The sequence below is a fragment of the Ciconia boyciana genome, chromosome 7 (assembly GCF_034638445.1).
Source record: "Ciconia boyciana chromosome 7, ASM3463844v1, whole genome shotgun sequence".
NCBI classification, from domain to species: domain Eukaryota; kingdom Metazoa; phylum Chordata; class Aves; order Ciconiiformes; family Ciconiidae; genus Ciconia; species Ciconia boyciana.
Genome location: NC_132940.1, coordinates 22,564,857 through 22,709,035, shown reverse-complemented (window position 1 = coordinate 22,709,035; position 144,179 = coordinate 22,564,857). Strand labels below are relative to the sequence as shown.

At 37.2% G+C, this 144,179-nt stretch overlaps 1 protein-coding gene across 5 annotated transcripts; it reads left to right on the top strand.

Annotated features, from left to right (window-relative positions):
• Nucleotides 1-39,161: 39,161 nt before the first annotated feature.
• On the top strand, nucleotides 39,162-109,218 carry OLFM3 (olfactomedin 3). 5 transcript variants are annotated; one of them, XM_072868468.1, is made up of 7 exons: nucleotides 39,162-39,549; nucleotides 87,696-87,801; nucleotides 90,197-90,343; nucleotides 92,886-93,041; nucleotides 96,940-97,159; nucleotides 106,053-106,159; nucleotides 107,881-109,217. In XM_072868468.1, the coding sequence occupies exons 4-7, from the start codon at nucleotides 92,895-92,897 to the stop codon at nucleotides 108,556-108,558; spliced, it is 1,152 nt and encodes a 383-aa protein (XP_072724569.1). In that variant the 5' UTR covers nucleotides 39,162-39,549; nucleotides 87,696-87,801; nucleotides 90,197-90,343; nucleotides 92,886-92,894; the 3' UTR covers nucleotides 108,559-109,217. The 5 variants fall into 5 exon arrangements, with proteins under 5 accessions (XP_072724569.1, XP_072724567.1, XP_072724568.1 ...); XM_072868466.1 differs by lacking the exon at nucleotides 87,696-87,801; XM_072868470.1 differs by lacking the exons at nucleotides 39,162-39,549; nucleotides 87,696-87,801 and adding an exon at nucleotides 85,144-85,518 and having other exon boundaries at nucleotides 90,203-90,343; nucleotides 107,881-109,218.
• The last annotated feature ends 34,961 nt before the right edge of the window (nucleotides 109,219-144,179 follow it).

Below are 144,179 nucleotides of genomic sequence, written 5' to 3'. Positions count from 1 at the left end.
TGACACTAAAAGACAAATGTTTTATTTTATATAATTTGGTAGATAACATCAAAAGAATACTAAGCTGTCACTGCCTGATTGACTCCAGCTGATACATAAAATAAGTAAACAGGTTTATTTTCAAAGCAGGGGACGCTGATGTTGTGACTATATTCTTCCTTATTCATTTTATTTCTACTATATACAATGACTTATGTCGATCTTACCATTTCTTTAATGAATAAATACTAGAGCAGTAAAGTGACAGTTGCTCACTGCTGTCTTGTGTCCTGAATGACATACAGAACACAAACATAACGGGTGTTTCTGTCTTTTGTATTCTACCCGATTCAAAAAATTACTTTTTTAATTCCTTGTGTACTGTTGCAATGTGCCTACTCTGCCTAGACGAAGCGGGGGTGGGGGTCATTTCTTTTAGTTCTTTACCCCAAATACAGATCAGCTCTCCAAAAGATTGGTGGATTAGAGAAATGTCTTTTGGTGAACTAAAGTGATCGTCTTCAAGCAGTAAGCCCATGATTTGTTTAGAAAAGAGAGGAGAAGGAGAAGATGTAAATGTAAATGTAGGTTAAAAATGCTGATGTCTGCAAAAGTAACTTCTACATTTAGTTCTTGTATCAGTGCTGCAGATATTTTATTAACTTGGGGAAATACCTTTAGAAAATCTCCACAATTAACCAAATAAATGATATATAAATGAAATCATGAACCTCACCTATGGTAGCATGCTACTTTTCTAGACAAGAGACTCCTGAATGATGGAGAATGTGAGAAAGACTGATCGACAAGAATTGTGTGTGTCACTGAAGAAAAAACAAACAAACAAACAAAAAAACACACACACTCACAAAAAAAACACATTAGAAAGGATAGGTGAAAGGTTATTAGCTTAGTATGGACCTAATCAAGAACAGAGGTGTGGAGGGGGATTTACTAAACAGAATTTTCTTTCATGATTTTTTAATTGAGAGTTCTCCACAGTAGTCTTTCCTGGCAGTTACACAGGGAGTGAAGAGGTCCAAGATAAATTCCTAGCAAGTCAGCTCACTGGCTCTCTCATGCACCAGAATCATCCAGGAGGTGGTGAAGACATCACCTTTGCATTCTAACATCAATTTCTGAGGGCAGCACTGATGATAATGTACCACATATTTGAATATTTGCAATTAAAGAGGCTCATTTACAAAAATTATTTTAAAATGCATCACTGACTCCAGTGACAGTGTCACAATATTCTAAAATACACAAAAACCAACACACACATATATAAACACATGGCTACACATAACACAACATGATATAGTGGGAGATATACTTGTCAGAAAAATTGTGTCACAAGCTGACACATTTGGCCTTGTCACTCTGTTGGCTATCACCCTAAATTACTTGCTATTTCAAGGCATTTAACACTCATATTCCTTATTGATACCATCATTCTTCTAAAAGGAATAAAGCTGTGATTGTAGAAGGTGCTTCAAGTGAGCAGAACACTGACCCCAGTAACATGAGTGAGCCCTCAGGAAGCAGGAAAAATAAGGTATGTATCTTTCATATTTTGACATATTTCACTTTTTGCCAAAATGCTTTCTCTTGGAGGCCACATAAATTTGTGAAAATTTATAATCAGACTAAAATATGGAAATTCACAATCAGAACATAATGACAATGCCTGTTTGTGCTTGCAACAAAATGAGTTCGTGCCGTACGTTGACATATTAGCCCCAGGAAAGAAAGAATACTATTCAGCCTCATTGTCAGATTTGCCTGCAATAACCTCACTGTTAGGTAAGCAATGAGCTCACAGGGACATGTGTTCCCTCACTGTCTTTCACCAGGGTTATCTGAGGTCATGCTAATTGGACAAGCAGAAACTTCTGAACATCTACATGCACTCACTGCATATGACTGTAATCAGGGGTGATTGAAAACTAACTGATTTTAACTGGCAAGTGGCTACCAAGTGTTCTGGGTTTTTTCTTAAAAAAAAAACCCAAAAACTGAGAGCACATGAAGGAAAATTATTTTCCTTTGTGATTTCAAGGTATCTGTAGGATTGAAGAATTTGTGGGCTACGTAAAGCAATAGGGAATTTGTTGCCTCTTTATAGTTTGGTCTTTTTTAGCTTTTGGTTGGTAATATTCATGTATTCATTTCTTTTTTTAGGCTAAAATAACCATTTTAAAAAACAACAACACACAACGACAACAAAAAAGAACCAAGACATTTGGGAAAGCTGCTATTCAAAGGACAGTGGTACAAACCACAGTGTGAGATGGCCCAGTTGAGAAACAGAAAAATGATTAATAATTATGGGGGCAGGTAAGAAAACTAAAAACTGGGAGGAAAAAATAATGTTACAAGGATTACTCATAGGAAGTACTGAGGTGAAGAGCTAAAAATGTATTTGCTGTGCTTAGACACAAAATTTGTGTCTGAAGGTGATAACAAAGCTGTGTTTGCTCTAGATCTCATTTAGCAATCATCAAGCAAAAGGAATATAAAATGATCTCATTTTAAAATGTGGCAGAGTTCAGGACGCTCCATGGTTTAAAGAAGCTTTCAGTTGGATACAGATGAACAAGTCTAAGCAGATAAAAAATAGTCCTACTCCTTTGTGGAACAGCCCCTTCCCCATGTCTTTACCATACCTTTCTGTGTAAATATCTTTACAATGTGCTTTAGGAGAGATTGTGATTAAAACAAACCAAGCAGAGTCAAAACAGTTACAATCTTACCAGCATACAACACAATTAAGTAAAATAAGTGATGAGCATAAGGCTAGTGATTTGTATTTATTAAATAAGAGCACTGCATAGGAGATACAATGAAAAAAGCAGTAAGAGAAACATAATATTGTTTCAGAGTATTAAAATATTCAGTTAGAGGTGATGTTTTGAGACGTCTGTATTAGAAATATACAGAGGTCAACCAACCACCTGGTTCTGAATTTTATCTCTGTATCCATAAATATGTACTTGTTTCATGGGAAGCCCTTTTTGTATGGATCCAGGCAGGGCTTTTACTAGCTATGAAACATATGCTAGGCCAGTTTCTATTATTATTCATCTAGGCTGTAAAGTAGCTGTTTGTTCTGTAAGGAAATAGGAGGCTGATTCAGATGCCAACAGACCAGCCCATGGCGAAATAATAGTGCCGTAGATGCCCAGAAACCATACACCAGCAAGTTAAAGCCCCCATATAGTCCAAACCTTTTAGGGACATGGTTTAGTGGTGGACTTGGCAGTGCTAGGTTAACAGTGGGACTCAGTGATCTTAAAGGTCTTTTCCAACCTAAATGATTCTATGATTCTAACCTTCAGTAGTGTAAGGCACAAGTAGTACAAGCCTATAGCAAGTAAACATGAAACATTTCATACTTTAATGAGATCATGAAAGGTAGGAAATATGCAGGAAGAGAAGACAAAATGACCTTCTTGTGACCTAATGAACAAGAAGGTCCAGAATTCAAATTACAATGAGAAGTTACCAGCACCCAGTGATTTGCAAGGCCCGAGTTTTCTCTTTTGCCCTCCCCAGTCAGCATATCTGAACAGCCTCTGTTTGACAGGGGGTAGAAAGGAGGGAAAATATTTTTTCGTTCAGGAATGAAGCTCTTTCTCTGCTTGAACGGAGGCAATGCATGTAGGCTTCCCATGGGTTGTCCCCCTATTACAGAGAATCTTCTGGCAATCTCTGCTCTTCCCAGACACTGACATGAATTGAGTATGTACCATTTTTTAAAGAACAAGTATCTAAAAGTTTTACATTAGAAAAGCTTAGATTGTGGGAAAATTAAAATTTTCTCATGGACTACATTTGCTATCTATGAAAATAAATGAAGAAAAAGATGCTACAAAGCTGTAGCAAGAGCAGAGGCCTGTTGCACCCATAAAGTAGAAATATATTAAGCAGGATACAATTAATATTTGCTTTTCTTGAATTCAGGGATAGGTATTCTAAATTAACATAAACATAAACTGTCATTGTGTATAAGCATTTTGTAATACAGCTAAGTGTAATACATAACAACAAAAAGAGGCAGGGAATATAGAAACACTAACAGTGTGAGAGGAAAAATAGGGAAGAATGGCTTTACCCACAATGGTTCCATCTTCCCTTGTCGAAGAGCTCCATAGCCTGATCTTCTCAACCTTAGTGACTGAGACCAAGGACCATATCCATCAGCATTAACTACACAGCTCTGTGGTATTACCATTAATTTAGGATAAGCTTGTTAATAAGAATTGACTGCTTTGAAGTGGTGGTAACGATTAATAATGTTTAAAAACTAACCATTGGCAATATGTATTGTTACTAAATGTCAGTCTAGTATAGTTCTGTTTCGAAGCTTCAAACTGGCCTGATTTATCAGATTCTAAATACTCTCATTGCTGCAATCTCTCACTCTCTTATTCTCTAACTTGCATACATTTACATTCACTTGCAGCTGAGCAAATAAGAAAAACATTGCTGCAAAATAAACTGTGAAAATATTGAAGTTGCAGGCTTGGAAACAAATTTTTATCTCACCAAAGTTTACAAGTTTGCATTTCTAGAATTTAGAAGGAAAATACTGATGTTTTTTACCAGCAGTTCTGTCAAGTCTCAAGCTGTCAGTAAGAGGCCTTTACTGAGTTCTGATCTTCTATCTGCAATATTGGCATCAACTGAATCTGTAACAGAGTGCAGCAGTGTCTCTTCCGCTTTGGGACTCCATGCAACAGCAACAGCCACAGCCCAGAGCCCAGAGCCACAGTACTGTGCATCCCACTAGGGTCTGTGCCTAGAGGGGCTTTGCTGGAAAGCACATGCCTTTCCCATCAAACCACTTTATCTCCTTCCTCAGGTGCTTCCCTATCACACTCCAGGGCACCTCTATCTCCCTTCACACCTCCCCCCCAAAATGCAGAGTCTAAAGCACTGCATTCACAACTTTCAAGCATCTGTGCTGTTATTCCCCCACAGGTATTGCCTTATGGCTGGGCATAAAGTGGAAATTTTATACAATAGTCCATCTTGTTTCAGGAAAGTATCAATAACATTGTGGGAACAGATTTTTTTTTTACCAGGCAGGTCCAAGGAACTTAAAAAGAGGAAAAAGACTGTTGCTGATATAAATGTGTTAATTGAAACTCTAAAGGTCAGGTTAAGCCTGCAGGATATAGGATATCTGCTGCCCTAAACCAGCTTACTTTGCTGCTGAACTTCTAATAGAGCATTTACCATGAGGAAAAGGAGAATGTATGTGCAACTGTGGCAACATAGAGGAGTTTCCTTGCAGAATGAAGTTAGACCCCAGATTTGTTCTGTGCTACACCACCAGTACACACTTGCTGTAAAACTCTGGAAATAATTAGCAAGTATTGCCCCTCCCCACTGTGACTCTCACCTCTCCATTTCGTGAGCATAGTCCTTCAACGTACAGCAGGCATAATCCTTTCTACAGCAATCACTCAATTTGCTACAGTGGGAGCAAAAAAGAGAAAGGGCAAGCTAACTTATTACTCCTGTCTTGGGCTACGTGGTATGGCTATTTGTGTCTCAGACACAGTGTTCTGACAAGCGTGGCCTCTGGATACCTTCAACGTAGTGAAGGAACAACATATGAAGTAGTAAAAAGTTCAAGGACATATGGCTTTAAAAAGTTTGCACTACTGCTTATGCCATTTCCTGTGCAGCCTGTATTTGATCATGATACTGTTTACCCTTCTGTGCAAATGATATTTTAATGACATTATGAATAGTAAGAGTCATTAGAAGCAGAGAGAATAAATGAATAAAATAAATTAATGAAAAAGCAAAGGCAAGAGAGAATTTCAGTGGAGAAAAAGCAGAGCTTTGCTTACTGATGCTTTTCTCTTCTAGGTGCAGGGAGTTGCTACGTCACTTGATTCATTTTTATATGGCCCCCAAAATACTGAAGAAAAAATGCAGAAAAGCTTTACACTGGAAGTGTAGTGGACTAGTTGAACAGATGATACTTATTTCTTGCACCTGCTCTTCTCTAAAATGTCTCTTACATGTAATGTACTCAATCAATGCTGTTTACAGAATGCTATTGTTTTATATTTGATAAATCTGCGAAGAAATTCTGTTTCATCCTAATGCCAATATGGAGTTCAGCAGTTTCTGCATTCCATATTCCTTTAGCATTAGGTTTTCTATTTGAAGTAGAGGAAAAACTGTTAAAGAGAATGCATGTTTCCTGCTTTTAGAGGTAGTCCTCCCCATGCAAGGCAGCAGCAATAAAAAAAAACAAAACTCAAACAGGCATAAGGAACTGTGGTTCCAATTAAAATTGTATCAGAGTGGCATTGAGAGAGAGTGAGATAGCACCGAGAGCCCAAGGATATAGGAGGTCAGCTTATACATAATTAATTTGTTAATCTTCCATGGCATTTCACTGAAATGTGTTATTTTCTCAGATACATCCAGAAGGATGACAAGCTGTCTTTTCAAGTGGTTTTATGTGCCTGTGCTCTGCATTCCATATTTCAATAATAAATACAATAGGATGAAGATGTTTTATCCACCTTTTAACATCTCTCCTAGCATTCTGGGATTTGTTTACTTTGCCATATGCTATTTAGTGGCACATTTATGATCAATCTGAATGTTCAATTCCAAGAATCTAAAAATACCACATGGCATTTTTTTTCTTCACAAAGAAATCACAGGAAACTGACTCTTCAGAAGCAATTCAGTGTGATCATTTATGTTTGATGTTACAGATATTTTCAGTGTTTGGAGTTTAATTCAAAGTTCAGGGGTAAGAATGCAAGCCTTTTGAGTCATTTAACATATCTGCTTTTTTTTTTAATTAATTATAAACTAAAATTTGTTCAAGGCGTGCCTTAAAATCTAGAATTAGATAATTCCTTAGTACAGTGGAGTGTTAAAACTATTTTGTGTATTGAATACTGTAAGGGAATCATCACTTATAGTGAGACAGATTTTATGAGGAACACTTCAATAAATGCATGCACTCCTGGACTGCTTTGCTATTTTGTGTGACACTTTGCTGCCTTCTATTTCCCAAAACCTCTCTGAGAAAATAATAATTATCAAGATGCTTTAAAAAACAATCTCTGAGGAGGAGCTATATTATAAAGAGGTTTTATTGAGGTTGCAAATGGTCAAACATGTATTTAACTGAAATGATACTCCAGCTCAGAAGGCTCTTGGTCTGCATGTGGTATCAAAAGAAAAGTCTTGCTACAAATACAAGGAGCAAAGACAGTTCTTCACTGAATACTGTGAACAATATTAATAAGAAGAACTTGATGCTGACCTTGAACACATACAAATATCCAGTGCTGTAAATCAGTGCTGACTAGTGGGATGATGTTGACCTACATTAACATTTGATTACCTCTTGGCACTGTTTTTAAGCTGAGCCAAGGTAACATTCAGTCATTACTAATTTCTTTATAGTGCCTGTTTAAAACAGAGCCATCCAGGTGAAAATCAGGAAAAGGAAGAAGAAATGAAATAAACAACAAAATGTACTTAAATTTAGATTGAAGATATATGTTAAATATTCATCATGGAGTATTTATTTATGATAATAGCACATTTTCCTATTCTCAGCTGCTGTGATCTTTTTTTATGCAAAATGTGAAGTTACATAAGATTTTTATTAAAATCCTTACCAAGTAGCTATTTTCAATACTCCCTATAGCTAATACTAGAAGGTGGAGGTAGTACAAATTATTTCAGAGACATATATATATTTATAGTTTCAGGATCATTTAGTAAATTACCTCCTTCTAAGGCATAACATTTTGGATTCTGAAGCATCTTTAACTGGTTTATGTAAATTACCAAATGACTTCATACCTATCATGACAATTGCATTACTGCCAGACTGTCAAGAAAGTGAAGAGCTTCAGGAAGCCAGAAGTCAATGTCCTCAGAAGCATACAGGCATTTAAGGAAAAAGGGGGAGTCTAGAGGGCATAATCTGGCCACTGTCATACTCTGAGCCTAATGGTTTCCTCAGCCTTCACTCCAACGTCAACAGTAGAAAACTGTGGTCTGGAGACCTTTCCTCCTTCCTTACTGAGCTTGCCATCAAATACTCATATCATTCTAGACTCAGAAAACAAAGAGGAAACTCAAGGAGCAAACTAAATAATAGTGACTAGGGAAAGTAGATACACCAGACATAGAATGCTAACCTAAAACCCCAAAATACTCAACACTCGGCTTCAACAGCCAATTATCAGCTCTTCTGTTCTTTTAGTATAGCTTTAGGCCCTTCGGTGTTGAAACCATTTTTGTCCTGCTACATTTAGGCCTGCTTATTTAGGAGATATGTGGCTCCAATACAAGAGACTGAACTTCATCTATAAATGATGCTTTATAAGCTTTTTAAAGCCTGTGTACAGAAGAAAAAGGAACAAATGCTTCCAGTGAGAAACTATGTTTTGCAAATGGAAGAGACAGCTTGAAATTAACGTTATTACATCCATAAATACACAAGGAATTACGATACTAAAGCTTTATAAAGCTTCTGTGTTTGATGAAGAAAACCACTACTACGCTATTATAAACATAACTGGAAGGGAATTTTTCTCTTTTTTCTTTTTTTATCTAAAATTAATTTCATAAGCAAATGGAATGTATTTAGAATGGAAATAGAGGAAATGTAGAACTACCTTTGAGTACCAAAGATTTTCAGTCTTTGTTAATGAAAGAGGAAAGAAGGCAGGAGACAAGAAGAAGAGACGGGGAGAGAAGAGGAAAAGAATGGTTTTATGTTATAATAAATGAACTTTTAGACACAATACTGATAGCTGATAGCTGTTGAATTCAAATATAGGCAGACACAGTGCTTGGAGCCCTATGATCAGTTTCCAAATGATATGGTAGAATGCTAGGGTGAAATAGATATCAAAAACAATGCTCAAAGAGAGAAAAATCAATTCCCCTATAAGGACAGACCTATTAGAAAACTTTCTTTAAAAGCCCTAGAAAGAATAAAACAATTGTTCTTAAATTGCTGGATAATAAAAATCAACATTTCAGTACATAGAATACAGCACTTTACAAAATGTAACTATCTTGAAGCTCATTCTTTGTTTAAGTCTAGTCTTGAAATTTGTAACCAAGCTGTTCCTTTTCTCTTTTCATGGCTACAAAAACATTTAATTTGTGAGCCATAGTTTATGTTATTGTAAGGGTGCTAAGAAGCTTTTTCAGTTGGCCTTTCCTACTGATGATACCATGTGAAAAGTAAATTTCAACAGTCCCCTAATTAGATTTGAACTAGGTTGTGGAAGATTAAACAACTCTAATAAAGCAGTTTTACCTCTTATCAGACTGAAGACTATTTCTTCCAAATAGATTTTAGAGAAAATGACCTTGTCTTTACCAGGTATTCCCGTCTCTCAAATTTACCACAGCTGCTGTGCTTTTTCAGCAATGTCAGCAGATCTGAACCAGAGATAAAAATAGTAGGCAATGGAAAGGGAAAAAGATTGACCATGCTAGATAGCTCTCAACTGCTCACGCAACTACAGGGCATAAGTTGTAGGAGACTTTTCTCTCTATGAACAATGAGAAGTCTCTAACATAAATGAAATCTCTCTGATTCTTCTTGAGCATTCCAATGGATACCCATTCAAAGAGTAGTAATATTAGCTTCTAGAAATAATTTCTTTGGAACCATATAAGGAAGTAAAAGTGGCTAAATGTATCTATTTCAGCACAAGTTTAAATACCGTACTATTCATCCCAAACTCATTCAACTCCTTCATTCCTCAACAAACTTGAAGGATAAGAGTGGAAGAAAGTGCATCTTCAAAATACCATGGGGCCTTCAAATACTGAGTGGTTAAAATGACATCCTTATAATAAAGGCTGGGAAACAGTAGCAATATAGAACTTCCAAATCTGGGCAAAAGCTGTCAGGAAAGCATAGTCAGAGCTGTCAAAATGAAGGGATGTGCCAAGTATCCACTTACTCTGGGTCTGAACTGGCATATTGTGCCCTATTTGGAGCAGCACACTTTAAGATATATATCTTGGATCCAGAATAAAATGCAAAAATTATCACTGGGAGAGTTGGATGATGACACAATCATTAGGAAAACTGTAAATAACAAAGACACAGCAGGTTAATAAATATTAAATCATCTGCATCACAAACAACGAGGTCCTACATCTAGAAATCACAGAACAAATGCCAGGTGATGAGAGAAACTACTTATTCTGGAAAGCAGTGATTTTTAAAAGAATTTGGGGTTCATTATGAATAATCAGCTGTATAAACCATCATGCCCTGTGTCAAATGGACTAACACAGTTCTAGTATCTGCAAAAAAAGAGACTCTCATGTAGGACTAGGCAAGTCTTATTCCTCTACTGCAAGCAGCAGGAGCATGTATGTACATCAAGAGAAGTGTATGTGAGAGAAAAGAGGTGCGGAGATGAGAATTTATCACATGGCTTCTGTCTCTAAAAAGGGTCAGTCCAAAAATGTACTTTCCCAAATCTAATTTTCTTTTCTTTTATAGATGCTAACAGGAGAGTATATAGAAAGATCTGTATTCAGAGTTGGTTCTAGTCCAATTTACAATAAATCGATATTGTAAAGCAAAGTATAGTCTTGCTGTATGTAAAACCCTACCATATGTTCTTCAAAAAGGCACACAAGGGAAGGAATAAAATTGCCTCATCAAGTAGAAAGATTCAAAAGCTTAACAACTAGCTAATGGCAATCATTCCTGGATTTTCAAATACAAGGTCAAATCCAAATTTAGCCTTTCAGCTTCTTCAGAAACTACTTTCTATGAATTCCAACCCTCCTTTAATAAAACACAAAACTTGAAAGCTCTGTATTAGTATCACTACCACGACACTCCAGTTTGTTAGAAAAGCAGGAAAGTTATAAATTATAACAAGGAGCCATAGAATGTTGGCAGTAGCTCTCTAGGGAGGCAAAAGTAGTTCTTCTAGGGAGACAAATCTGAGTGCCCTGTTCCTGCTTTCATTAATATCCTTCAGGAGCTCCATTTGCATGCTAGTTGCCAACTTCAGAATCAAAGGTATTTGATTTTCCTCTCCACATCAGATTAGCAATTTTTCCACATCATCCAACACCCAGTGAAGCATGAGTACATCTAGCAGCTTTTTAATTAATTTACTGTATTTTGAGATGCCTACAAGGCTCGTTTAGTATCCACATTCTCTTCTTGTAACACACTACAGTTACAATTTTTGATCTTTACTATAGTACTGGAGTTGTTATAGCGAGTTGGTTCAGAACATGCAGCATAAGTATCCTTCGAGTCTTTAAACTGGTCCTCAAACCATGCCTATGTCTACAATTTTGAGCCCTGGAATTGATGTTCCCTTCAAACAAGCTCACTTCTAGTCCTGTGTTCTTATCAAGTATAAAGAAATAACTGAATACAATAAAAACAGTGGTGTATTATTTTATCCCATCCATCTTCTGTTGTTTTATCTATGTTACATCTATGATTTTATTTTTTCCTTTCAAAGTTCAAAAATTATTTTAATAATTGTAAATGATGATGGGAGAAAAGTAGGAATATGAAACAATTTGCACCCGAGAAAGTTTTCCCAGTTGACATGATGAGTAGACAATATTTAAATTATAGAAGAGATGTTTTGCATATACAAACTAATTAAACAATCAACACAGAATTAAGTTCACAATGAAATAATGAGAAACATAGAAGTAAAAAATCAAAACAAGAGGAACAGAACAGCATTTAATAAAAAGAGCATTCTTAGTACTTATCCAATGATTTTTCAAGCTCAGAGACAACTGTCCTGCCATGTATATTGTAGTTCAGAAGTCCAGTATATCAGAGGCCAAATGAGAAGGAAGACATTGAAGCACAGACACCACAGTCAGGTGCTGTGACTGGAAACTGCCAGAGACAGAAACTTGGAAGCACTTGGACAAAGCAAATGAGGCAGGGAGATACAGCAGGGGCATGAACTGAGAAATGAAGGGATGATTGACAGACTTTATACACTATAGTATATATAGGAATTGCCTAGTGTGACCTCAGGTATTCCTGAACCCCACAACGTTGTTCCTACAGGAAAATAAGCTGCATGGTGGTATGCGTCTTGTGGAAGTCACTGTAAAGCATATAGTGCCCCAGTCTTGTATAAGTTGGGAATGGACCTTCTTTTCGCTAACAGCTGAATTGCTCCAGAGCTAGTACAGAGAATGCTCCTCAAGCAAACAGCCCTGGCCTCAGGTCTGGCTTTGTATCTATACAAGCTGCCATTGTAAATGACTCAGCAAGGATCCAGAGAGATGGTGGGATAGGAAACCAGAACAGACAGGGAACCTGGAGCTGAAGAAAAACTAGAACTTGGGCACCAGCAAGTGGAAGAAATGTGATTAGGCAAGAAGACGGAGTCCCGGAATGGACACAATTTAGGCAGCAGTCAAGGAAAGAGAATAAATCTAGCGGATGACTGTAATTCTGGAACAATGGATTACACCTGTGGATAGAGCTCATATGTAAGAATGTGCAAGTCACTTAAAAGACTGTCACGTGCTAATAACTGCATACTGTGTATATTCTGGGTATCTAAATGCCCTGTCTTGAGATCTGCAGAAGTGCCAAATTCCCACAGCTGCAACTGAAATTAATGGGAGTTATGCTTTAAGCATACTAAGCGGCCATATAATAAGTCTGAAAAATAAGACTCTAGACATTCAAATTAGGCACCTACAGTAAGTGCAAATTTTTTACTTTCAAATTTCTGTATTCTCTCTTTGTATTTCTACAAAAATTAGGTTAACAGTGCTACCCCACTCTGCAAGCACATTGTGGAAAGGTACTCATATGAGTGGAAAAGCACTCATATTTTAGTTATGAACATCACTTAGAAGCTCATAAATAAATTATTAATTAAAAAGCATCATGTTTAAGTAGTGTGCATGTATGTATTTGGGGGAAAAAGAGATGCCAGAAATATTAGAGAAAATATTACATAGATGCTCAGTGAGTACTGTCCGTCTTGCACCTTGAACAAGGAATGTGCTCTGCAGCTGGGTAAAGGAGCATAATGGGCAGGTATATCATACAATCATATAGTTCAGGTCATGCCACTTTTGTTAAGTTGGTCAGGTAGCAATACTGACATTTCCCAACTTCTGAATACTAAATAGTTGCAGTCTTAGTCTTCTTTTAATGCAGTTTCTGGGTGTGTCTGCACAAATCATTCATATTTCACAGTGCTGCTTCCTCATGATAAACACTACCAGTCACTCCAAGAAAGGATCTCTTCACATCCGTCTCTGATACACAGAGATATCCTTCTCCAAAGCACTTCTAACCTCCATCATTTCCCATGATACATTACAATTTTAAAAAATCATGCATTCAAAGAGACACTGCCAACAGAAATGATGATTCAGAACACTGAATAACAAGAAACACAAAACTTTCCTGAAACAGAAAATCAGGCATACTACTATGCACGATACCATACTTCTGGAGGGAATGGGAATCTTTTTTTAATCTATTAAACTGTAGGAATAAAAATCTAATGAATTATGCTTTTCTGAATGGGTCATACAGGCAATGAATCAAATGCTTTGTTGCTTTTCATGTCTTTAGTTGTTATGAATTAGTAGGGTTAGATATCCAGTTAGAAAGATAGAACCTGTTTTGCATCAATGAACTGTCTGCAGAGAAAAAAAATATACAAAGGACTATGTATTTAATTTTACAAGCCACCCTAAACAAAACAAACAGAAAAAACCAACCCACCACACGTTTGTCACATTAAGATATTAAGGCAATTTCCCACAGGAGAATTCTACCACCATCTACCCCTACGCACAACTCCATGCAAACATCCCTTATGGAGAAAGTGGTATAAGTCTGCACAAAAGCAGAACTGAGAAGCAAAAAAGTGCACAATAGAGATATATATATATATATATATAGATATGGCATTGGGTCATCCATGTAAGACTGAATTCGCACAGCTTTAAAGAAGTTTTAAAGACTCTACCATGCAGTGCATCAGAAATATAAAAGAATACCAATGACAGAAGTAAATGGAAGCAGGGTAATTTTTGCAAGCGGGCAGAATTTTAGAAATGACTGTATGATCAGTAGTCAGTATCAGGGGTATTAGTATATAGCAGTATTACTATTAGTAGCAGCAGTACAGTATTAGTATATAGTAGGAGACAATCTCAGTCAGATCAGTAGTATTTTCATCATGGGTGGATTTCAGCTTGAACTACCACATGGCAACCAAGCTAAAGAACTGTACTGCACTCAGGTTCTACAACGTAATATTTGTAGCGTAAATGGTTTTCAGCACTTGCTCACATCTAGTTAAATCAATGTGCAGGCTGCTATCTGCTTCTTGGCACCCTTCGGTTGACCTCTTAGGCATAATTGTGATCACTCTAATCAACAAACATAAAAAGCACTTTCAACACCTTAATATGCATCTGCAGACATTAGGCAGAGAGCTTAGCTAGCTAGCACACAGTATGGTCCTTTAGGAACAAAGCCTTAATGTTGAAATACAGAAATGATGAATCAGTTTTAAATTAAAAAAAATTATATTAAATTATAAAAAACCTACCAGAAATAACACAGCTTACTTCGTTATTTAAATCCTTTCTCTAATTGCATTCAGTGTAGCAACCATATATTGGGTACTGAATTTTGTCTGCAAGATCGATTCTAAACAACTGAATATTTGACTGGAGAAGATCAAGACTTTAGTCAGAAATTACTTGCATTGTGTACCAGATGCATTTTCATAAGAATTAAATAAAAGTTCATGAATCAAAAGTAAGAGTGTGCTTAACATTACTAGAAAAAATAGACATTAGCTCATATGAGATCTCAGCATTTAATGGTGTATTTGGTCAATGGACACTTAGGGAAGGGGGGATAGTTGCACTGCTTAATTTTATGTACTTAAATTAAGCACACAGTTTAGCAGGCTAGCCTTCAAAGTTCATGTATATATTTATTCAATACAAAAAGGCTCCCACAGAGGACTATACAAAAAAAATCAGATTAGCGCAAACTGATATTCCTTATGCTGATTTCTACAAGTTTGCCTTTAATACAGGCCAACTTCTGATTACCCACTATAGAGGCTCTAAATCATCCATGCAGATGTCTGGATTCCTTAAAGTGATGTTACACCAAATTGTTCACTAAAGTCCTGTGCAGCTTCCTCTTTCCACGGTAGGTTTTTTCTGATCTATCAGCTGCTGTATAACTGGTCTGCTTGAAACTCATATTGTCTTCACTGCCTTAGGCATGGTTCATGAACAGAAAGCAGAAAACAGTGCTATGAGGTCTACTATGTGAGCTACTGTTAGGTAGAAAATGAACAGAATTAATAACAAATGGCCACCAGGGGCATGTATAGCTAAAAATCAATTATAGTGGCAGCTTGGGTATCTTTTATAGCTAGATTGTTTAATGTGCTGCAAGATACTGATGTCTAAGTTTTGACCGAGGGAATATACTTTGAATATATATGTCGGATGATGTGAATATCTTTTTCTCACCCTTGGCAAAAATAAGAATATTGTTATTGTGGGAGGATTCTTACAAGCACTCATAAAATATAAAGTTTTTATTACAGAGGGCAATCAAAGATTTCTTCTCTGTGGTTTCTTTCTTCTGTCTGTCATGAACGTCAAGCATTCCAGAGTCATTATGAGAACCAACAATATGCTGTAGAAAAGGCAGCTAGTGTGTTAATCACACCACCTCCCTCACTCAGTGTCTCTTGATCCTTTCAGAGATAACATTCAATTACGGTTTGGGTTTTTTTTAGGAGAGGCATTGTTGTGACTGTTGCTGGAATAATTAAGTGTTGAGGGAAGAGCACCTGAACTCAAAAGCCATTCTTTCAGTTGAAAAGCAGGCAGCTGGTACATGGTAACTAGGTAACTAAGAATGCATGAACGTTAATTTCAATGATTCCATAATTTTGGGTGACATAAAACATATTGCTTTAAACCAAACTGTCACTGCAATCTCTTCCTTATCTCAACCTAAAAATGTTACTACCTGAATCACTTCTGTTTAGTCATTATTTTTACATTCTCATTGTACGTGTACTTATGATATGCTTCAGATATAACATTTCCTTGCAGACAAGCAGAAAAACTGGGTAATTTTCTTCATAAGAGTATATTGAAATAACTTTTAAGCTTCTCAAAAATTTATCTTAGAGCTGTCTTGTATCTGGATCTCTGATTAAAATTGGTCTTGCACTTTGGAGAATAATTTTAATGATGATAAGCTTCTTTAATTTTTCCAGTATGTTCCTTCTTTGCTTGGGAACTTTTTTTTTCTGCAGAAGAAGAGAGATGGGGATGAAGGGAGCAACATAATTATATTTAAATAATTGTTTGTATAAAATACTGGTAATGTTTACGGAAGTATGACAAAGGGGATTTTCTGAATAATGAAGTTACTCAATTAAAAATAAGTTAATGTGCTGGATTAGCAGGGTGTTGGGAAAAGACTGAAACAGTTACCTGGCAATTGATCAAGGAGCCTTGTCTTATAGAACAATACTAGCATAAAAATAGCTCATAAATCTGAAAAGCTTATTACTAAAACTGTTGTGGGAGCTTTATTTTTTAGAAGAATATTGAATTAATGAGCAATGATACAAAGAGGGAGTTTAATTATTCTGAATAGAATAATTTTCTACCCTAGCCTCTCAGGACGGGTATGATTATGTAGGTCACATATCTAAAATTACTTTTATGCATATTTCATTAAAAGCCACATCTTTTCATGAAGGATAGTAAGCAATAAGCCCTCTTCAGATAGTACTCTCTCTATAGTGCCTTAAATGAAACTATTTCCTTTGTGGTTATGGAGGTGTTAAGATGAGTAGTCAATAAATACAAAACCAGGCATATCTTATTTTTAGGTTATTGTTTTCACATAATAATAAGTAAGTTGTTTTCTTTCTCAGTCTCTCCAAACCCTTGCCATCACTTTGAATGTATAGCAATTAGACATTGGCCAGGATTCCTAGTCTGCTTGTACTTCTGGAGGGTTACTATCGAACTGATGAGAATACTAGATAAGCGTTTTCATGTTCATCCAAACAATAAGATTTTGATTCTGAGTTGATTTGTAAGATTTTCCATGAAATTTTACAAATGTGAATGAAACTAAAGAACATCAATAATGAAATTATTGATCAAAGATATTGAATTTTCTTAGCTGGCACCCACTTTTGTTGTTTTCAGACAGGAAACATTTTTACATCCCATTTTAGTGTTTTTCTGCTTTAATTTTTAATGGATTACAGATTTTTTTTTTTTCATTCTAATAAAACATTTCTCGCCAGATTGACACATATAAATGCTTTCAGTGAAATATGCGCACAGTCTTTTAATCATTGTTGTCACCTTTTCTTAGCTGCAAGACTGAGATTTAGTGTTTTCCACATACTTACAAGAAATGGTGAAAATGTTTGGTTCAATAAGCATCAGAAAGACTAATTTAAATTATAATTTTCTGCTTAATCTTAAAAAGCTAATATGCATAGTGCAGGATCAGAGGGTTTATCAGATACTGTCATACATAATACTAAAACTTGGATCTCTCAGCTCAGTAATTGAATGTGTATGAAGTCCTAGTTTATCCAACATATTCTACTGGTGAACTGAACTGTACTTCATCACATGTCTTCAGAACTGAAGGTCTATGTATTGACTTACTATACTACCATGTCCACTTAGAGTACTAAATAATTGCTTAGGAGAAATAAGTTTAGGAGAAATAAATTCCTGGACATTCCTGTCCTCCTGCTTTCATATACACTCAAGCCTAGATACAAATAACAATAAAGATAAAACTGTGTTCTTGTTAAATTATGAAGACACAATTTCTATCACATTTTGGTATATGTTTTGGCTGTGGTACTTTTGTGTCTGAAATGTTTGATGGAGCTTCTGAAGTAGTCTTCCAAACTTCAAATAATATCAAAATTAATTCCATGGCTATTTCCATAGCTGAGCTACTTTAATCTTCAATGAGCACTAGTTTAAGGTAGTTGGGGTTAAATTGTTAAACAGACATGAGGAAAGAAGGCCATCATGCAAAGGATATGGATAAGCAGAAATATTATTAATTCATCAAAGAACTACTCAGCACTGCCTCATACAGCACAGATTGTTTCCCTTGGTTAGAGAATTGTCATCAGATTGTCATCAGAGAATTGTCATCACCCTTTACCCACTGCTGAGACTGCACCGCCCTCCCATTGCAACTTTTTACCCAATTCCTTCCTCAGTGTACTGAATCTACTGATCATCTTCTTTAATGCCATTGTGCTCTGGCTTTTTAAGGCTCCAGACCCCTTCTGATCAAACTGTGTCAGCCATCTGTTACCTGATGAACTGTGGCATTCTGAACTATGTTCTCACCAGACAAGATAGTGTTTTGGTTGGTGTGAAGTTGCCAACCTGCACTAAACTGGACATAAGGGGAAAAGCTTCCCATTCTCCAGAAAGGCTAACCCACTTGCAGCTGACAGAAAACCCAGACACGTACTAAATCAAAAGGGAGAAGGGTGGAAGCTATGCTCTTAGTGTGGGATAGATTTCAAGCTAGAGTGTGTACACATTTTGTACACATTCTATCTTGTGTGCAGAAACTTACTGCTTATATCATCAATGTTACTCTGGTTCCCCACACTACCAAATCCTGCCAACTCAGAGAGAAAAAAAGATGGAGAAAATGTTCCTTATGTACCCCTTACATCAATGACCTTTATATTCTTCTTCCTACAGGTGCATGCTAAAATCTTCATATGTCTGAAAGTGTAAGAGCCCCTGGGACTGGTTCCCAAGTAAGAGGTGAGATGTCTTCCAAAGGACCCGTGCATCCTCCCACGAGAATACACAGGGCAAGAATAGGCAAGGTCTACAGCTGGGTCTAATACAAAGTGACACTGGATTCACCACTTCTTCTGAACCATTTTTTCCTATAGGAATTCATATTGCTTAGCAGATCCCATTCTAGCATAGCCCTGCAGTGATTCATATACAACACAGTTGGAACAGGCAAGAAATAGGAACTGCTTCAGAGTTGCAGGTGATTCATGAGCTAAAGCTTGGCTCCCCTAGGGCCATTAAACATCTACAAGAGAGTGAAAAATTATATGGATTTTCACACGTCTGCTAACGCAAAGATTCTAATGCTATATGTTTAAGCTTATGGATACCTTTTGTGCTTAAGTTTCCATTCTGCTTGTGATGATAAGCTTCTTTTTGCTTAGTTTTCATATGCTGTCTGTATTTAGGGTATTTAATCTGGCACAGAAATTACTCCTAGTCTGCACATGACCATATGCCACACTTAGAGAGCAGAGCAAATACAAATAAGGAGCTTTCATGTAATCTCTTATTTAACTTGCAATGATCTAGACCACTGTGATCTGAAGGAGTACCATACCAACACCGACATATAAAATCAGAAACAGAGTGCAGAGAGCATACCTGCTACATCAACTAGACTGTGCCTGACCTCACCCATATATAAACTGTGACTGGACACGATATGGGCGTCTTGTCACAGGGCTCATAGGAAATTAACAGTTTTCCAACAATTACTCCTCTGAAATGAGTAGAAGAAACAAAATGATACCCAGGATCTGTGCACCCCACTGTTTTTAACTGGCAAAAACTAACCCTAAGTTCTTATAAACAGTTAGACTCATTCTCAACCTTCCCAAAATACTAGCTTGATAGCTGTTAGTCTGAGCCTAGGAGAGAAACCAGAAGACAAAACTGCACTAGCTCTTATATACACAATTAAAAATGGCAAGGTAAAATCATCAGCTTGGCACCACAGGTAAAAAGTAAGAAATGAGTAAACTTTGCATTGCCCAAGCTGACATAGGTAAATTCTAGCTAGTGGTACTTCTTTGCTACACCTGAGGTTCCATCTTTGACAGTTTAGCTCATACATATTTTCTGACACTACTTTATGATAGCAATGCAGTGGGTGTGCTTTCATGTAGAGCAACTGATGCTTCAAGACATCTTTTCAAACAGCATTTGTACCCTGAGACAGTCTTAGTTCAATTCTGACTATGACTCAAACACTGAGACATAACAGGGACAACAAAAACATCAACACTGGAATATTTTCCAGTATAAGGGGTACTTCTTCATCATCTGATCAATTAAATTGACTTTTAAGATCATTGTAGATTATGCAAGGAAAAAAAAAAAATAAACCACACCAACAACCATATCTTAAGGGGTGTTTTCTTCTGCTTGAAAGTTAAGTGACATTAAATATTTCTATGGCTCTGTGTTACTTACACAATAGATAGAGCTCTCTTAGCCATTTATGCATGTTATATATGTCATTTACACTGAATAACAGTGACTTAAATGTCAGCAATAGGTGTATACAGACAAGCAAACCAAGACTCTTGGGAACAGCATACTACTATCAAAAGGTTCCTAAATTTCAAGTCAGCTCACCATCTATAATTATTAAATGCCTTATCTTGTAAGGCAAATTCTTGTAAAAAAGAACTATGTCTATGCAACAGGGTTATATCACAATACAGCAAGTCCTTGCTGATTAAAAGTTGATTAGAAATATTATAAATACAATGCTATGGGAGTATTTTTGCATTTTCAGTTTTAGTTAGTTGATTCTCAAAATGTAGAACATAATTCAAAATAATACAAATTTAGTAAAGCATGTGTTTTTAGGATGTGCTTAACGTTGGGATTTTTTAGCCTAAGCAGGTAATGAGAAGTTAAGAAAATTTTAAGTAATTGTTTTGGGGTTTTTTTCTGTATTGCTTTGTCACTCAACATTTTTGTTTTAGTCACTTTCCCTCTTTTTATACCTCTATTCACAGTCCCTCCCTTTCTCTCACCTTCATTCCCCTTCCACTGCTACGTGGATAATTAATAAATATCTGCAGTGTAAACATTTTCTAAGCTACCACTCCAAACTTTTAAAAAAATCTATAACTGACCAGGTCAGAAAATATTAGGACCAATAGGAAAGATTTCCTTCTAAGTGATGTTCTCTTAATTACCAAATGAACACCATTTTTCCTCACAAAGATTGAAAACTGAAGGATTGAAAATCCTTCCATCTAGTCTTCTCTGTGCATACATAAGTTCTATACACAGAAAAATAAATTAATATAAACAGATTAATATGCAACTTTTCAACCAACCTAACTGTATATTCCTCTGAAGACTACAGTTTGAAACTCTGAAATACAAATAGCAAAATTTTACATAAGTACTTCTAATATCTTCCTTCTAAATACTTCCATAAGTACTTCTAATAAAGCTGTGCCATCTTTACAAATCTTTGTTGTCTTATGCAAAGCTTCCTGAGAAAGCACCTACTGCTTATATCTGATTTTTGTCTTATATGCGTGCCTTTGATCCTGCTTTGATTTTCTTGTTTCAGTCAGTCTCACAGAATGAAAGACTCAAGTCACATTTAAATCCTTACCATGTTTTTAAAAGCTATCATTTAAAACTTTGGAAAAAGCGAGACTGTTAAAAAACTTCTAGCAAGATTTCTGTAGAGCTTTGATTGAAAGAGGTGGGGTTTAATTTTTAGAGTAATGTCAATATATTTCAAAGAATTAATTTTCTAAATCTATTTAGGCAAAACATTTTCTCAGTTTAGAAGGCTGAATAATAAAATCAAGAGCTTCTAGTTCAGTGTTTTAAAATAATCAAAATATGCAGAATGCCTGTTAATTTCATTTAGGTGGAGACAATTCGTTGTGAAATTACACTTGAGAACATAGCTAACCACATTCCTATAGAATCTAACGGAGTAAGGGAATAATGTCCATATGCTAGCCCAGTGTCATGGTTTATCCCCCGGTGGCAACTAGGCACCACGCAGCCGCTCGCTCACTCCCCCCTGGTGGGATGGGGGAGAGAATCGGAAGAGCAAAAGTGAGAAAACTCGAGGGTTGAGATAAAGACAGTTTAATAGGGAAAGCAAAAGCCACACACACAAGCGAAGCAAAGCAAGGAATTCCTTCACTCCTTCCCATGCAGGCAGGTGTTCAGCCACCTCCAGGAAAGCAGGGCTCCATCACGCGCAGTGGTTACTTGGGAAGACAAACGCCATCACTCCGAACGTCCCCCCCTTCCTTCTTCTTCCCCAGCTTTATGGGCTGAGCATGACGTCACATGGTATGGAATAGCCCTTTGGGCAGTTTGGATCAACTGTCCTGGCTGTGTCCCCTCCCAGCTTCTTGTGCACCTGGCAGAGCAGGGGAAGCTGAAAAGTCCTTGACTGGTGCAGCAACAAGTAAAACATCTCTGTGTTATCAACGCTGTTCTCAGCACAAATCCAAAACATAGCCCCATACCAGCCACTATAAAGAAAATTAACTCTATCTCAGCTGAAACCGGGACACCCAGTCAGGCTGCTGTTTCAAAGGTAATATTACTCTTCTATCTGAAGCATAACTCAAAAGGGTTTGAACAAAAATGATACTACAGGTCTATAAGGTAATAAAATTTAGTACTATGTTCTAATATATTGTGTCACAGACTTACATAGTACGCTTACAGGCATCTATCTGTTTGAAAACTGATAAATTCCAGATATTCTTTTTCCAAGCATTTGTACGTAGAAACTGGATTATTTAACAAAGAACCATCAAACTGATGTCATCAACTCCAACTGAAGATTTTCCTATCTGGAGACAGCATAATAAAAGTTTAAGAACCCTTGTCCTTCAAAGTATGCTCACCTTGTCCAAGGACTTATCAATATCAGATGTGTAAGAGATTCATTTGGCCCATGACTGGTTGAGAAGTAAAGATATCCTGATCACCTAGCTAGCAAGTCAAACAGAACAGTAAAATATAAGACATTTTCTCTGAGGGCAGTGCTAATGCAGGTCTGTCCTCTGTACCACCACTAATACTTTTTTCCCCAAAGCTAGTATGAAATTAATTTCTTTGACACATCTATTCCTCTCAAATTTGGATGAAACTAGCCAACATCTAATTTCAAAAAAATAATGGGAAGATGAAGGAGGGAGCAAACAAACAATGTGATTGCTTTTTTCCCCCTCTAGGAAACAGAATCAAAACAAACAACAAGCTAGTCAACTCAAAGACTTTCCAACATAGTTCATCTCTTGTTGATCTGTTACTGTCGAAGCAGTTCTCCAAAAAGCATCACTTTTTTTTTTTCTGGACAATTATTTTCAATTATTTAACGTTCTGTTGAACTTAAGCCTCCTACCTTAGCAACGAAAGTCCTATACGTGTTCCTTGGCAGATGGAAACAGCATCTTCTCAACTAATGATTCAGAGTTTTATCTTAACCCCTGTCAGAAGTTTGTCTGGAGCCATTGTATGCCTTCTCTGTGATTTCTAGCATCCAGTTGTTTAATTAAAGCAATAGATGCCCACAGCAAATATTTTATTAACACAGTAAGGAATTCAGTAACTTTCCAAATAACTAATTCACATACAGAATTTGTAAGCCACTATAGATTTATAAGCGTTTATCATTCTCTTCCTGGTTAATCTCACAGTTCTGCCCAATAAGAAATTTTCTTTCCTTTTCATACTATGGCTAACTGCATTCAAGTATGAAATGTCTATGCACAAAAACTGACTATAATAATTTGGAGAGTTTTGACCATTTCTATAACGTAAACAGGATTTCCACTGCAATGGATTTATATGCAAAATATTCAGTACTATTGCCCTAGACAGTGGCAATAACCTATAATTTGATTGTAAGCATCTCAGCACAGCTGAGTGACAGCTATAACGGAATCAAACTGAAAGCTTACAGCAGACCAAACTGTTGGTTTTCTTGGCTGAACGAATTAGCCAAAACTAATGTTTGAAGTCTGTCTGTGAAAAGACTTTAAGACTTCCTAGTCTACAGGTAATTGTTTTTCTTTCTTCAAATTATTCTTCTAATGTTATATTAATATTCTGAGCTGTAGTTTTACATTGGAATTTATTTTGTAACAAGCTCAAACATGAGAAAGCAAATGTTTGCCTTTAAACACAAATAAAAGAAAAATAGAAGTTATTACGTGAATAAAGCTTTCCTTTCTCTCCAGATTTCTTTAATCAGCTAAGAAACTAATACACTTGTAGAAAGACAGGAACACTGATTTGTGCATTGTATTACCTAAATACTGTCAAATATATAATAATAGTTTGTTCTTGACTTTTACAGAAGATTCACCTGAACTCACACTCCACATTAACTGCAGAAATCAACTAGTTGGGAAAAAAAAACAATATATCCTATATTACAGGAGTTAAGTTCTCAAAGAATAGGTGTAGAAGGGAAACATATTTTCACAATATGAAACACAGAATGGAAACACAGCATGATTCATTTATGACTGTGCTGGTTTTACTGGAGGATGGCAAGAAAGTAGAGGCCCTATTATAAGAGCCTGGCAGTAACATCAGGCTCTCTTTGGATTCAGGCTGAAGACATCAATTATATATAGCACATTCAGCAAGGTATTAAAAAAGAGGATGCCAGAAGCCTTGCCACTGAGCTTTGAATGTGTCTATCACCTAAGCTTAAAAGGTGAATTGTAGAATGCTCCCATTCCTGATGTGTGGTTCATCACATGTGGGTTGGTTTGTTTTTTTTCTTCTCTTGGGACTAACAGAATTGAAATTCTATACTTCTATTCCCAAATCATTTAATAAACAATTAGCAATGCTTTCTTAATGGCGTGGGGAATACGAAGTCATCAGAAATTACATTCTAGGGCTGCAAAACAAAGTAACACCAGAAGTAGAATTAGCCCTTGTAAAATTTTCAGACTACTAGCCTAAGTGTTAATTACATCATTCTATCTGACCTACTTAGCCACTGTGACTTACAGTACTCTCTGCTGTGAGAAATGCTTTCCACCTCCACATGCACCCTCCTGGTCATTTGCCTGGAATGTTTCAAATATCTGTTCAGGTAAGATCAAAGATTGCTTCACAGATCAGCTATGAAGCTCTAGGACATCTACCTTTATAAATCCTCCAGCTAGCTTCAGGATGGAGCTTAATTGTCTTGCAAAAGGGTCACATGCAATACTGGGGCCAGGATTCAATGACCTTCCCACTCCCACATTCCTCTTGTAAACAAATATGTCACTGAAAATTTGTCATTATTATGTTATTAATTATTGATCTTTAAATACTCACTTTGAAAAATTTTGATCAGACTTCAGCTGTTTAACATAACTTCAGGAACACCATACACTCTGGCTTGGGTGTCTTCTCCAGGAAAGTAGAACGTAAGTAATTTCCAACAGGTTTGGAGCTGAACAAAGGATCACACTAAAAGCACTAGCCAAGAGCAATATCTAATTCTAGGCTTAGCTCTAGATATTAACCAGTAAAAAATAGTATTTAATGCATGTATTTTCAGTGTGTGCACAGATGGACATCCCCAGTTCTGTACAACATCCCAAGAGCCTTAACTGTAACAAGATACACTCACAAGGCATAGTTGCTGATTTTAAAACCTAGCTGAAGGTTATACACAACCCTTTGAGAAGTTCTAGTCTTTTCTCCATTACAAAAGTGTAAGGTGTAAAACAGTCCCATGTTATACCAACTCTACCAAACTGGCAAATATTTTAATAAGACAACAAATAAAGCTTCAGAATAAAAAAAATAATAATAATAATAAAACCCCACAATATTTGTATTGGTTGATAGCAGTGTTCACAAAAATATGGCCGAAGAAATTCTCCTGCTGTTTATTTAAATGGCCTGTATATCTGCTAGAGCCAACCTAAGCATTAGATCGTCTGCTAGATAAGGAGAGATGTGAATCAGTGAGCAAATTACTTGAGCCACTGCACTGCCAAATTGGAATCAAGAGTGAGCAAGTAGGAAAGTACATTATAGATGTAAATATCTTCTGCATCCATACTTAACACAAAGAATCTGCAAAATGCAGGTGACTGCCAACACAAAGATGCAGGCAGTTCATGACAAAAATGGTTGTGTCTACTAAAAACAAAACATAAAAACCCCAAGCCCTATTTCTTTTTTGTAATACTGAGAGGAAATTGCAAAACAAAGCAATATTATATCATTATTTGAACTGCAGTAGTGCTTGGGATCCTGCCACAGTTCTAAGTGGTATAAAGGTACTACAGTGTTACCCCACTTTTTGAATGGGTGAACTCCAAACTCAGTGTGTTTATCTTTTAGAGTTGGTTGAAATATAGGAAAAAAATCATATGCATTTTAAAATACATATTCAAATTAATTATTTAGCTTTTTTTTTTTTACAGTAATAATTTCCCTTTTATAAACATGTTTTACTCAGAGTTTGGAGGGTACTTTTTGGGTTTGTTTTGTTAGGGTTAAAAAGGTCACTAAACTGAATTTTTAAATAAAATTTTAAAAATATGTCATAAAATATTGACTGAAATGAAAAATCAAAATTATCAATACAAGAATCAAAATGTACCACAACCTAGCAAGCCAGATTAACAACATCAAAACTTAAAAATATTCTGCTGACACATGAAGTAATTAATCCACTGAAAGCTTTCATTAAAAATCTTTTAAGATGGAAAATATTGTTTCAATTTTTTTTTAAATAATCCTAACTCAAGAATAGGAGTGATTTTGACAAATTTCAATCAATAGTAGCTGTTTCTCTCAAGTTCAACATACATACTTCTCAAAACATTTATAAAGAATTTTAAAATACAGCGTACATCGTTACTAAAAATTCTCAGGAATATCAATAATATTATAAAAATGTACCTGTTTGCTGAAATGTAGTTTTGAATGAAATGTTTTGCATAAATTTTGACCAATTCAGAATGAAACAAATGTCAAAAATATCAATTCTCCATGAAATAGAAATTCAAAAAGTTCCAGTTTGTTCTCATGTTAATGTCAATATTTATCACATAGTGATAGCAGCAATGCAGTAACACACTGAGATTTTCATAGTGCTCTCAATTGCCTTTTCTTCACTACGAGGTCACTGGCAGATCAAAAATTCATGGATTACAAAAATATCATTATGTCTCCCATTTTCAAGTTGCATTTTCAGTACCAACTGCAAATGCTGAAGTAGGATACAGTGTGATTTACAAAGGAGAGAATATTAAAGTTACACAGACATACACAACCACAAACTTACAAAATCAATTTATATCCTGTTCATCAGGACTTCACCATCATTGCCCACACACTTCTTCATGAATACTGCAAGAAGCAACCATGACTCAAAACAAGAATGAGAGTGTCACTTTGGGGTCATATTTTCTCCTGTAACATCAATCTTCTATTTCCATACTACAGAAAAAAAGTTTAGAGAAGAAGAGCAAGCAAACACAAAGTGGGTGTGAAATTCAAAATTTAATGTAAGTAAAATGAAGCTCTTCAGTATATCATTCACCTGACACCTTTCTTGTCTAACATGCTAAATTGGATTAGGGGACATGTTACCCTTTATAAATATTTTATGTTTAGAATGGGGATCTTATAGTCTATTACCTTACACAGTTCCTCCTACATTTTGAGAGAGACAGTAGCTCTTACAGTAGTAGGCTTGTATTTATCATCAAGCTCCTTAATCTTCTGGAGAAAGCCAGTTGTCACTATAAAGACAAAGCAAGCTAAACATACGTAGGAACTTAGTATGAAACAGGCATGACTTTATAAAAGTGTAGAAGAGTGTAGGACTAATGTAAATCAAGATGTAAACAAATACTTTTTTGTCTGAGACCAGACAATCATTTAAAAGTGGGGGGAAAAAAGATAATTGAAACACGCTTTTATGTTTAAAAAAAAGAAAGTATTGTGAAATTGAAGTTTATGTGGACTATTTTTTCATGAGATTCCACAAACAACATAGAACTAAGTGTGTCTAAGAGTTGGAAAAAAACCCCAAATTAAATGAAGTCCCTATTTTTCCAAAGATCTACAAACACATTTAATTTGATACATAATAAATGCCACCACTTCACACTATTGGAAATACAGAGAGACAACATTCCTACCAACTTCAGTGGATTTTATCCATGTTTATAACCATGCATATAAATCTCCCCAGGATCAGGAACTTAGGCTGCTGCAAAAAGTGCTTAAATTGCAATGAAAGTTTTTTCAGCAAATTACTGAGCAAAATTAGCATTTTCCTACATTGCCAATTATCTGTAACTAGCTAATAAGATCTACTCATTGGGAAATTTCACACAGTTTTCTGAATAAATTTTAGCTTTAAGATTTCTTGTGAGGTATGCAGTACTTAGCAAACCTAGTACTTAGTAACATTACTTAGTAATATATACTAATAAATTAATAGTAGCCTGTGTGATTGTTTTTTTAGATCACATGATAATGACTTTTTTGGTAGATGATGCAATATTTCATTAACCTTTCTTAAATAAATGTAAGATCGTAAGATACCAATTTCTCTTTGTATTTACACAAATATCCTCAATAGGCCTTAAAATTCAGTTTCTATAAACTCACACAAACAGAAGAAATGCTGCTTGAATAGTTAGAAAGGAATAAAAAAACCCCACAGATCAGACAAAATTAGACAGAAAATAATGGCAAACTCCATTCTTACAATATGTTCAGCTCTAGGTAAAGTGCAAATTTCCAATATTCAGCAACAATCAAAAGTCTATCATATTTTTCACCCATGTTCACCTTAAGAGCCCTGGCCAAAATTCAGCATAGCTGAAAAATTCAGATAGCATTCTAGATTTTGTCTTCAGTACCCCATTATTCCTGCTTCTGCAAGTCTGATAAGAACAGTACGATGGAAAACGCCATCCTTGCAAACTCCTGTATAGATTGGAAAATCAAGGTTTTTTTCTACCTGACATGGCAATTTGCCTTACACAGTTATCATATGCATTCATTGCTCATATTCAGGGGTTTGATAATATGGCATCTACACCACACTTGATCTGATATTAAACAAAGAACTGGCCAAATTCAAAGGACATAAGTATTGCTATTGAAAAGTCACACATAAACATTTGCTTGGTCATGGCTTTTTTTTTTTTTTTTTTTTGCATGACTTTTCATGACCTAATTCCCCGGCCCTGATCCTGGTACCACTCAGATATGCATGTGAAAATGTTAAATCTGTGCTTTAATGTTTGAAACACTGGGGTCCAGAACTGCACTCTACTAGTTTTATGTTTTCCTTCTTCCAACACAGTTGTATTCTAGGAAGAAAGCAATATAATTCCACAATTAATTCCTACCTGCTGTGACAGTGCCCCCTCAGGGTAAAGATGATTAACACACTGAAAGCTTCCACTGTGATTGACCTTAAAGACACTGACAAATTAATTACTTTGCTAGTCAATATGGCATGGCAGCTTAAAGATTTGAGCAGATACCCAGCCAGTTAACATGCATGCTGCCATCTGCTGAATATGACAGCAAGGGATTTGTACTACCCTCTCTGAAAGAAAAGCTGCGTAGAGCCTTGCAAGAAATATATTACCAAACCTCTCATTCATAGCTTATTTCACAAGTGAAATAAAGATGGTTCAGGTTCTGTAAGAGAATTGGTAGTATCTCATGTTTCTTTGACCCATAGGTTTAAAATGAAAAAGGAGACTATCTCAGAGAATTCATTAAAGCTTTGGTTTTGAGCCCACTGCTTAACAGCTGGAGCTACGGTATATTCAAAAAGATCATGAGATTTATATGAACACTCATGCAGTGCAGATGTGAGCAAGGGAGTTCATAGTTTATGTACCTCACTGTCAAGCCTCAGTGTTATCCTGATTTAAAGAGCTCTCCTCTGGCTTGAGATTAAAAAAGTGGCAATAATGTATAAACTGAAGTTCCTGCAAAACAAGTCAGGGGCCAGCACAGAAGAGTGACTTTTTAAAAAAAAATTAATTATGAGAAAGCTTGATACCATTCTTACAAAGACTACAGCTATCTTCTGAAAAAAAGCAGAGGCGTACCAAAATTTGCCTTTTTGATTTTCAATAAAACTGCATCACATTAGAAAACTCAGTAATTTGTACACTACTGTTCCTGTAAATAAAAATATACATCAAACTAGTCTAAAACTATATATATACATAAAAATATATACATATGTATACATAAAACTATATAATACACATCACATTGGTCCAAAAATATATACTGATGGGAAATACAGCACCTATTACTTCTCAGATATGTTGAGGGATAAGATAGGCGGCTCCAAGTACTGCACACAGCTGAAGAGGCAAGCCAGTTATGCAGATCACCACTGTTCACATTGATACAGGATCATAGGATAATTCAGGCTGGAAGAGACCTCAGGAAGTCTCCAGTCCAAACTGCTACTCAAAGCAGGGCCAGCTGTGAAGTCAGACTTGGTTACTCAGAGGTTTTTTTCAACTTGGTCTAGGAAACCTCCAAGGATACAGACTGTACTACCTTGCTGGGCAACCTGTTCCGTTACTTGTCTTTCCTAATAGTGAAAAAGGGTTTCCTTATGTCTTGAAACGTGGTGTTTATAGCTTTTACGCTTCCTGAATATCATATATTGTAGGTATGATTCACTTTTCAGATACACTAGTTGTAAATGAGGGATAGCTGTCCAAAAGACCAACAAATTTACTGGAATGTAAACCACAGTATGAGGGAAAACAAAACCTTTTGCTTCAAAGCATAGTTTTATTATGATTATTTATGATGGATGATTTAATCCAGTTATTCCCTGTAGAATTTACAAATGGGCTGATATCCTACAGAAAATTGAAGAAAATCTTTATCAATTTTCTGCTCTAAAGAAGAGATACTGCATTTACTTTGACCAAGTATCATAGCCAAAGCTGTGAATGAGTGGAATTGGAATGAATGGAACCATTTCCTCTGTCCCTCTGTTGTTGCTGTGCAACAGGATAGGAGTAAAATCAAAACAAAACTAGAGGCAACTCTCAAGCATTTGGTGTAACACTGGGCAAATGGAATATGATAAAAAAGGGATAATATGTCCCACATGCAAGTTATAGTCTCCTAAATTTTATACTGTAATGAGAAAATAGAAAACAAATGACACTGTGCATTGTGGAATGCAGAATCTGCTGAGCTGTTAAGTCTACCCAGTGCAACTCTTAGTCAGCACACCTACATTGCTTCAAGACTTAGACAGAGGTAGTTTGAAGGTCTCTTCACTCGTGACAATTAGTGTATAACCTGGATAATCTCCTCATAGATTAAGAAGAGCAGATACCATTTGATAATTTCCAAGAGACATGCCAACTTACTTTTTTAGAAAGACTTGCTTTAGAACCTAACAAATGTTGTATGAAGTAAACCAAAATACCTTTTTAAAATATTTCTCTTCCTAACATTTACCTTTTAAAAAGCTGTCTCCCTACTTAAACTGACCTCAGAGGGAATACTGACACATACCTTTCACAGCCACAATCCTACATCAGTATTCAAAATCTAATCCTACAGAAGTACTAGAGGAATGTCAGTAAGCATCAGTTTAGACGATTACTTTTTTTTCAGATTGGTTATATTCCAGCATCCAGCTGGAATTAAAATATCAAATATGTGTCAACTAACAAAAAATTGTCATAACAGTGCCTGAGTTTATGTCACCAGCTATAACAAGCATCATTCTTGGCTATATGGGACAGAACCACGAATACTGTAAGAGTACCACAAACAGCACCATACTACTAGGTTATTTTAAAAATGGAAACTGATTAAAAATCAAAGCAATGAACTACTGTATTACAGAAAACACCCATCTCTTAAGCTCATTTGTCTTTGTGACAAGTTCTTATGCAAACTTTTATTTCTCCATTCCAGCAGAAGTTTCTGCACAGAAGACGGATGTGAGATAATAGATAGACTGATTCTTCATTTAGGGAAAAATAGATAGGAAGGTAACATTCACAACCTTAAAACAGAACAGAACATAAAATCCATCAGAATGTTTGCATCATAATTTACAATCATGACCTAATCTTTCTTCTAAGTACTTGCGCCCTTAAGTGATTATGACAAAGACTGATATTGCAATTGAACTTTTAGTAGTGATTCCTTGTTATTTTTTTTTTTTATTTTGAGAGCCAGTCCTGTGGGATGCTGAGCCCCAGGAACTCCCCAAGGATCAATAGTTGAGGATACTCGGGTCCTTTCAATTCCCACAAACATCATGTTGTTACACACAAATATTGCAAATGAGCGTCTCTTTACTATGACACTCTGGTCAATAAATATCCATATATACACTGTGAGACACAAATTAGTTCTGCTTGCATATAAATGTTTAGAGAATTAAAATTACTATCAAAATAAATTCATAAATGTGTCATCAAACAGCATACTGCTCTGTCTTTGTTACTTTTGCAGTATGTATTTGCAAAGTACATTATGTTCTAAATTAGAAGAAATAAATATTAAAACCTTCTACAGATTCCTAAGACTTAGCTGGGGAATTAATTTTCTGATCATCAGCTACTTAGCTCAATTTTAACTGATTTGACAGGCTGCAAATTATGTATTTTCAGAGGTAATACTCAATTTTAAACTATGCCAACTGAATATTTTACTGTTTAAAAATTATATTATTCCTATTCACATTAATCATACCTTCTTTATTTTCAAAATCTGTCAGCCAAACCAAATTTCTATTAAACAACTGACTAGATTTTACTATCTGCACTAGAATTCTGAAATAAAATATACTTCAACCTTGGTTCTCCAAGTTTCACTTGTTCTATGTGATTGTGCAATTTTAAGAACAACAGAGAGTTCATCAAGAATACATTTACTGTCCTTGTGATCTTTTAAAAGAGAATCTTAATCCTTAAGTTTCATTATATTTAAAACTATAAAAGTCACACATAACCAATAATACACTTAAAGGCCACTCTGATGGGATATGTTGTATTGTAGTTGTCCATATATATTGGAAGGGGAAAATATCAGAAAGCTTGTGAGCAGAGCTCCATAATCTTCTAGGAAAAGCATTTTTGTTAGATAAGCATTCTTCATATATGCTGTCACTTTCATGAAGAATGCCATTCCTATATTTCAAACTAATGTAATCTTTAATTACATATTTTCATATCTATTTATATAGTAATTTATATTTAAATATAACTGATTTGTAAATCTGAAAACACTATAGCCATATGGTGCTCTAAAGTACAGAAGATGTTAACTCTTAAAAGGCTAGAAAGAGAAAGAAGATTTATTCTACTAATTTGTTTTTGATGCATAAATGAAGTCCTGAATAAAAAAAAGCATAAATAGTATCTGAAAGAAAAACAAAGTGAACTGAAACACTTTATAGACATATTTACAAATATTGATATTCATATTAGCTTTTTATACAACTTACATTTCCACAGAGTTAAGTCTTCATTGTATTTCATATGAACTCTGAATAGCTGGGAATACTTTACAAGGGCAGTTTCTTCACCAATTAAAGTTCAGGTCAAACTTAACTTCAACAAAAGTAAATTCTAAATACAGATCAGTTTTAGAGAAAGAGCTGGAGATCTGAAAGAGGTGCCTAACTCACTGGTCCTCTATTAAACATGTCCGCTTCATCCAGTACCTAAATATTTCTGTACATCCGTCGTGTGCAACTTTGTATATTTCATAGAAGCCCGTAACAATTATGCTGATTCCCAGCTACTTGCATCTACAGTACACTTCACACTAGCACTGACAGCCAGGTCACTGGGAAATAACACTAGTATTGCAGTTCTTCAGAAACCTGAATTTTAACTATTTTCAGTGGACTCTTATAGAGATATATCCAAAGGAAGGTAATCTTCACAGAAAAGTTCCTAAAAAAACTCTGAGTAACAAAAATTTGTTTAAAAGATTCACTTTAAGAGAGCAGGGAGTAGGAAAAACATCAACTGCTAGATTTATTTTCAATAATTATTTAGTCACCTTTCAATTTTGATAATGTACAGAAAAACAAAATACATTTTCCAGGTATTAGTAGAATTTCAAAAAATACTCAGTGTTGACTCAATTGTACAATTCTATTTAGTAACGTAATCATCACTAGGACAGTTACACTGATAAAACATGCTTCTAAAACCCCATTTCAATATTGCAACTAACTAATATAGCAATGTGGATTAGGAAATGAGGTTGTAGTACTGACAGATTCCAAAAAAGATGACTCTCCTTACATGACTGATACCTATAAAGTATATTTCAATCTGATGACAAAATCTATCCAAATACAAGCAAATTTAGTAATTTACAGTAGTCCTGAATTTTGTCCCATATGTGCAATATCTCTGTGTTTTATTTAACATTTAACATTATTATATTTAACATTATTTAAGATCCTGAAGTCTCTGTAACTTAGGAGTATGTCTAACTAAGAACAATTTTCTTGCAGACCAATTTCCATGCTCTTTTAGAAACTGATATAGAAACATTCTATATAGTTAATATTTAATACCAATATAATCATGAAAATGTTAAATGTTAAATAAATATAATAACATTAAATAATGTTAAATAAATATAATAATGTTTTTGTCTCCCAAAAAGCATGTCAAGAATATGACAGGGGAACATTGTTCTAGTTCGTGGCCTTGATGGGGGAAACATTGCTGCCCAGTGAAGCAACGTCTTTGCAAGTGGCATGCGGAAATAAATCAAAAGCACTTTTGTCTAGCGCCCAAGGGGCGAGGAATCCATGCAAACAGGACTGGATCCCTCCTGCCCTGACAATGCCTGAATAGCACTAGAATACATACTCTTCACTGGCTAAATTAAATTAATTATTATTTTACTGATTTTTCTAGTCACCTGATTTAACAACACACTTCAACCATTCTGTTTCTCTCACGTTCCTTACAAATGTAATCAAATAAAAAAAATATATCATAAAAGTTTAGCTTCTATATTATTGATAGATTAATTTTGTCTTTATCTTTTTCTCTCTTTACCCTCATTAAAATATCAAAATCTCTTCTGTAATGAAAGACACATTCATGCTCCCCAAGGACATTTCAGCTCCATTAAAGTCAACAAGGGTCAGTATTCAACCCCTCTTCCCAATTCCCTAAACTTTTGTGTCCTATAATAAATATGGAGAATGCCTAAAATTCCAAATCTGGACCACCTTCCCAACTTAGTAGAAAATTCAGCACCCATTAAATATTCAGTGTAAGTATAAGACTGATTTCATGAAAAATTTTCTTGTTTAGAAAAAATATTTCATAGCACTGCAATTAAAAATGCAGTTTTCAGATGTGACCTGTGTGCTGGTTTCGGCTGGGATAGAGTTAATTTTCTTCCTAGTAGCTGGTATAGTGCTGTGGTTTGGATTTTAGTATGAGAATAATAGTGATAACACACTGATGTTTTAGTTGTTGCTAAGTAGTGCTCACGCTGGTCAAGGACTCTTCAGCTTCCCATGCTCTGCCAGGTGCACAAGAAGCTGGGAGGGGGCACAGCCAGGATAGTTGATCCAAACTGGCCAAAGGGATATTCCATGCCATATGATATCATGCTCAGCATACAAAGTTGGGGGAAGAAGAAGGAAGAGGGGGACATTCGGAGTGATGGCGTTTGTCTTCCCAAGTAACCGTTAGGCGTGATGGAGTCCTGCTTTCCTGGAGATGGCTGAACACCTGCCTGCCCATGGGAAGTGGTGAATAAATTCCTTGTTTTGCTTTGCTTTGCTTGCATGCGCAGCTTTTGCTTTACTTATTAAACTGTCTTTATCTCAACCCACGAGTTTTCTCACTTTTACTCTTCTGATTCTCTCCCCCATCCCACCAGGAGGAGTGAGCAAGCGGCTGTGTGGGGCTTAGTTGCAGACTGGGGTTAAACCACAACAACCTGCTATCAATAATTAAAGATTGTCTTTCTATGGATGCATATGTATGTTGTCTTTTATCATAACTCCCGTCAGTACTTTCGAGCTGTCAAACTCAGATTGCAGAACTTGGAACTTATTTATATATAATTCAGTACCCACATCCAATTTATCAACTTCAGTTTCCAGTGTACCCAAGTGAACAAGTATCTGTCTTATTCCAAGTGCTAGCAATACATCTTGCAATATGGTGTGAAAAAAAAAAGTTGTTATAACTTTAGCCACACACTGAGAATATCCTTCACTATCTAGACAAGCTGTATTCAGCATGCTTCCATTTTGCTAATACTCTGTCACTGATGCCTGCAGGAAAGCTTCTGATACCTCCTTTCTTCTCTCTCATGACTGAATATTTTACCCTGACTGCAGCCATCTCCATACAAAGAATTCAAGAAGAAATATGATTCACGCAGAATTTCATAGGGTTTAAGTATGATTAAAAGCTTTGTTATAGAGAGACCTTCAGAATCAGGTATTCCCTTGCTGCTTTGGGGCATACAGCAGAAATATAAACTTCTCATATGGACTTGAATTGTGTTTAATTTTTCAGATCCTTTTTAACAAACCCAATTATTTCAGGCACTAATTGCAAGTGATTGCCACCACTCTTCAGACAGTCTTTTCTGACAAAAAGATGACTTGTCAGGTTGCTAGAGGGTGGAGGAGTAAGTCTATTACATATTTTCTTTTTGTTCTTAATAGATTGTTAAAATCAAGCAGAATAGAATTGGGTCACTTTATGCCATCCTTTTGAAACACGTTTTGGTACCTTTTCATATATCAAACAAATTATTAGTTTGTAACACATAAAAGTATCTGAGGAGTTCAGGAGATCTGAAGTCTCACTTTTTTCAGGGGCCTGGGGAACCACTTGTTTTATTTTTAACTTGTGCTCTTCAGTATTTTACTGATTTCAAAGACAGATATTCCAAGCAGTATCAGGAAGCGGACAAACATACCACATCACTGAAGCTCTTCAAAAAGTTTGCATTCTATGATTAATTTAATAGCTCATACATTTTGTCAATTTTATCTATGATAGACTGAAAAAAGGAAGGGGAGAAAAGCGTAGGGAAAATAAAGGTAGGGAAAATAAGAGAACTAGTCACTGAGGTACTCTAGAAAAGATCTAAATACCTTCATACCTGCCTTTGAGGCTTTAGAATCTATGTTCTTTTTTCATAAGAAATTCTTTATTTTGAAAACACCATTCACTTTGTCTTTTGGAGAACCTCAGATTTCCAGTGCTTTGGTACCATTATTTTTTATTGAATTATTGAATCCATATTAATATATGCAGCTGTCCCTTCTTATATTTTTTATTGTTATTTCATAGAAAATAATCTTTTACATCTTTTCTACAGAAAAAAAATTAACTAGTCTCCTTTCTATATCTTTTTATATTTTCTTTGTAGAAAGAAATTCAATAGAGTCTGTATCAGAGGAGATTCTCTTTCCATTGTAGACCCTGGAACATCAATGGAAGCTCATTCATAAATTCTATAATTTCCTTTTCTTGTCATAAGGAACCATGCTTTGTAGATCTACCTTCCATGGAAATGAAAGACTGTATCTTTATAAAAGGTGCTGCTGACTGAAAGGGGGCTTCTTTAAGTCATCTTAGCATAAAACATGAATTTTTGTTCACTCACAAGAGAAAATCTGGTTATTTTAATCCTAGAAGAAATTCAGAACTCAAAAATATAATAAACCACTGCAGGAGAAATTGGCATTTTTGATCTGGGAACATTATACCAAGGATCTGCAATCTTTTCAGAGAGCATGTGGGCAGAATAGTTTCTCCTCCGCTCGTCTTTTAGCGATTGTCTTAACTCTTGAAGACAAAAGACGCCAATCTTGTAGACTTGGAGAGCGTAAGTTAGAAAACCATACCCTGTCCATACTCACCCTAATAGACACTCAACCAAAACACCCTCCCAAGCTTGGATTTTTGTTTTCTTTTTTTACACTGAAGTTTTGCTTCTTTAAGGATATTTGTATTCTGTTTTTCTCTTTGTTAAGACTACATAGCACCTAAAAATCCACAACAGCATTGGCCTTTCTGTGCTAGCTGCTGAAGTACACAATGTAGACCGCAGAGAATCTAATCAAGACCAAAAAAATTGACAACTGTAAAGCTAATACATTTTTACCATGCAAAGCTGAAAAACTCATTTATAATAATCTTAGTTATAATCTTATAAATAAGGTTACCCTAGCCATAAATCATGAGCTTGAGTTTTGTAAGGGAAAAAAATTGAAACTTTAACATACTTTGCCCGTGCTAACAGGATGGTGCTGTTATAAGTGTAATTTATATTTGGGCCATACTCAGCTGTGCTGAACATGCAACCCTGAGGAAGCCAAACCACATCCCTGCCTGTACTTTCTCATCTGAGGCCGTGGAAGAGTGACCATGAGCTGCTGAACAGGCAGACAGGAGCCCACCCAGAGCCTCGGCTGGCAAACCAGCGTTGTCTGACTACAAACGTGCGGGTGCCCGGTGACGTAGCAAAAAGGAACCCCCAATTGCATGCTACAATGTGTCCTTGGGAGGGCTCCCAAAGGACTCTTCAACCAATGACCTCCACCAGCCTTCACCTCTACAGGCCTTCCCACCACAGCTCCAGCCCAAGCAAGGAGACACGACAGTCCCTCGCTGGCCCATGGTCCAGCTGGAAATCAGAGTGGTGGCTTTCCCCTCATCAGGGCCCAGCCAAGCCCTGACTTAACTTTCTAGGGGGAGGAGTGAAAGGTCAGGATCCCCCAGACGAAACCCCTCTCCTCTGACCGCCCTCTCCCCGCTGCGGCACCCGCAGCTCCCCACAACAGCCCGCCCTTGCCCCTTTCCCAGTGCCATGCTGCCAGGTGCTCCTTTCAGGCGAGCCGCAGCTACCCGCCCGCAGCCAACGGGAGAGCGGTGCCCGGCTGCACGCTGCCCTCCGCGGAGGGAAGAGCCTCCGCCCGCCACCGTCGGGGGGGAACACGGCGAAGTGTGGGTGACGGGGCACGGAGAGGCGCCCCGTGAGAGGGGACACCGCGCGCTTTAGCAGCCCGGCTCGCGCCCCTCCGCAGCCCGCGGCTGCTGGTGCCCCTCGGCAGCCCGGCTCGGCTCGGCTCGGCTCAGCCCGGCTCGGCTCGGCTCGGCTCAGCCCGGCTCGGCTCAGCCCGGCCCGCCACCGCATCCCCGGCCGCTCCCCGCTAACGGCCCGCGGCTCCCTCACGGCGGCGGTGATGTCACATCCGCCGCCCGCTCCCCGCGCCCGTCCAGCCGCGCTACCGCCGCCGTCCCCCGGGCCCAAACTTTTGCGGTGGGCTGGCCGGGCGCGGAGGGGAGGGGCGGGGGTGGGACCGGGCAGCGGAGCCGCTCCGGCAGCACGGGCAGCGCCGTCCTCGCCCGCCCTCCCCGCGCCGAGGCTGCCCGCGGAATGAGCGTCCCCCGGGCGGCTGCCGCTGCCGCCTCCACTCGGGCTCCGGCGGGCGGGCAGAAAGTGCGGCTGCTGGCGCGGTCGCTGCAGCGGGAGCGGAGTGAATGACCGAGAGGAGCGGCGCGGATCGGCAGCCCCGGGATCAGGATGCGGGCGCCCGCCAACATCCTCAACCTCCTGCTGCTGTCCTTGCTGGCCGGCCTCGATCCGTCCAAGGTAGGAGCCGGCCGGGCGCCGCGCCCCGGGCGCCCCCGCGGACGGCAACTTCACCCGGCCCCGCGGCGGCGGAGCAAGGCAGGCGGTGCCGGCCCGCGCACGGCGTATGCGGTAGCGGGCGATGCGGCTCTGCCGGGCGGCTGGATGGCTCCGGGGAGAGGCGGGTGCGTGTCCTTGGTTGTCCGATCGGCCAGGCGGGAGAGTTCGTGGCGGAAACGGCTGTCCGCGGTCCCGGGATTACCGGCTTCACGGTGCGAGGCGGGGAAGCGCGGGTGCAAGCGGCCAGAGGGGCTACGGGCGCGGGCACGCCGCAGCGGGGCCCACGGCACCGGCGCACAGAGCACGCGCACCCCCCCACCCCACGTACCCCGCACCCCCAATCTCCCCACGACCCCCCACGCACGAGTTGTATCAGCTGCAGAGAGAAGAGGTGGGCGGTGGGAGCGCCGGGACGGCTGAGGCAGGGCAGTGCGGGGCTCCGCAGCTGCTGAAGGCCGGTAGCTGTCCAGCCGAAATGAACAGCGATTTATCCGACTCCAGGCAAAGGGGTATTTATAGCGCTCGGTGACTGCACCAGGTCTGGGGAAGCAGCTAGGCACTGGAAGCAGGCATCGACAGCCTCCGGCTGGAAATAAATTTGTTTAGAGCGGAACCGGAGGCATCACGTGAAGACACTGATTTTAGCACTGTAGCCACGCTCCAGGCTGCTGCAGAGTTTCGTTATTTTCAAATGTGTTCAGGTCGCCAAAAGATCACACCTGATACTGAAATTACGACAAAAATAAACATATGTTTTAGCCGTGCGACCTGGCTCGTGAAGGTGGTTTTAGATTAAATCATTTAAAAAATCAGAATTGCACTATACCACTTAAGAGGAATGATGACTGAACCCCCCTAGGCCTGCAGATGTCTGTAGTGCTGCATCTTGTAGATGTAGAATTTGTCTCGTTTGTCTTTTTGTGACACGCAATTTTGTAACTGTGAGCATTATAAAAAAGTAACGAGAGAGAAAACATTCTTATAGTATTGCTGTCCATTACCAGCTGTAGTTCATACTGTGTTGCCACAATTTATATTGTACGTTGGTGAATGTCATTTTAATGGTACCGTTTAGGTACCAGACAACTGTATGAAGCAATGTTCAGCTCTTCTGGCAGGTTTTTTCCTTTAAAATAAAGGAATTAATCACATAAATTAATCATATACAAATACGTACTGAATTTCCAACAATACGAAAGGGATTTTCCTCTTTAACAATATAAAGATAGAACTTAAAAAGCAGTTCAGTGGAAATCTGATTTACGGCTGCAGTATTCTGACCGCTTTTTAATCAGTAAGATAGAGTGACAACTTAAAAAAGCAGGAGGTGATATAGGACTAATAACATTAACTAAATAATTAATTATATCAATGTTATTACATAGGAGCTATTTGAAAGTATCAGCTAGTGCTATGTCTGTAAAGAGACTCATCAGGCGATGCACAGGAGTTCCACATCTGTGGGAATAGCAGCACATGGTCGCATTATAATTACAGGTTTCCACACACTCATTTTTCTTTATTTTTCTATCTTCTGTTACACTTAGCGAGACCTATTAAAGTTAAGAGACTTTAAAAGACTGCATGGAAGCAGGAAAAGCAAAATTTGTATCACTGTCTAGGCACAGAAGAGTAAAATCATGAATGAAGCAAACAAGCTTCAGCTGGCAGAATTATTCTTTTAGTTCAGGTGTCAGAGATATGCCCCAAAATAAGACTGGGAAAAAATGCTCCATCTTACATGTCTGTCACCATCCAGCACTAAAAAGCAGGATGAGCCACTGGAATGAAATAGCATAAATTAACTTTTGAAACTTTGCTTCTAGCCCTTTTTGCTATGGCATACTGTGTGGAGGGCATAAAAATGGCCTTTTATTCATCACTCTGTATGACATTTTCAGGGGTATTAAAATGTTCATTGCAGGCTCTTTTAACTTTGTGAAGGGGTCATGAGCCAGAAAGCTCAAAAGTCCTTAAGATTATGTAAAAATAAGAGCCTTTAATCAAAGCCTGGTGTTTATCAGAGCTAAGTTGGGTTTTCAGACATGAAAACATGAGATCAAACAGTTACTCAGATCCTTGGTTTAGATGCTATACCACATTAAGCATAAAAAAGATGCCACATGGCAGATAATCACTAGTGTTGTTGACTATGAATAACAGATTTCATATTTCTGTGAAAAATAATATATGTAAAATGTTTACAGGTTTTTTTAGCAAATAAGTACAAGTTGTGATTGAAATCTCACTTTAGAAATGGAAGTAGTGCTCAGTTATTTATCTTGCTTTATGCTAAACTGAAATGGGATAATAATTTTCTGCCCAGCAGGTTGTGAAGCAAATCTATGATATGAAATTAATTGTAGAAAACAAAGGGATGTTAAATTCTTTATTTTTCCAAAAAGAATTGTGCAGTATGCTCATGACTAGACAGACAACTTTTCACATGCCCTTGACACTCACAAACTATTCAGCTTATGAAAATAAATCATATCAAACATTTTGAAGTATACGCAATACATTCCTATTCACGTCCTACATAATTAACATTCAAGTAATAACTTATTTTACTGATCAACTACTTTAAAAGAATACCTGGGAAAAAAAAGCTTTGATTTAGTACCAGGCCATCACTGACTCAAGACAGCTGTCCACAGGCACTCTTATTGTGACAGGGCTTTTATGCTGAACTTACTAGGTTATTTACTGATTGTAAAGTGTTTAAGTATCGCCATCTTATGGTAAAATATGTAACAAAAAATATATATAGTTTATTCTTAAATCTCTGGAACGTTAAGATTTTATTTCAAGCATAGTAATTTATTGCCCATGCTTTTGGGTTTTTTTGGTTTTTTGTTTGTTTGGTTTGGTTTTTGGTTTGTGGTTTTTTTGTTTGTGGGTTTTTTTGTTTTGTTTTGTTTGTTTGTTTTTTTCCCCAGCTAAACATGATATAGAATATTGACCAGCTCTGGAAATTCTTCTTTAACAAATGGAAGACAGCTCACTACTGATTAATTTTAAATACTCTTAGTGCTAATTACAGAATATCAATTTTAAGATACTTATTAAATGTTATATCTGTTCATTTGATTCTAATTTTTCTCTGTATTTACATAGAAAAATACAAGAAAATATAATTATTCGTGATGATATATTTCAGTGAAGTTTTGTTTCCAGCAGGGTGGCTAGATATTTAGCAGGAAGCCAGCTATAGGGAAAGGACTTGGAATATAAAAACCTTTCTCCTACACTTAAGTGCAGTATCTTAAAAGAAGGAACTATTAAATATTAGGAAATTTCTAAGAGTTACTGCTAGATGGCATCTCTGTGCTGTTTTTCTACAAGCCTGGATTTTTCTGTAATGACCTTCATAGTATGTAAAGTGGACCTCTTTTATAAGGGTCACTTTCGCTGGCCATCATTTGATAATCACAGTAGTATAACCAAGTAAGCATTTTAGAGTGAAGTAATGCTGCTCCACATAGAAATAAAGCTCATCAGGTTTCAAAGTCTAGGTGGCATTTTTTTAAGTTCATTTTTGAAAATCTAAGTAGATCTGAAAAATATGTTCATTTTTCAATGCAGTTAATGAACTTTATGCCTTTAACTTTTATAATGGCTGTATGTCCTCCTCCTGTTGGGTTTCAATTATTTGAATTTCTCTAAAAAATGTTTCAGAAGATTGGCAAGTACAATCCCAAACAGAAGCTAAGTATAGTATCATTAAGGACAGTTACAGAAAGCAACTATTATCTGTATTCATTGCTTGGGATAATAGGATGTTTTGGAATATTAACATTAAAAAATAAAAGCAAATTTGAAACAGTCATCTATTTTTAAATGCTTAATTAAACTTTGCATTTTGATCTTTGGAATGGCTGTGTTTCTAGATGTCAAAAATCTACAATTTTCACACACAATCAGACTACACAACTAGCCACTAAAATCTTTCTTTTTCCCAGATTTCAAAAACTTGTCAGTAGGAAGAGTGTGCTGCTTTAATGCTGCTTCGCAATACAAATTAATTCATCCCTATTGTGAGATTTTATAACAAGAATACTATGTACAAACAAGGGTTACCACAAGACACTATTTTTGTTGGAAATATGACTCATGGTACTACAATACACTGCAAAATTAAATGGAAATCTCATTAGCTATTTGGAAATCAATTTACCCTGTTTCCTACAGTATTAGTAGTTAGTCAATATGAAAATCGTATATAATTATTTAGCCTGCATGATTTAAGAATGCTCTAAATCATTAATTGCTGAACGTGGTCAATTCTTGCTTGGTGTCTGCTCTACCATTTCTGAGCAACATGATTCAATAGCCATTGAAGAACATCCTATTGCTATGAATATATCCTGGTCCCTCTCCCAGGTGTCATTCCAGTTATGTTACTCTCACTCTAGTAACTTCAGTCAATGAGTAAAGATAAAAGACTGTTGTTAACACTGCTGGTTCTTCCTGCAATGGTCAATATAATGCCTTCTAACCTTTCAGTCCTGGAAAAAAAGATGCTTCATATATTTCCTATTCATCCACACTCAATGACACACATCCACCATGGTTTATATAAAATCACAGAAAGGTATTCACTACGTCATTTTAAGTGAAGTAGAAATGGAAGTAGTGCTCATATATACTTCCCATATATGAAGATATTAGAAGAGACTATGCAAAAACACGTATGTGAGTTACATCTGCATGACTGCTAACTCTTCTGGTGCTATCAGACATCACATGGTCCTTAAGGCTTTCTAAAACTGTTGATGCTATGTGAAGAGACCTTTTTTTTCCTCTAGCTAAAAACAGATTCCTCTATTGTTCACTACTACTATGACTGCTACTTCTTTGAATGTACTCATACACTGATTATACACATATATAATCTCAAAAAAAAATTATATATGTATACGTATACACAGACATATGTGTATACATATACTAAGTAATTCCTTTCTCACAGGAAACAATTATTTTCCCATTAGATGCACATTGCCTTCAGGTAACCGGGCTTCCACCTTTCTTCTATATTTGGTCAAGTCATAAGCCAATAAAGGAGGAACAATTCACAAAATATGCAAAGAAGAAAAAGCTGAATCAGAGAAGGTGACTGTCAAGAACAGGAAATGCAGTATAACAGCTATAGCTCTAAAAATGGTGTTTCTAGTTGGCTACAGATTTAACACAGTTAAAAATTTCAAGTTCAAATCCATGAAGTTCATAAGGGGCCTATTAAGAAATGAACAGGGAGTCCTTAGGGAGGCTCCAGCCTATCTGGGGCATTGAAATCCCCTTTTTCAACACTGTAGTATGACAAAAATGCTTCAGGGCATCACTTAGGCATTCTTACTGGATCCTCACTGAAAACCAGGTAAAATTGAAAAGCCTTGTGTAAATCTTTGCAGCAGTAGTCTGGGAGGAGTCCTGTCAAAGACCATCCTTCACAAGAATAGCAATCTATCCTACTGCTTCACTCCACAAGGTAGTGGATTTCTTGTCTAAGATGGAACCTAGAGAAAGTGAGGACTTTGTGTGCCTTGGTTTGAATACAGAATTCTTTTATTGAGGGAGCATTCAGGAACAAGTGGAAAACTTCTCTTACTTATAGAAACAAACTGAAAATTTCAGGAATTCTTCCATTTAAGCCTAAGTAGCATAAAAACAGAAAGAAAGAACATAACTCAGAATTCCAGACCAGATCTATTATTCACATGTTTTTAAACCGAGATGCGTGACACAAGCACATGTTTCTATACACATTAATCATTCCACCTAAGAACCTAGCCAGCAGAATTCTTAGTCCTCCAAGCCAGTAAAAAGCAGAAATACAGTAGCAGTACATATTACTCTTAAAAATACTTTGAATGGTCTACAGAAAAACATTCAGGAGTTAAACGTTTTTATGTATTTCAAGAATTCTGAAAGAAGATCGGAGCTTAAATTGTACTTGTTTACTATAATGATACAGTGTGCACTATTTCCCACGTGGTCAGCTAATAAGTGTGCACTTGGTGCACCTGCAGAACAGAACAATTTACTGTTCACCTGATCTGACCTTTTTTCAAAAAGGAGTTCTTTCAAAAAAAAAAAAAAAAAAGCTCCAAATCTGTCCCCCTTCAGTATTTTTACTCTTTTTTTTCTAAGAGGAAATGATCTTAATGCATTCACAGGGAGATCTCTTAAGGACTCTCAAAGTACACAGCATCAATCTTCATGTACTTTGTCTTGGCATTAATGATGTTTTTGTTGAGTTTGCTAAAAAGAAAAAACAGGCGATAAATATCTTAACCATTCCTTTATTCAGTCAGCTGGGAAATTTTCCTAACACTAGAAAGAAATTCATTTTCTAGGGGACACAATTCCTCTTACTTCAGTACTAAGTTATCTTTACCACCAATTCAGAAAGTCGGTTCTTTTGTTTATCATATTTGCACTGGAACACATTGAATATTAAACAGAAAGGACAGCGCATGTTATCCAAGAAGTAAGAATATAAACGAAACAGAAGTGTAAAGGTGGCTGTTTTGTAGTGACAGCTGCATAGAACTCCAATTTAGAAATGGACAAAAAGTTGCAACTTTAACAATTCTGATTATGGCGCATTATTTTCTAGCTATCTGAAGGACACCCATCCACCACTGATTGCCACTTGATATCTTTCACTGTCTGAAATAAAGGAGTTACCCTCATTTCAAGATGCAGGAATCAAACGTGCGTAGTTCAGTTAAGGGAGCATTTGTCTCTGTTCATGAATTTAAGATTCATATTACAATATTTGGGTGATGGTGAAGCCCAAGCAAAGACAATTCTGAGATTATTTCTTAATGTTGTGCACCGCACAGTGTCAAGAAATGTATCTAAAAAAAAGGAGACTGAACTTGGACATAACCTCTTATGTCACAGCATTACTTCCAAGAATCAGTGACACTTCACTGCAAGCATGGACTGCAGCTTTAGATTTTTTTTATTAGCGACTCCAATCTTAAAAGGCAACTGAACTTCTATCAGCAGCATAATTTATCAGAACACTTGAAACTATTTCAAAAACTATTTTTATTGTCATTGTTTTATTCCTGTCATTAAAGGTTTTTTAAAGTCTAGACTTGGTTTTGTTTGGAACTGGAGAATTCATATTTCTGTCTGAAAGAGACACCAAGACACCAGAGTGCAAAATAACAAGTCCCCCTATATGGATTATCTTATCCCCATTTGTAAGACCATCTCATTGGGAACAGCACTAAAAGATTTTTTTAATAAATGAGGAAATAACCTATGTATCAGACAAAGAAAGCTAGTAACATTTGTCTAGCTAGCTCTGTATTGACTAAAACTAAATGGTCTCTAGTCTTCATCTTTACTGGCCAGCTTCTAGAAATAGAATAATTCTACTAACTACCTTTTCTGACAATATGACTGATTCATACTAATGGACTAAATACACCACAAAATGTGCATGCTTAGGGAAGGAAACAGAGAATGCAAAATGTTGGTGATACAAGTAGTCAACATTGAGGAGGTAACTGTATTAATGGATACAGGAGTATACACAATAATTTGCTTACTTAAAGTTTCATGGTGGTATCACACATAGCATATACTTTTTTTCATACTATCCTATGCTGTTTTCAACTTTGTGACAAAGGTTTACTTATCAGAAAAGCAAAAGAAACAACCAGGCGTATTTTTCATAAGTCAGTAAACAATCATAAATTGGAACTTGAGTTATGGCCAAAAGTAGGTTGAATAGGAAATACCAGGCCTACAGATATGGGATTTTGTAAACTCTTAACCCAGCTGCTTCTGTATCTATGTCTTTTCACAAAAAAGAAAAACATATTATGTAATTATTCACAAAATATGCACTCCTATTTATTTAAAACTTTTTTCCTCAAGAGAAATCAAAGTAATTTTATTCTTCTGACACCTTCTGAGCCTTTCTCAGACTTTTAAATCACTTGGTTAACTAATCTAAAGCAGCCCCAGATAACACAAATGTAATTTTTTCATCCTGCATTCCCCTCAAGAACAGTCATCTGGCTGCTGCACTGTCTTCTAACCAAACAAATCCTTGTAACTGTGAATGCATATTTCTCTACTTATTTCACTGAAAAGCATGTATCAGTGAGCATAACAGCAGCTTAAGCAAATTCTGAAAGCAAGCAGCCCTCTTCACTCCTGTGGTTTTGGGAAATAGTGTTTACATCCTCCTGAAGCTGTAAAGTAACCTATAAGGAGGGAGCCAGAACAATTGGAAAAGACTCAATTCAGAGGACTGCAGCTTCATGAACTCTCTTATTAAGTACCAATCACAACACTGTGAATAATATTATTCTTAAATTATTGGTGCATGTTATTAAAAAACAGAGTTTTATAGAGATTTTCATGGACCTCCTTTTTTAGAACCACTCCTTTAGGAAAATACTTTAAAATGTGTTTCAGTATATCCCTTTCAAGGAGATAACTAAGTACTTAAATAATTTTTCCATATATGAAATTGTAGATGTTATTTGAGTTTGGACTTCAGTTTTAAAATTGGGTTTACAGAAATATGAACTTCAGTACATTTAGAATACATTAATACCTGTGGTGACAGCAAATATTATTTATCTGAGCTCTCAAAACCACAAATTTGTCACACACTTGCTTACTCATATTAAACAGGGTTGTTCAGTCTCAGCCTCCCTACTGCAATTATTTTTTTTCCTATTCGTTTTGTATAATCTCTAAAATTCTAACAGATCTACCTTCTTATAATAAGATTCTGTGCGTTTTCAATATATGGTATTGAGACTTTTCCAAGAAAATACATAGCAAACAGTGTAGTTTTAACACTGAGCTACTGTACTGAGTAACAAACAGTACATAGAATAGATGATGGTGTGAAAAATTTAGACACAGCTCTAGATATGTGCACTCTCAGTTCTCAAAGCAAGTGTGTGACAGGTTTGAATTTATAATGAGATCTCAGATCAATATTATTCGCTGTCATCACAGGTATTTCTGGGCACTTGCATGAAGAATACAGAGGTGCATGTCAGGCAGAGTAGCAAATGAGCATGTTACAACAAATACACTTTTTCTGAAGCATAAAGTAGGGAACTTTGAATATTCAGTAACTAGTTCATATTTGCAGAAATCAAGTACCCATTATGTCTGGTGTCTTATTACAGTCGTCAGATAAGCTCAGACATCACAAAAGTCCATAACTATATGAAATAAGAAAAAACACAGATATTAAGTAATATTCAAATTATTGCATCAATAAAATCATTGTAGAAATGAACAACAAAATAGTGCTTAATGAAATCAGAATTGCTTAAGTTCTTAGGTTTTCTTGGAGAACTGTGACCTCCTAAATTGTTTATAATATGCCCTGCACATATTTTACTCAGACTGACAATGAATTGAAAGCTTTTTGGAAATACCTTATTCAGAGAAAAGGTTTCTGCAAAGCAAATTCCAGCCTGAAAGTTACTTCTGTCACCTCAACTTAGCCAAGGAATTATTTTAAAATACATGTTTCAAAGAATGTTCAAAATTGTGATTGTTTGCTTAAAGGTAAAATTACATTTCCTGTGGGATCAGTGTCATTCAACAGGTTATTTTCTTTTGAGTTAGCCTTTCTAATATACTCAGTGATTTACTTTTTAAATCAGTATCTATTTTTCAGATACACAAAAAGCCTTGTTCAAGGTGTCAGTTACAACATTATATTCACTTTATTCAGCCTGGACATAATTTCTGTTCTGAGAACTGATTTATCTTGAGCAGTAGTTACTTAACATACTTTCAGGAATGAATTTACTAAGAGGAGTAAAGGGCTGTGCAGACTTCCCCCACTACTGGTGTCAGTGCATTCCCAAGATCTGTTCTATGGCGCTGGCTCCCCAGTCAGGATGTCTTCATGACAACAGTACAGTAAAATCTGCCAAAATCAGAACCTTGAACAACTCTTTTCGAGGTTACCCCTCCTGGTAGTTATTTCAAGGCATGCATATATAGAAATTAAATTAAAACAAAAAATATTAAGTGCAACTCAAAAAAAAAATCCTAGTGAACTGTAGTGTAATAAAATTTATTTTCATGAGGAATGATATTAACCTTTCAGTCAGTCAATACCAAATTAAAATAATACTTGGCAGTTGCTCATTCATGGCAAATACATCCTTAAATAGATGACAAAAACCTTTTCATGAACTCCTTAATAGTCTGAAGCTGTTTTGTACAAAACAGGACATGAAACTTTACCATCAGTGCAATCAGAGACCTTTGGAGCTCTTCTAGTCCATACCTCCAGCATTTCAGAGCCCCTCTGAACAGCAGCTCTGAACTCCGGCAATTTCCACTAATTTGGTGTCATTCTGCCCCGTCACCCTGAAGATGTTAAACAGTATCAAGCCTTCAGCAATGCCTCTTACTACCAGCTGCAAGTTAGACTTCAAAGCACTACACTTTACCAGTCCAAACATTTTTCTGCCTGTTTTGTAATCCACCCATCCAGTTCATAACTCCCCAGTTTGACTACAACAAGGATGCTGTAGGATACTGTGTCAAAAGGCTCAGTATGTGACATCCTCTGCTTATGGCTCAGGTAATCTGAGATATCTAGTGGTTTCTTTGTTTGCGTTCCTATTTTTCAATCAGGCTCTGTTAGGTATGGTTAAAATCCATTCCTAGAGGAAAAATAGATTTATCCAGTGTATCCAAAGAGTAATTGTGAGCTCATACAATTTTGTTTTGGAGTTTGTTTTCATCAGGTCCTAAAAAAAATTTCAGTAAATACTGAACTTTATAAAACTCTATGGCAAAAAGAAACACTGGTATTTTTACACAGTGATGATTTACGTCTAAGTAATTTTCTGTATATCTTCCCAGTGCAATGTTATCATGAATAATAGTTTTCAATTGAGAGAGTGTGATAACATAACCTTATTATTTGTTTTCTTATCTTTTTTATTGGAAGAGGTAGTACTGATTTTTGCACATCACAGTTCTTATCCTAAAACCATTAAGACTGAATTTATATTTCTCAAATTTTTCAACAGCAGAGGGCCACAAGCATAGACTTTTGTGAAGTTCCTGGATTGGTGAATTCAGAATGATTGGAAATTTTAATTATTTTTTTAGTGAGATACTGACATACCTCCTGGGCATTTTTTTTTTCCTATGGGAGATGTAGAAATGTTGTACAATATACTGTGATCTATCCTCTTTACCACTTTGTCCACAACAGCTCTTAGTTAACTGACAGCCATGACTCTTAGTTAAACTGAATTCTACCTAATGACAGTGGGTTTGTATTATTTTTTATATTTGAGAAATAATTATTTATTGGTATAAATCTCTCCTTTTTTAGACATAGGATATAATATCCTTGCCCACTTGCTCTTCAAGTAAATTCAGTAGAATAAACAAATTTACTTTCTGTAAATAATTTATTATTCTTATACTTCTCAGTCTGTCCCCTTTCTAAATAAATTTATTCTAGTACTACTACTCTCCCAGTGCTCTAATACATTTTTCAGCAACTCTTTAGTCCTTACTGCTTATTCTGCTTACTCCTTTTGAGGTATTCTGAGAGAGACTCATTAGATTTTTTGAGATACACATTACATCACATAGGAAGAATTAGCCATATCTGTCCTATGCGTATTCCTGGTCCACATGGAGGACATCTGGTTCATGCATAGGCTTGTTCTCTGACTTGCAGCAATAGTCAGTCCTGTTTGAATGTATCCTAAAAACAGCTCATGATACAGAGATTGCCACTGACCTGTTTTCCATCCTGTCTCTGAACACATGCATAATTATCAAAACATTAAAAACATATGTGTTAACAATCTCCCATGAGGATCAGCTTTAGCCACAAGCAAAGAATATGGTCTCCTGCATTTTTGTCTTTTCAAAGCCTCAAGTACCCCTCTGACTCTTTAACCTAAAGGCTAATCCTACTTCCACCTCTGCCTGACACATAAGAGGCAGGAATTTACTGACTCGCAGACACCTCCTCAGTCCCCAACACAAATTTTGCAAGTGCTCTTGCTTTTCTTTCTCTTTGTGATTAATATGTTGATATGAAAATGATATGGACATTATTGTTTAACAAGCTCAATAGTACGTATGTTAATAACATGTGCAATTAAACTAGATTTGCAAAAATACAGCGGAAAGGCACATAGAATCATAGAATGGTTTGGGTTGGAAGGGACCCTGAAGATCATCTAGTTCCAACTCCCCTGCCACGGGCAGGGACACCTTCCACTAGACCAGGTTGCTGAAAGCCCCATCCAACCTGGCCTTGAACAATTCCAGGGATGGGGCATCCACAACTACTCTGGGCAACCTGTTCCAGTGCCTCACCACCCTCATAGTGAAGAATTTCTTCCTTACATCTAATGTAAATCTACGCTCTTTCAGTTTAAAGCCATTACCCCTTGTCCTATCACTACGTGCCCTTGTAAAAAGTCCCTCCCCAGCTTTCTTGTAGGCCCCCTTCAGGTACTGGAAGGCTGCTATAAGGTCTCCTTAGAGCCTTCTCCAGGCTGAACAACTCCAACTCTCTCAGCCTGTCTTCACAGGAGAGGTACTCCAGCCCTCTGATCATCTTTATGGCCCTCCTCTGGACTCGCTCCAACAGGTCCATGTCCTTCTTATGTTGGGGGCCCCAGAGCTGAACCCAGTACTCCAGGTGGGGTCTCACAAGAGTGGAGTAGAGGGGGACAATCACCTCCCTCGACCTGCTGGTCACTCTTCTTTTGATGCAGCCCAGGATACGGTTGGCTTTCTGGGCTGCAAGCACACATTGCTGGGTCATGTTGAGCTTCTCATCAACCAACACTCCCAAGTCCTTCTCCTCAAGGCTGCTTTCAATCCATTCTCGGCCCAGCCTGTATTTGTGCTTGGGATTGCCCCGACCCATGTGTGGGACCTTGAACTTGGCCTTGTTGAACTTCATGAGGTTCGCACGGGCCCACCTCTCAAGCCTGTCAAGGTCCCTCTGGATGACATCCCTTTCTTCCAGTGTGTCGTCAGCAAACTTGCTGAGGGTGCACTCAATCCCACTGTCCATGTCGCCGACAAAGATGTTAAACAGCGCCAGTCCCAATACCAACCACTGAGGAACGCCACTCGTCACTGGTCTCCACTTGGACATCAAGCCATTGACTGCAACTCTTTGAGTGTGACCATCCAGCCAATTCCTTATCCACCAAGTGGTCCATCCGTCAAATCCATGTCTCTCCAATTTAGAGACAAGGATGTCGTGCGGGACAGTGTCAAATGCTTTGCACAAGTCCACGTAGATGACATCAGTTGCTCTTCCCTTATCCACCAATGCTGTAACCCCATCGTAGAAGGCCACCAAATTTGTCAGGCATGATTTGCCCTTAGTGAAGCCACGTTGGCTGTCACCAATCACCTCCTTATTCTCCATGTGCCTTGGCATAGTTTCCAGGAGGATCTGCTCCATGATCTTGCCAGGCACAGAGGTGAGACTGTAGTTCCCCAGATCTTCCTTCTTTCCCTCTTTAAAAATGGGGGTTATGATTCCCCTTTTCCAATCAGTGGGAGCTTCACTCACATGAGTAAACTGGAAGCTATATTCCATGCTATGTCACACAAAAATTAAAGTTTCCAGTCTTACAGAAGCCCTCCTGGACCAGAAAACTATACTGAAACCAGAAGCAAAGAATAAAAGTACCTCTAAGGTAGGAAGGCATATAAATAGTAAGATTGGCTATATCTTTACCCATCTACTGAATTTGCACATAAAACTTCTGGAGTTACATATGCACCACATATTTCTATATTCTGTGATATTACAGGTTCACTTATGACATCAAAAAATCTGTCAGTTGTGGCTGTCACAAGTTTAAATAGCTGATTTGCATTCTAATCCTTTTTAATAAGAAGTTTATAAAAATAATTTTTAATGACCTTCTGCTATACTAGTCCTGCAGACACTGCTAAAATAAATGCTTCCGTATTAGCAGATGGTATAGCAATACATCTCTACCTTTTTCGCCTTCCACACTTCCTGCTGTGATCAGCAATCTATGCAGCACAATTCAAGGAGTTCAAATTTCTGTGCTGTAGTCGTCGTCTTTTGCTGATCTTTCTTTGCCCTCTGGACTTGCTTTCTCATAAAACCATGTACATATTGTGTTAAAGTTCAAGTCAGTGAATGTGAATATCTTCAATGCAGTGACAGAGTAAAATCAGTGTATCCAAGGTTCCAATTATTGGCCTTACATTTACATATGGTACCTTAGTGGCTTTAAACAGTTCCTGTTGTCCTTATCTAGAGTGAACGTTGTTATTGCAATTTTCTGAGATCTTTAGAGTTTCTTTCAATTTGAACAGCTTTTAAATATTTCTCGGCACCACGGCTGGAACATTCATTCAGGTGTCTCTTACAAAATAATTGTATATGTAAGTCATTTTGGTTAGTGCTGGTCCAATGCATTTGAATCAGGAGAAGTACTAGAAAGTACAAAACACAAAGACCTCTACTACATCATTTTCATCATAAGCTCATCAGTTTCAGAAAATCTACTTTTAAAGAAAAATTCAGCATCCAGAAAAAAATTCTAACTAGAGATACAGTAGTTTATGCTCCCCATGACTATTTTCCTAGTTCTAACTTTTGCTGAAATGTTACAAATTTATTATTAATTATGATGATCTGGGACAGAAAACTGTTGTTTTGGAGAGACAAGAGGCTTTTTACAGAGAAATGCTCATGAAAGAATAACATCACTAATTCTGTTTAGAAAAGCTAACTATTAGCCTATGGATTGTGGTTCTTTGTAAGACTGTGATTTTATTATCAAAAAATGCAATGACAAAAATGCTGACCCTTTCTCTGGAAAACGCTAAATTTTCACTTAAGGAATATAAGATCTCTATCTCATTTTACATTATCCACTCTATGCCACCGATCAACTTTTTTCATAATCTCTCATTTCCAGGGACAAGTTGTCTTTATTATTTCTAATGTTTATTTCCTGCCCATTTATGAAATGTTTAATTTACTTTATCTATTTTTATTGATTTAAAGATACAGATTTATAGATTTAAAATATTAATTTCTTATAAAATTATTTCTGTTGGGGGGTGTGAAGGATTAAGGACTAAGGGTAGAGGAAGTGGCTGGTTTATTTTGGTTTTATAACCTTTCTATAAATTAAACCTTGAGCATTTGTATCAGTGCTTTCAGTCAGACGTATACCATGGGAAACATTTATTTCAGAAGCGCAGCATTCTCCATTATGTCCACTGTGTTTGCTTTGGTGTAAAACACTGCTGGACAATAAATCATACTCACAATAGCAGCAATGTTCTGTCCTTTGTTTCAAGCAGCAAAATACAACTTTAGCCTGAGGACATATATGCTTGTTCTCCTCCTCTTTCTCAATGAAAAAGAGGATGCATTTGAAGAAAATTTTGAATGGAAGTATTGACTGAATCAGCGTTCTCAAAATGTCCCATTTATTTAGACCATGGTGGTTATCTTTTTTAAATACTAAGCACTCCCTTCTCTAAGGTGGTCTTCTCACCTCAAGGACTCAAGAATTAAAAACTGTATTGGCTGAAACACACGATCATCATTAAAAAGTATTTCATGAGCAATAATCTTGCTTTTGTGAGTGCCACCAGGGACTAGATTGCGGAATTTTGGAGTGGGCAGAGAAGTACAATTTGTCCTCCCAAAATGCCTGTATTTATACTGCAGTCAGTGGTAACTTTCCCCTCTTCCTCCTCCCACTCTGAGCTGTCAGCTCCAGAGAGCAGCACATAAGGAAGAACACAAATGCTACTCATCTGCTCTTCCGACTCCTTCAACATTGCCTGTGTGTGGAAGGATGTACAGGCAGATCTATTCCTCTACTTGCCAGACTAGACAATGATCCTAAAAAAAAATCCCAAATGGATATGATGCACAAGGAGAAGGAAGGTATGTGTTGGCTTAATTATGTTTTCTCTGGCCTGAATGAGAAGTGAAGAGATACTCTTCTTCCTTTGGAGATTTCAAAACACTCTCTGAAGGCAGAATGACATGGCTTCCCTGGCATCTCTGATAAGGCCACTGTGCAAGAAACCACCAGGTGATACTGAGAGCCTTGAATTTTAAATTTTTTGAGAAAATGAAAGAAAAGGGATTTTGATGCAATACTGGCAGTAGCTGTAGTATTCAAATTTGCCCAGTTCTAGATTTGTCAAGTGAGAAAGCTACACTAATGGCTAAGGTTCACCACTGTTGTTCATACAGAAGAAAAATTTACCCAGATGCTACTGGCATTCATATAACATTCACCGGTGTCTGTCTGGAATAGGATAAATTGCTCTTGCTTGTAGCTCTTTCCCATTTAGAAATGCCACAGAAATTAAATAAGGTTAAGGCTAGTTAGGTCATTGAGTCTATCTCTGTACAAGGGTTCATGTTTCCTCATATGGTTCCACAAATCACTTTCTAAACGGATGGCAATAGTGATGGTAGTTATTGAAAAAAATACCTGATAAGCCCTAACTGCCTAGTTCTTCTGTTAAATAGAAACAAGGTTGCAATTTTTTCTCCTTTGGAATTTTCCTGAACCACATGCAACCAGATATTATCCAAGACTTACTTTCCCCTTCTCATTAGTATTCTTGGACATATGCTATTTGTATTTTGTGATTTTCCTGTTTTAATAGCCTCTAACACTTCAGAGCAACTGATGTTGTCATTTCACTTTCTAGTTATTCTGGACCCCTACCTCTGGAAACTAATCTCTTAGACAAATTTTTTCATGTTAAAATTTCACTCTTTTCTTATCCGTTGTCATAAATTTTCATTACAGTTCTAAAGACTTACTGTATCATGTCATCATTAGTTTCCCATGCATTTGCAGTTTTTAAGAAAGTTAACTAGTAAATGTGATATATTTCTTTTCTAATATCTTTGCTTCCTCTGCTGAAAATATGCTATTATTAGCTAATTTCATACCGAATTCCTTAGGCTTCTCCCTTCTTCTCCCTCCAAAATGCTAATTGTTATTCTGTACCCGCATATTCCTCGTTTGCAGTCTTGGAATGCTTTCTGACTAGCCATGTTCCTTACAGATCCCCTTAACTGCTAGGCATTTGCTTTTGCCATATGCAGTTGTCTTTACAGGATGGCTTCTTTTTCCAGGAACCTTTTTGATATTTTTCAGTTTTGAGAGATTCTTAAGAGTTTTGCTAAGTTTTGACAGATTCCTCCAGTCCCCTCCATATCACTTCATATACTGAATTTTGTTATTTCTACTATTATTTTTAATAATAATTGAAACCAAATCCTCTGAGCTACAAATAAGTGTATTTCAAGCCAAACGCACTGTTAACGTAAGGGAAACATCCCAAGATTACAAGAATTCACATGATTATGGTTCATGCACCCTATATGTCTGATTTTACTTAAAAGTCCATAACAGACAGATCTAGTAACTTATTCATTGGAGTGGAAAGACTTTCAGCTATCCTTCCAAGGGCATATTTCCAAATTCTGAAACAGTTACTCCAATTAGTATCAGTTTAACTAAAATGCTTCATGACAGGCATTGGGGGGGAAAAAAGAAAAAAAAAACTAAAAAAAACCCACACCACACCACCGCCTAAAGGTACCCTTTTTTATATATTGGTTGTTTTGGGGAGGCCATTTTTTAACACAAGTCTGCTTGAGCAAAGCATTGACTGTAGCAGGAGGAACTAATGATCAGCATACCTACCACCATCAATTTAAACACAAGCTTAAGAATATCTTAAATAATCTACTTGGTTATTTTAAATTAATAAAAAAAATTATCCAGTCAGATAATTCACATTTGGAGATCAGGCCTATTATTTCAGAGTTTCTGCTTTTTCTGCTGAACTCTTCTTTGAATTCAGAGCGTTTTAAAATCAACAACATCGTATTAGAGACATCCTTATGCTAAACAGAGCACATCCTCCCCATTTCCAGTCAATAAGGCTTTGCACTTCTGTTTTCATTAGGACCAGTGTGCTCAGACCTACAGTCATTGATGCTGGGGGAATTCTTGCCTGACAAAATGACAAGGCTGATTCCACAGTATAAATGAGTGCTATGGTGTCTATTCATTACAAAACTCCGCTTGAAGATTAACTTCCTTGATGAGTAACTGGCTGAAAGACCAAAGATAACACTGGAAGTAATGGGAACTTCAGAATAAACCCTTAAATGCCTCACTGTGCATACAGGCTATGTCACTGCTGACTTTTAAAAGTGACCTCTAAATCCAATTCAAAGCTACATGGTAGACCACCCGTACTGTTTACCTTGAGGCATGCCAGAGGAAAGCCTTTCCAGCAAACCATTGTACAGTCATGTACCCCGTTGCAGTATGGGTGTTCCCATAACCAAGGCAGCTTAGGTGCAGCACAGAGGGAGCCAGACAGGTTTAAGAACAGCTGCATATATATATATGTATTGCTGTCCTGTATTCTTTTTTTGTTGAGAGGCAAGCACATCATCATTTTCACTAGGCCTTTCTTCTCATTAATTTTTTGCACCACTGATTCTGAAGTGAGAACCAGCGTGATAGGTATAGTTTCTGGTACATTTCCCTTACAAAATCTGTTTTCTATGAGTGAAACATCTCTTGGTGACAAAGACTGCCTCTCAACTGGGCAGTAGATACATTCTAGGGTACATCTGGAGGCTTGACTTGTTCATTGTTCAGTCAGGGTCAGCGGGCACTGGGACTTTTTTGCAGCTCTCCTTCTTGGGTTTGTCTTCCACTGAAACCAAGGTATGGGGGAACCTGGTTAGATGCCCATCACTAGTCTTATGTGGGCTTATAGCCAAAGCCTGTACCCAGAGCTAATAGCTTGCAAGCACTCTCAAGATCCCAAACTTAGAAAATCAGAATTGAGCAGATAAATGCATCCAAATACTTTTTTTTGCTACTTCAGTTGTCACATGGCACAAAAATTGTGTCTTCTGAATTGTGTTGTTTGGAACAATGCCCATATTATAAATACTGAATGCATGAGATATCGTCCTTATAGGATAAAATACAAAAATCAAACTCAAATTAATAGACTGTGATACCATGATAGCTTGTGATGGGAAGAAGGATGGCAGTAATAAGGACTTAGCAGAATGTTCTAAATAGTGGGCACATTGTGAATAATGTAGTAGGCACTCTGAAAAGTTGAAAGAATAGGCTTAGGAAGGGAAGATAACAGGAAACCCAAATGATATGATGTGAGATTAAAATAAATAATCCTGCTGGGAACACCCTGGAAACACTGAAAACAGAAATAACTGAAAAAACATGATAATATCTTGAGGACTATTTTGTCTTTTATAAAGTTACTGACCTATTAATAAAAGAGCATATTAAAAGTAAGACTAACAGTACCAAAGTAGATTGCGACTGGGATATATTTCATTAAAAAATACACTGCTGTTTGCCTAAGGAAAGGCCTGTGGCTATACCTCCCTCTGCCTTCCACCAAGGACAAAACCAAGAGATCTCCAAAGAAAAATTAATGGCCACAGCAGCAAAGCTAGGTTCATTTCTCACTTGCAACATCAATCAGTTGTGAGTTAGAATGTTACCATACTTGTGACTAGGTCAGCAGGCCTATGCCCATCAAAGATTATCTCTTACTAGACAAGCACACCAGTTACAAGATGCCTATGAAGAAAATGAGGATGAAAAAGATTAAATGATTCAATATTTTTCTTTCCTAATGCACTGTCCTCAGTAGATAGGAAAGAAAATAGAAATAAAATCTTTCACAAATAGTCATTCCAATTTTTAAACAAACATAGGTTAAAAATTGTTTGTATTCCTTTTCTAGCAAGCAAAATTGATGACAGAGGAGAATGTTAGGTGAATATTGTAATATATTTTTGAATATGAGTTTATAATGTGTACTTGCATTTGTGCAGGATAACAAATTTTGCCTACTCATTTTAGAAATACCAATATATTTTATGGCTTATCAATCCAAAGTAGCTCAAATTTTAGCATTCAGGCTTGTGAATTATTCATAAAATAGCTACACACCAGGAACTATTTATAGAAATGTTGCTGAAAATAGTACTCTGTCTGTAGACTGATTCTCGTAAAAGAGGAAGCTAATTCGGTAAATTGTTTAGATCAACTTATCTGCTTAGCCTTACTATTGAGTATACAGTGCAGTCTATTTTTAACTACATGATGGGGTGCTCAGCAATTCTCAGAAGAGTATGACACAGCCTTGCACATTCCACTGCTGCAATTTTTTTTCCCAGTTCTTCATACTCAAATTCAGTCCCTACTGTTGTTTATAACAAAACCACCCAGAGTTAAGTAATGCTTACAAAGTACTATCTGTTTTTCTGATTACTGGGAAGGAGAAATATATACTCCTGTTGTACTTTCTAAAAAGTAATTCCAAACAATTATGAAAAATTAGAGAAAATAGGCAAGGGATCTCTGACTCATTGTATAGACCCAAGGATAATAAAGGTAAGAAAGAGATCAATCACTGAAGCCTTACAGAAGCATATTAAGTAGTATTGAATGGCGGGGAAGAGTAAAAGACTGAGATGATTGATTTTCCTTCAACACGTCTGAGAAACGTGTCAGAAAGCAAACAAAGCAAGGAATAAGCTACTATATATTTGAAACAGAATCCTACACAGTGTGATTTACAGCTATTCACAGGTTTTATCACTCTTTATCTAGCCATCAGTCTCAAGCAGTTTGCAACAAAGAAAAAAGCTCTGTCCTACTAGTTTTATAGTTTCTTCCAACATCATTTACTAGATTTTGAAGTAATTTATTCTTATCTTTAAATAATGAGCACAATTACATAAATGCATTTTAAAAGATAAGGAGGGAAATTACATGCTTGGATTTTAAAATAATTTTTCAGTTTTATTTGCCTTTTTTTCCTACTATAAACATATAGATCTTTGCAAGATGGGTCTATATAGATAGATAGATGGATGCACATGAATAGAAGTCATCTTATTAGTTGTCATCATAAATGAAAGTATCAATACTATTCTAAGGTGAGAGCGCATTTTCTATGCTGCTACCAAGACAGGAAATACTATTTCTAACTCTTCGTATTCTCTCACATTGTGCTAAGACTTAGACAAATATTATCGGCATCCACTAAGATTTTAAAAAAAATAGTATCATCTGTACTTATACTTTCACTTTGTTCATTTTCAAGATCATTTTTTCAGATTTTTCAAGATTTTCAATAGCATAGATATACATACAATTTTAAAGTTGCGAGCTTAAGTATTTTCAGAAATTCATGTTCTTAAATGCAGACAAGTATTTACACTAGAAATAGTTATCCTGTCAGGATTCAAAAATAAGTACATATGACTAATCTGACCAGTCAAAATTAACCATATCAACTGGAATGCCGGATGCGTTCAGAGACAGATTTGTAACAAAACTTCAAGGCAAGGTTTCAGGTGGGTCAATACCACAGCTTTTGCCAAAGACACTTGAGGACATCAGTCTGGTATCAGTTACTTTGTGGTTAGACAAGGAGACCACATGATATTTTCTGCAAACTGTCCACCCAGTCGTCTTCCAGACAGGTAAAAGATACAATATACAATGAGTCCAGAAGTTGCTTACCAGAACTTTATGAGGCCTAATAGCCTTTTAGTAATATTAAAAAATGTTACTAAAACTTCTCAAGGTAATATCCATGTTTTCTTGTCTACCCAGGAAACAAATATTGTTCTGTAGGCCTACTATGAATATATAATTATGAATGGATCCAGTGTATTGACTTGCTTTGAACTCTACTATTCAAGTAAATCTTTCATTGTGTTCCTGGGAACTCCTAAGCCATCCTCTTCTGTTTCTGTCCAGATTTTTTTCTTTTGAGGAAATCATACACTAGGCAGAAGAAACAACAAATAACTTCCATCTGAGAAAGAGGAAACAGAGTAAACAACATGACTGTTATTATGGCATTCACAAGGGATTTGTATAGCACAATCTCAAGGCGATAAATTTCCTTATTCTATAGCTAAAAGAGGAACATGTTGGAGTTAAGTTAGTCTGAGGTACAATTAAAAACCATTAGGATACGTAGGCCAGTGATTCTGCTCAAGGATCAATGTAGTTGCAAACAGTATCTGCACTGCAGCAGGGAAAGAGAGGCAAAGACTAAGGATTGACTTATGACCAAAGAACATCAGAGAGGCATCTGATCCTAAAAGTTCTGTCTTACAGAACTGGTTTACAGTTTTTATTTATTCATGCTGCAGAGTTATAAAGGCATTTTATCAGAAAAATACAATCACACTGCACTCCAAATCAAGTCCTTGGGGAAAAGAATGAGTTTATTTTCCTATTTCGGTACTCTTTTTGTTTCACTGCCTGAAAAAAACCAAAACCCTTTTTGAAAGTTTCTCCAAGTTTGGATTTCTTAGCTATTTTTGCTCTGTTATTTCCAAAGATTCATGAAAGGGAAAAAGAAACTTCTGAAGCTGAGAACTGTAAAAGCCAATATATGAGCTGCAGGAAAGCAAGAAGGGGAATTAAAGTTAATTTCTTCATTAATACCAGACAAAGTGATTGTACTTTAAGGGGATGAGCCATCCGCAGCAGATCAATGCAGGCAGCATATTGGTTTGATGATTCCATGGACTCCGGATATTTCGAAAGAACAAAACAGAATTATACGGAGGATGCCAGAACTTGTAACCCTTCTGATAAGCCCTTTTGCTTTGGTCATTCAGGTTGTATACGGTACACGAGCATAGCGTAAAATTACCTTATCTCTGGTCTCTACTTCTACCTGAGAGATGCTGCAGCCCCTGAGCACTGTCAGAAGTCACACAGGCAGAGCTATGCCAGTTGAGAATCTGACCCTAACTAAATTCTTTGTCATAATTTCATGGTGTTACTGAGTCCTAGAGTGATCCTGCCATCCCCAAGCCAGTAATTACTGGCTATGCCTGGGACTGACACCCACACAGCACTAAAAAGCTAGGGAGATGAGACAGAATCTGACCACCATTATTTAACATCCTTGCCCCCATTTTCCTCCTTCTCTCCTCCTCACTAAAGGAATCCTAAGCTGAAATAACAAGACATTTTTTAGCGTCATTTCTGTCACCAGAGGTTCTCAGAGAGGTCAGGCTGTGTCAGGAGCTGGACCCATTCTAGTGCTAAAGAGAAGTCTAACTGCTTTATGTGCATCAGAATTCTCAATTGCCTTTTCTCCTCTGCTTGAAAGATTTTTAACAAAGTCAGTCATGCTGCTATTTACTCCCTGTTCATCATTAGCTAAGTAAAACTGCTGCGTAAATATTTTATTCTGGTAAGACCTTAATATTGAAATAAATCAACATATTCTGACAAACACATCCGTTATTACAGGTTGCTCTGAGTTGACCAGGCATGTATCAAGACTTTTTTCCCCCAGACAATAAACAGATTTATTATGCTTTGGAAAGGATAGATCACCCTGAGTGTTTTCATTCTATTTATCTGGTGAACCAATGAGCAAAAGCAATGTCCAGAGAACAAAATTCTGACATCACTTAAACTGGTGTAAACAAGGTACTATTCTGAAGACAGTCACTTTGGGTTTACTCCCAGATATCAAAAGACAAAATGGGGCTCAGTACTTTTCGAGAAGACAGCTAAACTCGCATAATACAGACATGTAATACTCGGAGTCATCACTAACAACCACCTTAAGGTAAGCTCAGAGGTGCATTTCATACATAGAAAGGCCTATGGAGCTAAACATCGTTTATAGTCAGTAAGGATTTTGCTCATCATTTTTCTATTAGTTATCATGCAGACCCTGTTTCATTATTTGCTAACACCAGGACCAGAAATCTACAAAACACAAACATGGTAGTTTTGAATTCATGTCTTTTTTATTCTGCTCAATTTTCAGAGACTATTTTGAGAACAGTGCAATAGCAGGGTGTGAAAAACAGAATGGTATCTTTTGTTTCTGTACAGTGACAGGCAACACAATTTCTTTTACCATGCACACTTGCAACCAAGTAATTATGTTTGGTGAACAGACGATATGGAGCAAAATCCTTAATCCTTAACCTGTCTAATTGAATAAGAATTTAGAGATTTAGCTCTACATAACAATTGCTTTGCATTATTAATATATGATTACCTTTACCATGTTTAATGGTGAGATAATATGTTGTCACCTAGTATTTAGTATTTATTGTACCTAATCTAGAGACAAAGTGCATTTATGTGATGTTGTCTCACACATACACATATATTCTCCGTACATTCTCCGTGAATTAGCATATAGACATGCTACTGAGAGTCATAGAGAAGGTATATTTATATCATGTATACGATAACCTTTTTATACCAAACCTACAGCTTAGGGGCTACATTTCATCACAGGAGTATTCAACTACAATCAACAGATGTTACATTCAGTTCTACCTCTATTGCAGTCACTCCAGGGTTTTGGGAATTTAACTGTAGTTTCATATCCATGACAAGAACACACACTGTTCGTATCATATGGGAGGTAACAGGATTTTAGAAGTCCTCTTTTTTGCTGGGCTGGACTGACCACGTTAAAATACTATGACATCCTTAGATTAAAGGCTCTGTTTAAATTAAAATCATTGTTATTATCAAAGAGAAATAAAGGAGTAATTTGAAAGACAATGAAATGGAAAAGAGTTCAGTCAGACTTGTTCCAGACTTAAATACTTAATGTCTTTCTGTGAATTAAAATTTGGTTGAACAAAGAACCTGAGCTTGGATAACCTACAATTAACCCATATGAAGTAGTTTTGTGGAGTCCCTCTGAGGAGCTCCTACGGCACCTGGGAGATGGCTGATTAACTGCGCTGCTGGGACAGCTTCCACCTCCGTGGAGTTTCCACAGCATGCCTGTCAGGAAACCCGCACTGTAAAATTAGTCTACTCTTTACTGACTGAATATGAAAAGATGAAAGTGCAGTAGAATTATTTGTCAAGTGACACAAATTGATCCCTTGTCCTTAATGAAAACTGTTCCAAACCCTTCAAGCTTTTCTAGCGTGTAGAGTACAAGTAATTTCCAGATGATCTAAGACCATTCTTCCTCTCTTTATAAGATTAAGCCTTTGGAAACTATATAGGTCATCTATCTCCAAATTATGCCCTGGGGATACAATTCTTAATGAGCATTAGATTGGTTTACTATTACATGAACAGCACAAAGAAAGAATTTTTTCCCCCTTTCCTCCCAAAGATGTTAATTATTGCTATTAATGTAAGAAAGTATTTACTATTCTTGTCACACCAGCTCATTTGCAGTGGCAGATATCTTGGGAAGAGAAGAGGCAAGCCTATATCAGTTTTTGTATTCCTCCCTGCCCTGAAATTCTGTATAGCTCTCTGTAGGAAGAACAAAAGAACAGGACTCATTCTTCCTTAGTTTCCTCAGCAGTCACACAGCTGATTTCACAATATAATGCTGAGTTCATAATGCTTCCAGTGTTTACCAAAATAAGGGAGAGAATGCCATTTGTGTGTTTGACATCAAATTATAAGAGATTTCAGGAATGTATACTCCTGTATCAACTGGAGGAGGGAGGGAGTGGTCCAGAGCTCAGTTTGGTTTTTAATGTTTCTTGCTCTTTCGATTCCTATTCCATCCCTGTTTACTAAAGGAATAATGTAGAAAATATATTTGTAGAGGGACACAGGAGGGACCCTTCCTTTGTTCGCTCTGACACTTCCTTGGCATTTATTTTATCTCAGTTTGGCAAAATTACATTGCAGCTGTCTGGAACTGTTATTTAGTCTGTTATGAACTCTGCATGAAGCATTTTTAGATTTGATTTTGTTGAGTCTCCTCTGTTTCAGTAAGTTATTTCTAATTCATATGAGTTACATGAACCTAAGAGCTCCATTAACCTTCATTATGCCATCTCTGCAGTTCATAGTCTGAGCTCACATACAAACACAAGGAAAATATATACATGAACCCGTGTCTTAAAAAAGATTAAAAATTTATCAAATGAACTACTGATTTAAGGAGAAGCTAAGAGGCACAGCTAGCTTATATATACTAAGCATAGTTGTTCTGTTCGACTGCCTTTAGGAGACCAGAGCCTGGTCTATACTTTCTGACTTGTGTGTCTTGGTTTCTTGTCAGCCATATCAGAAGAGCTCACTTTCTGTCACTCTGCTGCCCTCTAAGAACATAGCTCATTTTAATGGTATTTTGGGGAATTTTTCCCCCCTTTAATTTTGTGTGAAAAGAGGAAAATTCTCTCAGAAAATTCTTCTTCAGAAACTCTTCTCCTTCCCAGTTCACTCCTTCCACCCAGAAACAAATCTTGTGCTCCCTACCTTCATCAGCACTATCACAGAATCACAGAAAGTAAACTATAGACAGAAGCTCAAAAAGACATTTAATCTATTCCTCCAAAACTGAACGATTTAACATACTTGCATCATAAACTCTCAGCCCTGCATCATCCTAGAAATACAGTTGAAATTCATTACCTTTGAGTGCTTTATGCTGACAGAGGATGTCACAAGACCTTTTTCTTAAATGGGAAATGAACACATTTGTCTCAAACGAGCAAAGACTTCAGGCCATGCAGCTCCTCCCTTTTGCTCTAAAGTCTTCAAAATCACTTATTGAATTTATCATCTAAGCATTACAGAGTTCTCACTCATAACTTGTAACTACGCATTAGGTATCTGATGGAATGTGCAGGTAGGATTGAGCAGATCTAAAATACTGTGCTATAGAAAAGAAAGGAAAAAAGTGATCGAGTCAGTGCTGTGAAAAGTGTCACAAATTATGTGTGGCCTGAAGTTTGAGAATGTTATTCTGAACATAACTGGCATGCCTTAAGTTCCCTTTAGGCTTTAAGTCACTTCCAGTTCATTAATTTCTTTTTTAGTGTTGCCTCAATTACAAAAGATGATAGCTTATACTGTATTTTTTTTAAAAACAGTACAAAGCAGTGACTTTCCCTCTGCTTCCCAGAAAAGTTTCTTAGAGTACTTATATTTCAACTGATAGGATGTTACTTGTATTAAAACAACCTCAGCCATTCTCACTGATGCATCCTCCCTCCTACAGCACTGTGCAAGGTCTTGGTCAGAAAGTGTGGGTGTTGCTGTCCTCTGGAAGTGCTCGTCTCTTTTGCACAGGACAGGACACATTTGCCTAGAAAGGTTTACCTCAGTGCTGCTGTTTCAGAAACCCACTAAAACACAATTAAATATCTTTGAAGTCCATGATATTTGATCACGTAACCTTGCAAGTACCAACATACTAACTGATGGAAATGATGACACATTTTTAGAAACTCATATTATATTTTACAAAACTCTTTTAAAAGTTGCAGTATAGTTTCAATTGTGCAGTACATAATTTCTTTGATGAAATAGTCAACTTGTAGCAGGAAATTCTCTCCAGTTGTTGACTGGAATGAAAGACAATTTACTGGGTACTAGTCATAGGAGTTTTTATTCATAAGTACATTCCTTTGTGTTTCAGTAAAACTAAATCAGACTTGGGTAGTGTGATTGATTCATGCATGGAACAAAAGCCATCAAAAAGCACCACTGTATACAAGATTTTTTAGTGATATGTGCACACTCCCTTACTATTGATAAGGAACTCAGAAGAAACAGTAACACACCAGTCCTTTTCCTTTAAAACTGTATCTCAGTACTAGAGCCTGGCATTTCTGCTGCAATTTCTTAAAGATTACAGATTCGCTTTTCAGGAACTGCTGACATGTATCCAGTAAAAGACCAGAGGAGAAGGGCTAACATGGTCATAAATCACTTGCAGTACTGTGGTCTTGGTGCTGTCAGGAGAACCTGCTCATCATAACATAAATCAGAGCCGACTGAAGCCTATGATGCCAACAAGTGATTGTCCCAGAGGTCCAGGAAGACAGTGAGCAAGAAAGTCATATAACCCAGAGATCTCTTCATGCTGAGACATCCTTTCTCAGACAGCGCTGGACAGCTAGAGAGTCCCAAAGCATCCTAACAGAAACCAGAAAGCATCTGTTTCGTGAATTATGTCAACCTTAGTTCTTACTCCTTTGATTCATTCTCCCTCTGAAAGAGCTCAATTTTCAGCTACAGTAGTTTTATTTTGGTAGATTGTTAGCATATTACCTAGTAGGAACACCATACTAGATTGAGGAAAAACCTTATTAAAAAGGGTCACTACAGAATAAGGAATAAAGAATATTACCTCATTCAGCTTTCCATAATAATGTTCCAGACTGATTGTTGTAAGCCCAAACGCCCACTGCCTCTCTTGTTTCTTTACTTTGACTGCCCCTAGTCTGAGACAGAATTATCCATTAAGGCTTATTCTGTTACTGCATACATTTCCTTCTGGTTTAATCTGTTATTTTTATTTGTATAATTCTATTTTCCTTCTTCTTCCTTACTTTCTCATTTAACCTTGTAAGTATTAGCCTATGTAGTATTTTTGCTTTTTTCCTTTTTTATAATAGATTGCAGATGACTGTTTCCCAACCCAGAAAGCTTAAATTACAGTATGAATATAGATTGTGAATTGCCTTAGATTCTTCATAATTACTAAAGACTGACTTTGTGCAGTAACGTAACTGTCTGTATAGAATGCTGGAAGGCTTTTATCCTAATGGTTACATTCATAATGCATAAAACAGTATACTGTTATAGCTACATTGCAGTTCATATGCCTTTCGCATAGTAATGGCTTTAAGTAATATGGAATTTATCATCTGTCCTTCAGCATCTGATAAACCACATTCTCCTTCAGGGGTGCTTTTCTTTTCCAAGATACTGATATTCCCAACTGTCAGCCCTTTCAATTTCTCTTTCATTTTTAAAGAGTCTGTATGGTCATCTCAGCCACACTATTTTCTCCAGATTGTCTCAGTGATGGTAATACGTTTGATTATCTTCTCTACAGTATCTAATATTTAAAATCTGAATTTTTTCACATATAGACTGTAGGGCCAGTTTTCTCTCTTTTTTTGTTTGGTAAGTTCCTGGAGAATTGTTTTGTCTAATGGAGCGGTACTTGCATTTTGTGCTCTGAAACAATGTTGTTTCCAATTCATTGCATAAGGAGAAATGAGGCATCTTGTGAAGTAAGCATTAGAATATGAAGTCAGAAAGTCTGCATTGCTAAGCCAGATTGGTCTTTGGGGAAACTGGATATTTCCGCCCCACTAAGAAGCTATTATAATCACATTCTTTTGGCTGCCAAGCAAGCTGCACTAGAGACTCCATTTGCTCCCTCCTTAATGCATCTGACATCTAATACCTCACTTTTGAGTCAAAGCAACAGATTTTACCATTCTTGTGAACCTCTTGCACCTCCTGATTCCCAACCTTCATTCCCATACTGGTTGCACTAGATTCTAGCACCCTTGCCAAGTCCAGGACAACATAAACTTGCAGCAACACGGGAACAATATCTTCTGAATTAAACACTAATTCCTGAAGACCCAAAGTGCAAAGAGGAAGAGTAAAAACAATAAATGGCATTTACATCTAGATAGTATTTGTAACCTTTATACATTCAACCTTAGCTTTCCAGCTTTATCTCACAATGCAACTGAGGTAAAAGCTGAAGTTTCTCATCTTCTGTCTAAACCAGTCTTTTCCTATGTCCTCCACTCTGCCTCCTTGCTCAGATGTGTTCAGGGTGGAACTGTCTATGATCCCACATTTCAGGCTTGAGAGGAGTACTCCATTCAAGGCTGCAGGAGTCAGACACACTTTCCTCTGTACTCATGATCAAGCCATTGTTATTTTAAACCACTTGAGGCAGTTTGCCTGGGCCTTACCTTTACCTCCATTTGATTTCCTGTATGTTTCAAGTTAACGATATGCATTAAGAAAGGATAGCATCACACAAATGAGCTCATTTGTATATGATATCTTGTTACATTTTGAAAGAAATATTTACAAATCCAATATATTCTGTTTGTCTCTGGGGCTGCTGATCAGCTCAAGGGATTAATAGCCATGACATTTCCCATACATCTGGGAATTCATAGCAGGAATTAAAGTCATCAAGGAACACTGCTTGGGATACTGCTTTGTGTTGTGCTATGTGTTCTAAACATACTGCACAGTCCAAAATTTATTTATAGGCAATTAATCATACCCTCAAGGAACTACTAGGAAAGTCCATAGTAGGAAGACAAAGACTTTAGCAAATCTAAGTCTACAGTGTGATACCTCAATTTCTTAATACAGGTACCCTCAAGCTACAACTCCTAGGAAAGTATTTGACCCTGCAAGGAAAGATGGAAAATCTGGAGCCAGATTACAGAGTTCTTCTGAAAAGAGATCCAGATCTGGGAATCTGATTTTGAAATCAATTGTTCTAAACCCAGAAAGCAAACTGTAGCACAGAAAACTGATACATGTTAAGGAAGTGTTCTACATTCATGTATATAAGCCATGTAAAATTTTTAGGAAGAGATCATATCATTTATTCAACCAACTGATAAGAGTTAGAGAAAACGGTTTGCCAAGGGAAAAATTTGGCAATTTATATCGCTTAAGAGACCATAACCATGAGTTCTGAAGAATCAAAACCACACAAGAACTGCAAACAGCTTCTTCTGTACAGCTCAGACATGTATCTTAACAACAAATAAACATGAAAGACTGCCAGCAGCAAAACATTCAGTTAGATTTCAGGATTAAACAAGATTGCTTGAATGTCCCCAGTTAAGTGTGTTTTTGTAGTCTGCTTTCCCAGGCTCTAGATCATTCCCATAGGCTGCTTTGCTTTTAGAGTATGGCTGTATCCAGTACCCTGTTAAACAACAAAGTAAGTGTTTTTCAAGTCTCTATCAATTTTTCAAAAGAATTAAATGTCTAAGCTGGTATTTATTCCAAGCCCTTTGAAATGAGAATTTGTTGTTCAGCCCAAAATATCCATTCATGTTACTAATAAACCATTGAATTTATGTAAAGTGACTTGATTAACAAGCTTTCTGTGGATCAAAAAGTCATTTGCAACCTAGGGACTTGTCTCTTTAACATATTAACAATTGATTAAAAGGAAGCAGTCCAAAATGTTTCTTTTTGTATCAAAGTCATTTAACAAAATCTCCAGTGATAAGTTTAATATTTTAAATTCATCAGAATATTTTTAATTCAGCATACTACAGATGACAAAATGTGCGTGTCACTAACTTTATCTACTGAGTTTCCCTTTAACTCATGAAAACTCATCTGCATCCTTGGTACGCTGAACAATGAATAAAAAAATCTCACAGTCCAGAGCAGAGCTTAACATGAGCAAAGGTAATCTATCCAAACCAAAAGAATTGTGATATACCTCTTGTGCAAATCATAAAAGTCACACTTTGCCTTTAAACTGATTTTGATTATTTGACTATAATGAGCAAAAACCATTTGCAAAGTGACTGTCATTTAATTATGTTACTCCAGAGCTAAAATTTAGCACTTTATTTTAAAACTTCACTTAAATTCTTCCAGGGAAACATGGTATAAATTCAAGCAGGGTTTTGTTGAAGTGCCCTTCAGGAAATGTCTTGTATTATCTGTAAAACGTGCATGTGGTAGTAAAAGAAAAAGAGGTCCCAATGGAGATAATTTAGAAAAGTATTATTAACAGTCTTCAGCCTCAAGTGGTCATCCATTGCATCAGATTTAAAATCTGCAGAAGTTTGTTTCCTAAACAGCCTAAAATAGCAGAGAAGCTGCAACAAGCTAATTATTGGTTTATTGGGGTTTGTTTCTATTGACAAAGCCAACGTCTTTGAAATTATCTGTTACTGTCTATCCATTAGACAAGTTTTCTTGTTATTACTGACTGCGCACTGCTGAAGTCATATGTTAATATTTCTACTTTCCTTGCTCCTTTGACCCTTTCCTTTCCCTTTGACTGCAAGAAAGCTTATGAGAAAATAAGAACACAGGGAGCAGGCATTTCCCCACAGCAACCATGTTTTCAAGCTAGAGAATGTATTTTCACCTTTTTTTTTTTTCCACGTTATATGTTACACTAAAAGAAAAAAAACACCTAATTCTTGCAAATAACCCTATGGCATCCCATCTGGCCCAAAAAAAGACAAATATTTTCCCTAAGCACTGGCTGAGGTGAGTTCCATCTGGAATCACTTTTCTCCTTATTTGTGACAGATTGACTATGTGCTATATTCATAAGAAAACAAATAAACAGTAATTTGCTAGTCCATCAAAAGTGAAAAGTCAATTAAAAAGTAGTAGATGTGAAATGCAGTTTCTTCAGCTTCCCATATTTGACCTCTGTGATATTTTCTTCAGCATCTTCCTATTTCTGTCAAACCATCTCTTTTTATATAGATTTTAAATGATTTTATTCTAGTTATAAATTTAAAACTGATTTCCAAGGCCAACAATGATGGACCTTAGTGCTTTCTTATTGCTATTTAATTGCCTTAACACCACCAGTGCTCTGACAAATTGGCTAAGATGTATCCATTTTTTTCCAGTTTCATGTTAATAGTTTTTACTTTTATGGTTTAACCTTTTGGTGCTTTTTAAAAGTCGATGTGTAGTTGGTAATATGTTCAACACCAAGAGATCTGAAACTTGGCTAGGAACACACCAATGCAAGACAAAAACTCAGAACAGAATTTTTGCTTGGTTGGGACAGATGGCTGTAAAACACAGAAAAGAACACTATAGTCATAATTATTTTTGCATTTACACCTCTTAAGCAGCAGAATGGCAAGTCACACCCCTTAACAGGAAGAGCACCTTGCCTGCAACTTGCATGTAATTTTATTTGGCCTCAAATAATGAAAGGAAAGCTATGATAATTTTATTAGATTTCAAATACTAAATATTTTAAGCCCACCAGCGATCATCGACCTCCTTATATTCAGAAGTGCCTGAAAAGAATATGTATTTCATTGCGTTCTTGAATCATTTCTCTGTGGGACATTTTGGAAGTACTGAGTGATTCGAATACGATTCAAAAAATATAACCCTAATATGCTTTACTCAGCTCAGGATAAAAGTTAGGAAACAAAATTCCAGATATGGTATAGGTCAGATCTTTGAAAAAGATAGTGCCTCAGAAGTGAACTATCTCCAGTGTTCTCAAACTGCATTAAGATTTTGAGAGGAGAGAAAAGCAGCCAGATTTTTTTCACATGGATTTTGTTGGAAATATTAAATACTTCATAATTTTCTCCTCCCAAGCTACATTTCAAAATGTAAGCTCTACTTATTTACAGCATTTCCTACCTCTCTCTTGCTATCAAGATGCTGAAAAAGACAGTTTCACCCCTTCAAGCAATATGTCACGTAGAGCAATATGTCACGCAGCCTCATTCCCTTTCCTCGTGTCCTATTGCTGGTCTCCAGAGAGAGGAGATCAGCACCTCCCCCTCCGCTGCCCCCCTTGAGGAAGTTGTAGACTGTGATGAGGGCACCCTTCAGCCTTCACTTCTCCAAGCTGAACGAACCAAGTGAGCTCAGCCACTCCTCGTAAGTCTTGCCCTTGAGGCCTTTCACCATCTTGGTCACCCTCCTCTGGACACACTCTAATAGTTTGATGTCCTTCTTATATCGAGGAGCCCAAAACTGCACGCAGCACTCGAGGTGGGGCCGCACCACTGCAGTGTAGAGTGGGACAATCACCTCCCTCAACCGGCCAGCTATGCTGTGCTTGATGCACCCCAGGACACGGTTGGCCCTTTTGGCTGCCAGATATGGTATATCACAGAAATGAATTAAAACTTTTCCTCTGCAGACATTCAGGTTTCAACAGACCTGAAGAATATAGTGATTTTGCCTTCAAAATGCTGTGTATTGTTTGATATTAGGGGGTCTTACCCTCATGATCTTTACAGTAGTTTGGATTGAAGTTTCCTTTTCTTGTTTTGTGACCCTTGAGATGAGTTTGTGCATGGTTTTTAAATTATTTTTTTGGACTGAAAACACCTCTCAGGAGCTCCAGCACAAGTTGTGTGTCCAAAGTTATTTTTTGCCCTTGTGCAAATAGCTCCTTCACTTTCTGCATTGCTGTTAGCCAAGCTGCAGAAAAAAATTACAAGATTTAGTCGAAATCTTTTGTTAAATTTCTCTGTCATTTGCTAATGAGTTAGTTAAATCTCCCTGTAAAATTAATATCAAATCTCAATGTTATGTAAATGTCTTCATTAATTAAAATCTTGGCCCTTTTTTATAAATTAGATCTAAAAGCTTATGTAAAACTTTACCAGCTTTGCCTGTGAATTTTATTCTTCACAATCACATCGCTAAGCAGTCCTTTAAAGACTCACTGCCTTTGTGATTCTTAATTGGTGAATTCCCCCTAATTCAAGCTAGAAAGAAAAATGTCTGCATTGAACTTCTTGTGGACAGAAGTCTGTTTCTCTGGAAATGAAATCTTTCCTTCTAAGCTATTCATTGATGCCCACTCCTCACCCATTTCATATTTTTCTCCTGTGAGATAATAGCCATGTCTACAGTTTTTAATTTTGATATTGTAAACAGAGGATTATGACTGCACACAAGGATTAAGTGCTGGAGATGATAAAAAACAGCCTTAGAGTTAAACTGCTGAACAGACATTTTTAAAATATAGGTTACAGACTGTATGGAGAGTGTCAGTAAACAGACGGCTTCAGATGTGGTATTGCCTGAGTCTTCATCATTTATAATCCTCAGTTGTCAGCTCACTGAACGCCACAAAACTGCAAAATTCCAGTCATCTAAGGCGGGCATGACCGTGTTTCCTTTGGTCATAAGATGCAACTATAAAAGAATGAGCGTAATGCAACATGATGCGTACTCAGTTATGTTTTTAGAATACTTTGCATTTGGAAGCTCAAATGTGAGCCTTTTGTGTGGGATAAGTCATTGATCAGTTCGATGTCAGAACTGCTTACTGTGATGTAAAAGCTTTGTTCTCTTTCACTGCCATAGCCCGGAGTATCAGACATTCCACTGCATGACTGCAAAGCAACAAAAAGCCCAGCCAGTTTCCACTGTCTCCTCAACTGCTGCAATCATGTTCTGTAATAACTGAAAAATCACTCATTATTAGTCTGAGACCACAGCTTTCTAAGTCAGAGAATAGGATTTAATGCCTGTTTTAGAGACACATGGGGGGGGGGGGGGGGGGGGGGTAACCCATTACAGTGTGAAGAATCACAGGCATCAAAATTATTAACCTGTAAGTACTACCTTGCAAGCCACAGTTATATTATGAACATAGTCGTTTAGACTCTCCAGTTTTTATTTTCCACAACTTTGAAGAAAGATTCTACATTATCTCAGTGTTTACATTGGCTCACAATTTTCTGTGCCTAATTTTATGAGAACTTCTGATCTATATCAGTCTTTTCTAATCAAAGGAACATGGCCTCTCCTGAGTTGTTAACTATTGCACACATGGATTTTTCTGGGCATTACACTGTTAAGAATACTGAAACCCTGGAAAGTGGTACGTAAATCACACCTAAAGCAAACTCATGGTAGAAATGGCGGAAGGAAAGTCAGAATATAAATTACTTCTTTCAAAACAATGTGGATATCTGTGGTTGTCCAACACAGCTGCTGAGCCTGGGATCCTGGAAAATCATGAGCTATATGAACTACAGTAGCCTTTTTTGTCCCAAAAAAGAGGCAACTTCCAATACTAAGAATATTAACCAGTTCAGGATTTTGTTAATTCTCAAGGAAGGGTATCAACCCTCACACAGCAAGCAGTATTCCTGAGGTGACAGAACGACCATGCTGAGAACAGGCACACTAGCATGAGTGCCACTGTCCCATGCATAAATACTAAATTTATAAAAAGGTATTTTGGATTGTCTATCTTCTGTGTGCCTGTCTTTTGTTCTGTTCAAGTGACAATTTAGGAGTAAAGAGGCAGCAATCCCTAATACCTCACCACTAAGTACATCGCAGTACTTACAGCTCCATTTTTTCCCGTCTTCCTCCCTGCAGCTTTCTTTTCCTTTCTCCTATTACTTTTACAAAGTTACTTCAAACTTTTCACGTTCAAACTAACTTTTACAATCTTGCTTCTCACCCATATGCAGAAATCTCAATCATCCATATCAAAACCTACAAAATTGGCATTTTATCATTTCAGGAAAATGGTAGCCAAGATTAAACCACATTTTATTTAGTGGTTTATTTATTTGTACAAGCCAGTGTTACCACATGAGAGGCAAGAGCACTGATCTTCACAACATCTGGGACAGATTTGTGTTTTTTCATATTTACATTTGGTTTTGTTCTCTGCTGTGCATTACAGAAGTGCATTTCTCACAGTAATATCTTCAGACAACAGCACCCATTTAATAAATTTCTCTTTTCGCTCATTAGGGGCTGGGAACGTGACACCCAAATTCCTCATCCATGAAAAGCTTCGGTTCCCATTAGCATTCTGGCCTGCAGCATCCCTGTGGAGGGCAGCACCCATCCCTCACGAGGATGGGCTAGCTCAGCCACCCAGAGCATTACACGCCTGTCTTGATAATCTCAGTAAGAAAAGAAAAAAAAACAAAACAAAACAGGGTAAAAGGCTTCATAAAAATGAGCAATTGAATCCTTTAGAGTGAAATATGTTTTAAAACTTCTATTTCTGTTCTATAAAATATAAATAGAATATAAAAAAGGCAGCCAGCAAAATAACACATCATAGTTTCAAAGAGGTCTATGAGATACCTGGTATTATTTTTCTGCAAATAATACAATTTTGATACATTTCCAAATAAGTATCTTTAGTTCTTCTCAGCATTATTGAAATCAGAAACTTTCAGGATTGTTACAGCCTCACAAAATAACAAGTGTTTGCTTTCTATACCCTTATTTAAACATAAAATTATTTTATAGCATCTTTGATCTCAGAGCATGCTTTGTTGCATATGTGGACTATTTTACCCACTACTGAAATGCAGCCATCTCTGAGGTGAAACATAGCACCTGTTTAATTGTATTCAAAGCTCTATACAGCATTTAGAACAGATTACAGTATCCAAGGGAGACTGCAGGAAGCATTTTGCTAGACAGAACATAGCCAACTCTACTGGAATTTGGCCATAGCTTTCAGGTTAACACCTCTGTCTTGCAGGAAAGATCACCTACGGAATTTTCTCAGTATTCACTTATACTCCTTGTATGCTTTCATCCCTGTTTAAAAGTTAACTAGCCCTTCCAGAATGGCATTGAGAAACAGTATACATTGAAAATTGATTCAGTTGCAATGAGACCCATTCACAAAATCTTATTTTTTGAGGACTTTCCAGGAAACACATGCAGTGCTTTCTGAACAGCCACATCAATTTTCTTCTTCAGTCTTTCTGCCTACTGAAAGAGAGCTTCATATCTCAGAGGGGAAATGTTGTTAATGCCACTGTTGTTAGAAAGTCCTAACGAGGAAGATGCTACAGCCTTTAAATGCCATTATCAGTGCCATGCTGGTTAAATCTATAAATTTTCGGCTAGTATCTAAATGTACTGCAGCCTTTGTGGTGCCAGACTACTGGAATTAAGCACTAGTTTAGACTTCTGAGAAATTTTCCCTATTTCATCCTTATAGAGGATATGACAGGGATATGTGAGCAGAGGGAATCAGTATGACGTGATAGTTTGAGAAGAGACTTGCCAAAAGAACGTATGACACACGGTGGGATGAAGGGCAAGTCAAAAGGATAACCCTCCCCATTTCACTTTTTCGTTAGTTTATAGAGTCTTGACAATTATCTGCATCAGGAAGTAAAAGGAGGATAAAGCTAAGTGTTTCTGTAATGCAAAGCTGTTAATTTACAAAGAACATACAAAGACCTGTTTGTCAGAATACAGCAGAAATCAAACAACAGTAGATGGTTCCTTTGCTCTCAGTTCCAAAGACAGCACTTGGCCAAATGTGAATACAGACATACTACTAAATAAAAAGGAGATGAGCTGCTTTCTTGACCCTGAGGCACAGCTCCTTTTCACACACCAAAACTACTCTCTTCCCTTCCTGAAATGCTGCATCCATGTCCAAACCATCTAACTCTGAATCATGCCCAGGCATAAAAGGAAAAGGTCATCAGGGAGTGTGTTAACAACAAACTAGTATTGTTTGCTATGGGCCAGTGTCCAACCCATGCCCCAACCCTGTTGTATTTATAAGTACAGACATAGTCCATTAGTCTTTTCCCAAAGCCAAAATTCCCCTTTTACAGGGAATTTTATTTTACAAACCTTTTCTACTTTCTTCATTTCTGTCTTTTTTGCACTCACAAAGATTCAAGGACATTTTATTAAGAGACTGAACAAATTTACCTGTGGTTATTAAATGTGACAGTCCACAGACAGCCTCCAGTTTAGGGGTCTGTAACCACTGACTGCCAAAAGCCGTAAGTATACATTAACCAAAGGAAGGTTCAGTTATACTGGCCATTTTCACAGAGTCCAAATGGACTTCTGTTTGAAGTATCTTATGTCTCTGTTTTCTGACTTCTAGTTGCAGTCAGAGCCAGCTGAAACCATTTATTTTATTAAATTACAACAGAATTCACTGATTTTCATGGCTCAAGCTCTACTCCACGATTATATATGATCTAACTTCATGGTGAATTTCAGCTTCTAGACATCTTAGAAAAAACACATTTCTTCTTAAATTTAACCTCAGTGAAAGCCAGCTCACCTGCCTCACCTGTCCTCAACAGAATATTATGTATTTTGAGGATGGAGAAAAGACAAAATTACACATTGTTAAAAACCTTAAGCATGAGGATTACTCCAGGAAGAATTATGCATAAATCCTTATATCCAATCCCTACAGTTTTCAAAATAACATTGAAACTGCAGTACTGTGCAATGCCCGAACAATTCCAGACCCAGGACCATCCAACACTGCACCCTGCCATTCTGTGGATCTTCATAGCAAGGGGAGGGATCCAAGGATCCTCCAAAATCATGCAGATTCCCAGCCTCTGTTGAAGAGAAAAGGACACTCTGCACAATCTTTAGTAATTCTCTACTAGATGTCTCTTTATATTTTAGAAAGGAAGCTTTTTGAGTAAGCATTAATAACTTTGATCACCCAGAGAAATAAAGAGGACAGAACAGAAAAGGGTGATTTCACTAAACTCTTTTTCTCCCATTAGATCCATCATCTTATCACACATCTGAGGGAAAAGCTTGTGAGGTTTTACTGAGTATCTGATATAAATGTTATTGAAAATTAAAATGGCAAGAAATCAACTGAAGAAGTTTTTGTTTTCAGTTATTCCTTCCCTGCCCATTTTTTTTTCCAGCTGTTTCAATTAACTGCAAACTTTCCTAAAGCACACTGCCCAGCCTGCTTCTAGTTTCAGGCAATTCTCATCATGAACTAAGCCTACTGTAGAAACACTGGTTTTTTACTCTGCACACTTGGGAATTGCTAACAGCAGAACACAAGAGAATAGGTGGGCAAAACCATGAAAATGCTCCTAAGAACAATGTCTTCCTTCATTCAAAGGAAGCTCCCTGAAGCCTGAAAAATGAACAAGCTGACAGCTAAAACCACTTCAGAAAGAACGTCACCTCAACAGCATTGGTATAGAAGCATGCAATGGACAACTGACTTGAAAATTCTCTTGCTCAATACTTGTACTATGAGTGGAGATGTCTGACTGAAGAATGTCACTGTGTACGCACAGATGAGCTGGTGAAAGGATATTCTTTAGAAAGGGCACATACCTCTCAATCTGCTCTTACAAAGAACCTGGATATTACTACTCACAAGTAACACTGCAATGCCAGGGGGTTTTGTTGACCAAAAACATAGAGCCAGATGAAGAAGCTAATGTTTTCTCAGCGTTTCTAAATTGAGAGAATTGGAATTGAACTGAAAGGGCAAAGATGTACTTGCTTGGTCCACCTGAGCTCTATGAATTTTAATTGCTATTCAAATTCTGAGAACTTTGCTTTATACATGATTAACCTTATGTGAATAAATAATAATGCTCAGGAACATGACTAATGTACTGACATACATTTTTTAAATCAATGTCCTACTGAGTCACCACTAGAATATATCACATGAAGAACAAGAACCCTATACACTATAGAAGAACAACACTATAACAAGGGAAGCTTTGACTTTTATGCATGAGCTTACTTTCTAAACTAACCTGTCAAAGTACAAACGTACTGAGATTTAAGATTCCTGACACTGCTCTGCTTCAAAGGAAGCTATTTAAGACATCTAAGCCATAAGTATGCAACCACTTTGATCTCTATCTGCATAAAATGCAAGGTTTTAGGCAAAGCCTTTATAGCATTTACCCATGAACACAATTTTGAATTTTAAGAAATATTTGGGAATGAGGAAACTTTTTTTTTAATATACATTAAATAAGCTGACATCAGGGTTAAGTGACTGCTGCTGAACTTCACCATTTCCTCTTTCTTACAATCACTGTTTCTTTTCCTCCAGTCAGGAGGTAATTAGACATTTTTCATGCATTTATGAGTGTGTGTTCACATATTGCTGACTCTCAGGACATTTGCTTTGTTGATATTCTTAATACTGACATTAATTACTTTTCATAGTACAGAGATTATCATACCTCAGTTGTGATAATGTAATGTTGGGCTGTATTCTCATTTACATTAGACTTTATTTAACCCAAATCAAAACGTAACAGGATCTCAAAGTGAAAGTAAATATCAGAGATTAGAAGAGCCTACAACTTCTTCTTGTATAATAACATTAAGGGCATTCATACAATATCTTAATAATACCTTTAATATGCCTAATAATTTATAATCTAATAATTGAATATTACATAACTGGTATGCAGTAACTCTGCTAGCAACGCTGAAATTGTTACAGATTCACATACTTTTACGTAAGATCAAAATGCGGCATCTGTAATAATTTTGTAAAAATATTTTAGCTTTTACTGACTTTGGGAGAAGTTAGCTATGAAAAGAGGAAGTTACAATACCAGTAGAAATTTCAGGGTAGTAAAGAATAATGTTCAGATTTTAGAACTGCTGTTGCTGTCTAGCTCTTGTTCAGAAAACTACTTCATAGCAGTTTATCATACACTCGAAATGTGAAATTGCACCTTTAAAGGAAAAAAAAAAAAAAAAAAAAAAAGCAAAACCCAGAGCTGAAATGAAACACGGATCATGAGGTTTTGTTTCTACTTCCTAACAAGAAGATAATAACTCTTCAGTTATTCTGTGGTTTCTGGTAAGATCTTTGTATATATGATTTCAGATGTGTTTCTCACAAAAATTTTCTACTATTTGCTTGCTATTTTGTAATTTACCCAAATATTTATGGAAAAATACAGCTGAAGTTTTAGTTCCTTAACAGAAAGGTTTTTTGCACATTTCTACAGTTCTGATAAGAACACAAACAAAATATAGTTCCAGTGAGTATTTCCACGGTTCAGGAAAGAAACCTTTTCAGAGACCTATCATCCCCACAGATGCCTTCTCTCGCAATACTACTCTGAAGCAACTATTTGACAAATGGGTGTATGAAATGGGGAATATTAGGTACATAGAATATACACTATTACACTGAACAAGTAATGTCCCTGCCTAAGGGAAAGGTGTAGCCTATGTAAACAAATCCAAGTTTAGCATTAAATTTGCAGCAGTACAGGACACAGCTGCCACATACTTACTTACAGTCCTAGAGGAACGGTTTTGCAGCTTTCCAGTGTAAGCTACATTACTTTCAGTCCCTGGGCTAGGGCTGCATCAGCAGACTCGCATATACCTCTACAACCTGCCATCATCCCTGCACTGCAGTGCAGATGTGCTTTAAAGCCCTTGTGCAGTTATAGGGGATCTAACTTCAGCACCATGGGGAATCCAGATACTGACTACATGGTAATTTTTAATTATATGACCAGCCAAGAGTACTAGTACTACATTATCTCCTGCTACGCTCTTTAAAGATGTATCTAGCAGCAATACTGTGAATCACACGTTAGCAGGTTTTCTCTTTAGCAGGTAAACTAGTTGGAAGAAAATAAAGTTCTAAACTACGTTAATGTATACTCTATCACAAGAACCAAGCAGCATGTCATCTGTTAGGAATAATCATAATAACCAAACAAAGTGTTCTTTGCAGGAGTTGACAATACACTGGTTTAAGGATAATTATTCATCTGGACTTCAGAAAAGCCTTTTATTGTCTTTTGAATGTACTTTGTCCAAGGTTAAAAAAGTCAGGAGGGGACAGATTATGTTCTTTTGTGGAACAGAAAGTGTTTAAGAGAAGAAAACCAAAAATATTAACAGCTGCAGCTCAGCGTGGTAAAAAAAAAAAATCTATCATGACTTTAAGGAAATGTGTTGGAGCTGGGGGAATTAATGTGCTTATTAAACTTCTGAAAGAAGACAGAAACAAAAAGTGATAAAACTGGTAAATGGCAATCTTTTTTGTGTTAGGCCTAGAAAGGATGCTGAGGTACTTCAGAAGAACCCAATAAAACTAGAAAACTATGAAACACTGCGAAATGTTACCTAATCCACATTGGAAGTAATCAATGGAGTTACTCGGGGAACTGATAAATTGCCAATGAAGTGCAACAGTTCAGCAAAAAGCCTGACTCTTGATGTCATTCTGGACAGTTCAATATGCACATCTGTTCAGTGGACAACTTTGAGCCTATCTCCACAGAAACAGAAACTCTGTTTGGAAGACTCAAACACCTCCACTCACTATGCCCTTCATCGTGCTGAGGTAATGCCTGACTGACCTCTCAGTCTCAAGACACCATATCAAGGGTGTCTTGCCGCAGGGTCTCTGTCCTCAGAGAAATATATGTAATGGCCACTATCACACAATCCAAGCTATTATGAAATTTATCTTCTAAAATACAGAAAATATGCTGAGTAAAACAGCTGCCATTACAGAACGATGAAACGCAGGAGTGCTTCTGAAGCTCTGGAGCCAGCATCACATCCCTGTACCACCACAAGCCCGTAGTGGCCTGAAATGTGGCACATACCAGCCATCTTTGCACTCTGGTTTTCACAGTAAGGAAACTCCGATGCCTGGCTAGAGCCAGGGTATTGCAGCAGTTGCTTACTCCAGATAAGCAGGAGGCCAAGGCCCTAGAACACACCCCAGAGGCTAAGCACAGACACCACTACAAAAGCTGATTTATGAAACCTAATGCTGCCATTGGCTCCTTTGGAGTCAACAGAACAACAGAAAGTAGAGTCACCACCAGCTCTCAAAAGGTATCAACAGTGTTATGAGATTTAACAAAACTGAGTTGTTTCATGGGCTTGATTACCATATTTGCGGTATCCAAAGGCATTGATGAAGGGTTTTTTCTATCAAGTAGCTGAAAGCAATTCTGGTTGTTAGAAGGAGATGAAGGTTATAATTTTCAAAAAAAGGTTTTTCAATGGAAAATTGCAGATTTGGATTGAACACCAGCATTTCTCAAATTTGCAATCTAATCATGACTTCTAGTAAGTATGTTTTTCACACAATACATAATTAAACTGTGGAACTCCATGCCAGTGGTTGTTGTGCCTCCTAAAAGTACAGATGAGTTAAAAAGATACTTGAGAAATTCATGGAAGAAAGCATCGTGAAAGACTGTTGAACACAAAGTTACAACCTCTGGCCCAGTAAGTACCACAGTTTGCTGGAAGGTTACACCAAGAAAAATATTACTACATGTTTGTTCTCTTCTTACACTCCTCTTTTAAGCATCCACTGCTGGCTGTTGCTAGAGAAAGGAGCTAAATGGATCAAGGACACTGATCCAGTGCAACATTTTTTTACTGGGATACTTTTTTTGGAACTGAGCAAAAAAATCGTGTTTTCTTATTCAGACATCAGCATCATCAACTATCAGTTCATATTTTGAAAGCAATCTGAGTTCGCTGGAGAAAACAGCCCTTGTGTGTTACTTTGTCCCAGGAGTTTTGATATCCATTAGACAAACTATGTGAAAAGTCAAAATGCATGCAAACAAGTGTGTGCATTCAACACGCTACAGGTAAATAAAACTACAACATATTTAGTGTTTAGTTGTTATTGTGTTCATATTTAGATCTTTTACTGCAATGTCTATATATACAGAGAAACTAGCAAAAAGCTTGGTTTTCTGTGCAGAATCTGTATATAAGCAAACTCATATTCTTTCACTGTTTTCAAAGGCATCTCTTCAGTGAATTAGGTTTTTTTGAGTATTTGAAATGTTTCACAGCTCACCTTACTGTGACTCCCAGAAAACATTCACTATTTGGATGCACAGAATTTCTCTCTGTATTCTATTGCTGTAAGACTCCTTGTAAGATTATATAATGGCTCTCAACGTCTTTTTCAATTTCTTTGTAAAAAATTAATTTTCCACGTGTCTTCATTAAACTACAGAGATTTATTGAAATGATTCTGAATGAATGTTGGAAGAGAAAAGTCTAGCCTGAATTTGGTGTGTGAGCTCTGAGAATCTGAAAAACTGTTTGCAGAGTTTTAGTAACTTCAATAAATGCATTCATGATCACACACTCCTATAAATGCATCCCTTCAGTTTCATTACCAGTTTCCTTCATACAAACCGCCAAGAAAAATACCATCTTTTGGAAGCAAATTCAGAAACAAAGTCCATAACCGCCTCTGGGAAAAACACAGTAGTCTATCTCTCTGCAAACTTTTAAGCAAGTTCTCTCTAAAATAATTGCTGTTAGAAATCCTTGCTCAGCATTTCTTCTTTTTAAAATAATTCTAAACAAGTAAAACTACCCTAACGGCACAATGATTTCTACACTCCTCTTTTCTGTTTGTTTTTGGTGTTTTTTTTTTCCCCACACTTGCTAAATTTATGAAAAAGATAAATTGCTACTGAACCTGGAGATCATTCTACAGCACTAGAGAACAGTAGATTTAACAGCAGATTAGAGCCAAAAGAAGCCTCAAAATGCTACATGAGCAACCCACAATTTGTCTTCTGTTCGCACCTAAACGGCAATGAAGACATACTGAGTCTGCCAGCCCTGGATATAATGCAATAACTCTCAGTATAAAACCTCGTAAACTAACAAGAACACTGAGAAATGTGAATCAATGTTCGTTCTTCAACGTTCTTTTATGAACAACAGATATCTTAATAACAAGCTGTGCAAATTATAAAGTTACTGTTGTTTGTAATTTATGTGAGATCAACAAATCAAGGAAGGTTCAGAAAGGTTTCTGAGATTGACAGCTTTTGTGTTTTCATGGGCAGGCTGACAGTTCTTCCCCTTCCCCATCCACTTGGACAAATATAGTATCATATTTAGAAATAGATATATTTGGCATCTCTCTCTCTATATATATATATGTATATATATATATTTGGTAAAAATATTTCTACCAAAGCAGCGATGGGGACTGGGGGGTTATTTCTGTTTGGGTTTGTGATTGGGCTTTTACATTTCAGACAGGAACACATACCGCTCTGCAAGGACTGAACTAATTAAGTGCTAATTGACTCTCTAGCACCTATAAAGAGGTAATTCACCCATGCCATCTCCCACTGGAAACTGCAATGATTATTAGCATAGAAAGGACTGCTTATTTAGTGGTCAGCATAAGATAGTCATAAGTATTTGTTAGTAAGAGCAGAAAGACAGAGGGCCAATAAGGCTGTGAGTGTTTTTAATGGATGATTAAATCTGGGTAGCTTGATCTCCTTTCATGCTGTGGATGTTGTGTGCTGCAGTCACGCCTCTCGCTGCCAGCCTGCACTGGGATGATAATCAGTCACTATGAAAACTCATTAGCTCCACAGCAATGAGTCCTCCACTGCTGAAGCTTGGTGCTGTTCTTAGTACCATGGCAATGATCTCTAACTGGATGTCCCAAACTCTCCCATCTCTGGTAGGACTAAATACCACCAGAATAACCACTTCAGATACTCTAGTAAGTAGCTGTGATGTGTTGCAAGCCATCTAATGCTGAAGTAGTATTTAAGTGCCAGCAAAAGCTTTAGTTTGTTGCCTCTTTGTAAATCTCTTTTTAAGCTACTAATCTTCCTATCATCACTTAATGCATGCTTCTCTTTGGGCATCATAAAACTGCACATTGGTGAGCATGTTGTGGTCTTACTATGAAAGGAAAGATTTTAAAATAGCATCCTTAAATATTTAAGAACAAATGTCTTCATCTTGAGCATGAAATGCTAAAAATAGTACAGCAATGTCATTGCATTTGTCTAGACTTTTTTTCCTATGTTTACTGCTCCAGAAAAATATATTGCATTATTAAGAAAAAATATCTGGCAGTAAGTTTTTTTTTGTCTGAATAATGTAATATATTAGCTATTCACTACAATATGTAAGGGGTCTGATTCTTTCCTATTTTTCTTTATTGGCATACAGGTAAGCAAATAAATAGCTGTTAGAAACAAAATAAAATTGGTACTAGTAGGTTGGGTATCAGAATTTTAGAAAGGCTGATATAGGAATAATGCAAATGACACAAATATCACTTTCTATGGTTGATGCTCATATACAGCAGCCTCTGTTAATGAAGACCTACAGAAAAGCTGTGATTAACTACTCATGAGAAGCGTAAAAAATAAAGTAATACTTTAATTGGACAAGAGGGAACACTATACTCATATTCATAAATTAAATTAGAACACCATTTTCCTAAATGTTTAGTAAAACACTCGTCTCTGTATCTTTGTGTGTAACTGCAATCAGATGTTTACATAATAGTATGTTATGTAAAATGTAAATTTAACTATTGGTACAGTAGTTCACTATGCTCAGAACTTAGCTTTTTTAGTTGTAACTAAAAATGATGCATTTACTAATCAACATTTAATTAATTGAATATATGCATGCAGGAAAAACATTACTGCAGAAAAGCACTGCATTTAGACTTTAAATATTACTACTTTAAAATTAATTAAATGATGCTGTAAGAAAGAATTCTGTTGTGTTTTAGAGCAGCAAGAAGGTGAGAAGACAAGGAAAAGCTCTATTTTATTTTCCTTAAATGTAACTTGTGCTCCTTGAACTACAATATGTATTGCTAGTTCTTGTGGCAATATGATATTACAAGTAATAAAGTTCTTTATCACATTTAAATCCATGTTTAAAGTTGCAACTAAGTAACTAAGAGACACACACTAGTTATTATAACACACGTGCACATATATGTGTTTATATATAGTAGCATGTTCACATTACAAGTAGTGTAAACTGTCATGCTTCCCTTGGCTACAACAGAGCACTGCTGACATAAATGCCTCCTAAGTATTATTTCAATAATGCTCTTTGCACTCATTGAGTTGGAGTTACATGCACATTTTGTGTTTCAAGAGGGGTAGCAAGAGTGCCTGTAGAGCTGGGGACACAATCATAACAACCTGATTATCTGAGCTTGGCAACATCTGCCAAGTGAAAAAAAGTATTAACTTCAGTCATGTGGGGTTCTTTTTGCATAAAAACAAGCACCCCAAATCTGCTGCCTTTTTCTAAACTTTAGATGTTGGCTGAGAGACTTCATGCCCCAGGTGCTCAGTAACACTGAGGTCATCACTGACTGGTTTTTAACCAGTTTAACCAGATAACTGCCATCAAGAGTTATCCACTGGGAGCTTGTCTGGCGAACAGTGCAGCACATGCCCTTCTCCAGTTCTCTCCTAGCTCATACAGAGCTCATAAATTGTGTATATTGTACCAGGAAAAAAGAACAAAACCTCCCAATTTCCTCCCTGCAGCTGGAAGAGTTGTACAAGGAGGTGGGGTTGGGGAAAGGGCCTCCTCTTTTCAGCTCTCTTCCAGTCCCAGGATTGAAATTGCAAGACAAACTGAAAAATACTGTTTCTATTTAAGCAACCATATTAAGTATATGTACTGCCATTTGCCCTGTCACTAGTAACAGTGGAGGTAACTATAACAGTTTTATCAGAATATATAAAAGTGCAAGTGAAAAAATTAATCTTTTGGAGGTAAGTGAAGTGAGTCTGTAGCACAGCACCCTGCCAAGGCAATGATTAATATTGGCCTTTGTAGGGACTCCTCTGTTTTCCTCAGACTTTCAAGAACTAGCATAATTTATTATCATTGCTGTTCTCCACTTGTTATTTCTTTTCTTGTTTGTTTACTAAGGCCTGTCAGCAGTAAGCCGGCATTTGAAGAGCAGATTCAGTAGCTTCTGTAAGGTTTTGATGCCTTCTAGCTCCTTCCCTGCACGGCACAGCAGTTTCTGCTTGAGGTGGGGATTAAATGTCAAACTAAAAAAATAACAGAGAACAAAAAAAAAGCAAAGTGCACCTACACACACATGCTTGTTTTTCTCTGTGATCACTCATATTACCCATCCTAATTAATGAAGGAACCCTAATGGCCCAAATACAGGGAACCACAGAATACTGCAAAGAACTGTAGCCTAAATTGTAGGAGTACTACGTGAGCACTTATTTATGCATGAGCAGCCAATAACCATGCACTCGTATTGGGCCTGACAGTCTCTCACTATGAGAAATATTTTCCCAAATAGCAGTTACTTTTTTAAAATCAAGCCGTATGTTAGACACTGTAAGAAAATATCTGCTAAGTTAATCAATAAAGTTTTTTTTTCCTTAGAAAAAGCCAAGAGACACACTCATGACATCACTAGAATATATAAGTACCTTTGATAACACAGCCTGGATTATAATGGCTTTTCTACAGACTGTGCATGATCCTGGTATCTCATACATTCTCCACTGTAGAAAACTTACTTGAATGCAGTAAAACCAGTTGCTACCAATCTAAATGTAGCAGGTATGATGCTCAAATATCACAATTTTTCATAAACTCATATTAAGTATTTCTGTCCTAAAGGAATTATAATCACAAGCTCTAAGTTCCTGAACTTCAACAAAAATTCGGTTTCTTTGCTCTTGCGTGACAACACTGTCTGGGCATAAGTTCTACAGAGAATCATGGAAACTACTGGAGTGGATAGAGCTTACACTTCACAAGGGTAACCAGCCTTGATAGGTTTCACTTGTTCAAGCTCGCAATTTTAGTAGCTGCTCAAAACCAATTTAAATTGTCTCTGCAGATGTTATTTTGTTTAGTTTTTATTGTTCTCCATGTCTTAAACTAGATTCCCTTTGCCCTAAAAATTAAGGCAAAGAGAACACCATAGAGGCAGTATAATTTAGCACTGAACTCTGGACATGCCTTTCTAGCAAACCCTAAGGCAAGTTCAGCTGTCCTCTTTTTACAGTCATCTACATTATGACACTTTGTTTTTCCATGCAAAACAGGGGAACAATACAATTTTGATTTTTCAATTAACTCTGCAGTAGAAGAGGTCACTGCTATCTTCAATGACTTCTGAAGAAGAGTCATTGTTGTGAAAAGTCTGTGCTCTTTTCTAACCTCCGTCTACAGAGATATCGCACCTCTTCTGAGGTGAGGAACTCTGCAACTTACTCTGCACTAAGCTGCCAGTAAAGCACCAATATCAAAGCTTTCCAGTTTAAATAATCACTCTCTGTGCTGACAGTGAGTACAATTTGATATTATAACTAGTAACTGATTCCAGCTGTGTCCAGACAAAAATTACTTCAGTGGCATCCATTGGCATCTGTACTATAAAATTCAGTAGTCAATACTATATTATTAGAAAAGAATAATGCATAATATTAACTTTAAATTGCAGATTAAAAAGAAAGTAAAATAATTACTTCTTGTGTCCATTAGTTTTAATTCCACCACCTGAATCCTTTCAACCATCTAATTATATTGCTTTCTCTCATTCTTATGCGGTGTATTTCTATATATCCCATTAAATGAGCAGATACCTAGTCTCACAAGGTATCACACAAACTTTAAATGAGTGCAGTGTTAGCCTGCTCTGCAAGCAAATGTGATTTTTTTTTTTGCTTTTCTTTCTCGCTGGTGGTTGCTTTTAAAAAGAACAGGTTAGGAATTTCCAGAATTATTCTGTCCCAGTGAAGGATGTGCAATGTCTTAATTGCACTGTGCCATGCTTGCCATGACTCCCATCCAGCTAAACTAACCAGACACTTTTCAGTACTACCATGCAGCAAGCCTCTCTTCCCTTTGGTGTGTGTGCAGTAGAAGTCAACGGAGAACAGTCTTCTGGGTGCTGCGTCTTTAAGAGCAAACCTGCTAACCCACATCCCAAACTGCTTCTGAGCCAATTCCCAACGCGTGAGTCACATACACTGTGCTCTCTCTTTGGGGTTTTATATTTGTTCTTTTCTGTCTTTGTTGTTTCCATTAGTCTAAAGTAAAAGTCATTCAGGCTGAAAGGATATGTTTGTTCTCTGCTGATGAAAAACTGTAACATCCCTTTGCAAAGAATTAAATCAACTAGCTTGTGCTGAATCACAAGCAGAAAACTGTTCTCGTGCACTCTGGAAACACTGTGCGCTGGACTGTTCTAGAGAACTATTACAAAGGTGTGAAATATGACAAAACTGTGTGAAACCACCCATCTAATTAGTTAAGAAAGTAGTAAGTGTTGACTAGGAGGACCCGCATTGCAAACATATACTGCAAAAATAAACTTATGCTGAGCTAGCGTTTTTTCAAACAACAACAAAAAAATCAGTTCAGTTCCCTTTATTTTTATTATTCTGTTGTTACAGACTCAGATTAGCCCCAAGGAGGGGTGGCAAGTTTATAGTTCAGCCCAGGATCCTGATGGCCGTTGCATTTGCACTGTTGTTGCACCTGAACAAAACCTATGTTCAAGAGATGCCAAAAGCAGGCAACTCAGACAACTGCTAGAGAAGGTAAGTCTTCCCAACAAATTCCTCCTTTTGATCACTAAACTTCCCATAGAAATCCACTCCTTTCCGTCTAAGTTTAATACATAATGGAGTACTGAAGAGTTATCTAATAAAAATATTTCTTCAGGCTATATCTCCTACCTGTGTTCTCACCAATGATCATTATTTGTCTATCACACCTTTCCCAACCCAAGCCACTTATCTAGCAAACTGAAGTTGCATCTTCTCTCTTGTTCACTCCTCCCAAAATTCTTCCTTACACACAGACAGGACTGATTTTTCTGTGTAAAAACACTTATAAATCCCACCTCAAACTAGCTAGTTGCTGTGGGATTTAAACTACAGCTTCTGCTTCAATCATGTGACACTCTTGAAGGTCATTCCTTGTCTCTTATCAAGAAATAACAAGATATAGACATGACAGCACCTGCAAAGCAGACTGTACAGAAGAGATACAGTTCTAATTTTCTTTCATCTCTTCTTTTCTCAGATCATACTATTTATGCATTCTCTGGTGGTGCAAATTTTCCCCAAACGACCCAATTCTTATTTCCAGTATTACCCACTATTGCATATATAGTAAAACCAGTAAAGTGTTATTTTGCATCAAGAACTGAAAAAATGCTGCAATCATGAAAACACAAACTATTGTTCTGCATTCCCTGTATAAGTAAGCAAGGTTATAGTTATTGTATCACAGCTAGTGGTACAGAACCTGAGGCCTGAGAGAGTGTGTGAGCAGCAGCAGAAAGCAACATAAAATGTAGACTTAAAAATACATTTTTTTAGCATACAATTTTCAGTATTTGTCTAGCTATGGAAAAATCACTCCAGTGCTAATATAGTGCCAGATCCCTGCAGATTTCACCTCACTAAACCTCCATGAACTTCAGCAGGGACTTAGTTTCAGGTTGTGACAGAGCCTGTAGCTTGAGATGCAGGGAGAGGACCACTGATGAACCAGCACACAGAGGAGGAGCTACCTCCCCTCATGCTGTCTGTTTACTTAACAGAGGAAGACGTCAGCCCCCAGACTCTTTGCTCTAGCATATTTCCCAAACACTAGAATATTAAGGTAAAAAAAAAACCAAAACCAAAAACTTTCTTTTGGGGTGGGGGCTGGAGAGATGTTAAGATCTCAACATCTCAACAGCTCTTCTCTGAGCTGCCACAGAAAAGAACCTAAATCATCAGTCTCTAAAAGTTATTTTCTTATTATTAGAACTGTGGTAATTATGGGTATGTAAAGTCATATTATTACTTCATTAAGTCCATGCACAGTCATTTAATTAGAGCGTCTATGTGAATGCATCTCCTGCCAAGTGGAAACACTCAAAGTTCTTCCAAGACCTGAAGGACTTTATTTGCCTGCTTTCAATAATTAGAAAGCAAAGAAAAAAGAAACATTACCTTTTTTCATTAAAAATACTTTCTAACAACTGCTAATGGCAACTGTGCAATAACTTATGTGTACTATTTTTAAGAGTATTTTAAGAGTATTTCCTGAATCCACACATTCTGTAGGTCACAATATATTAGTTTCAAACATGAATATCAGTTCAAACATTGCAGGAACAACAGAAATACTGCTGGGTTTGTCTTTTATTAGAAAGGTAGAATTTTTTTTTTTTTTTTTTTTTTTTTGCTTGAGCCAGAACTTCAATATGGTGCCTAATACATTTACAGCAGTCTACTTTTTTCATGTTTTGGGGAAACAAAACATTTATTGAAATAGAATAACTGCACTTGCAAAATGTGTCATTTTTATGACTGGCAAAAGCATTGTTTTTATAACAGATACTGTTAAATATATATATAATTTACTCTAGATGACATTTATTCTTGCCTCATTATGGTAAAATTGCTCACTACAGCTACAAAGTCACTTGCTCTGCAAAAGTTACCTGAACATTCACTACTTCTCATATGTAAAAAACCATGGTTTTCTACCAATGAAACATTTTGATAAAATTTCTAATTTTATATCTACTTACAAAATCATGAGCAAACACCTATGTGATGATGGGTCCACCCCAGCTTATCTCTGGATAGTCTCATGAATTCCTTATACTGAATTAGTATGTAAATGCCTACTAGCAATAAAAATCATGCTCTTCATACTAACCAAAATCTCCAACTCTCAATCTTGTCCCTCCTGAAGTGCTTGGGAGAAACATGTGCTATATAGCACATCCTGAAGAACAGTCAGCATCTACTGCAAGTGACAAAGTAGACTCCGCTGCCTAACAGCCTTTTTTGAGCCCATTGATAATGGTGCTGAAAGGATCTCTCTCTCTCTACCTCTAAGAAGCTAGTCCAAATCATTTATGGCTTCAAGGTCTTGCTCCTGATAGTCCTCTGTTAGCTCTGTTCTCCAATTTTTGTACTGTCATGCAGTTATGGAATTTGAAACTATACTGTGGTATAAATGACTCTCAACTAAAGCATTGACATAAGCACATTTTATTGCCTGACATTTAACTACCTAACCAGAAAAAAAGTAAAGCAACAAAAAGTGCATTTAGAGAGTGTTCTTCTTTAACAGGTTCAGAATATGTCCCAATCTATTGAAGTTTTAAATCTACGGACTCAGAGGGATTTCCAGTATGTTTTAAAAATGGAAACACAAATGAAAGGGCTGAAGGCCAAGTTTCGGCAAATTGAAGATGATCGGAAGACATTAATGACAAAGCATTTTCAAGTAGGTTTTATTTTAACACTAACTTTGAAAGCCTGCTGGAAGCAATGTACTAAGCAGCAATGCATGGACTGCTAAGATCTCAGCTTGAAATGCTCGTACAAGAGCAACATTAAAAAGAAAAGCATAATAAATCTTCCTTTATGATGATAATCTTTTGCTCTGTTCAATTTAATTGTAATAGGGAGTAACCATTAATTATTAAGTCATTAGAGAAATGTCACTATAAACAGATTCTTGTTTTTTCTGTATCAATGTGCATGTCATACTGAGAAATTTATATTCATTCAAGCTCCAGTGATAAATGGGGATATCCAGTGGATTTAATAGCAAACAACTAGAGAGTTCTGCACTTTTACTGTTGCCTGACATTTACTGCAGTTGAAGAGAAGAAAGCCTGTAATAAATCAGGTTATTGTAATTTTTATCCAGTACAATTAAGATCTAATTTCATGTCTGAAGGTTTGCTATTTTGGAATTTGGGATAGGGGAGAAGGGCACTCATTCCCAGTCACATTTGTGTGATTAAAAAAAGACTTCCAAGGAATTTTAATGACAACAAAAACCACAAGCCAATCTTTTTGTGAGGAAGAAGGGTTGCAGAGATTAAAAAATAGCATTATGTATTCTGAAAAAGCTATCTGAAGTACTCCTAAGGAAAAAAATGTTACAAGAGCATATTTAAGTTCTTTAAATATCAAGTCTCATAAATTGATATTTCAAGACTGCAAGACAGCAAGCTAGGATCTAGAAAATACATTCTGAGGACTACATTATGTTAACCAAATACATATTTTTAAAGCGTTTATGAAAGTTCACATAAAATTGACTTAATTTTCTAATTGGTGCTAAAGTTAGATACCTAAACAATTACATAGCTAAAGGGTCTAATTTATTTTTCAGAGACATTGGATATCCAATGGGTCTTAATATCAGGAATTAAGTACGCTAATGATCTGACTACCAAACTTTATTCTTTACGTCATCATTCTTAGTTTAGAGTTTGAGCACACACTTCCAGTTATTTTCAGGTAGTAAGAAACACCTCCACCTTTTTTCCCTTCATCACTCATTGCTACAATAACAACACATTTGTATAATGCCATTATATATTCTGTATTCTCATTATAGTTTTCCTTGGGAACAAAATATCAAAATTTAAATGTCTGATACACAATGTCAAAGGTAGCAGATTTCTGTAGTACTCTAACTTCTAACCTTAAATATTCAATATTTGTATTGGCCAGTCATTTAACTTCAGTTTGACAGTTTGCCAGGAATATAAAACCGATTTCCAGCCAATCAAATTATAGAGTAATTTAAAAGGTCAACATAATACAATCTGCTGCTGGCTTTCTGAAATTTGATCTACTAAAATTCCAATGCTTTATGTTTCCTGAGACAAAGAAAGTAATTCTCAATATAGCATAACCCCTCATATCATCAGGCATGAAGTGCCAGAATACGTCTACCAGCTATCCATGTTGCAATACAAATTAGTTCTTGTACCACTCATCATAGCAACAAGCTAGGAGTGTCAGCAGAAACCAATAAAATTGTTTTCTTTATCATGAAAATACCAAAACCATCTTTATATCATTTACTGAAGTGAGATATTCTGATGCTGTGCTTCCATGTTGATAAGAACCAGAGAGTGCAAATTTGATCCAGATCACACTTGAGCATATGGTCATACTTCAGTCAAATCAGTATTTATGCCAGGCAGGAGATACCTGATCGCCACAAAAAGTTACAGTGGTTTGCTCAAATGATACCTCATCTGGCATAAATCCTATCAGGAATAAGTTACCTTCACTAATTCTCTTAAACACATTTTATCTTCTGGAGTTTTTACAAGCTTTGTGTTTTTTTCCATTATGATTTACCCATGATTTGGCAGCTCACTGCCCCAACAGAATCGAAGCCTAAGTTCATAATTTCAAAATGAAGTAACAAAAACTTTGGCTTCTATGTCACAAAGCCTCCTCTCCATGTCATCAAGGAAAAAATAACTGTTCCTTTTAACAGGCATAAAGTAGGCTCAAGTTAAGTTTTTAATAAAAACAATCAGATAAAAATAGTTTTAATTGTAAACAAAAAGACTCTCTACTTCTTTTTTTCCGTTTCAGTAATTCTGCTACTATAATGTAATTGGAAGACCCCTTGAGAGTAGAACCAATAGAACTCCTAATACTCTCAAATCTATTTATAATGACATATCTGCTTATAATTTAAAATGCAATTTTCTAGCTATGAAGATGACCTGTGTGCAAAATATGCTTCCTAACAACACATATAAGTCTTTGAGTAAATAATAATTCCAATATGAAAGCTATTATTAAGACAATATGGGTATATTAGCTAGGTGATGAAGAGATACTGCAGAACTCTCAAGCTGTCTTAGAACACGTTCGAGAGGCAAAAATTCAGAGATAGATCTTCAAGCAGCTCAAATGCTGACCCTGCCTATCAGCTTCTTTCACATCTCCTTAGCAAAAATGCATTTGGCATTATCACGTTATTTATTTTGGAAATGTCCTACCCTGTTTATGGTATCCTTTAATACAAGTGATGTAACAAACTGTACGTGCGCGTCTTCGCACACCTCAGTGACTAGACTAACCTCTAACCACATTTACTTCTGCACCTCTTTCTTGTGCTTGAGCTTCCATTTAGTTCTCTTCTGCCTTCCCTTTTAACCTGGTGACTCCTCCAGCTATTCTTCAGGACTTGATTTTTTAATCCCTTCAATAGCCTCTCCCTGTGTGTCCTCGTCTGTTCCCGGCCTCTATTATCACCTAATGCTAGTACCTAACAAATCCTTATTTCCATCCTTTGCCTTGTCCAGGCTTGCATCTCCTCACATCTCTCTGGCATTTGCTTATGGAAGTCCTGCTGTTTCCTCAAATCATAAAAAGAAATGCAAATCTCTATATACAGGTGATACACCAGGGACAAACCTGTCTGTTTTCAATAAAGCAAAACCTTTTGACTGCAAGGATTCTTTGAGGTTTTCTATAGAATAATAGCCAAACAAAAACAACCTCAAACAATTAGTTTAAACTTAATAAAGCCCTTACGACTAGTGCATTTAAAAGAATAATTAATAAATGAAAGATGAGCAGCCAATATAGGTTACAAACTGAGACTAATTCTCAAAGTATATGACTCAGCAAAAGTCTGAGAAAAGGGCAACCCAAGATTCCAAAGTGGAGCCTTAATTTATTTAATCAATGTTTAAGAATAGGATTAGCAATGCAACAACTGCACATGGCAAAAAACCTATTTGTGATAGTCCAGAAGAAAGATCAACTGAGGAAGTTCAAAGGCACCTAGGGATGTAACAGGATGACAAATACAAAGCCATGTATTTAGGAACCATGGATTTTTTACTTCAGAAGAAAGAGGTGTATATTGCTGTGGCCAGAACAGAACTAAACAGTGTTCAATAGCCATTGACAAAAAAAAAATGAATTCAGTATTTCTAAGGAGTGAAATAGAAATTAACAGCTCAGCAACTATGACAGCACTGTAAAACAGATATGATCTCCTTGAACATCACTATGTGTTCAGGCCTAATCACCTTCTGTCAAGAAAGATACACTTAGCAGGGATTTATATCCTCTGGATGGAAAGTCAGACCCTTCAACAGGTTTGGTTCAGATCACTTGAAGGTAATTGGGTACTTTCAGTAGAAAAACTATGCATTTTATCTACTGCTTACTACCATTAAGTCTGAGGTTTCTAAGACCTTCACAATACACTAATAACAGATCTGTAATGAAAATCAATAATCATTTGTAAGTCATTTTAATAATCAGGCATAAATATTACATTAAAGGGAATTAGGGGATTGAACTCCTTTAAACTGCTCTAACGCACATTTGATTGCCTTTAACAGGAGTTGAAAGAAAAGATGGATGAGCTCCTGCCACTGATCCCAGTTCTGGAACAATACAAAACTGATGCCAAATTAATCACCCAGTTCAAGGAGGAAATTAGGAATCTGTCTACTGTCCTCACTGGGATTCAGGAAGAAATTGGTGCTTATGACTATGAGGAACTACACCAGCGTGTACTCAGTTTAGAAACCAGGCTTCGAGACTGCATGAAAAAGCTCAGTAAGTTAACAATTTCATGGCAAATTTGGTCGCTCAGCTGTATATTTTTAGTTGTCTCTATAGAAACATGAAGTTTTCTTTTTTCTTGTTTGATAAAAGACAACACTATATTCTGATCTGTGCCACCCCAATAAAAGTCAAGAGTAATTCAACCTAAGGTCAGTCATGTCATTCTAGGTTTGCACCAGTGTACCTTATATCATGATCTGCCTTACTGTATACAGAAGGAATTAAGATGGAAAATTATAACAGACAGCAACTTTAAAATCTAAGATATTTACAACTGGTTGGAGAGCTACAAATATCCTTTCAAAAAAGCTCAGACAGGCATTGCTACTTAGGTCATCTTTGGGATGTCAGTGTGAAAAAAATTTAGTGGGAAGTAGACTGAAATCAGTTTCGAGATGTCCACATCATAACCCTGTCATCTTGCTATGACACCTGAGAGGCCACTCTGACTGTAGTCTTTAGACCTGTAATATTAGCATTAGGAGAGGTGTGCCATTCTCCGATTTGCAATACAACATAATTGAGCATTACACCTAATTTAAGGGAACAAAGCATGATTTTTGTAGGAAGCACAGCAACAAGCCCTTGCGAGCACTGCACTAGATTTACATCAGGCAGCCTCCATCTTGTTTGCTCACATGCTGGCTTTAGTTTGAAAAAGTCAAATGTTCAGCATCTCAAAATCAGCGCTAGCTCAGTATCAGCTACCAAAACTAAAAGCCTGAAGTTTCATTATCAAGTGTCAGCCTTAACTTCCATTACCCAAAGAGGGATAATTAGTACCTACCTGCTTTACAATCACTACGCAAAGTCTCTCCCGCCGCGAACCTACCTGTGTGTTCCTAGACTCCTGAATGGAGCACTATTGCAATCTGGATTGCTACAGCCAGCAATCCAGTCCCTCTATGAGAAATAAACGCTTTGTAGGTTAACTCTGAACATGAATAAACTCCAAGGTTCAGTCCTGTGATCGGTATCTCAGCTATCAAGTGTGGGGTGTTTACTTTTAAATGCTACACATGACATGAAATATGTTATTAACTTGATAAGCAGTGTCTCTTTATTTTTGTGAGGCAATGGAATGAGAAAAATCTAGGTTAGGTTAGCCTCTTAAATTATTTATTTTCAATTTCTTTATTTTACACTAGAAATAACACAGTGATGATGGGCTGAAATACATGAAAGATTTCTTCAAATAGAAATTTCTTATGATCCTATTTTCTCCTCAGTACACACACATAATAGCACATTACTGCATTGACAGGAGGCAGTCAGGAGAAAATGGCTGCACTGCAATACCGTAGCAAGGAAGAAAATTCATATAAATAAACAGTATTTTCTGATAGTGAGTGTTCCAGTAAGTTTATTGGACACCAAAAGATCATCAACTTATCTTTAATGAGTATCTTGTTTTTCTTTGCTTTTACAGCATATTCTTGTAACATTGATTAGTGAATTGACTACAGTATAAGACACATTCTATACATCAGAATGACTAGGTGTATTCACAAGGGTTATTTCCCTATCTTTCATCCACATTTCCCCTCCTATCTATCCTGAATTCCTGCAACACATTCTATTTCTCTTGATATACTAATGTAAAAAAAAAAAAACAACTATTAAAAATATGTATATTAACAATAGAGAGAAAATTCTTGTATGAAATGGAATATCAAGTACATCCATTATTAAAAGGGGTTTGGCCTTCTCAAGCTCTAATACAGACTTATTCATCCTTATTGGCATTATTCCCTGGTCTTAGGTGCTTAAATGACTTTTATGCTCGCCTACTAATGGACTGGCTGTATTTCTGGCCTACCTCTGTGTGCCTTTTAAAGTAAAAACAGCCTCAGTTAGGCTTACTGTGATTAGCTCCTCAAAGCTGGTACTGTGTGTTCAGATCAGCAAGCATAAAGGAAAAACAGCTTTCATGCCCACACCTTCTTCCCAGCCACATTCACCATGCTGGAGGTCATCCAGCTGTGACTGTCCATGCCAACCTGATGGCCAGAAGCCTATGGCAGCAGAAGGCAGACTGGCCCCAATGTGCCACAGGATTCGGCTTGAATCTTCACAGATTTCGTTGCATTTCACAATATAATTATCTAACCAGCGTGTGTAATAGTTATTTTCCATTCTTCTCCCTAGCAGGTGTTTTTCAGCAATATAATGCATTATTTATATTGTCCTGGCCACTTAAAAGGGATCTTCCATCTGCATTGGCAACACTTTCAACACTCATTAACATACAGTAAGCAGTTGTCTTACTTTAACTGAGGTTTAATGATTACCATGGCAGTTGTGATGACTGAAACTTGCTCCATCTCTTTGGAATAAGAGAAAATTCAGGCTGAAGCTGCTGAGAAATTTGTCCACAAAACTTTAAAAGGGTGCATGCAATTAAACACATAGAAATAGAGTGCATATGATTGCACACACCACAAATTCACATACACTTATGCATGTATGGCTCCTTTGCTGGCAGTCATGTAAGGCACGTGCATTTATAAGAGAACACAGGTTGCACAGGATGCTTGGGACCCTCATATTCTTGTCATAATGTGTTTATGAAATTGGAAAAAAATTATATGGGTACCATTCGTAGAAGCCAATTCTCTGCCAAATGTTGCTTATGAAATATGAAGAAATAATTAGAGTAGATACACATTGGATTCATTTGTAGCTACATCTGATTATAATGTAGATAAATATTTTACAGTAGCATATTTGGTTAGAAATTCAAAAGTAGAATATTCTATGTATCCAAAGAAATGCTGTTACATCAGTGGCAGAAGAGATATCAGGGCAGGCATGAAATTACTTTATTGATTACAGTGGTACTTGTACTTCCAAAGCATCCTTCCCTTTGGGATTTGAAGAACTTTACAAATATCATTTAGTACAAAACTGTGCAATAGAGATATATATTATTATCCCCATACTGTATATGAAGGAACAAGCAGCCCAGGAGGATAAATGACTTTCCCAAATATTACACGGCACGTTGCTGCACACATGCAGAAGAATCCAGAGGCTTCCTCTCAGCAAGCTCTAATAACTAGACTATTGTGCATTTTGGATTTGTATTATGTAGGACAACAGACATACACCAATTAAGTAAGAACTAATTCTTTATTCTCTCATATTACAAAGTAGTGTTATGACAAATTTGGTCATAGCAGGGAAATGCAAGTATTAAAACGCTTGGAAGTCATTTATGCAACCATTGAAAAAAATACTCACTTCATTTTCCCCTATTTATTACCTACAATAAATAGAATAATGAAGCTTATGAACAATTCAAGAGAATGTTTTGATTTTATTTCCCTTGCAAGTCCTTCTATAAATCATACATTCATTTGGTATATATTAGCAGCTACCAATATTCATTTGCATCACAGAGACTGGGACTATCAACTACCTATTCCTAGCTATCTTCAAAACAGCTCCTGTCCAATGGGTCTATCACAACCTTCTCCTGGTATTTGCTCACTTTGGAGCAGCTTTTCAGGTGCATGCTGCCCCATAGACTTTCCCAGCCTACAGGGGTAGTACCTCTACTTTCCTTTTTAATGGTCACTTCGTGCTCAGCTTCTTCCTTAATATATATACATACAAGAAATCACAGACTTACTGGAGTCCACAGTACAAAACTGTTATAAGAGATGAATCAAGCCATAAACACCCAGATTGTGCATATGATGTTCCTTTTACAGTTCAATTTAGGATGGATAAATACTCAGAGGTTTGATATTCCAATTACTACAATCAGTTATGGTTGGGATTTTCTAATGTAGGCAGCTGCTTCTTTCAAAGTCAAGGGAAAGAGACTAATACTGAGTGCTTCTAAAAAATCCCACTCTCTTTCTGTGTAACTCCATCTGAACCTCTTAGTGGTGGAAAAAATGCCTAGAAATATCATATTTTTTCTTTTTTCTTAGTGTTCCTGAACTTCCTGACATTTCCTAGTATGTATATGTATTTGAGCTACCTTCTCACTAGCATCTGCTTCTTCTCGTGTCAGGGAATTAAAGAGCAGAGGTTTGCTATAAACCAAAACTTTTTGACCAGTATAAAAAAAAAAAAAAATCTTTCCTGCCATCACAAGAGTTATTTCCACATCCTCATATGTTCCCTTCTGCCAGAAGAAGAAGAAAAAAAAAAAGAGAGAAAAAAAAAAAAGGGAGTTTTTGGTCATGTTAAAAAAAAAAAAATGCATAGGCCAGTTTTAATTCTTAGCCACCTCACTGCTATGGAAATTTTATAGCCCAGAAGTGTTTCCCATTTCACATGACATTTGTCTATGTTCTATTTCCCTACATACAAAATGAGCTAAAGAAAAGTCTCAACTGGAAAATAATTGGAATTTTTTTAATTTCAGACTCCCAGACTTGCCATGCCACAAAAGTGTTAAGTAAATGATCCTGCTTTTCAGTGTATTAGTATCACCATTCCCTAGCAAGAAACCTCAGCATACAAGATCAATTTCAATATAGCCACACGAACAATTATAAGGTTCATTCTGCAGCTAAGAATATAGGCTGGGATTAGATCAACACATTTTACACTTAAGTAGACAAGAAGAAGCTACAGACAAGAACCACACAGAAAACTCGGTATATATAGTGCTTTGCCAGTGAACTGTTAAACATTATATTGAACTTTACTCTTGAAAGAGTTGTCATTCGTTTAACTTCTGTATCAAATACAAGATCAGGCTTGGGCAAGCTATAGGGGAATTATCTTTATAAAGTCAGTATCGCGAATTATTTCAGTGTTGTTACCAACAGATTGATAAACTGCATATTGTAGTAACATGTCATTCAAAATGCTGTGATATTCATCTGGAATAAATTATTTAATTGTATTAGTAAGTCAATAATACTCAGCACAGACAGCACACTTGCTACTTCATAATGAACAAAACGTAAATGATGCCAATTCGGCCAATTTTTATAGGTCTGCTGTAATGAATGGGTAAACACATTTGAAGGTAGGGCTCCAAAAGACAGAATTAGTTTTACAGTTTTCTTAATTGCATTCACTTGATTCTCTTAACTTCTGATCGAATATTGGAAGCAATACTACATTAGAGGACCGTCTGAAGGTTTGACAGAATAAAGCATGAACTGAATTTCAGAGGGATTTCAGTGAGAAGGGGAGGACAATTTGGCCTCAATTACTTTTTCCTAGTCTCACATTTCCCTGCACCATCAGTCAGCAATAGGTTCACTGTATTCACAAGACCAGTATTTAGCAAGCCAGCTGACTTGTGGAATACTTGGGACAATTTGCTCCTACAAGTTCCTTGCGCAGCCCTAAACAGTTCAAAACAGCATGAGCTGATTTATCAAATTGACCATTCAGCCAAGACTTGCTTTGGGGCCCTGTGCTGTTCTTTCAAGCATTTCTTTCTCAATTTAGAGGACTGACTGATAAGGGGTTCCAGTCCGCATGTGTCTGGAAGCAATGGTTTGAGTTCTGACTACTCAAAAGAAAAGAGAGATGGCCCTGAACTTGGCCCTGAACATTTTTCAAATTAACAGAAAAGTGAGATTCTGAAACAATCTTCAGAGGGTAGGCAAGTGCAAACAATATTTCCCCATTTTAAAAATCATGTTAATAATTTTATTAAAAGGCTGCCTGCAATAGCAGGGTACTAGACTTCTATGACTAGAATTTTGGCGGAGACTTCATACGTTAAGCTTCTGTGCCTAAGGATCTCCCAGCTATAAGGATGCTGTGATGACAAGACAGAGGTGGGCACCGACAGCTCTGCTGCTTGCTTCTTGCTGCCCACGCTGTCAGCAAGTAGGCCAACAGACCTCAGGTACTGCTGAGCTTTACAGCAGAAACCTGCTGATGGGATATGAATTATCACTACAATGGGAATGGCTTACCATATGTGGAAAAAATACTTTTATTACTCCTTAGTTTTAAATACCAGTTCTATCAAGTTATATGAGAAATAGGCAGATATATGGGTTTCTGTTTAATGAACAAGGAAAAGAAAAGATGGGACATACTATAGGGCAGGAGAAAAAAAAATCTTGTGCCTCTTACAAGATGTTCTGTTTTGTTATGCTGAAAAGAAAAGCTTTGCCACTTTTTCAATCAGCTGCCCCTCAGCTATATAGCAACTCTTCTAACAGTCTTCCTTTCTTGACCACTACATGCTATCTGGGAATAAAAATTTAATCGTGTAAATATACCCTGACTCAAACTGCCGATCATATAGTGGCTGAAGTACAATGCCATCTCTTTTTTCTCATTGAACAGTATCTCAATATATTTTGAAAGCTCATTCTCTAAAACCATCTGACTCCTGTCACAAGGGAAAGCTGCTTAGTTCATATAGTTTAAACCAAATCGAGACTGAAGAGGTTTATTAATTATTAATGACATGTAATTAACTGGCAATCAGTGAACTATACATTCCAGATCAATACAAGTAATACAACAGACAAACCACAGTACTAGACACTTCAGAAACATTAATAAAACCTACAAATTTCTGAACACTCTTCTCTAGCTAGTATCAGAAAGTTCCAGTCACACATGGCGCACCACGTACACAAACGCCCATGGAGTTATGTGCGCACACCCCCCCTGACAGCCGGCACGGGCTACAAGCACACTCCCTACTTTTACACCTCTCCTGCTGGGGATGCGGGGCCTCGAGCTTGATGTGTGCCTGTGCTGCTCCCCACAATCTGCTAACGCACACGCTGGTGAGAGAGCCTGTGAGTTCACATGCACCTGCCCTGGCCATGGGACTCAGCTCACTGCCCCCATACTCTGACGCCACTCGCTGAGCGCTGGCTGCTCAGGGTACCCGGTGGGGTGGCTGCCCTGCCTGGCCTCGGCAAAAGTCATCGTGCCAGCAGGCAGTTTTGCAAATTCAACTCACACTGTGCATGCTCCCATCCTACCCCAACACATGGCGTTACCCAGGCTGTGTGCCAAAGCTGGGCTCGGTGAGCACCCCCACATCTCCGCCATGGGCTCTTCTTTAAGTTTTGTCTGTTCAGAAGCGAAGGTTCACAGCTCATTTTTGACTCCACATTTAGCTTCCTGGATATTTTTTTAAATAGAAGAAACAGTGTTCAGAATTCCAAATTATTTGCTTATGTTTTCCTACTAATTTCAATACTGTGTTTTAAAAGCACCAATTAGTATACTCTAACTCATACATTCACTGTATTTTAATTATCTTAAAAACTACAAATTCAGGAGTAATTATTTTTTTCCTGATTTCTTTCTAGTCTTTATTAGTTTTCTAATAATTTTATTCCAAATTAAATATTCCAAATTCCAAATTAAACCCCTCTGAAGGTTTGAGTTTACCTCAAGCCCATCTCTGATACTATTTAATAACATACCACCTAAAAATAAAAGCCTTCACCTTGATAGGATATAGTCCTCTACTTTCCAAGCTAATAGCAGTTCATTGCTGTAGAAAAACAGCACTCAGCACACAATACTAGAAGCCTATCTACAAAAAAAATCCAGAATAAAAAATTATGTACCATGCTAACCAACTGTAGAAAACCTGTAGGATTCTTTAAAATGGGAAATTCCAAAATATCTTCAAAAGATTGTAAGATACATAGATTGAGATGTGTAAACAATAATGCCTTTGAATTGACCCAGAAAATAGACACAGCCCACCCTGCTCATTGAGGTGTCAGCACATACTCAGTTATCTTCATTTCCATTACACTCCACTTCCCTGGCCGTGAACGAAATCCCCGCGAGCAGTCCCTGAGTTGTCACCACAGCATTAACCCCCTTCTAATTGACTGAAACAGGCTTGCACAATACATTCCTTGCCAGTTACATAAAGTAGCAAATCCAGGCTTGATGTGACCTTCTCTTTTGAACTGAATAAATTCACTCTCAACACCAGATACAGTGTGTTTTCTACATTTTCTAGATAGATAGGGTTATACAATATAGCCCAACCATGTATCATGGAGAACCACTTATTTTTAAATTAAAGAAATAAATGAAATATGTCACTTCTTTTTACATTCTTATGGAACATTTTTTCTTCAAAAACATCCTATTTCATCTAATCATCTACATACCACTGTATGATATTAAGCCTCTTGGTAAACTTACGAATTCCACCAGGGGCTTGGTGCTAATAGGTATGTTATTAATGTCCCCTAAAATATAGATTTTTGGATTGTTAGGAAGGTCAGCATCCAAGATCATATCAACTCTCATTATTTCCTCCCAGACTGTCTAATATGAGACAGCCTAATGGATTAGAAACCAACTGATACAGCCAAGGTTGCTGAATAATTCTCATATTCGCTTTCTTAACTTCAGATAGGCCCCTAATACTGGAACAGCTACGTCTGTGTAACCGCAGGGCAGACAGACGCAGGCATTTGTGTACAGTTATATGCTTTGTGAACAAGCTCATTTTTTCCTGTCTGCCCTTAACCTCCTTGTTACCCTGGTCAATGGAAAACTGAAACATGCATCAATCCTAGCCTTGCACTGAACTTTCTGAAGGCAAAAGTGTGGGGCGTTTATGTCTTCTTTTAATTTATTATTAAATGTTATTCACTTCAGCTCAGAATATATTTTACTAGGTTGTATTTTTCTTTGTGCCCAGCAAATGTAACTGTGCTTTAATATATATAAAAACAAAAATATACACAAATAAATTTTTATTTGTATATTTTTACATATTTATATTACCGCTCGATACGGAAAAGTTCATACAGTGAAGATGACAATCCATCTTCAACATAAGCCTGAATCCCCTGGAGCCACTATTTAGTTTAGAGCAATTGGTCTTGTGCTCTGACTGATGTCAAGGAGAGTCGTGTAATTATTTGCATTAATGCATTTGTTTTTCTAATTTCAGCATGTGGCAAATTGATGAAAATTACAGGCCCCATTACAGTCAAGATATCCGGAACCCGATTTGGAGCCTGGATGACAGATCCATTAGCATCGGAGAAAAATAACCGAGTATGTTAAGGCACTGAACATCTTTGTGTCCTTCTGGAGTATTACTTGCTTTATTTTAATCTTTAAATTTCCCCCTAGGAGGTTACGCTCACAAGCATGTTTCTTCTACTTCCATCATTTTCACTGTTAAACATCTTCAGAGAAAAAGCAAGAGTGTTTGTGCAAAACTATGCAAAGACAAAAGTTAGCCAAGCACTTCTGTGCCATTTCCTTCAACTGTTTCAGGGATGACATATGCCTATCTGAACCAACTACACAATTTTTTTTCTTCCTACCATATTTAATTGAGCTTGGGTTCTTTAAGAACCCCAGTAATATAACACAAAAATCAATACTTTTACCCAAGAGCATAACCCATAATGCAGCACAGTCAAAACTTGCAGGATTCGGCCCCATATAAGCTGTATTCAGATCATTTGCTGCCTCAGATCCCAGTTATGTTATTGTTTGGATCTGCAACAGGATCTCAAATTGGCCACAGCTTTGAGGAGGTGCTCCCTCCAGCAAAGGGCTTTTGAAGTCAAAACACCAGGTTTCATTTGTATGAGACCCAGAAGGTTCTTTTTTGAATACAGAAAAAAACAAAGGCAATACAAAAGGCAACATACAAATGGTAATAACTAAAGACTTGTGTGCAGCTCTCCCCTGACGGTCATGTCCACGCAGGTTTACTACTGACCCCAAGAATCTGAATTACCTTTAGGAGAGCAGCAAACTCTGCTCAGCCCCATCTTGTCCTGAGGAAGTTTCTTCTGCCACCTCAGGGTGCCAGTGGCTGTTCCAGAACCATTCCCACGGGCCCTCGGCTCCGCCAGCACCTGCTCCCAGCTGTGGTCCCCTCCCTGCACACCCTGCAGCCCCCTCCCCAGACAGCCTCCACGTTCCCCCCACTGCCACCCTCTTAAAGCAACACAAAGACTACCCGTGTGCATGCAAATTAGAACAAACCATATCCCTCACAGCATCTCAGCTAACAGGAAGATGGGGACCTGAACTGGCATTTATACAGATATTTTGTTAATGCCAGTTTTGAAATCAGCACAAAAAATATCTCCAGAAATTATTCTGTTCTTTTGTTAGTCAGGATGTGATTTGTCCTCTGACAAACTAAAAGGAGAAAAGGCAAAATGCATGAAGGAAAAAATGAGGGGATGGAAGTTGGCATACAGAACATTTTAAAAAGTATCGATTTTGTTTTCTTTTGTTTTAAGGGAAAAAATGGTGTCTAAACTTTACTGGTTTCATTGCTATTATATTTGGTTTCTTTACTAAGAATACACTATTTTCAATTTACAATTAGATGTCAGCTGAAGAAAATTCAACCAAATCTATTTCTAAGCATAAATCCAAGCTTAGCTCACATGCCATTTCCCATCTCTCTCTTCGATTATTAGTCTCTGGAAATATCTTTAAGCAAGCCCATATAGCAGAGACCCGAACACCGAATAATCCAAAATTAAATTTCTCTGAAAATGTAGACACTGTAGTTAGTAACAGTCTACTTGGGAGTTCACCTGTATAGGTAAGTTTTGATTCAGAAATTCAAGAGTTCCTCATGCTTTTGTAACAGAAATGTGGACAATATTGTACTTTGATAGCTTGCTGCATGCCTAAAACATTTTTTCCTTCTTTTTCTGCAATGTATCCAGCATGCCATATCATGATCATGTACCACAGATTGTGTTCCAGGTGTTTACTCCCAATCTTTGTTTTCTTTCCAGGTCTGGTACATGGATAGTTACACTAACAATAAAATTGTCCGTGAATATAAATCAATTGCAGACTTTGTCAGTGGGGCTGAATCAAGGACATACAACCTTCCATTCAAATGGGCAGGAACCAACCATGTTGTCTACAATGGCTCCCTCTATTTCAACAAGTATCAGAGCAACATCATCATCAAATACAGCTTTGACACTGGGCGGGTGCTTGCACAGCGTAGCCTTGAGTATGCTGGCTTTCACAATGTCTACCCTTACACCTGGGGTGGCTTTTCTGATATTGACCTGATGGCAGATGAAATTGGGCTATGGGCTGTGTATGCCACCAACCAGAATGCAGGCAACATTGTCATCAGCCAGCTAAACCAGGATACACTGGAGGTGCTGAAGAGCTGGAGCACAGGCTACCCAAAGAGAAGTGCTGGAGAATCCTTCATGATCTGTGGCACCTTGTATGTTACTAACTCTCACTTAACAGGAGCCAAGGTCTACTATTCTTATTCCACAAAAACCTCCACTTATGAGTATACAGACATTCCTTTCCATAATCAGTATTTTCATATATCCATGCTTGACTACAATGCAAGAGATAGAGCTCTCTATGCCTGGAATAATGGACATCAAGTCCTGTTTAATGTCACCCTTTTCCACGTCATTAAAACTGAAGATGACACATAATTTTCTTTCCCTTCCCTTTCCATCACCTCCCTCCCTCAAACCAGTGTCATTTGTGATAAACTCTAAAGAATCCACCTCCCTCAGTTCCTTTTAATTTACATTTCTTTTTTCATTAAGGAAAAGCAACATTTTCTACCATGTAATGCATTTCAAATATGGCTGAGCCTGTCAAAAATGACCTCTTGGAAATAAAAGCATCTTAACTCATGATTCTACAAGGTCTGTCAAGACCTTGTCTTGAAAAGCACTAAAGAGGATTTAAGTGGCTAAAGACAGTTTTAAAAAAGATTATGATCTGCCTTATTTTAGAGTCAGAGACTAATGGTGGCTTAAATGCATGAATGTCTTTTTTTACCCCATTTTTGTTTTTAATCTATTGCTTAACTTCAGGAAATATTTTGGTAGTGTCAGACACATATTGCACATTGTATTTTTTTATTTATTCCAAAAGAAAGATTTAGGAATTTAATTTACTTTGACATGGAGTATGATTCATTTTGCTATCACCCAATTTCAGATGTGGTGCTGTACAGTATGTTTTTAAATCTCTTGCAAACATTTTATCAACAGTATGTATTTCTACCATTGTAACCACCATTGTGCAATTGTATCTCTTCACTTAAGTGAAAGTAAACTAAGTACTATTTTTTATAAAATATATTGAAGCTTAATTGCAGTTCTGGCTATGGGTCAACTGAAAGTGGTAAAAAAAAAAAATCGAGAAAAGGTTGATATTTCTGAGAAAGACCAATAGTTTCTCAGGTGCATGATTGCTATTCTCAGCTTTGCTTGGTAGACTCCTTCTTCTTCACCATTGGTGCTTACTGGCAAATTTGCAACTTTGAAGCCTCATACCAGGCCCAGCTTTACAATTGTTTGCCCTGCCCAATTTTTATCTCATGCTGCTGGCTTCTCTCTCTCTCAATATCTTTCTCTCATACTCTCTTTCCTTCTACCACTTTATTTCCCTTGTTTATGCTCACTCCCTGATCTGGGCTTTACAAGAGAGAATCTGAAAGCGGGCTGCTGCTTACGCCTCCAGCTCGAGTGTGTGAGTGCATCCCGTATTTGCACTCTTCTGGGGCATTGAGGAGCAATGTTAGAAGTCAAGTTGCTCTCCTTAACCTGCTTGTCTTCTTACTCATAATAGAAGAACATTTATCCGTTGACAAAGCTCTTCTCTGGGATGACAGTAATCAGAGAGAAAATACAAAGGAAAAGGTTCAAAGCCTAAGTGATCAGTGTGGCACCTGGTAGCCACCATATTGCTTGCCCTTGCTAGAAAACAGCCACAACACTGAGGCCAACCTCTTGCAAAGAGGTTTGGGTTTTGCTAGCAGTAGCATTGTTATTTATGGTCAAAACCAATGCCTTTAGGAAACAAATATTTCTGAAAGCTATGTGGCTTGCTACACTCTCTCATTAGAAATTTGGGGGAGGGGGGTGTATTTTATTGAGAAAAAGGAATGAGGTGGTATTTATCTATTTTGGCATAAATGGAAAGAAAGTAACATTAAGAGCTAGTATAAGACTTTTTATTAAGCTGGGCTATCACATAATGCAAAAAGACAGATATCTGAAAAATTGTGTGAAAGCTGTGTTCCTCGCAAAAATCTGAGATTCTCCTCTTTAAACCCTTTGAAATTGGGCTCATAGAAAAGCAAGAACATTTACAAAAATATTCCTGTTTAAGAACAAGAAAAACATGTAAATGTACTCACATTTTGCCAAATCTATTTTGAAGACATTTGATTTGTTGATTCTTCCAACATACCAGCTGAGACCACCTTAAGTCTCATGAATGTTTTCATTATTATAAATATATATGTCTATATACATTTACAAGTCTGCTTTACAATATAAGCCCATGTGAAGCTGAACAACAAATTGCCTTATTTTTCATACTGTTTGCAAAACAGAAAACTTCTAATTAGGTTTCAAGAACTGATAAAGGGGGAAAAAAAACCAAATTACATTACAACATGACCAGAGAAAAGTTACTCTCCTGCCTCCATTTCCCCCCTCCTGCCTAGCTGAAAGGATAGCTGTTGTCCCTTACAGTCAGTTACACAGGATTTGGAGACACCAAGTTCAGCTAAACAGACAAATTAAACTACTTCATTCCTGTAACCAGCTTTCCTGTATTGACAATGAAACCTCCTCTGTGACACATGAAAGTGTATACGACAACTCATTAAAAAGGTATTTTATGTCATATAGGAATATTTCATGAAAATGAAGTATGTTCAGATTTTTATCAAAAGCCCTAAAACAAACCCTAACCTTTCGCCACACACAGAATAACTTCAACAAAATAGAACTTTTTCACAAATACAGCATTCTTAAAAATATTAGTCATTAGATTGAGAAATTAAACTTCTTTCTACTGTATCATCTATCTTCTATCAAACTAGAATAATAGTCATGACATGAGGATCACTTTGTCTGAAAAAATGGTTACTACCATATTTCTTTATAAGAATTTCATACTGTGTAATTAGCATGCATACATTAGTACAAGTTGATAACAGTTCTTACAGTAAGATTAATCTCACCTGATTTCAATGCCATTTAGAGGGTAACAGACTCCTATTAGTCAAAGGAAAGAAAGAGAGACACACTACTACAGGGCACTAGAGATGAGTAGGAAAGGCACCTTTGAAGGGTGATTTGTCTTACTGATGAAGCTACCGTGCTAGAGCATAGAAGTCATACCTAGATAAATCCTGCCCTTCTAAATTAGTAACAATGGGTTTGATTCCAATACCTTTAAACATGAAATAACAGCTTGCACAGCATCAATACAACAAAACCTGGTGCGACATTATCAAGTAAGTAGCACTGCTTCCTGCTAAGGAGCATTCATTTTTCTGTGAATCAGTGTTGATCACCTGTCTTTTCCAAATTGGAAATTCCAAAGTCATACTCCCAAAAGGCTGAAAACACCATGCCTCGATATAAGCAAATTTGTGTTACAAGCTTTGCCTTCATAATTGAGCAGCACAAGAAGAAAATCTTCATAATATAGCAGCAACCTACACATTAGCAACTAAAGTTTTATTCTTATAGTTGAATCATAGGCTGTTTGTTATGAGGAGGTGCTGATACTGGGGGGGTGGGGTGGGGGAATCTCTCCTTAAACATGAGAAAATTAATTGTAGAGCCTATTTTAATATCTTAGTGATCTCCTCCTTCAAGGGATAAACGTGTAAAAGGACCACATCATTCCTGCACCCAAGAGAGAATTCTTAAATTTTGCAAAGCTGTGCTGCCAGCAGAGAGGGATGCACACAACCACAAATCTAGCACAGGGACACAAACTCGCTAATCCACCAGGCATGCCTCTCCTGAGGGAGCCTAAGGAACGTGAACAGTGCACACCACAAAGCCCACAGCTTTCTCCCTGGAATGGGCTAACTATTCCCCACAACCAATCGGGTAGAACAAACCTCCCCAGAGAAAGCTTCCTGAACAGTAATAATCTTTTAAAGTCCCTTCTGGCAACTTTTTCCAGTAACTACCAAATCTGTTGTTATGCACATAGGCTCTTCAGCCTGCCCGATCTGTCACAGCGTGCTAAGCAGACCACTGGCAGAGTGACTCTGTGGAGCCTACTCGGCACTGTAGTCACTGCTAGCAAAAGATGGTATTCAATTTGAAAAAATCAAAAGCAAATAGTTGAATGAGACAGAGCGATACAATGTTTTAATCACAGATTACTTATATCTAAGAATATTCATTTCCAGACAAGCTCAGGGGCACTAGCTGTCACTCGGCTCAGCAGGCTGGATCCACAGCAAAGGAAGACAGGATCTTTTTTCCAAACCACAGCCTGAATAAATCTGTTACCTGGTAATTTGCATTAATAAACAATTGCTTAGAAAACATTAGAGTAGAGATGAACAAACCATTCACGGCAAATTATTCATCTGGTAAATATTATCCTTTTCCGGTTCAAGAATTGCTAGGGAAAAGTCTTGATTCATACTGACTTTTATGCTAGTCAAAATGTCTTTGGAAATCATTTGGGTGGGCATGTATCTTCCTATAAATCATCCAAGCATTCCCTGCTGTGAATCTTACTCTACATCCCTGGCATTCGGGAAGAAATGCTGAGTATTTGGGCATTTTTTCCACAAGAGGCCTATGAGGGCTGCAGCTGCAGAGCTTTGGGACAGAGCTACATCTCAGCCCGTTGCGCTGACAAGCTCCCCACCGCACTAATTCTGAGGAGACTGACTCCTGCTCCATGACATCCTATAACAACTGCACCCCACCAGAACTTCACACTCAAAAGGACTCAAGCATGCAGACTAACTTGACAGACCATAGAGCCAAGTCCTGAAACTCACTTCTCCACCAAGAATAGAGACTGTCTTATTGCCAAAACAAAAAGCAAAGCCCATTTTCTAAGCTGAGCTTTCCTCAGTAATTCTCCCACACGACCATATATGTGCACATCAATATACAAGCAAATAAATTAACTATAAACTAATCCTAGAATTATAGAATAATAAGGTTATTTCTCCCACAGAAAACAGACCATTTAGGTTTTGCAAAGATCATTATTACCGGGGTTTCTACATACAGTTACTGGGAAACTGAGTAGACACAGAGTTACCCAGCACCCAGTTGTGGAGACTATACAAAAATGAATGTTTTGTGCAGTATGGCTTTTGCTGGACTCTAGAAAACAGACGTACTACATTGATGCAATAGCTACGACCACAGATTCACAAAACTGAGATTTGCAGGGGTTTTTTCCAAACTGCAAACAGCTCATCCACCTGATTATGCTGGTATTATGATTAATTAGCGCACTTATAATCTGTGAACTCCTGTAGACTTTCAGTTGCTGTCAATCAGTGTGTTTAGTAAGGATTTCAAGAAAACTAGCCTTCCACATCTCTCTCTTTTTCCTCAGAGGCCTCTCACATAAGTAGCACACATTGTGTCAGACAAGCTGCAAGGGTGATGAACCCAAGGGACACATACTTTCTGCAGCTCTCATTCAAGTCAGCAGGGATTATTCATAAATGTAGAGATTGGCCCCAGATATCAAAATTCTGTATTTCCTCTGAAACCACCACATGGAGGAAATCCTCACCCTTAAAACACAAATCATGTTTATTGCTTTTATATCAACAGGAGTTGCACAAGCTTCCCAAAGGCGTTCAGCCTCTTAAAGACTAAGAATATCTGTGTCTATTTCTGAAATGGAGGGAGGGAAGAAGATTCACATTTTCTTTAGAATCAGAAACTTCTGCTAGACTTATACACAGCTTGCCAGCTGAGCATCAGCAGCAGAGCCTGTGGAGTTTGCCTGTATCTACTGCTTCAGAACACTCAATTAAAATAATTACATTGCAGACATATTTCAGCAGTCCAAGTGAAACAAAGCTTCTTCAGGATTTTGTTTCAAAAATGGCAGTTTTAAACACAGCCCACTATAAATGCAGATAATACTTAGATCAGCCGCATTTTGCCCCCAGCTTTGACTCAAATGTACAGAAGTCCCATTTTCCCTGAAAACTGTGCAACTGATATACCATGGCAGCACAGAAAAGTATATGAAGACAGATGAAAATGACAGCTAACAGGTCTGATTTAGTATCTCCAAACACAATCCATTTTACTGTGCTTTTTATACACAAGCTTGAATTCATATTTACATAGTCCTTATGGTGAATATGAAGAGTAAAAATCCACTGGGTCAGAAATACTCATTTTATTACTTCAGCCTGCAGTGACACAGTGCAGTGCTCATATTGCTTCATGCTGTGGGCTCCGCACCCTGAGCAGATATTCCCAATGTTTGCTCCTGGCAGAAAACGCAGCTGATACCTCCTCACACAACCTACATCGAAGCCAGCAGCAACTCTCCACAGCCAGTTGCATCTTTCGGAAGCTAACAAAATCTTTCTCACCAAGTTTTTCTGAGCTTTACACCAGCTCAGTATTTTAAGCCCTATCCATCTCGCAGCAGAAATTATGTTCCTAACACAGTGCCCCTATAGATAAGCCAAAAACTCTTCTGGCTCTCGTAATCAGAACATGCTGGGGTACACACACTTACAGCTCTCCATCAAAAGAGTCCAAATGAGCTCACGAGGGCCTCCGCACTGCTGCAACTGCTTATTTATAGATGGGTCAAGTATCTTCAAGCATTGTTACACTCAAAGGTCCTACTGACAGGTACAGTTATCTGTAGCTTTATATACTTTATATCATTTAGGATTATTTTTGTTCTTTGTTCAAAAGAACTCACAATACTAAAACTGCACTTACAGTGGCATTTATAAATTTATTAAAGTGATTGCTGTACGTTTTAATCCACACTACGTTTGATTTCATGTCTTTTTTTTTTTTAAAGCATAAATGGTTTGGAGCCCTTTAAGGTGAAAACATTTACTGTTAATACGAGACACTGAAGCATCAAAGCAGCCACTAATTTCAGACTTCTGTAAAGAGTACTTTCCCAGTATTCTCTACTCCTGTCTGGTCCCTGTGGAGAAAATATCTCATTTTAGGTTTCTAGTGAGTGCTACTATGCCAGCCAGTGCATCAGGAGGTGGAGGAGAGAGAGACAAGGATCCAGGACAGGGTACTGGGGCAACTACCTGCAGCCAGAAGGAATGGAGTACTTGCATGCTGGCAACCTATGGGTGCTGGTCCCTTCTGCAGATGCATAGACCTGAGTCCACACTGGGCTGCTTAAGCAGGTGCAGTCAATCCGCAGCCATTCATTCCCAATCTAAGGCAATGTGATCTGGTGTACAGAGACGAGAACTCTTCTACTCCAAAGACCTGTTGCTTTGAGTCTCACTGCTTTGAGTTCCTGTGAGAATAAGGAAAATGGATTTTTGTGCAAATAGGTGTTAACTGCTACACATGCCTTACGTAAAATTATATATTAAGTTAGTTTGAAAGGTGACCGCATGAAAAACATTTGGAGAAGAAAATACCTATACAGCAAAGTTGTTGTTTTAAAGTAATCTGCAAGACATGTACCATATTGTATTACTGAATTGTGTTACTCCTTTGATTTTCTTAAGCTTCCTGAAGTCATTCCCTTAGTTTCCCTCACACAGTATCAGCCCCATGTACAAACCACTTCAGATTATTTTTCTTTGCATTTTCTCGTCTTTTGTTTGTTCTAATCCTTGATCTTCACCTAAACCCGCCCCAACCCCTCTCATCTTGCAGTGTGAATTTTAATGAAGGGCTGTTCAGACAGAAACTCAAACTGCACAGATTTATAGCACAGCAAGCTTCATCTGGAGAAGGCCTAAATTTATTTTCCCAGTTATGTAAAATTCAGCTCTAGTGTGCCCATAAAACTCCCTACAAGCAGTACTGATTGTATATCATGGATTGCTCTACAGAAATAATTTAAAACAGATTCAAGATAACTTTCTTCCCTTTATTTATTTTTAGGGAAATATTTTGTTTCATATCTGCAAAGAGGAGAAATGAAATTAGAATCATCTGTCCAGAGCAGCTTTAAACATCCATTTCTCCCTTCTGGCTCACACCCTCAAGGTGGTCAGCAACACTTCCATCTCCAGGAAATCAGGCGTTGCAGTAATTGAGTGTGCATCCTGTCAAAGGTGCTTATGCCTTTTGAGTTAAGCTCCAAGTCTGTGTCACACCACGCAGACAGGCCATTTATTTAGGCTTCCCTCATCTGGGTAAACTGGGCTTACTGTCACCTTGAAGGACATTACAGATTAATGGCTACTCAGGACTGTCACTGTCAGTGTAGCACTTCGAGAGACAAGTGCCTTTTGGAGTAAAGTACACAGGAGAACTGCTTTAACTCATTACTACAGCTCTAACAGTAGCTCATTCCTGGAGAAAGAGCACACACCACCTGACACTTCTGTAGCAGCCACCTCCTCAGGACTGCAAAACAATTTACAGACACTAATTAACACAGTTCCCCACTCCATCAGGAAAGAAAGGAAATTTTTACAAATCTCATTCTTCAGGCTGAGCAGTTTGGACAGAGAACAGCTCAGCTTAAGCCAAACAGGGTTTCTTTGGCTCACCAGGAGTTGATGTTAGATTTCCAATATCTCAAGCCAGTGCATCATTCATTAGCTCTCCTGCAGAAGCAAATACCTGTGCTCAAAAGTTCAGTTCCCACACTCTTACACTGCTTTTTTTAATGGCTTTTCCTATTTTGTATTCAGCCTAGTAAGGAGGCCTTTGTTCATGGGCAAGGTGTTAATTTTAACTCCAGAGTTTCGGTCTCCGTGGCGTGTATTGCAGAGGTGGCTGGTTAATTCATAATCATGATATGCCTCTCATGGATAACTGCCTCCAATGATTTCTGAGGAAAAAATGTCACTTCTATAAGGAGTTACTTTGTTTCCCTTCATGCAGAAGGAATCCAAAGGGTGCTGTATGGGACTACTTTTATGCTGCCCATATTTTGCATTCCTGCAAAGGTCTCTTTTTCCCACAGACTGACTTACAGTAACTTGAATACTGCTAGACTTTACTAGCTTCCCTTGGTCATGAAGAAGATTAGCCACAGTGCAGAGCATTTTATCCAACCCAAGATGCTCCCACAGCACGGCAGTGTAAGGGATGGGGTATAACCTCACGCACAGCCCTTAGCAGAGCTCTGCACTGACCCACAGTGCTGCGCACATGCATTCAGAAAGAACAGTGGGTACCTACCTAAACATATTTGAGGCTCTTACATCTCTAGACTAGCTCTCTTCATAGCACAAACCTCATCAAAGTATATACAAAAGCAGTTCTGTTCACTGGGCCAAATGAGGGAGAAGATTTTTATATGCTTTTACACTGATTTGAGAGCTGAAGTAGGACTTGGGAGATTCACAGGCCTCATCCTGGTCCTATGCCCAGGAATGAATTTCACTCTGAAAGACTAAACTGCACTCTCACAACAAATGTTAATATGCTGTTATTCTAATAGTATGGCAATATCATACAGAACAGAAAAATGACAACGTATACACCAGAGCCCCTAATCTGAAAGACAATAAACACTGTAAAATATAACATATTAGAGTAAATAAAATGATCCCAATGGACTGTTTCACAGTACATCCTCTAGCTTAATAGCACTCAGTTATAGTTATTAAATAGAATATATTAAATAAATACCAACTCAGTTGATTTCACTAGTATTTACTGAATGTCAATATGCATGACGTATACCTAGATAATTATGGAATTAGATATTTATGTACCATATGAAAATGGATATTTATGTCATTCAGCTGGCTCACAAAAAATCCAGAAAATCCTGTAATTACAAGCATGGAACACTGCTTATTTGCCATATTAAAACAGAGTAAGAAAACATATGGAAATAGAAATATCTTACACTACAATGTAAGATGATACTTATATTAAAGATATAAATTAGAAATCAGTATATACAGTGCATCAAATACATCTGGATGAAAGAGCTACATAAATTTCAGTTTTATGGTCTCCTTTCCAGGCTGCACTTAGAAAAAGCACAGACTGATTTTACAGATAATATAGACATAGATGCAGATGTAAATACAGATATATGACTGTACCTGAATTCTACATGGTATTTACAACCATGCCTGGAGAGAATCTACTTCTACAACAAGGTGACCCGCCTAGTAGATGAGGGAAAGGCTGTGGATGTTGTCTCCCTAGACTTCAGTAAAGCCTTTGACACGGTTTCCCACAGCATTCTCCTGGAGAAACTGGCTGCTCATGGCTTGGACGGGTGTACTCTTTGCTGGGTAAAGAACTGGCTGGATGGCCGGGCCCAAAGAGTGGTGGTGAATGGAGTTTACTCCAGTTGGTGGCCGGTCACAAGTGGTGTTCCCCAGGGCTCTGTGTTGGGGCCACTTCTGTTTAATATCTTTATCAATGATCAGGATGAGGGGATCGAGTGCACCCTCAGTAAGTTTGCAGATGACACCAAGTTGTGCGGGAGTGTTGATCTGCTTGAGGGTAGGAAGGCTCTGCAGAGGGACCTGGACAGGCTGGATCGATGGGCCAAGGTCAATTGTATGAGGTTCAACAAGGCCAAGTGCTGGGTCCTGCACTTGGGCCACAGCAACCCCATGCAACGCTACAGGCTTGGGGAAGAGTGGCTGGAAAGCTGCCTGGCAGAGAAGGACCTGGGGGTGTTGGTTGACAGCTGCCTGAATATGAGCCAGCAGTGTGCCCAGGTGGCCAAGAAAGCCAATGGCATCCTGGCTTGTCTCAAAAATAGTGTGGCCAGCAGGACTAGGGAAGTGATCGTGCCCCTGTACTCAGCACTGGTGAGGCCGCACCTCAAATACTGTGTTCAGTTTTGGGCCCCTCACTACAAGAAGGACATTGAGGTGCTGGAGCGTGTCCAGAGAAGGGCAACGAAGCTGGTGAAGGGTCTGGAGCACAAGGCTGATGGGGAGCGGCTGAGGGAACTGGGGTTGTTTAGTCTGGAGAAGTGGAGGCTGAGGGGAGACCTTATTGCTCTCTACAACTACCTGAAAGGAGGTTGTAGAGAGGTGGGGGTCGGTCTCTTCTTCTCCCAGGTAACAAGCCATAGGACAAGAGGAAATGGCCTCAAGTTGGGCCAGGGGAGGTTTAGACTGGATATTAGGAAATTTTACTTCACTGAAAGGGTTATCAAGCATTGGAACAGGCTGCCCAGGGAAGTGGTTGAGTCACCATCCCTGGAGGTATTTAAAAGACGTTTGGATGAGGTGCTTAGGGACATGGTGTAGTGGTGGACTTGGTAGTGTTAGGTTTACGATTGGGCTTGATGATCTTAAAGGTCTTTTCCAACCTACACGATTCTGTGATTCTGTGAATACAGCATCTCTGGGCAGTTGCTTACACGCTGACTGAAGCAATAACATCCAAAAAAAAATCCAACATGCAACATAAGAAAACTACCCCCTTGTCAGTCAGACTCCATGAAATGGAGATATTTCTTCCACCCAGAACAAAGTTTGTCATGCCATGCAGGGGCTGCAACCTGCCAGGGATAGTGGGACAGCTATGGACCCCAGTGCTCAGGCAGCTACCACTGTGCAGTGCAAACAGCAATATATTCCTCCTATGGAACTGTAAAGCTCTCAGCAGATGGTCCTGAGAAATCATAATGCTCCTCCTTTGCTTACCTGAATAATCAAAGGAACCTTTTAATAAAGTCAAGCAAACTGGTACAGTGTAACAAGCTTTGTAAGAAAACAATCTTACTGCAAACAGCTTCTGTCTGGCAGAATAAGCCTTGTTTGCCAAAGTTTCATGCCACTGCCTAGCTAGTCCACTTGGTGGCACAGACTCGCAAAGAGGGCATTTTTTTCCATTTTTCCAGAGATTTTGATAAATGAGCAGACAGCTACAGCAGGCCTAGAAAAGCTAATCAGGCTTTTTTACAACTTTTTTCTAATTTGTATTCTTTTGGGATACCTTACTCATCTGCTACTAAATAGGGATTCCTCTCGCCTGCCAAATAACACATTTAAATTAGCATACATTTACAGACATTGACATACAAATTGGCCCCACCGTCATGTTCGGATATGGTCTTGTCTGAATCCACCTATCAATATTATCAGCTGAATTATCATTCACTGACACTACTGGGCCCACTCCTGTAAAGCTTCTGAGCCCTTTTACAAGGTGTTTTGCTAAGTTACAGGGAAGGGGCTTTAGCATCTCACATAATTAGATATCATTAGATATCAGTTTAGTAAATGCTCTATTTTCCATTTCCATTCTTACATAAGCAATACTGTCCGTTAATTTTAAAAGGGGCATTAAGGAACAACTTCTAAAGAGAAAACATTTTAAAATCAGAGAGAGTTGTAAAATAATTGACTGAGCAGATTTCTGTACCCAGCAATGTTGGCTATGTGTGAACTGTCATAAGTTACACCTCAGTGTGGCTTCAGTCAATCCCAAGCTACCGGACTCAACAAGGAGCCCATACTCAAGTCAATTTTGGAGAAGTGTAATGGTCTGTGAAATAGGAAAGGTCAGATTAGGTGATGCATTATTCATTGTAGCCTTAAACTCTGACTGCATGAATCTCTGACATATTTAGATCTAAAGCATTTATCAGTGCTTTTGGGTGCATTCTTCCATTCAGATTTATAAAGACTGAACATACACATAGCAATGCTTCAAGAAACATAAAAAGGTCAACATTAAAACACTGTCCCATTGATTTGCACTTTCCTGGGCTTATTGAATTACCAATCTAGAAAGTCACGGGTATTTATGAAAGTTGTTATGAATAACCCTTTGTGACTTTGTGCTTTTCAAAAGCAGATAATATTAAACAATTGTTACTTTGGGCTGTCTTTTGGTAATACATATGAGATACCACCATTTAATCAATTTTTAACAATTTGTCCTTATCATAAAAATCATTAACTTTGAGGATTTATTGGATAAGTAATTTACTGGGAAAAATTGTAGAGTGATTTCTGTTTTGTCAATGACTGTTAGACTTGGCATGAATCAAGACTGCAATCATGAGTTTCTACAAAGAGTCTAGTTTTACATTTCATTTTCAATAGTAGTAAATCCAGTTAAAGAGCTTCTCGTGTTTCTTTCCCTGTCTCTGTTTTCACCTCTCTGCTGCAACTCACAGCCTGTTTGAGCTGATACAACTGTTTGTGGGGTATGCTGTAAAGTCGATAAATGGAATAATATAGGGTTAAGAGGTCAAAAAAAAAAGCGATAAACAACTACATAGATACTGCCACGTAAACTGGGAAAAATACCCAAAAGTGTCTCATGAGGTAGAAAAATGCAGTACTCATTGATTTGAATTAGAAATCAAGTTAAACAGAAAAGAAAGATTTAGTATCACTATAATTTTGGAACATGATTACAAAATTGGATATTGAATTGTAACAAAATACAGACCCTTCCAGATCTCCATCTTGACTATAGTAAAGTTAACATTGCACATGGAATATAAATGTGAAAGCAAGAAATACAAAAGCAGCAACTACAAACAGCAGGATGCAGCAAACTGACTTTCCTATTTTTGGAGGAATTTAAGATGAAGTTTAAAAATTGCCTCAGTTAAAACAAAAGCATGTTACAATAGCTACATAGAAGATCATGGTGAGCTACTGATTTGGCTGAGTAAACCTCTCCAGGTAAGGAGAGAAGCATTAGAAGGATTGTCTGAATTCCACCAGTCCCCCATGCTGGTGACTCTCCCGGCTGGCTCTGCCCTGCCGAGGTGCCTACCCAACAGGAAAAACAAACCTCAGGCATACTGAGGGGATTCAGCCTGTCTCAGTGTGGCTTAAAGAAACCCAAACAGTTTGGAAAAATGCAAGCCAGATAATCTTGACAGATATTAGCCACCAGATAACCTGACCTTTACTTCTACATATTTATGAGTCAAGAACTGGCTGTTTATTCACTTCAGAGAATACTGTGGTGTATGTACAGATGATACGTGTAAATAACAGCCATCTTTCCTAACCGCCACCTTTTATTTTACAAATATACAAAAGTGAATGAGGCTCCCGTATTTCCACTTAATTTTCTTATCAGAGAGAAGGCCAATTATTGTCATTGTACTTTTTTGCTTTTCATCCTTGAAGATGCAATAGTAGTCCTATGAGAATATTTTCTTTGTCTACTCAGCTTCCAAGTCAGTATGTTAAAACACCATGGACAGAAATATTTCTAAGAGAATACACAAAGACACCAGCCTCACCTTTCTGAGTCTGAGGTACCTGAGTTATCTTTCTAAAATAACTATCATTCCTTCAGGAAGTATTTTCTTGATTAATTGATCCAGGCCCATCCATCTAACTTCAGCAGAAAAGGCTGAAATAAATACCATTCAAACTCTTTTACATTCCATGTAATTTTGTAATTTAGCAGATAACCATGAATTTACACAAAACATCTACACAAAAAGTCACTTTATTAGACAATTTTCTGGCTCAGTAAACCATCTTCAAGAACCTCCAAACCTATACTAAGTAACTGATTGTTGCTGCTTCACTGACTCAGCTGACAGACATGGCTTTTACTGCATTAATATTCTAAAAATTCTTCCATTCTTTCAATTTTACAGAACCCATCCATCAGTATCACTTACAACAATACTGTCTGAGATACTATCCTAGCATTCAGCTATAATTTCCAGAGGTACTAAATAGGTTTTATCAGGCTAATTCTTCATTACAGAAGCTGCAGTTGCTAGAACATATCAGTTGTGTTGTTCACAACCATTGAGGCTTTTTTGGGGGGAAAAGATGGCACACCAGCTTCACAGCTACCTTGTGGTAGTATAAACCTATATAACTAGCCAGTTTTACAGCTAAGTGTCTATCTGCGTTGTCGCACTGAGGTGCAGCAGCTGTACCAAATCTGTCACTCATGGAAAGTGGAAGACATTCTCAGGATCACTGCTGATAACAAATACACATCATATGGAGGAGATCAATGGTCCACAACTAGTCCATGATAAAGAACGATGAAGTAACCATCAACCACTGTATGAGGATGAGTGCCAGTAGCTGATGGTTACTTCATTGTTCTTTATCATTGACCACTTGTGGATAATTTCATTCTATTTTACTGGGACTATATCAAGCATAAATTCAAAGACTGTATTTAAATGCATTCAGTAACAAGAGAGAGAACCAACACTTCAAAGCCTTAAAAGAAATAAGCCCACATTTTACCTTCATGAGTTTAGTATGCAGCTTCTATAAAGGTCTAAGTTTAAATACAATAATACTTTGATGGGACTTGCATTCTCTGCTTGAGAGTTGGATTCTATTTTGTACACTTTAAAGTATCTAAATGCTAATAAAAATATCTTTGGGAAAGAAAACTCCCACCAGAACTTGCATATTAAGTTAAGCCTTTCTACCGAGTATATTATTAAATCCCACTAAATCCTATTTCCATTCAGTCATCAGCAGCTCTGTGCATAAATAGATAGAAGGAAGGCTATAAGGGATTATGTTTGTGAAAGAACTATCTGCTATCATTCTTGGCTCATTCTTTAGTAACAAAATAATGATGATTCTTAAAAAATTAGTTTTAATCTCCCTAAATCAAAATAATGATGATTCTTAAAAAATTAGTTTTAATCTCCCTAAATCAAGAGGTTACTGACAATATTATTTTAAATCACATAAATACCTTTAAGAACTTTAGCAAGATCAAACCATGAGAAAAACTCCTAGAGGTGAGCACTTTTCTTACTGTAACTTGCTATGTTTGTAGCATAATGGTCAGGAATACAGAATGAGGGATTATATCAGATTTGCCCCAAAATACTCTGAACATTGGTGGAAAATGAAAGATGTCAATAAAGAAAGATGTATGAGAGGAACTTGTCTTTTTTTTTGTTAGATTGTATGAACTTGTCCAACAGGGAGAGAGTTTTCTTCTGAAACACTTATTTGAAAGGAGAAAAGAACAGATGTAAGACTTAAAATATTTCAATAGCTTTAAAACAAATCCAGGTCAAACATGAAAAGACATTTTCACCCCAAACATTTTTGCACAGAGAGATTTAACTTGTAGAATAATATGATACTTCTGAATAATATCTTGCTTCTGAACTACTAGTGCAAATCTAACATATTTCAATTCATGTAAGTAAGGGAGAGAGATTTGTTTTGCCATTACAAATGAAAGGGAGTTCTTAACCTTATGAAGAATGTCATTCATCCAACAATTGCATTGGTTAGCAGAAATTAGATGCAACAAAACCAACATATTGGGAATTGCACAGGAATGGTAGACATGTTAAGCAGCAGGGACCTATCTTTCCAACTGCAAAAGTCACTGACTTAAGTGTCCACAGGGATTCTTCCATCAAGGTAAGTGGAAGAGTTCGTTTCTGGACTACCAGCAACAAACTGATGGCATCCATTCTTAAAACCCATTTGTCAGCACTTTATTCCAGGAGGTCATAGCCCATTCACGTCACTCGCATGCCACTTCAGGGACCAGACAGAGATTAACTCACCCTATCTCCCTGCTCCTCAACAATTGAACTTGGTGATAGCTCACGCTAAGAGAAAGTTAAGCCCTTGAGAGTGCTTTTAAGGCACATGGGTGCCTTAAAATTATCTTCCCATAGGTCCTGACTCTGAGCCTACACATCCTACTTTAATACTTCAACCTTAATTACTATTTCCATAGCTGCCCTCAAAGGCCGAAGGGAAGAGTGTGCCTAATCCTGGCATACTTCCCTGTCTTTAGCCAGCTAAACCTGTACTCACTCAGGATAGATCCTGAACCAGGAAAATATTCTGTTAGCTGTAGAAGAGAACAGATCGGGATTTACTCATCACCTCTCAGAATCAGAGGGGGCAGACTCAATATTCAAGTGTCATTAAATTTATACATATTTTGAAATATTGCATTTGTTTCACTAAGATTTGAGATCTTTAATATACTTTCATGGAAATTGCCCAGAGTGCCACAAAATTCTCAGAGAAAGTCCATTTACCTCACCTAGAACAATTTTTTCTGATTTAGCCATTTTCCAGTCTGATATGGGCTTCAGAACTTGTGCTCCTAACTGCATGCTACACACACTGATGACTTCGGGGGTTCTGGAAAGAAAATATTGGGTTTGGTGCTATTCTTTCTTCTCTCTAAGGATATTTGCTCACTTCAGAGGCCTTAGAAAATATTCAATTCAGTATCAATACTAAAAGAGCATTTTGTTTCCAATAATGCAGTGATGGTGGCTGCACAAGCAGTCTACCTTTTTTTGCATGAATAAAGACAAACATTTGGAGCCAAATATTTTTCTTGTTCACAGAGACTGCAGGTTAAAAATCTCTGTGGGTATACATATAACAACTCTAGTGTAATTCTTCAGCTTTGAGGTATTTCCTTATGGCATTTTCTATGTTGACTTTCCCATAGTTAAAAGTTTCATATTTTATATTTTTAATGTACCTTTGCAGTTTCATTTTGATAGCTGACTTTAACAGCCTTTTCCTACATACTTTAGCAATTTCAAATGCTCTGTCTTTATATATGGCTATATTTAGGTCCAGACAAACTTTCCCAGTTTCTTCACATTTGCTAGCAACAAGTATTTTCAATTAATGTTTGAGGGATTTTTAGTTTGTTTTTAAGACCATATTGATAAGACAGAAATGGTGGAATTTTGTGCTTTTATGGAATTCAGATTAAAAATGGCTGAAAATTACAATGAAAGAGCACATCATACCACACAGGAACACCACGTACAGCAATAAATCAGATCATTCAAGCAGCACAAAAGCATCAGACCTGAATTTAAACCTACATTATTTGTTTAGCCTAGAAAACATAATTCAATAATACGTGCTGTTGGAGCTAAAACCCTGAAGGAAATGGAGCTTTAGTCTCTAAAATACTAAATGAGAAATGAAACAGAGATGTGCCAGTGTGCACGATTTCAAGGGCAGCCCTCTCCTTCCTGAGTTTGCCTTATACTCTTCTAAATGGACCTGCTTTTAGACCATTTCCTTCAACAGTTTCCAAATTCATAAGACTACTAAAAAACAAAATTGCAGCAGCTAGGATGATTAGGTGATAAGATACAGCAAACTGTATAGTTTACATGCTATTTCAAAGTAAGTCAATGAAGACTAGGATGCAGCAAAGAACAGAAGTTGCTTTTGCCAAGTCCAATGTAAGCTGTACTTCCTAGCCCCACACCCAATGCCTAGTTCATAAAAAAACCAAAAAGTTACATTGCCCTCAACAGGAAAACTGCAGGGAATTAATACCTTCTGATTGCCGTGCATCATGTGTGTTGCAAAATAGCACCACAAATACCTTGGATTTAGACCTGAAGGGACCCCATGTTGGCTGTGGGTAAGTTATTTTCTTGCCATATCCAACAGCCAGAAGTAACACAACATAGGATTCAATTATGTAGGGAATCACTACCTGAAGAGATCACGCACAGAAATGTATTACACTCGAAAACTACCAGCATTTAACGCCTACCATCTTTTTCTGAACTAAAGCAATTGTCTCCATCCTTCTACCTATTCTAGTTTCTACCAGGAATTAATGCAGAATCTTACAACTATCAGATAGATGTTGGATATGTAGGATAAATATGCCTTAGCACTTATTCAAGCCTTTTTCAAGTATTGGAGAAGCAGAGAAATATGTCTGAGAGCTACAGGAAGCATCATAGTATAGATAGAAATATGAGAACCTGAAGTTCCATACCTTGAACAGCATTGATCATGGGGATAAATAAGCCAAATAAATTAAATGTGCACTGTAATGTCAATTATATTCATAAAATGAGAAATTCAGTGAAGGTTAACTAATATTGAAGTCCATTCATTCACTTCAGTACACTGTAAAATTATCAGCTGTGATTACTTTATGCATTCCATTAACATAGCTAATTTACTCTACAAGGTGTCTGGTTAAATGAAATTACTTTATCAAAATGTATAGTTAAACTGTATTTGACAGTATTTTTGACTGTGACTACAGCAAATCTAGATTTTTGTCACCAGTACTTAGGCTCAGATAAATGTTTATAATCCTCCCCTCCTAAAGCTGTGACATTTTTCTATTCTGACCTTTATACAGCATTTATGATGGATAGACATTGCATTGACAGTTCGACCATATATAAATTTAAACTGTCACAGCGTGAAGAAAAAATAATGTATTAAGAGTAGTCAGAAAAAACTGCCACCTACTGTAGCTATTCTTTTCCCTTCTTGCTTTCTTCTTCCCTTCTTTGAACTAGAAGAGTCAGTAGCTGTATGCACTTAAAATACCTGGCTTTCTTTAGATTACATGCAAATTCTTTTGAAAAGTCAGTGTCACAATCATTTTTCATCTATGGAAAAACAAAAGGGAAGTTTACAATATCTATATAAGTAGATAGAGAGACAAGCTGTATTCTTTACTTTTCTCTCCATGAAATACTAAATATGATTGAAAAATAAGTGTTATTTATCTATGTAATATCTGGTGATAGACAATAAAATTATTGTATTGATCAAATTACAAGGAGAAATATTTAGCAGTGTTTACTTAGATTCCTTTTAATCTAGCCAGTAGTGAGTGTTGTGTGTCCAACAACAGAATAAATCCAGACTCAGTCAATGTTTTCTCTAACAAAATCCATTTCTAATTAACCAGATTTTCCCGCACTCTAGACTGCCAGCACTAATTTGGTTTTTTGCAACTGCACAGTGTCTTTCCCACATTTCCATGCTTTGATATAGAGTGCATGACAGACTTAGGCAGTTTAAAATTCACTTCTGCAAAATAACCCAGAGGAGGATGAGTATCTGCCTTAGCTATGGAACAAGGAGTGCTTTGCGATCATGTCCTCATACAGCAAACTGAAGATATCAGGCAGGTTACCCTCTGTTCTCTCTTCCTTCATGACCTCCAGTCTACTCTGAGTCCTGTTGTTTTTCCCTAATCCATGGTTAGCCTCTCCAGGGCAGGTTTCCTTACACACAGTGAGAAGTAGTACACATGTACACCGAACGTTACAACCCTGGAATTCCCATGTCATTGTAAAGAAGAAAGGAATAAGACGATAAAAGGGGAGAAAATAAATGCTGCCGTTGCTTCACGTGAATTCCTGTTTATACATAGAACCTGAGGACTACAAAAGGCAAAACAGATCAGATAAATTAATGAATAGCCATCCACATACATGTGCCATGCCATACCTCCTCCCAGAGACACTGCCTCTTGCTCCTCCTGTCCTGTGAAGACAGTGGATGGTACACAGCTTTGTATCATTATCTCTTCACTCATATTTCAGTAGAACAATAAAGATTCTAAAAGACTCTTTGTTCCCTACTTCCCTACAGCTAAACATTGATTTACAGTCACTAGGAGTAGGTCTGTCAGTCTCTGTGCACATCTCTGGTTCTACATGATAAAGGCACTTTTTGTAGATGGTGAAAGATTTTGTTATGCCTCATCAAATGGTGTGAAGATGTTGGAAGTCTCTGTGAAACACAGCACGCTGTTAAGCATGGATCAAAAATAAATATATGGCAAACTTCAAAAATACCTACCTGTATTCTGGGAATCAAAATTATATTTACATTTCATAGCTGTGGCTGTACAGCATCTGTACACTTACTAACTTTTGGGATATACTACACAGATCATCTTTCGTCTACAGAAACAGACCTGTGGAAATAGTTACCGTTTATTGTAATTATATCTTTTACAGAAGTTTTCTTGCAGCGGATGGGTATTATTAAATTTATATCCCATAATAAGTAATGCAAATGGTTCCCCTGAGTGGACTGTGGGAAAACCATTCCACTGTTAGTTTTCTAATAAAATAAATAACTGAACATCTGATGTTCTGATTCCCTAATTGAGAAAGAAGATTAGACTTCATTCTTACTGGCAGTTTACCTGTTACATTTCATAGATTTGTATTTCAAATTCACTTACTAAATTATGACATCTCAAATGTAAATTGCACATGTAGGGTTTTTTGTTTATACATATGCTTATTAAGATATAGATTCAAATTAATATCCAGGTTTTCCAAACAAAGTAATTAAGCATTACAGAAGCTCAATACTCATCCAATTCATGTTTGAAAGATAACAGAAAAGCAGTCCATGCAAAATTAATCAAAGTTTCAATTCTGTTCCCTCCCCACCTACATTTAGAAGAAAAGGGAGAGACTGATATATTATTTTGATAGTCTTGACTGATACCTATTGTCTATTTTCACAGGCATCTGAAGTGTCCTGAAAATTCAAAGCCATTAAGAATAATACCTGTAAGTCTGTTGACAGACTCAAAAGCCAGATATTTTTTAAAAGATCCTTCTACATATGGTTGCATCATAGCAAGTCATCAAGGACTTCTACTTTTTCCTTTCTGGCAGCACTATACATATATGTTGCAATATCTGCATATTAGTTAAAGCATAATTTTAAGAGAAGCGTGTCTTTTGTTATGCAACCACAGTAGACAATGGGTTTTTCCTATTAGACCATAAATTTTATGTTCAGAAGTACGCTCAAGCTACAGCAGTATGAGAGTGGCTAACAGATACACTGGCCGAAAGCTACAGCACACAGAAGAGCAGAGATGCTTGGAGAGAAGTAGTCCATGTGAAATCTCTTAAATCCCTCACTCTGTCTACATAAGAATCAGAGGGGTTTTTTCAGTTGGCAAACCTTATTTCCGGAACTCAAATACTGTAATTTGGAATTTTTTTTTTCCACAAAAGAAAAAAAATCACAGTTACATATGACTCCATAAAATAATTGTCAGATACGTACAGAAACAATACAGAACTGACTCCGTAAGCTGGCATGGTTACCCTGCAAAGGAATCGGATCCATAACAAACAGCTATATAAAAAGCACTGCTTTGGTACCTCTAGAAAAGCACCTCTGTTGCTGCACCTATCTGCGCATATTCGTGCTATTTTTCTAATTGTTCAAATCTAAGAGCATGCAAAGCAATATCATAAATATTCTTACAATAGATGTAAAAATTTTTGTAGAGGAAAAGTACCACATGTAAATACTCACTTTTGAATTACACTGAGAAGTAACATTATAACAATTTTGAAACTAGTTTGAATGTTCTCTGGCTATCCTCCCATGGCTGATCACAAGAGTGGGAGCACAGATATGATAAATTTTGGGTTTTACTATTCACTTAATTATTTAATCTAGCATTTATCCTAATGCGTGTCTAGGAGGTATTGACTCCCTTACTGGTGAAAGAATAAATTGCACTTCATCAGGAGCTAAACCTCAAATAGCACATCAAACAAGGCTTTCAGTTGTTGAAATTTTCAAATCTGACTTCTGGAAATGCATCGTGTTACATCTAATTTTCGGTGATGGGGGCTGAACTCCATGGAACACATTACATCAAATGCTTAATTGGTGGGAATTAGCACAAGTCTATAGATGTCAAAGAAGCAGTACCATGATAGCATCACTTTACCTCTCCCAAGTTCCTGAGACATTAATTCACAGTATGTAATCAAATGCAAAAAAAGAAAAAAGTTGCTAAATACCTGCTTCTAAAATGCCAATTCTAATAAAAAAATACTACCCACTGAATGCACTATGACTTTCTAAAGTTTATGTGAGTGCAAAAACTGGCCTACTAATCATTTTTCATTAGAATATTTTCAACTTAAGACAGAAACATTCACATTTCTATAGCAATCCTTTCAATTTTATCCCTCAGCAGATGAAAAGACCACATTCAAGTATACAGCTGGTTCACCAACTATACAACAGTTCAGTCTGTACAGAATAACTATTAAGGATTTCAGTTTTCTTAATTTAACCACCCCAAAGTAGCCTACAAGCCTTCAAGAATATCTCACAAATAATAATTCAACAGGGTGAATACAAGGGTCCAAGGAAAGTGCAAAGGCATTTTATAAGAACAATATAGCTATCTGAAGAAACAAAACAGCCTGATGGTTTCATTAATTTAAACAGTTCATTAGCTTTTCCATAGGGGGAAAAAATCCATTAGCATTAAGAATGTAAAGAACATTTTTAAGGGTGAGAGACAACTGCAGCCACACTGTTAGCAAACAGCTGAAACCTCTAGTTAGGGCTTTCTCAATTTTTCCCATTTGTGTCTTGAATATGCATATACGCCAACAGTAATTATTTCAGTAACATACAGCGTCTCCTGTGTGCCTGATATAACACAAAATACCCATCTCATTCTTAGTCAATGTTTATTCATTTCCTTCCAGTTTGCATAGTTGAATGAAATGTTAGTTCCATGCATAATGAGAATTGTTCCAAACCTCCAGACAAAAATGTTGCCTAAGTACAAAGTAAAAGAGAATCTTTAACAAGGTATTTCAGAGAGACCTCACCTCTAGTGTATTGCCCATGAAACTACTCTGCTTCTTAAATCTGCTCATTTGTCACGTACGCAGGCATCATATATTTCATTGTTCATCACACAGGTATTGAGCTTTAAGAGGCCAAACTGATTCTGCGCTTGTAAGGGCATACCCATTGATTAGACCACAAGTGTACGAGCACAGGCTCCCTCAGGATGCAGGAGTGTAGAGAAGCACAAGTCGTGCTTCTCTACAACTCCGTTCAGTTTTCTGAGTCTGGAAAATCATAGGCTGACAAGGAGTTAGAAAAGAATTAGAACAGTAAATCCAAGGCCCAAATCAAAGACAGGGATATAATCAATGTTGCAGCATATATTGTTTCTTGGGTTAGCAACATACATAAAAGAATGTTTAGAGCAAATAAAAACTCTAAAGTTTGGTATGTTTATACCCAGAATATTAGTGATGATGTGCAACGTTCCATTAAAATCTGTCCTACTACAGATTTGCATTGACCCTGTCTATAGGATATGATTTACAAGTAAAATTTTTTGAACTTATTGTTTTCAAATACCTACTTGAAGCCAGCCTCCATTGACATTTCCTTGTAGACAAGTTTTAAATGAATAAAACTAGTCATACTGGCAAACTGTACTACCAAGGCATCTTAGCAATGTCTGAAGTGAATTGGATATGTACTTCCCATTCTTGTTAATACTAGCAAACTATGCATTGTGCTGAAAACAACTTTCATACAGCACTTTTTATTTGTACCAAACATTATTGCTGAAAAATCTTCATACATATGTAGGGCACCTTTATCTGACTTTCTACTTTTAGGTCAAGCATAATGGGTAGTCTAAAAATATTCCTGACCCTAGACTCCATGCATACAAATTAATTCAAAGAGGCAAAACCACTAAGCATTGCCAAATCCGAATGCAGCCTAATAGCACCTCATTAAAGTAAAACGATTTTAGGCAGTTCTGCCTAGGTCCATTCCACCTCTTTAAGCACCTAACCAAAATGATTAACCTAGAAATGTGGTGATCCTAAACTGTATTTATATATCAACTCAACTAATACCTCAGGATAACAACTTCAGGGAGCTCTGATCCTAATTTAGGTGCTGCAGTTACCTGCCTAGGGATAGGTGGGCTTAACTGATCTTCCATCTGCATCAGTACAAGATTCAGTGCACACATGTATATTCATTCAGTCAAGGTGTCTGCTGGTGTCCATGTTTTGTGGCTAGCCCCCTGAAAGGAATTGTGGAATTATTTAAAGCACCAACAAACTGTGATAGTGAGAACTGTTCACATTCAACTCGGGACACTGTAAATTTTGCTACTCATGAAAATAATACAATTATCAAAGAATAAAGGGAAAATTTACCCATAACATTTGGCTAAGGAGAAGACGTAAGTACATAATATGTCATAATATAATTTGTATTATTGCTACAAAATAACATATATACAGGAACTATTCAACAGTTGCCTGACATTCTCTGTCAATTACTAAGAGCCACAAAACTTTCCTCCACTGCATTCCATTCACCTGGTCCCAGCACCCGTTTAGGCACACAGCATCCACACCTATTGTGCCTGAGGAACAGAACATTTCTAATGAAGAGATGGCCATTTAGATGCCTCAGCTCTAGCCCCTATCTTCATTATGAAATACTGCTTCTATTCTGTTTTCATTTCTGTTTTGTTAGGCACCAGGCATTTATATTGCACCTCTAGAAGGAACCATCAATGTACTTAATTCCCTATCTGTAGCCCCCTTGGATGCCAAAAGTAACAGTCCCTGAACTGGCAAACAGCAGCAGCTGCGTATCTGTGTTAGTTGCATAGCTGTACCACTTCTTCATCTAGCAGCTCAGGTACGCAGGCTCTCTTCTGATTAAACTATTTCTGATGAAATAGTATGAAAAGTCTTGGAAAAAAACAAAGAAATTGTCTGAAATATATGCAATATAGTGCAATAAGCGTAGTATAAAGTGCTATTTTCAGTCTACTATGAAAATACAGCATAGCTATGACAGTTCTGAAAAAAAAAAGAATATGGGGTTATTCTTTACCTCCAGCTGAAAGCGAAATTAAAACTCTCCTGCTGCAAAAAAAATAGATCAACTGTACTGATATGCATATTGGTACACGTCACATAGAAGTACAGGTGTTGGACATAAGTACATGAACTAAATCTTACAAGCTCTGGAAATTCATCACATAGGCTATAATGCTGTAGCTGATTTACAGCATGCCATTCAAGAAAGATGAGAAATAACTGGACAAAGCCCAGAGAAGACCATCAGGTCATCTGAAATCTAGAAAATATGACCTCTGCTTGAAAGAGTTAGGTTTCTTTACTGTATGGGAGAAAAAATTGAGGATTCGCATGGTGATAGGTGATTATAAGAGACTGCTGTGAAGAAAACAGAAGTAAACTGTACTTCATGTTCATTGTGGTCAGGACAAGTAACAAGCTTAAATTGCAGAAGGAGATTTAAGTTATGTATATTCTCACTAAATAGATAAGCTGCTCAAACTACTGTCTCAACCCTAATCTATTTTTTTGTTACTTGAATATATTTAATATATGGTCTACCCTTACATATTGTGAAGTGTATGAATTAATAAAAAAAAATGAAAAGTGTCAGGCACGAAAAAGGTGCCTAGTTCACTAAAGACAGCAGCAAAAAAATCCCATCAACTTTTGCAGGTTCAGGATTTTGTCCCATAAGAAGATGCAATACTGATATGGCTTTATTTGCATTTTCTTTCCTAGTTGGGTACGTGTAAAAAGAGACAGAGTAAGAAATATTTTACTGAGTGCATAATCTCCACAGCAGAAATTAATGTTACTAGCAGTAGCTGCAGAATTGATTTATTTTTTTTTAGCCAGTGGTACATCAAGAGGGATTCTGTAGTGCTTGGAACAAATGGGATTAATTTTTTCCTAAAATTAGAACCACAGCTGTATTTTGAAACATGTAAAAAGCAATTACTATACTGTTTAATAAACTTCATTATGATTGTGCTACTGTTTTCAGACACCTTTGTTTCCTGATACTAAAAAAAAAGATCAGAACATTCAAGAAACATCAAGTGTTAAATTGACAATTTATGTTTTTTAAGGCCAATAACCATGTGCTGGTGGTGTTTTTTCCTTTATGGTTCATCTTGCATAAAATCCAATCTTATTCAGTTTTCTTAAGTGCCTAAAAAGCAATATCCTGGTAAGAACATTGTTGAAAACAGTAATTGAGTGAATCGGCTATGAATCCTAGCCCTGTGCTTGTCTAGCAAATACATGGCATTACAGAATAATTGTCTTCACTTTGCAGTTACATCAAGAGCAATATTTTACAGATAAAGGAAAAAATACAGGATGAAAAGCCACCTTTATTTTTCAGCATTACTTGGACAAGAGCTCAAACCATGCTCTGCAAGTTTTTAACAATTTTGCCCCCAATTTTGTACATTTACTATCAGGCAATTTCAAATCAAATCAGGCTGGAAGTTTGAACCCGGGCTATCAGTTCAAAACTGACGGGATTTTTGTTACAAAAGGTTTTCAATTACCTGCCTCTCTGAATTTATAAGGAGGAAAAACACCTCCATTTTGGGAGCAGATTTAGATGCACATTGCCAACTGTAGTACCGTGCACTGAATTTTTTTAATATATATTTTATTTTGAAAGTATAAAGAATTTTTAGATAATAAATTGACTAACCTTAGGGTGGGAGGCTTTCAAAAAACCAATAACAAAGGATATTTAAATATGAACATTAGCAATTTAGTATAGACTATTTCACAGCTAAATATTTGATCAAGCACTCAAAAAAATTAGCAACATGCTGAAACCGTGTGACTGCATAATGAACCGTGATGAGTGAAGCAATGGTTTCCATTTATATCTATCTTATTATATTGGTTTGAATTAAAATAGGTTGAAGGGATTGTATTTCTGTATTTAGTCTGCTGTAGCTATTCACAAAGCAGACATCCCAGTAAAACCAAGACAAAATTGGATTCTGACTCATCCATTCCTCCTTAAAGTTCATAAGGCAATGGTGTTGTGGTGGCTGCTGAGACAGCGACCTGTTCTGAAGGCTGGGCTGCATGGAGAAGATATCCAAGAGTGCCTGCGGGTCTACTGCCCTGCGGCAGCTGGCAACAGATAATTGTTTCCATTACATTTGCTAACTGATCAGGTAATCTGACTCTTCTCACTCTCTCTGACAACATGTGCTCATCTATATCAGTTGCTGTGAGAAGTGGCATTGTGTTGCAGATTGGCACTGTATTGAGGCTACCCAGCCATAACTCTACCTAGACCTTATATACACTGAACTTATTCTGAAAGTATAACATTCAGAGCAATTAGCAGATTCTAGAGTTCAAACAAATACACATACAAGCCTCTACAACATTGGGGTCACAGTTTTAAGCTTGCCTCTCCACCCCAATTGTCACGTTCTTAGACCACCTTTATGTTATGGTGCTCTATACTGATATTTTCCTGGTAAGTGATGATTCTATATTATGTATGAGGATTACAAAGAGCACTTTTGCATGCTAAAACAGCACAAGAGAATGATGCCTACAGATGTTATGTAAGCATAACAAACATCTCGCAGGTTTTCATTTAGATCTTCTGGATATTTTGTTATTACTGCTGAGAACTAGCCCTTATCAAATTTCAGGTTAACATATGCTTCTGTCTGCTTATACATAACAAAGTCTCTAGAAGTACATTTTCACACCTACCTCCCATTGCTTGCAATTGAAAGTTAGATTTTAAAATTCTCTTGGGGATTTTGCTCCCTCTGCCACCACTTTTCACCTGTAGAATGGAAACAGAATACTTTCCATTTCCACCCTTTTGTAAAACTTAAACTCTTTCTGCCTGTTTGAAATGATGTGAATTTACAGAGCTTTACTGGACAGGCCTCTTCATTTTGAGAACATAAATACTGCATCTTCAACATTTCTTCAGGAAGCATCACTTCTGTCATTGATTTCAGTATGCTATCAACTGTATGCTGATTACACTTGTTAAAATATTTTGGCAAAGACAGTAACAAAGTTTATCATTTAGAGGAGATACCCCTCTGAAAAAAAGATTTTAGTGAATATTGCTAAAATGCATCTAACCATTCTCTTGAATTCAGGCAATAAAAAAAAAATTTGTATGCAACACTAAGCATTTTGTTAGGTCTTCAGTGTATTTTGCCTGCTTCTTTAGTCAATAAACTATGAAGACATGGGGCCAATCTATTTAATTTATTTAAACTTAAGATCCTTTTGATGCAAAGACATTTGATTTTCTATAGTTATGTGTCATTCATCCAGTTTATATGTATTCTATATTCTATCTATCTTCTTACTAAAGTGCCATTTTGGTACTGTGTGTTAGAAATAATTGATGCTGCAATAATGTTATGGCAACACACACATACTAGACACTAATGGATTTGTTTTCATTGCTTTTGGATATCCCTCTACATCATCTGACAGCTTTAGTCTGAATTCAACTGAAGAATAAGAGTCAGTTCTACTACCAAGAACACAATTCATTTATTTCTAATGAGGTGTTTAATCAAAATATATTTGATATGATGGCTGAGGAAAGTAATACTGACTATAATGGAAGCACAGGGTCAAACAACAGGCCAGAACATATCCTTGTTTTTCATCCTGAAATGTTTATGAAGCTATTGTTTCAGACCATAAAAAGACATCCCTAACTTGTAATCCTGACCATGGGATTTTAAAATAGCATTTAGATAAACCATAAATTAAGTGATACCACAAATAAACGGAAATACCTGCCAGGATGTATTGCACACCCAAACAATTTTGAACCTAAAGATTAAAAGTTGCTGTAAGAACTTCAGAACTGCAGAAGCAACATGGATAAATTCCAAGATGTTAGAGCTGCGTTTGTTCTCTTAGGAAAATACTTTGTGAGTTAGTATTATACTGGCACTACATTCTGCTTATTTATCTCCAAGGACCAAGAGTTCTCCGTAATAGAGAAAGATTGTCCATAAGGTAACAAAGGTTTCCCTTTGCGATGAAGTGACCTGACAGGAGAGCAAGAGGCCTGTACCAGACCTGTGTGCAGACCAGCTAGTAGGAGGCAGTTGGCAGAAGCTGGATCCAAGGTGAGACGCCTTGGAGTTATCAGCTGTGCTACTACTTACATATTCCCTTTTGCAGGCCGGATAAGAATTGGCAGATTAACTAGTGAGAGGGCATGATGCCATAGTCTACATCCTCTGTATTTTAATTTGTTCAAGCTGAAAGGAGGAAGGAATCAAAACTTCCATTACAGTCTACAGAGTATATTTAAGTTCACCCTTACTGCACAAATGGTGAAAGTAAAGGAGCAGGTTGCTATGTGATTTTTACAAAGGCAGATGTCAGCCAAGAAACTGAGAATAAGAAGGATGAGAAACTCTTAACTCTGCACTCAGTTAAGTAGACAACACCATATCCACACATATGCTAAAAGAAATTATAGATTTTAAAACATTGGCAGGGCCTCTTTGGCCTTTTAGATTCCTCGCAGCATAACAGGAGATAGAAGCAGGTGTAAAGAATCAGATTCTGTATGTTCTCCAGATACTGACTGCTTGCAACTACCTTTAACTTCAGCAAAATTTGACTGTTATCAATACTTTTCAATGGAATGTAGTAATATGGCACTAAAATATGATTTAAAATCCTCTACAGTTTGCCCCCAGATTTCTTTATTTAAGGTCCTTTATACTACAATTTGTATAGCTAATCAAGTAATGCTGAGTTCTACTTATTAAAGAGTATAAAAATATTATAAAAGAAGATGATACTTTATGCTTTGCTATAGTAAATGTCAAAGAAAAATTTATTCAGTTCTTAGGCATAATTTTCTGTGAATATTGTTTCCACTATACCTATAACAGAATGCTTCCTTGAAGACTCTGGTCATTCCTATGTCTCATTCCAGGCAAAGGAAGATGAGACCATATCTCACCTCTTAAACATTCAACATTTTGCAAGTTCTGCACTTTTTCCTTCTCTGGATGGCCTGCACAAGTGGAGGGAATGAAATTAAATAGAAACAGCAATTTGTCTAGTCATACTTTTAGCAACTATACTGTTGCACGATATGTGTGTCTCTGGAGCATTACAAGTAGAGGAACAGACAAATCAAGAGTGAGAAAACAGACCGCATTCTGGCCTTTAGTATTTAAAAGATAAGTCTGAAATATTGGCTTCATTAGATTCAATGGCCCAATTTTCAGTGGAGACCCAGAATACACCTGAGACTGTAATTGCTTTCTGGATAGTTAATTGTCTATGAATGTTGCAGGCATGGAAATGGATGGAAAGGCAGGTGTAACTTGACATGAATAACAGCACTCTAATGTTGATTAAAAAAACTTGTTTACAAGCAAATTAAAGAAGTTGACAAAACACTTTCACACAATGTCAGCATAAACATGTAAATGTTTCAGAATGATATAGAGATTAGAAAAATTTAAAATGTGCTAAAAAAAGTGTGGTGCTAGCAAAAATAGAAACCATTTGGTATGAAAATTCTGCAAGATGTTTTTAGCTACAATATTTTGAAAACAGATTAAAATAGGGATTTCAGAAATGATCAGATATCCTGTCTGTTGGCTTTTTCTCCTTTCACTCCTCTTGCTGGAACAGAGAATCACCCAGCAATCCATGTGCTATATGGTATTGCCCATCCAAAATTAATAGGACTATAATCATGACTCAGGCAGCTCTCCTCTGTTACTCAATCTTCTCTTACTCAAGTGTATTTTGAAATCTCACCTGCTGAAGTCACAGGCACAGCTAAAGTTGTACTTTACTACAGATAAAATATATCTAAAGGATAAGAGATGTCAGTCCTTGATTAGGTTAGAAAGTGATTAGTGACTTCATCCACCTCCACTTATGGATGCCCAAAGTGGGAGACCTTAAAAGAAATATGGATAGGCAGAGTTCATTCAAAGACCTTTCCAAAACCTGTAGTGTATTGAAAAATCAAAGAAATCTTGGCTTGAAGATATAGACAAAACCAGAAAATATAAATGAACTATCATTTGCATAGCAAAGGAACACAATTCAGGGGACAGTTTCATCCCCTCTCTGATGCTTGTAAGTGCACACACAATCTGAACAATTCAGGCCAGACTTTCATTCATTCTCTGATGCTTATAAAGACACATGCACAGAATCTGAACTGTAAAACCAAAAACTGGGTTGGTCCCAGCTGTATCTTACAGTGAGGATGACCATGGTAATATATCCATTTTCCAACTCTTCTACATATGCCATTCATGCAGAGACCTTGCAGTATTTTGTTTTGAAAAATGGAAGTGAAAGAATAATGTTTGAGGGTGACTTCATATTTTATTTTCATAAGGAATGTTACAGTTTGAGACAGATTCATTACAACCAAGCCCAAAGGATTCAAATTATCGTATTTTTAAAAAGGTTTTGCCCAGAGGTCAGAAAAAGTGGATTATTTTGACCCACTAACAAAAAGCCTTTCAGAGACACGCTGAACATACTTATTCTCTGATGTAAATTAGAGCAGCTTCAAAGCTACTCTAAATTCCACTTTGTCTCCAAAAGCCAGGGAAATTATGCCTGCCAGAGGCTGTTGCAATACAGTATACTCTGAGGATGAAGAATAGAGCAGACAGCTAACCTGCTGCCTTTTTTCTGCATAGGGATTTATCTCACCAGTAGGCAACCTTAGGTGCTCAATTAGAACAATTTCCAGACTCTTGTTTTTAATACATTGAATACATGTAATTTAGTAGTCCTGTACATGCAGATTTGTTTTTGAAAAACAACATAATAAAAGGCTATGTGGTGAGTGTTTTCTTACACTGATCTATAGAACACAGGTTGTTTAAAAGATGCCAGATCACAGTGAAAAGGAATCGTTTCACCCCAGACTCAACTGCACTAACTTCTTTATGAAAACCCTGCCTAGCATTTGTGGCTATGTGCAATGGTCCATAGTTCATTTCAGACTCCTGAAGAGATACTGTAATAAACCAGAAGAAATGTTTCAAAAACATTCCTGGGTGGAAAAGCACCTGCACAGAGATTGCCACAAACATTTGGTTACACAGATTTGGGCCACTTCTACACTGTTTCATAGCAACACTAGAAATGAAGATTTATTTTGATAATCCTTTGTAAAGGATTAGATAATCCTTTGTAGAGACTGCAGTCTATGCTTCCAGGTTATCCCAGCTCCACAAATACAAAAGTAGTGGCTGAGCAATGAATAGAGTACAGCTTCTAGGGATTCTGCCTGGCTGAATTCCCACATTAGGGATTAGATATCAAAGTTATGAAGAAGGACCTAGGAGCTTCATCTTTCTGTTTCTGATAGGATCCAATACAAGGAAGCTGGCAGAGGTAAACCTCCAAAAGGGATGAATTGTGAGCAGTATCAGACCTGTCGCTCAGGATTGTTCTTTCTTAATTCACATGGAAAATATCCTTTTTCACAAACAGTTCACTTAACTTCACCACATCTACTGGAAAAACTAGCATTGTAACATTTTTAATCACACTCTATGGGGAAAAAGTTTGAGTTCATAAAACTGTCAAGCTTGATTATTTCTACAGAAGAATGTTGATCTTTTCAAAATGCAGTCTTTGAAGCATCCAAACAGCACTTGCTATAAAACATGCACAAGTGCTGCTTGCCACATCTCAGATGCATAATCCTAAATGAAAATACAAAATTCCAAGCACAAAGTAGCAGGCTGAATTCTGAGACCAGTCTATCCCAGCAATCAGAAAACTCAAGCTACAGGCTTGTGAACATTCATTTTGGACCAGATTGATTAATTTACTCAAGTTGAGCAGTATCTTATTCCTCAAATTATTGGGTTGAAATGGAAGTATTTGTACAGTTCCACCCAAGTCTGATGTATTTTAACACATAGTATATATCTCCATGTACTTGTTACTGCATCTGTGCTATATATTGCTGCTAGGAACAGATGAAAAATTTTTCGGCAGGCTTTTTTGCCATTAAAATAAATACAATTTATGATATCATTACATTTTGATGCCTCATCTTGACAAGATGCCTAACTATTGAGGAAAGGCTATGTTGCAGCTGCTACTGCTGGATATGACTGTCCATATGTATTTCCTGCTGGCAAATTAAATCCTTCTAAGTTGTCAAAGGACAAAAGTTATTGCCATTGTTTTGACAGTTTGTTGAATTTATAAGCACTAGATGTCGCAAAACCCTTGCTGCTTATTTTCAAACTACACTCAGTGGCAAAACACAGACTACTGTCCATCTTTACCACAGATTTTTCACTAGGAAGGAATGGAGCAAGCCTAGTAGTTGTCTTTGCCTTCAGAACAATGGCATGAGCTAAACTCAGTGGACTGCTGGTACATAGTGTGAAATATCACATGTTGTGCTAGTCAGGAAAATAGACTTGCCGTCACAGTCTCACTTCCCCCCGCTCCCTGGGATCACATTTTCTCCCACATGCTGTTTGATGTTTATTTCTCCACCTTTTTCTCCTGGTAATTATCTCCTGATATTTTTAACTTCCTTTTGCAAAAACAATGAAGAAACAATGTAGTAGCCTTGGGGAAGACAATGCAGAGTGGCAATCAGAGAAAGCAAGATGCTTAACCACTACGTAACTTACTCATTTTTATCTACATCATTCTATGCTTCCCATGATGCAAAGTAATGGAGAAAGCATGCACAATTACTTTTAATGGATTATATTTACATGACTTCTCTATAAAATAATAAATTAGAAATGCTTTTGTGAAGGTCACCTTGTTAATGCAGTAACACAGAATATGACAGGACCGGCTGCCACCCCTTATTAATATAGAGTAGAACTGCAGCTAATGAAATTCACAGTTCTTGGATGGAAGTCTCACCCAGCGAACAGTCATATTTCTACACATAGCATGTTTCTGCCAATAGCACAGACTCACACCTCACCACCTATCAACACAAGCCTCTAAGGACTAGATTTGGGGAAAAGAACAGAAATCAGGAGTGAATCTTCAAAAGGGCTTGTTTTAAAAAACTGTCTGCAAGAACTGTGAAGGGAATCACTGTGTGCTGGCATTTTATTTTTCATATTATAACCACTAAGAAGTATCCATGAAAACACAGATTTAGTTTTGAAAATTTGGCCCAAGTTGTGGGTAAGCAGAACCTAAAAATGGGAGCTACTTTAAGAATCTGAACTTCAAACATTAATGGAAATCTCAGAAACCGAGAGCTTTTAACAATATAAAGTTGCTTTCAGGAACCAGCACTTGGAAAAAATTTCCTCTGAATTGTTTTTAAAACATGGTTCTTAGTTGATTTTATTTATTTGGGGAAAACAGGTCATTTTGTCTGAAGTCTTCAAAAATAACAACAGCTTAAGCTGCTCTGCAAAAAGCACCAAGTCAGGGAGCTGACTTGTATCCTGGACTTTCTTAGAATTTAACATTCATTATAAAAATAAATTTATTAAAAAATAAAACCAAAAAAACATTCATGTAAAAGGCTCAGTGGAATTCTTTGCTTTTAGGTCGATCAACTGACAACACATACAACTGTATGCTAATAAGAATTATATCAGAGGAGATTATTTTATGTTGAATACTGTCTATGGCAGTCTTAACAACATCTTCAGGGAGATAATTTAAAGAGATGTTATTCAAAATATTGTATCGATGCATTGCTGAGACAGAAATTTTAATCCACACAACTCATGGAACTTCTTAACCCAAGGCAAGTTCCCATAGCAACTGCAATTATATTACCTTCACATATGCATTATTGCCTTTTCTTACAAGATAACAGAACAGATAGTTTGGCAGTCTAAAACTCTATTGAGACATTGCTTTTACTGCATGTGCAACTCTGATCTACAGTGTGCTACTATGCTCTGAACTTTTAAAGTTATTTTTGTACTCTCTGATGAGTTATGTTTTATCTTGGAAGTCAGTAAGCCTGATTCTGACTTTACTAATACCAGCATAAATCAAGACTGAAACAGTACAACTATGGCAGTTCAAATCTCACTGAAACACGTAACATACAGTAACATATAAAGCTTGTTACATACAGTTTTTGTGAGAATAAGCTGTTGCTACCTGGTGATGGACAGAACTTTTTTCTTAATACTTATTATTTCAATAGTTGCTATTCTGGAAATGTTAAATTCCTCAAAATCAAACAGGACAAGGAAAAAAAGTATATTTCTGTTTCTAGATGTCTGTTGGTAAAGGAAATTCTTAATAATAGAGTGAGCCAAACAGTAGAGGAAAGAAAATACTTGGCTTTAAGCTCTCCAAAAAACTGCACTCTGCATATTACAGATTACCATAGAAACCTCAACTAAATACACTGGGATTGCTCTTTTTTTTTTTTTTTCAAATTTATTCTGAAATACACTTTATTCTGAATTTAAGAATGAGTGGAATAAATCCTCACACAATTCCACCATATCTCCCTTTAAATTTGGTTAGACAATATAACCCCGAGCTAATAGTTTGGCTTAGGACAAAGAACAGTTGCAACTGCTGAAATCTTGTTCAACAAAAACAAACAAACAAAAGACAGATTAAGAAAAGATATGAGGATCTACCTAACATCCCAACAAATAGTATTTAAGCAATTTAAGCATAGCTATTATGCTAGAGCTTATATTCTGCCTTACTGAATTAAAAAAACCCAATATTTTAGCACACAAATATACTGGGGGTCAGAGCTTTA

What these genes read in the sequence shown, in the direction of transcription:
- OLFM3 (XM_072868470.1), top strand. Translation starts at nt 85,366, where the DNA reads ATGAGTCCTCCACTGCTGAAGCTTGGTGCTGTTCTTAGTACCATGGCA. An exon ending in GTAGCTGTGATGTGTTGCAA is followed by an intron (nt 85,519 to 90,202) that starts GCCATCTAATGC and finishes TTACAGACTCAG; the next exon opens with ATTAGCCCCAAGGAGGGGTG. An exon ending in TAATGACAAAGCATTTTCAA is followed by an intron (nt 93,042 to 96,939) that starts GTAGGTTTTATT and finishes TGCCTTTAACAG; the next exon opens with GAGTTGAAAGAAAAGATGGA.